The 144,179-nt window shown below is 32.9% G+C and overlaps 2 protein-coding genes across 2 annotated transcripts; one reads left to right on the top strand and one right to left on the bottom strand.

Annotated features, from left to right (window-relative positions):
* Positions 1–44,138: 44,138 nt before the first annotated feature.
* On the top strand, positions 44,139–118,900 carry LOC139841414 (TOM1-like protein 5). The gene is made up of 16 exons (XM_071831632.1): positions 44,139–44,198; positions 46,967–47,141; positions 112,329–112,417; positions 112,468–112,570; positions 113,367–113,647; positions 114,391–114,394; positions 114,590–114,651; positions 114,831–114,943; positions 115,629–115,707; positions 115,859–115,957; positions 116,068–116,187; positions 116,284–116,456; positions 117,368–117,443; positions 117,685–117,770; positions 118,162–118,320; positions 118,479–118,900. Exons 1-16 carry the CDS (start codon positions 44,139–44,141, stop codon positions 118,852–118,854), a joined length of 2,055 nt encoding a protein of 684 aa, XP_071687733.1. The 3' UTR covers positions 118,855–118,900.
* Positions 118,901–120,214: 1,314 nt separating this feature from the next.
* LOC139841413 (uncharacterized) lies at positions 120,215–120,676 on the bottom strand. The gene has a single exon (XM_071831631.1). It carries the CDS (start codon positions 120,674–120,676, stop codon positions 120,215–120,217), a length of 462 nt encoding a protein of 153 aa, XP_071687732.1.
* Between the last annotated feature and the right edge of the window lie 23,503 nt (positions 120,677–144,179).

The following is a 144,179-nucleotide window of genomic DNA, read 5'->3' as shown; positions in this document are numbered from 1 at the left end:
ATTATTATAAAGGGGGGTTTTTACCGTTTAATGACCGGTTTGTCGATTTTAAAACTTTAGTCGCAGTTAAAACCTAATGTAAAATATTAAATAAATAAAAGACTTAAATTAAAGCGTAAAGTAAATAACGATAATGAAATTTCGAATAATAAAATTGCGATAAAATAAACTTGCGATAATTAAAGAGTACAATAATTAAAAGTGCAATTAAATAAAATAACAATAAAAATGCGATAATTAGAAGTGCAATTAAATATAAAATAAAGGAAATTAAATATGAAATAAAAGAATTATGCTTATTTAAACTTCCGTAATCATGATGTTTGACGTGTTGATTTTAGTTTTATGCCCATGGGTTAATTGTCCTTTGTCCTGGATTATTTAATATGTCCGTCTGGTTTTTGTCCATAACAGTCCATCAGTCATAAATATAAAGTGCGAGTGTCCTCATCAAATTATTCTTATACCCGAAGTTAAATATTCTAACTAATTGGGGATTCGAATTGTAACAAGGTTTTAATACTTTGTTTAATGAATACACCAGGTTATCGACTGCGTGTAAACCAAGGTTTTACTACTTTGTTAACAATTACACCAATTACCCTTGAATGTAATTTCACCCCTGTTTTAATTATTCTAGTGGCTATTAATCCATTCTCGTGTCCGGTTAAATGAACGATTATTCGTACATATAAATACCCCGCCCATCGTGTCCGATCGAGTGTATATGGTAATTTATAGGGACGCCCAATTGTAAATCTTTATATTAACATTAACAAACTATCATTTAGTTAAACAAATATAAAGCCCATTAATAGCCCATAGTCTAATTTCCACAAGTGTCGTTCTTTTGTCCAAACCCCAATTATGGTACAAAGCCCAATTACCCAATTTTAGTAATTAGCCCAACATCATGATTACTTTGTTTTATATAAGCATAATAATAACTTAGCTATGAGACATTAATGTAAAAAGGTTGAACATAACTTACAATGATTAAAAATAGCGTAGCGTTACACGGACAGAATTTCGACTTACACCCTTACAATATTCGCTAACATACCCTTATTATTAGAATTATAATTAAAATTAAAATATAAATTATAAATATAAATATAAATTTTACGTATGAATGAGAGAAGAGAGATTATAGATATGAAATTTTGATCAGAATTCGGTTTGCTTTATAGGGATTTTTGATTTTTGGGGCTCCGCGACTCGCGGTGAATTTTGCCTTCAAACTCCGCGAGTCGCGGAGTTTGAAATTCCAGCTCACATCTTGGAGTCTTTCTCTGCCGACGGTTTTTATTATATATATAATTAATATAATTAATTATATATTATATTATATTTATATACATAGTTAACTTGTAATTTTTAGTCCGTTGCGTCAAACGTTAAGAGTTGACTCTGGTCCCGGTTCCGGATTTTCGAACGTCCTTGCGTACAATTTTATATTTTGTACTTTGCGTTTTGAATCTTGTACTCTTGTAATTTCGAGACGTTTCTTATCAATAATTGGAACCTTTTTGATTGTCTTTTGTACTTTTGAGCTTTTTGGTCGTTTGCGTCTTCAATTCGTCGAATCTGTCTTTTGTCTTCACCTTTTATTTTTTAAACGAATATCACTTGTAAATAGAACAATTGCAACTAAAAGCTTGTCTTTCTTGAGGAATAATGCTATGAAATATATGTTCGTTTTTAGCATTATCAAATATTCCCACACTTGAGCGTTGCTTGTCCTCAAGCAATATTGTCTTGAAATACTAGAATCACTTCTTTATTCTTCACACTTTGTACATCAGTGATTTCTATATGGCGGTATAAACAATGGTAGTAACGATATGGTTTACAGTCCCACATGACTATAAAAAATTAGATCCATTAAGGAAATTGGATCTTTATGAAAACATTTGATTTTTTTGAAATCTAGTTTTTACCCTAGATAAGTTTTCCGGAATAACCCTTTACCGGTGTTTGCAAAATATTTTTGTGGGTTTGGTGGGTTTCAGATTTGAAAATTTTAGCTCAAAACTTGCGGTTTTGTGTCACCCACTTGCTAACCTTGTATTTGGAAAGCAACACGTCCAGTTTACTTGTCCCGTATATTACCTTTCGGTAAACTACCGTCCGGTTGAAAGGAAAGCGTTGAACAAGCAACTGTTAAGGCAATGTCCCGTGACATGCTTTTGATTATGGTCTATAACGTGTCGGACGCAATTACTATCCTTGGTAGGAGCAATAGTAAAGCTCACCCTTATAATTTTTCGGCCTGGCACAAGGTCCTGTCTTTGACCATGCTATGCAACCACCGTTCTTACGGTTGATACCCGATTTAGTTCAGGTGACCTAATGAATTCCAGGTGAATTCCTAGGATTTTACGTTCAATGGTAATGAACGCATTGAAAATAGGGTTTTCAGAAAATAAATTGGTTTGTAATTTTGATCAAAATATTTTCTCGTTCAAGCTCGAGTTTAGATATCATTGAATTCCATGAGTTTGTAATTCTCAATCTTTAAGGTCAATCTCTAGGATTGAGTAATATCAGTCTTAAAAGCTGATTTTTAATCTTTAAGGAGATTATCCTTTCTGGGGATCTGATTCATTAGTCTTATCCAGCTAATTTGCATGGTGCCCCCCCCCCCCCCCCCATTGTACGAGATAAATCCTTCTCATGGTTAGGATAAATCTGACCACTTGGTGACCCTGTTTAATGCTGAGGTCCGTGGATTTCCTGCTGATTTTAGTGATGACTTTTCTAGATTTTTCGTCAACCTACAGCTGGTCTGGACGACAACTTCATGACCTAGATCAAGAAGCGCGTGTCTTTTTCGGAAGACTTTACTTCCTTTTAATGATGGAATTGATTCATCGTGTAGATCCATTTCTTCTTTTCTTTCATCGGGTAAAACAGTTTAGTTTAGTCCAAAGCAAAAGTATTTTCAGTTATTTGTTACAGATATATGTGACATATGTTTAAAATAACTTGGTAAATTTTCCCACACTTGGCTTTTATTTTCCTTTTTATCGTCCTCTATTCCATTTTAAATGAATTTTAACATTTTAGTTTGTTTCTTAATTTATGTCCTTTCCGAGGTAACAATAATTTCGGTGTTAAAACCTAGTTTTATCGTTCATAAATATGTATAAACATGATTTTGAATTCATTTAATTGAAAATTTTGAAAAATTTTACTAGAATTGGGTAGTCAGTATATAAGACTAGGGCTGTACTTTTTTATCAGAGAGCACTAGATTCTAATACAACTACTGCTTTACTAGTATTTTTAATGGTAACCAAGTGTATAAAGTAAAAAAAATTTAAAATCCGAAAGAATTTAATCCCTTCCCACACTTAAGATCTTGCAATGCCCTCATTTGCAAGAAATCAGTAACAATTTAAATTATTGAGGGTGATTTGTGTGAAAATGATTAAATTTTACCAAAGTTTCCAAATATATTGGCGTTTGTTTGCTGAATGATAAATGGTGCACATCATTTGTTCATTCCGTCTTGTTGTTATTTCACATATATTTTGCATCTTGTCGTCAAAATTACTTGCTTTTGCTGAACTTAATGCCAGTCTTTGAAAATGCGTTGTTTTACCCTGTTGTGTACATAAGATAAACTGCAAACATATATATATATTTTTGAAGTTTGGTTTATTACCCCACATTCAAAAATTATTAAAATCTAAGAATAAAAGTTAGATAATTATAAAAATGATTACAATATTAACAAAAGTATTAAACGTATCAATAATTACAAATTACAAAATAAAAAAAAAATAAGTAAACTAAGGATGATATTGGTACCAATAGGGGTTCCAGGCATAACCATAAGTGCTATAGAATGCTTCGGCAGGGTCATACGTAGGATATGGTGGCTGCATCTCTATAGACCAAGGAGGGAAGACGGGTTTTGGTGTAGGAATATAGTTTCTACCTATATGTTGGCAATGAGCTATGATCTGGTTCTGATGAACTTGCCAATCTTCAAATGCTCTCTGTCTAGCATTTTTGTATTCCTGAGAAGCTATAAACCTATGCGTTTCTTGCATCTCATTCCCGCCTCCTACATTACCTTGTTGTTGGTTTCTCTCCACCTGTGGATGTCTACCATGGTATCGTACTGCGGCGTTATTTCGCCTCTTCAAAACTTTCGTACCATGGTATACATTTAAACCTATAGTGTCGCGGAGTTCCGGCTCTTCTAGTAATAATCCCCCCCGACTTATATCCACACCGAGATATTCACCAATCAAAGTAATAAAAATACCACCTCCTATTATGCTATGTGGTCGCATCCCCCGAACCATAGCTGATAAATAATAACCTACACAATATGGTATACTTATAGTGCTTTGTGGTTCTCGAATACACATATGGTAAAACAAATCTTGTTCATTTACTTTTTATTTGTTCTTACCCCTTTGTGTAATCGAATTAGCTAAAAACCTATGTATCACTCTTAATTCGGCTCTATCTATATCCAAATAAGAGTAGTTTCCCCCTTTGAAACGGTGATGGCTTGTCATTTGACTCCACACACCGTGTGTATCAAAATTCTCATCTATCTTTCTACCGTTTAGTATCAATCCTCTACAATCGGCAGACGCTAACTCCTCAGGCGTATATATACGTAAAGCTTGAGCCATGTCCAGTAAAGACATGTGGCGCATCGAACCGCCTAACAAAAATCTAATAAAAGAACGATCGGTTAAACTAGCTACCCGATCATTCAACTCTATACTACATAACAATTCTTCACACCATACTTTATATACAGGTCTGCGTATGGTGAATAAACATATCCAGTCATTAAAAGAAGAATTACCATACCTCTGTACAAGTAATTCCCTAATTGGCCCGGCCAATTCTACAGCTTCTAAGGGTCCCCATTCTATGACCCTCGGTACCTCAACAACCTTAGAATGAAGAGTATGCAAACCCCGTTGATATTTTGGATAATCTATCCAAAGTCTGTCAAATCTCAGGTTCGGGTGCAACTCTTCCAAGTGCATATCGGAAAAGGTCATGACTGGATGAGGTATATCCTGCTTGTAGTAGTTATCCACCTCCTGTTGTTCCAAATTCTCAGCAGGAGCATTGCGGGCTTGGGATGAAGATTCACCCCTTTCATTCTGCAAAACACATCAAACACAATTTTTGTGCATCCAAATATGCATTAGTATCAGCAAAATCATCAATCAAAATAATTACAATGACATTATCAATTTATATCAAACTTAAGCTCATTTTCACATTTTTATCAAATTTACACTTTTTCAAATAAGCATATACGAAAATGCTCGCCAAGTTCATAAGCATTCAACTCAAATAACATGTCAAAATAATCATTACTAACAATCAAACAAGTCTCAAATGGCATTATCTTTCAAAAATCAAGTTCATGAATTTTAGACTTGAAAAAGTCCACTTTAATTCTCAAAATCATGTTTAGGCTCAAAGTTTGGATCATTTAACTACCTAGACATGTTACACTACTTAATTTAGCAACAATTCATGACAAAAATCGGCCATAACTTGTTTATATCAAAAAGCCCCAAATTTGCTCAAGAACACAAACCCTAGATTACTCAAAATTTGAAGTTTAAGGCTTCTAATCATGTTAAACAGCATCAATCTAGGTTATACAAGCATAATACATAAACAATTTAAATCTAATTACACTAAAAAGCATCAAAATCAAATTGGGGAAAAAATAGCTCAAGAACATCAAATTTCGAATTAAATGGTGTTTAGGTGTAGAAATTTACCGTTTTTCTTGAGTAATTCTTAGATAGCATCCTTCTCAACATGATTTTAGCAAAAAATTTGGTGATTAACGGTTAAAAATTGGGATTTTTGGGGGTGTTTTTCGTGTATTTTCGAGGTTATGTTCGCAGTATTTTTGGGTGTTTTGGGTTGGGGACTGATCTGTTCTGCAGTTATATTTTTTTTTTCGGTTTTTAGTCTCTCCGCGACTCGCGGGGATTTACCCTCCAAATTCCGCGAGACGCGGAGCTTTTTTTTTTTTTTTTTTTTTTATAATCATTAACTTTTGAAACAATTAAGTACTTAATTTTAAAATTTTGTTTCCCTTGTTATTTAGGACGAGGTCGTTTCGGATCGATGTCCTAGTCCGTCTCTCGACAAAATTTTAAAATTTGTCTTTTTGTAGCGATTGTTTTAAAAGCTAAGATTTTTGGGTTTTTTTAATGTTTTTGGCATACTTTAAATCAATAAGATTAAAAATAATGATAATAAAAGTTCTCGTCCCTCCCTTGGGTAAAGCAATTTCGGTTCAAAGACCTAGTCTTCAACTTACGACGAATTTTAAAAATCATATTCTTAACTTAATGAGATAAAGTAAATTTTTGTTTTTAAATTCACACAACTTAAATATAAAATTCAAAATTATTATTAAAAATTCACACCAAACTTAAAATTTAAAATGCATAAAATTAAAAATTAATATTTTAAAAATTAAAAATTCATACCAAACTTAATTTAAAAATTTATAAATTCATACTAAACTTATATTAATTTTTCAAATATTTACAATTTTAAATATATTGTTTTTATAAAGTTTACAATATTAATTTAAGATTTAAATATTAATTTTAAAAACATGGTAAAAATAAAATTAAAAATCTTTTTGTCTTTTTATCCCACTTTAATCAATCAAATATTATCAAAAATATGCGCCCCTCTTTTCGGTAAAGTAATTTCGGTTCCAAGACCTAATTTAACTCATGACGAATTTTTGAAATATTTTGGGTTGATTGTTTAAAGATATTTATACCTTAAGAATAAACGTTAAATTTCGCAGTGATGTAATAAATTTTTGAATTATATCAATAATTTCGGTCGCCAAACCTAATTTTATTCAATACCAATTTAATACTTTTTAGCGAACAAATTAGCGTTTATTATCAAAAGGTTAAAAATAAAAATAAAAATAAAAACTGTACAGACATACCTGTGAAATAGATTTCTTAGTTATATGATCTATCCCATTCATAAGATAGTCGGTTTAATTGGTTTTCCATGGCTACATAGGCGTAACCTCGAGCATTCAGTATCTTTTCTTCTAAACATATGAACGGTCCGTCTCTGCATAAAGTAACAAATTCGGTATTTGAATAGGTTTGATTATTTGAACATTTACCTCCATGTGACCATTTTCCGCATTTGTGACATCTTTCTAGGTGTCGTGCTCTTCTTTTCGCTGCGGATTTTGATTTTCCTTTACCAAATTGTAACTTATTATCTTCGCATCTGGATTCTTTTCTAACTCCGTCCATTCTTTCTCTGATTACTGATACTATCTCACTCGGTAGTATGTCATTATTACGTTTAGTGATCAAAGCGTGTAGCATTAGACCATGGTTTAGTTCACAGGCAGTCTTCATTTTGTAAAAACCTAAGAAAAATAAAAATTCAGAATGGGGGGAGAAGACTAGTTCTTTAGGGTCTGCTAGGGAAAGACCATTCGGGTTCCATTTTCGAGAACTACACGAAAACAGACAATCTAACTCTAACAGAAATACATATTATCCTTTAAAGACTTGATTCTCCCCACACTTAGTTAGCTGTGGTGTCGAAATTGTGATTAACTTCGTTGTCGACTTCCATCGGACCATGTATGTAATGTTTAATTCTGTGACCATTAACTTTAAATTCAATCCCATTTGAATTTATTAATTCTATCGTTCCGTATGGGAAAACTCTTTTGACTATGAATGGTCCAGACCATCTTGATTTCAATTTTCCAGGAAATAGCTTGAATCGTGAATTGAAAAGAAGAACTCTATCTCCATCTTTAAATTCTTTTGAACTTCTGATTCTTTTATCATGCCATTTCTTCGTTCTTTCTTTATAGATTAACGAATTTTCGTATGCTTCATGTCTTAATTCTTCTAATTCGTTTAGTTGACTTAATCGTAGACGTCCGGCTTCATGTAAATCAAGATTACATGTTTTCAAAGCCCAAAATGCTTTGTGTTCAATTTCTACTGGAATATGACATGCTTTTCCATAAACAAGTCTAAAAGGTGTGGTTCCAATTGGAGTTTTGTAGGCTGTTCTAAAAGCCCAGAGTACATCCTCCAATTTAATGGACCATTCCTTCAGATTTGATCCTACGGTTTTCTCTAGAATACGTTTTAAAGCTCGGTTTGTATTTTCAACTTGTCCACTTGTTTGTGGATGATATGCGGTGGAGATTTTATGAGTTACTCCATATCTTTTAAGAACTTTCTCAAGTTGATTATTACAGAAATGAGTACCCCGATCACTTATTAAAGCTTTCGGTGTTCCAAACCTTGCAAAAAGACGTTTTAAAAAGTTGACTACAACTCGTGCATCGTTAGTTGGGAGAGCTTGCGCTTCCGCCCATTTAGATACATAATCAATGGCTACGAGTATATATAGATTATTATGAGATTTAGGAAATGGACCCATAAAGTCAATACCCCAAATGTCAAATACTTCACATACTTGGATGACATTTTGTGGCATTTCATCACGTTGACTTATTTTTCCGGCCCTTTGACATGCATCACAGGATTTGCAAAGAAGGTGTGCGTCTTTGTAAATTGTTGGCCAATAGAATCCAGCATCATAAACTTTTCTTGCTGTTAGTTGAGGCCCATAATGCCCTCCTGTTGGTCCTGTGTGACAATGGTTTAAAATTTTACTAGCTTCATCTCCAAATATACATCGGCGTATTATTCCATCGGGACAACTTTTAAACAGATGTGGATCTTCCCAGAAATAGTGTTTTATATCACTGAAGAATTTCTTTCGTCTTTGGTACGATAATCCTTTTTCAAGGAATCCACAAACTAAGTAGTTTGCATAGTCTGCAAACCATGGGATTTCTTTATAATCTATCTTCAATAGATATTCATCAGGAAAGTTGTCTTGTATGGCCGATTCATTTAGAACTTCTAACTCAGGATTTTCAAGACGAGAAAGATGATCAGCGGCGAGATTTTCTGCTCCTCTTTTATCTCGGATTTCAATATCAAACTCTTGTAAGAGTAAGATCCAACGGATTAATCTTGGTTTAGCATCTTGTTTTGAAAATAGGTATCTAAGAGCAGAATGGTCGGTATAGACCACCGTTTTTGCTAGAACGAGATATGATCGAAATTTATCAAAAGCAAAGACAATAGCAAGGAGTTCTTTTTCAGTAGTTGTATAGTTTGTTTGTGCTCCTTGTAACGTCTTACTAGCATAATATATAGGTTGAAATCGTTTTTCAATCCTTTGTCCTAAAACGGCTCCCATTGCAAAATCACTTGCATCGCACATTAGTTTAAATGGTAGATTCCAATTTGGTGTTATCATGATCGGCGCATTAGTGAGTTTTTCTTTAAGAATATTAAAAGATTTGATACACTCATCTGAAAAGATGAATGGCGCATCCTTTTCTAGGAGTTTATTCATAGGAGTGGCAATTTTAGAAAAATCTTTTATGAAACGTCGGTAAAAACCGGCATGCCCTAGAAAACTCCTAACTCCTCTAACATTGGTGGGATGTGGAAGTTTAGCAATTACATCTACTTTAGCTCTATCCACTTCAATTCCTTCTTTTGAAATTTTATGTCCAAGAACGATGCCTTCTTTAACCATGAAATGGCATTTCTCCCAATTAAGTACTAGATTTGATTTTTCGCATCTAATTAGCATTCGTTCCAGATTAACTAGACATGATTTAAATGTATCACCGAAGACCGAAAAGTCATCCATGAATACTTCCATGCATTCTTCTATCATGTCATGAAAAATCGCCATCATACACCTTTGAAAGGTTGCAGGGGCGTTGCAAAGTCCAAATGGCATTCTTTTGTAAGCAAAAGTACCATAAGGGCACGTGAATGTGGTTTTCTCTTGGTCCTCGGGTGCTATTGGAATTTGAAAATATCTGGAAAATCCATCTAGAAAACAATAGTAACTATTTCCGGCTAATCTTTCCAACATTTGATCTATGAAAGGTAAGGGAAAGTGATCTTTTCTGGTGGCGTCATTTAATTTTCTATAATCAATACATACACACCATCCTGTTACAGTCCTAGTAGGAATAAGCTCATTTTTCTCATTTGTGATGACAGTCATGCCACCCTTCTTAGGTACGCATTGAACTGGGCTTACCCATGGACTATCAGAGATTGGATATATCAAACCTGCATCTAGCAGTTTAATAATCTCTTTCTTAACTACATCTTGCATATTAGGATTTAGTCTTCGTTGGCGTTGCACATACGTTTTATGACCCTCTTCCATAAGGATTTTATGTGTGCAATACGAAGGACTTATTCCTTTAATATCATGAATCTTCCATGCAATGGCTGGTTTATGAGCTTTCAACACAGAAATGAGTTGTGATTTCTCATTTTCAGTAAGAGAAGACGATATTATTACAGGTAATTCAGATTCACCATGTAAATAAGCGTATTCCAAATGGTTTGGAAGTGGCTTTAACTCTAATTTCGGAGGTTCTTCTATTGATGATTTATATCGATATCTGTCTTCTTCTTTTAGCATTTGAATTTCTTCTGTTGTTGGTTCATATCCATTAGCTATAAGTGTAGCTAACATTTCAGCTTCATCAATTGGTTCATTACCTTCTCCTAAAGAACATTCTCCTGTTCCTTGTAATTCTGGAAATTCTTCTAATAATTCTGCATGTGCATCTATAGTTTGAATATAATAACATGTATCATCTGCAGATTGTGGTTGTTGCATTGCTCTATCAACTGAAAAGGTAACACTCTCATCCTCTATACTTAGGGTCAGTTTCTTACCTAACACGTCTATCATTGCTTTAGCCGTGTTTAAGAATGGTCTTCCTAATATGAGAGGAACTTGAGAATCTTCTTCCATGTCCAAAACAACAAAATCTACTGGAAATACTAAAGTACCAACTTTAACTAGCATGTTCTCCATTATCCCTCTAGGATATTTTATTGATCTGTCGGCTAGTTGTATGCTTATTCTGGTTGGTTTTAATTCTCCAAGGTCTAGTTTAGCGTATAGTGAATACGGCATTAGATTTATACTAGCACCTAAGTCTGCCAATGCTTCTATTGAACTAAGACTACCCAGAAAACATGGAATTGTGAAACTTCCTGGATCAGATAATTTTTCTGGTATCTTATTCAACAGCACTGCTGAACAATTAGCATTCATAGTAACAGCCGAGAGTTCTTCCATTTTCTTTCTATTTGAGATTAGATCTTTCAAGAATTTAGCATATCTTGGCATTCCTGAAATCACATCAATGAAAGGAAGATTTACATTTATCTGTTTAAACATATCCAAAAATTTAGATTGCTCGGCTTCAAGTTTCTCTTTCTTCATTTTACTCGGGTAAGGAAGTGGTGGTTGGTATGGTTTAACATAAGGTTTATCCTTAACTGTGTTATTTTCATTAACCTTTTCAACTGCCGGTTCTTTTTCCTTACCTTGATCAGGTTGTGGTTCTTGTGGAGTAGGAATAGTTTCATCAGAAGTTACAGGTATTTCAGGTGGTTTAAGTGTTGTACCACTTCTTGTGGTAATGGCTTTAGCTGTTTCATTTCGGGGGTTAGCATTTGTATCACTAGGTAGACTTCCCGGTTTTCTTTCACCTATTAACCTTGCTAGGTTACTCACTTCTTGTTCCAGATTTTGAATAGAAGCTTGTTGATTTCTAAATGCTTGAGCATTTTGTTCATTAGTTTGTTTTTGAGATGTGAAAAACTGTGTTTGAGTTTCAACTAGCTTTGTCATCATATCTTCTAAATTCGGCTTTTTATCATCGGTTTGTTGTGGTGGTTTGTTTTGAAAATTCGGTCTTTGCTGATTGTAAGTATTATTGGATACTTGTTGATTGCTAGGACCTTGTTGGTTGTTGTATGGAATATTTCGGTTATAATTCTGGTTTTGATTGTAAATCGGTCTTGGCGGTTGATAATTATTCTGATAATTATTTCCAGGCCTTTGGTTTATGTATGAAATATTCTCTCTTTGTTCCATTGTTAATTCAATACTGAGACAATCTTTTGTCAAATGTGGTCCTCCACACTGCTCACAACTAATTCGTATTGAGTGAATATCCTTAGTCATCTTTTCCATTCGTCTCTCCACAGCATCTATCTTTGCGGAAATGGAATCTAAGTCATGGCTAGAATCGGCTCTAGCTGCTTTAGATGATCTAATGATATCTTTTTCTTGGTGCCACTCATGTGAGTGGGAAGCAGTGTTATCAATAATTTTGTAAGCATCAGTTTCGGTTTTCTTCAAAATAGAACCACCAGCTGCTATATCTATGTCTTTTCTTGTAGTGATGTCGCATCCTTGGTAGAATATTTGTACTATTTGACAGGTGTCTAAACCATGTTGCGGACATCCTCTTAACAACTTTCCATATCTTGTCCACGCCTCATATAGAGTTTCATTTGGTTTCTGTGTGAACGTAACAATTTCTGCTTGAAGTCTTACGGCTTTAGATGCAGGAAAGAATTGTTTAAGAAATTTGTCAACTAAAACATCCCATGTATCGATCGCCCCTTCAGGTAATGATTCCAACCAATCTTTGGCTTCTCCCTTTAAAGTCCAGGGAAATAACATGAGATATACCTGTTCATCCTCCACTTCTCGGATTTTAAATAGTGTGCAGATCCTATTAAAGGTACGTAGATGTTCATTAGGATCTTCCTTCGGCGCACCACTAAATTGGCATTGATTAGTCACCATGTGTAGAATTTGTCCTTTGATTTCATAATCTGGCGCATTAATGTCTGGATGAGTAATTGTGTGACCTTGGCCAGTGCGTTTAGCTCTCATTCAGTCTTCCATACTTAGAGGTTCCAGATTCTCCATAATTGAATTTGTTGAATCGGTATCACTAGATGATTCTGATTTAATGGTTCATTCCTCAACAATCTCTGTTTGAATGATTGGTGGTTCCGGAGGAAAGTTTAATGGTTCAGGATCTATGAACCGTTCCTGAATATTCTCTGGATTCTCAATTGTGAGGTTGGGTTCAAAAAATGGATTATCGGAAATTTGAACTGAAGTACTTGGTCGACTGGATGACGATTCTAAAGAAAAATCAACGGCGGTTATATTTGCTAAATGTCTTGATCTAGTTACAGGTGGTGAACGTACAAAAGGTGGTGAACGTCTTGCTCGGTGCATTCACTGAATATCCTATTAGTTTTTAAAAAGGAAAGAAAAATTATAATAAGTTATCCAATCAATAGACTTTTCTGATTTTGCCCACGTTTCGAATAGCCAAAAGATGCAGCAGAGGGGCAGGATTCGTTTGGTCTCAATATAATTGAGGACTATTTGGCTCCAATAACCCGGTCCACGTACAAATCCAACTATTACTACGAACCAGAAAATTTTTGATGTCTATCAATTTAACCACTTAAAATAAATTTTCGTAATTTTAAGAAATTTAGATAAGAAGTAGAAAAAATTCTAAGTCCTAAAAACTAGAATAGCGAGAAATAAGAGAGAAAAAGAGTTCGTCGAAAAAGGTTGAAAAAGAAAAAATGGTTGAAAAATAAAAGGTGACGGAAAAATAAAAGAAACTTATAAAAACTTAAAAATACTTGACTAACCTAACCTTATTACTACAACTAACTTAAAATTATAATCGCAAATTAAAATTACTAATTGGAATGATAATTAGTACATAGTAAAAGGTGTCTAAAAATATTAAAGCTTACAGGAAAAACTAAATCCCAAATGGAAATAACTTAAAAAGAAACTAAAACTTAAAAAGGCGTCGCAAAATTCTAAAGCATCTAAATCTTAGTCTAAAGAAAAAGCACTTAAGGAATTCTACGGCAAAGCCTAAAAATCTAGGAGTAAAAATAACTATAGCAAAAACTAAGTTTAAAATTAAATATGAGCGAAAAATACAAATATTACGCTACAACGATTAAAAAGGGACAAAATATAAAAATATATAAAAAGTTGTAAAAAGTACAATTTTTATAAAAATATTATTTTTATATTATTTATTTAATAAAACTACTAATTTTACAATTTAATTAAAACTAATTAATACTAAATACATAAATTAAATAAAAAGTAAAAATAAAAATAAAACTAATAATAATAATAATAATAATTAGGGTTAAATAATAATTATAATTAATTATAAACCGTAATTAATGCTGAATTAGGGCTTCCTGTCGCCTGTCAGATACCCTCCGCGAGTTGCGGTAATTAATGAAGAAAACCCCGCGAGTCGCGGGGTTCAAAAATTCAGATGACAGCTTATAATTTCAACGCGTTTTTCTTTATTTATTTTTTTTTATAAATAAAAGATATTTAATAAAACTTATATTTTTATAAACTAAACTAAAAATAAAGAAACTTATAAAACTTAAATATTTAACAAAATCTTAAAAATACTTATATTTTTGTTTTTCTTTTTATATTTTTCGAATATTTAAAACGTATTTTTACAAAAATGAATTTTTAATAAAAGTAAACTAAAATTTTTTTTTTTTATATTAGCGTTGCGCTTCCGGCTTTTAAGATAAGTCCCCGGCAGCGGCGCCAAAAATACTTGATGTCAAAGCAGAGGGGTATAAAATACTATTAATTTTTAGCAGGAAATACTATTAAATACGATACAATTTTACACAAGATATTTATTTATTTATAGAATGGATATACTTAAACCTTGCTACAACACTTATAGGCAGTGTACCTAATCGTACAGTAGTGTAGTTTTTAGTAAGTCCGGTTCGTTCCACAGGGAAATCTTTAAACAAAGCTCAACGCTATATTAGTTTACTTTTATAAAAATACAAATATATATATAAGTAATATTATTATTATAAAGGGGGGTTTTTACCGTTTAATGACCGGTTTGTCGATTTTAAAACTTTAGTCGCAGTTAAAACCTAATGTAAAATATTAAATAAATAAAAGACTTAAATTAAAGCGTAAAGTAAATAACGATAATGAAATTTCGAATAATAAAAGTGCGATAAAATAAACTTGCGATAATTAAAGAGTACAATAATTAAAAGTGCAATTAAATAAAATAACAATAAAAATGCGATAATTAGAAGTGCAATTAAATATAAAATAAAGGAAATTAAATATGAAATAAAAGAATTATGCTTATTTAAACTTCCGTAATCATGATGTTTGACGTGTTGATTTTAGTTTTATGCCCATGGGTTAATTGTCCTTTGTCCTGGATTATTTAATATGTCCGTCTGGTTTTTGTCCATAACAGTCCATCAGTCATAAATATAAAGTGCGAGTGTCCTCATCAAATTATTCTTATACCCGAAGTTAAATATTCCAACTAATTGGGGATTCGAATTGTAACAAGGTTTTAATACTTTGTTTAATGAATACACCAGGTTATTGACTGCGTGTAAACCAAGGTTTTACTACTTTGTTAACAATTACACCAATTACCCTTGAATGTAATTTCACCCCTGTTTTAATTATTCTAGTGGCTATTAATCCATTCCCGTGTCCGGTTAAATGAACGATTATTCGTACATATAAATACCCCGCTCATCGTGTCCGATCGAGTGTATATGGTAATTTATAGGGACGCCCAATTGTAAATATTTATATTAACATTAACAAACTATCATTTAGTTAAACAAATATAAAGCCCATTAATAGCCCATAGTCTAATTTCCACAAGTGTCGTTCTTTTGTCCAAACCCCAATTATGGTACAAAGCCCAATTACCCAATTTTAGTAATTAGCCTAACATCATGATTACTTTGTTTTAAATAAGCATAATAATAACTTAGCTACGAGACATTAATGTAAAAAGGTTGAACATAACTTACAATGATTAAAAATAGCGTAGCGTTACACGGACAGAATTTCGACTTACACCCTTACAATATTCGCTAACATACCCTTATTATTAGAATTATAATTAAAATTAAAATATAAATTATAAATATAAATATAAATTTTACGTATGAATGAGAGAAGAGAGATTATAGATATGAAATTTTGATCAGAATTCGGTTTGCTTTATAGGAATTTTTGATTTTTGGGGCTCCGCGACTCGCGGTGAATTTTGCCTTCAAACTCCGCGAGTCGCGGAGTTTGAAATTCCAGCTCACATCTTGGAGTCTTTCTCTGCCGACGGTTTTTATTATATATATAATATATATATAATTAATATAATTAATTATATATTATATTATATTATATTTATATACATAGTTAACTTGTAATTTTTAGTCCGTTGCGTCAAACGTTAAGAGTTGACTCTGGTCCCGATTCCGGATTTTCGAACGTCCTTGCGTATAATTTTATATTTTGTACTTTGCGTTTTGAATCTTGTACTCTTGTAATTTCGAGACGTTTCTTATCAATAATTGGAACCTTTTTGATTGTCTTTTGTACTTTTGAGCTTTTTGGTCGTTTGCATCTTCAATTCGTCGAATCTGTCTTTTGTCTTCACCTTTTATTATTTAAACGAATATCACTTGTAAATAGAACAATTGCAACTAAAAGCTTGTCTTTCTTGAGGAATAATGCTATGAAATATATGTTCGTTTTTAGCATTATCAACGTTCTACATCATTTATCTTCGTTCGACATGGCGATTATGTAATCTCTAATGTTTTAGAGATTATATATTCTTTTTCTAACGGTAAACCAAATGAGTTTAACATCACATTAACTCATTAAATCCATGATTACATCTGAAGAAAAATATATATGTATATATATTTTCATAAAGATTGTAATTAAAAATTCTTTTGTACAAACTGTTAATGGTGAAAATATTTTAACGGGTAGGTAATACCTGAGGAATATTTAGATTTCACATTAATAAGTTACACTGTACATTCTTCCAATCTGATTCAACAGTCATTTACAATCCTATTTACAACCACCAATATACGTATCCGTTCACCGCAGAATAACCATTTTCATTCAATTTCATATTTGGATTTTGATTTACCAGAATCCAACAAGTGGCATAATGAAGAAAACATTGGACAAAATAAAATTTGTTAGAAACAAACAAATTAACTATGAGAAATTTTGTTAAGAATTCACGCTAACTGTTCCTAGCTAACTGATTACACTTTATTTATCGCAATTTAATTATCGCAATTTATATTCTCGCAATTTTATTTATTGTCATTTAATTTCTGTTATTTATTTTACGCACTTTAAATATCGGGACACGTATACAATGTTTTGACATATCATATCGACGCATCTATATATATTATTTGGAATAACCTTAGACACTCTATATGCAGTAATGATAGAGTTAGCTATACAGGGTTGAGGTTGATTCTACAATAATATATATACTCTGAGTTGTGATCGAGTCTGAGATATGTACACGGGTCACGATACGTATTAATTAATTCGAATATTATATATTAAACTATGTATGAATTGTTGAACTACTAATTGTGGACTACTAGCCGTGGACTAATGACATTGGACAAATAAAATGAATTAAAATATTGATTATAACATATGAAACTAAACCATTCTTCAAGTTTGCCACTTGATTTCATCTTAAACATCCTTTGAATCTTGACGATCACAATCAGCGTTTAATCATCTAAAAACCTTCAAAATTCTTGAAAACCCTCGGTTTGATAACCGATGATCCGGATCCGTTAAATTTGAAAATGCTGACGAAGCAGCATGTTGTAGATGGTCTAAATGTTCAAAAGTTTGATAATAAAGAATGGAATGTTGGGAACGCTCGATAGAAAATTTGGTACTGAAAAACGGATTGAGCTAACCATGAAGGAGACCAAGGACAAATACAAGGACCAAATCCTATAATCAAAAAATCCAGGTAATTCTGGAACCGATGAAACCTTCAACGAGTATCTTGCTCCGTACTCATGTTAAAATCTTGCGAAAAATCTTTCTTCATCAACCTTCGAACTTAGAAATTCCAAAATATCATCATAAATATCCTCGATATTTCTGAGGATATTTTCATAAGTATTCTTGTCCGAAATTATATACCTCTTCGTGCTTTCTGTACTACCTTATATTGGAAACTTCTGTAAATTTAAATATAATTGCGAATGAATTCTGGAGAAGTGTTAAGAATTTGAGCATGAGTTAGTATAATATAATGACACTTGGCCAACGTGATTATATTACAGTAAATCATGCTGAAAGTTCTAATGAAACATGATGATTCACAGACTATACCGTCATCATGTGCCATGTTACATAACTCTTTCATTCTACTTAACTTCTGAACATATCAAGAAAGTATATTCTTGATAGTTCTATTCTCAGTGATTCAGGTAATTTGACAAATCAAATCGTGCTATTACGTTCTTTCTTATTTAGAACATTAAGTTCGTTCGAAGTTGCATACTTATGAATTCTGGACCGTTACTCGCTTTACTAGAGATCGAGAAGATAATAAAAAGGCAAAGAGCTCCAAAATATAAGAGAAAATATAAAGCCCAATAACAACACGGAGGTTACAAACCGTGTATATCAATACATATAGCAACATAAAGACATGGGAGAATGAAAAATACTATAACCCCAAGGTAATAGTAGAAGTGAATGGATTCCTCCGGTGGTAAATGGAAAAGAAGAATGACAGATGCGATAGTTAGGAAAATAACAAGGATCAGAACTGGATTAAGCATTTTCACAATCTTTTGGATGTATAAACTAAGGAAAAAAGAATAGGAACGGTGAGAATAATGGAACAGAAGAGTTTCACATATAATGAAAATACCAGACAAAGTAATCGAGGCAGATCACCGTATTTAATTAGAGAGATTCTAATTTCCTTACTCGCCGAAGAATCAAATCTCTTAGATTTCGTAGATTTTCTTTAAATTCCTAGAATTCCGGAATTCAATAGTGACCACGTCAAAAGTTACATCTCTATCTCAATCTTTTGTGACAGTTTCACTTGTACGCTTCACTTAATCGAAACGTTTTGTCTATATTAATCAATAATGATAAAACTCTATTTATCAACTCGTATGCGTCATGAAAACATACTTATTGTTAGCCATGACCACCTCACTCAAATTTCGGGACGAAATTTCTTTAACGGGTATTTAAACTTGATCTTTATATGATTAAAGACACGATAAGTAAAGTCTGTAATGTGGAGTCTTAAAATTTTTGAACTGTTTACATGATCCAGTTAACCTTTGACCGTGCTCGACGATTCACGAACAATTGTGAGTAAATAAATATGTAACTATATATATATATATATATATATATATATATATATATATATATATATATATATTATGAAACTATATATGACTTCTACTAATAATTATTAATATATTGTAATATATAAATAATAATTAATCAATAAAAGTTATTATATAATATATTATATGATATTATATAATTAATAATATATGTAATTACAAGTCGAAATATAGTTATTATAACTTTTATTATCATTAGAATAAATATTGCTAATAATAATAATATCAGGATTATGAGTGCTATTATTTTATATAGATATAGAAGTTGATACATGTGACTTGTTATATTTAATAATATTGTGGTTATCACTGTTAATATCATTATAACTAGTAGAAGAGTTATAATTTTAGTATTATTATTAGTAATGTAAATTATTACTATTATCATAGTTATTAGAAAATAACACAATTTATTATTATTATCCTTAATAATATCATTATCAATTTAATGATTATTAGTGTTACTTTATTATTATTATTAATATTATCATTAACATTAACATTATCATTAATAATAATTATTATTATCTTTATCAACATTATTATTATTAAAATTAATATTAATAATTATTATAAACAGTATTATAATTATTTATAGAATTATTATATTTAATGTATTTACATGTACTTATTATTAAAATAATATAACAGTAATTATACATAATGGAATCTGATTATATCACTATCTAACTGTAATTGATTGTTGTTATTATCTGAAATCTGTTATATATCCATGTCCATCGTACCAATCTATTTAGCATTATATCCGGCTTTTATTTTATTTTTTTAATTTTTTCTTGATCGAATTTATGCCATCGACTTTTCTATTCCATGTAGCTATCAATTAATTCCAGCTGTAAGTAGGTCATTCAAAGTGTACACTATCAATTACCAAATATAAATGAATGATATATGAAGAATTAAACAGATGAGTTCAAGAACTAAAATCCAGTCCTCTGTTCGCATTACTTTTTATCCAAAACTCGAATTCGGACGATTTTTAAAAATCTAAAAATGAAGATTTGTTAGAAATCTCTTACTCAAGTTCTCTGTCAATTTTCAAGTCCCAATTCATCGTATTGATTATTAATTTTCGAGTCAAAGTTTGGAAATCAAAAGTCAACTGAATGTTCTTCATTAAAATTCGAATTCGCTTTTATGTTTCAATTTAAATTGGTTATTCACAAAGTTTATAGAAGGAATTTACTACTTAATTCATGTTTGAACTTTGATCCAAAAACGTCTAGAATTCAAAATCAAGGTATGAGTTTTATTGTTTGTTCTTCACGACAGGTTGATCTATTTTTGTTTTATTTTTGTTTTGTTTTGTTGAATGGTAATTAAACCTCACAACCAAGTCGTATACGTTTATGTTAAAACACTTGAACTTAACAATTGAATCACGGCTATGGTTATTGGTCCCTGGTCGATTCAGTTCGTGATGAAGAAGAAGTGGGAAAAAAAAGGAGATAAGATAAATCTAATTAGATTGTAATATAAATCAAAAAGACACAATGGTTCAGCTGGTCTTGGGTATGGTTGAGTAACTAGTGGTCGTGGGTTCAAACCTCTACCTGGGCAGTTTTTTTTTTAAAAACTATGGTAGTCTATCTTCATTTGATATTATTATTATTATTATTATTATTATTATTATTATTATTATTATTATTATTATCATTGTTATTAGTATTATTATTAATTGTTGTTGTTATTAATTTAATAAATATTATCACTAAATTAGTAATAACATTATTAATATAAGTAATAGTATTATCATTATTAGTATTACTAGTATTATCATTTAAGTATTATTAGTATTAATATCATTACTATTATCATTATTAGTAAAAATATATTATTTTTAATTCTATCATTTTTATTAAAATTAGTATTTTCGTTAAAATTAACATTTTTATTAAAATTATCATTTTTATATCATTATTATTGTTGATATTACAAAGTATTATTAACAGACCTATCCGTTAAACATTATTATTAATAATACTATATGATTACTGAAATTTATATTCAAACTATTAAAAATTACCATCATTATTAAAAGTATTATTTTCACCAAAACTATCATTATTATCGTTATCAGTTGATCAAGCATATTTCCACCGAATGCTAGAGATACGCTTGAGTGCAATACAGGAGGGTTTATTATGTACAGCGGCTTTAACCTCAGGTCCGGTTACCGTGATAACCCTAGCCGAGATGATGATTTCGGGAGGGTGGTTATGGCTGTTTTAGGGGAAAACCCTACACTTGTGTAGGTAAAACCCTAGAGGGAGAGGAGAGCGTTTAAGCTTCTAAGATGTATATGTGTTTAGGGTAGAAGTCCTACCCTTTATTTATAGAGGCATATTAGGGTTTTAAGGGAAAAGGCCAATGTGCCGCTAACGGGCCAGGCTCAAGCATAAGACCATATAATAGCCCGATGCGCTATGCGGATCATCAAGTCCCCCAAGTTCGGTATGATATATAGCAAATGTATCGTATCGAACTTATAATATATGCCGCCGCATGTAACTTGAAAGAACTGTCACGTTTAATAAGGTTTCAAAAAGCATTTGATGCGCATCTTGTGCGCCAAGTAATGATGCGTAATGAGCATCTATTGCGCCAAGTGATGTCGTGATCATGACAGCTCCAATGTCGAACACCTATACTTATGAATGATATATTTAGGTGTGATTTAGACAATTATGTCTATGCGGGACAATTACGAAACATAAACCCCATATATTAATGCCGATAAAGTATACTAATTGAACATTAGTATATCGTTACTCCCCCAGTTCAAGATAACTAAAGTATTTAGATGTGTTGAACTATGATAATGGCCATGAGCATTTCGCAATCATGGATTTACAAAGTACTGTCATGCGTCCATGGTCTTACGCACAACGGCCAAGGGCATTTCGCGACCAAGGACTTATGAAAATATGCCATGAGCGCCTACGCGACCATGATCTTAGTGAAGATATGCCATGGGCGCGCTTACGCGACCATGGACTAAGTAAAGATATACCATGGGCGCGCTTACGCGACCATGGACATAGTAAAGATATGCCATGGGCGCGCTTACGCGACCATGGACTTAGTAAAGATATACCATGGGCGCGCTTACGCGACCATGGACATAGTAAAGAGTGGTCCATAGCAAAGTCATGGTCTACTCATAAAACGTTTTATCGTAAAGTAAGGATTTCCTGAAGCAAACATTGTTCGGAATTTTCGTTTGCGTTCAAGACATCTCGTTAGTGACTTTGAGTTCCGAATCTCAAGGCCACGTCGAGGCTTCTCCGGCTATTTGCATAGGAGCCTTCTTGATGCAACAATGCGATAAATCGGAGATCGATGTTGCATTCAAGGCATCTCTGACTTGCAAGCTCTGTACTCAGTCAATTTGAGGCATCCCAACCTAAAGGTGAGGGGTATTTAATTGCGCGGGCAATTCAATGCCGCAATTTGCGTATATTTGCGTATATTTACGCAGGCAAACTAATGCCTTTTTTATTTTTGATAGTATTTTTATGCGCGCGTCGTTATTCTGCATTTAGTGTTTATTCTGGCATATGCTCGAGCAAAGAAACAACTTAGTTCCTTAATTTTTGCAAAATAGCAAATTAAAAAGCCAGTTTTCCTTTTTTGCACAATAACGTAGAATAAATGTTATGCTGCATGACGGGAGCAACCCCTCTATGTCTGACATAATCTTTTTATTCTTGCGGCAACAATCCAATGTTGTCCACATAGAGAGCAAACCAATGCTCTAAATATTATACTCTTGACTTTTATAAATTTCTTATAAGTATTTTACGCATGGACAAACCAATGTCACTATCCGTATATAAGCAAACCAATGCTTATTCAAGAGTCTTCCGGGCAATCCAATGCCCGTGATATTGACAAGTAACCAAACTTGTATTTTATAGTCATGACTTTGCAGATCTCCGTCCTGCGCGGTGTACAAGCGTTTGAAACAAACCAATGTTTTACTACTGTCACCATTATTTATAGTTTTAGTAGCCAAACTAAACTATGCCACTTGGGATTCGGAGTGTTCCCTGTGCAGCGGTGCGTGCAATCAACATATTTAATGTTCATAAATTTTTGGACGCACTAAATAAGAAACACTGAGTTTGCAGAGGGTGGATCAATTCCCTCGATAAGTGTGTTTTCTTTGCGGGCTTAACCGCAAAAATAATATATGTGATGTGTATGCGGGTCTATCCTACTTGTTTAAAGGATTTTCGACATGCGACCGCTAATCACTGAAAGGATAATAACCTTTTCTAATAGTTATGCTCATATCATGGTAGTTATGCTCATATCATGGTAGCCCCCATTTCAATAGTACTAAAGTACTTAGTGGTGTTGAAATCTAGATTGTAACTTAAACCACTTTTAGATGGGAAGTGCAAAACACGCTTGCGACCTGCGAGCAAATAAAATCATCTCATGGACTTACTCAATGCTACCATGAGATTATAATAAATGTCCATGGTCTTTACGCATTGCAGCCATGGTTTTAATAAATATGTCATGGTGCGTTTACGCGACCACGACCTTTAAATAATTGTCAATGGCTTACGTATTGCGGCCATGGACTTAATAAATATGTCATGGGCCCACTTATGCGACCATGGTCTTTAGATAATTGTCCATGGTCTTACGCGTTGCGGCCATGGACTTAATAAATATGCCATGGGCGCACTTATGCGACCATGGTCTTTAGATAATTGTCCACGGTCTTACGCGTTGCGGCCATGGACTTAATAAATATGCCATGGGCGCACTTATGCGACCATGGTCTTTAGATAATTATCCACGGTCTTACGCGTTGCGGCCATGGACTTAATAAATATGCCATGGGCGCACTTATGCGACCATGGTCTTTAGATAATTGTCCATGGTCTTACAAGTTGCGGCCATGGACTTAATAAATATGCCATGGGCGCACTTATGCGACCATGGTCTTTAGATAATTGTCCATGGTCTTACGCGTTGCGGCTATGGACTTAATAAATATGCCATGGGCGCACTTATGCGCCATGGTCTTTAGATAATTGTCCATGGTCTTACGCGTTGCGGTCATGGACTTAATAAATATGTCATGGGCGCGCTTATGCGATCATGGTCTTTAGATGATTGTCCATGGGCTTACGCGTTGCGGCCATGGACTTAATAAATATGCCATGGGCGCGCTTATGCGACCATGGTCTTTAGATAGTTGTTCATGGGCTTACGCGTTGCGGCCATGGACTTAATAAATATGCCATGGGCGCACTTATGCGACCATGGTCTTTAGATGATTGTCCATGGGCTTACGCGTTGCGGCCATGGACTTAATAAATATGCCATGGGCGCGCTTATGCGACCATGGTCTTTAGATAGTTGTCCATGGGCTTACGCGTCGCGGCCATGGACTTAATGCAGAATGTGATATCAGGTGATTGATACTTCAAGGGGGTATTACGGAGCGACACTTTGGAGTGGCATTCTTTGGGGTTAAGACCGACGACGATAAATGAAACATTCTTTTTCTATTAGTTATAGTATATACTATACCAGTCCCTAGTTCAATATAACTAAAGTATTTAGTTGTGTTGAACTATAATTGATATCACACGAAGTAATCAAGAGGCCAAGCATTTGTCACTCATTAAGCGAGTTCTTCTAATATTCGAAGTAACCTCCTGATATTAAATCATTTGTGAGGCATTTCAATTATGCACATATGTCGTGTGTGCAAGCTTGCTCTTGATATCTAGGCATGTGATCCTTTCCATCATAAATTTGGTGAACCACTAAAATTATTTTAGTTGATCATATATGTATGAGCTTATACCCTCATGTATAAATTCGAAGAGATAAGATTTGTATCAATCTTTCAAAATAAAAAATTATTTTGTTGCAAGTGTTCCCCGAATATTAAACGAATATTAAGGAATAAATAAATAAATAATTTACTCTCATTGAAATTTTATCCACCTCTTTTTTCATAACGTATTCTTTTAAAATTTTTGTGGAACACTAAACTGGTGGATATAGGTTAATCGAATAAATTTAACCAAAGATTAAGTGATATCCATATATCAAGATTAAGTGAATAAATTTAATCAAACACCCATCAATGGCACGTGTAAATACTTTGATTTACATTTTGTGAAATCTCACATATATCTTGATGAGATGAGATATAGAGTAAAACAATAAATGTTATATTAGGAAGATGAGATTTGTGTATAAACGAATAAGGTTCGCCCACCATGAAGTGAAATCAGATCACTTTTAATAGTTTTTCTTTGCCCAGCTATAGTCATAGTCAACGCTAATAAAATTGACAATGAAAATCGTTTCCGTAACGAATTGCGCTCTTTTGAAATCACAATTTAATAATTTTGCAAATTATTTGCAAATCTTCGACCCACGAAATTACGCTTTCTTGCGTGGGTTGTATCGTAAAGATCTTTTTAGGGCAAACAAGAAAAATTAGTTTCACATTTACATATGTATATATGTGGAATTATGATGAGCGTAAAGCAATTAACACATGAGGTGAAGATATTGGAAATAAAATCTATTCTTTTGCCAAGTATGAAGATCAAGAATATTCATATGTTTTTATGTCCTCCACGTATCATATAATCAACGTAAATTATGCACATGCCATATGTGTTTATTTTTCATCAGTTTATTTTATAAAATTGAAAAATAAGCTTGATAAAATATATGTACGTAAAAGGTGAAAAGCTTACAGACATGTAGAATAGAAGAGCGACTTATTTTTGGTGGTAAGAACGCAAGCTCCGCTGGATCTTGTAAATTTCTGAAACTTATTCATACTCTATACTATTGTACCTGTCCTTAAAAAATAATTCTTACAAAAGGTACGATGTGTTGTATCATCTTTATATATCATGTTTGAAGTTGAGTTTGCCAACTTAATTAATGGCATAATCAACATTGTGGCTTTAGCCGTAGATGGGATATGTGGTTCTCAACAAACCGATTCCAGCTTCCCAAAGTGTTGGTTGATACCGTAACAAATATTTCGTTTAAATCATTAAACGTTAGATCGTAACAAAAATAACAATACGAAGGCCAATAGATTTAGAACATAATCAAATATAAAAATTGACTGTAGCGAATTATACCAAGGTGGTGGCCAACGGATGCAGTGTTGTTGAACAATCTCGTCGCCGATGTACACGCCGTTTAGTCGATCGTCGGATCACACACATATACAAGATCCCACATGTGTACAAATAACGATTAAAAAAAAATACATCAATAAGAAACTTACAGATCCGTCGTGATTGACAAAAGCCTTGATATGCACATCCACGGATCCGTAGCCGTAGCCGTGTATCCGTACTTGTAATTGGTTATTCTTTTATCGTCTGTACCGTAGCCGTGTATCCGTACTTGTAATTGGTTATTCTTTTATCGAAGCTGATTTATGAGTCCAGATCTCCGGAGCACACGGTCAACGACGTTGCAACAGCCACAAAAACCACATGACACAATTGTTATAACAAGACTTCACCAGAAGTAATCAAATTCAAACAGCATAGTTCAACATCACTTTTGTCAAGACAAATTACAGATCGTTGAGATCTCAACTCGCGATTTTATTCACATCAATTTCCGTAATTTATCGTTGAAAATGATTGTTTAATTTTGGAACTAAGCTTCCAAAATCGATGATACAATTAACCGGTTCATATGTAAGATTTATAATAGCCAATCATAGCAAGATATAGTTTGAAGATAGCACGTGATAGCAAAAAATTGCTCTTGTGATATCAATTGTTCAATACGTATTCTATTCTATTTAATTGACTAATAGGAAATTAAACCATACAGTGGTAAAATATCAAACCTTACAAGTTTGAATAAAATAATCAAGAAAATTGATAAAATATCAATGAAACTTACAGTGATTACGTTGATAAAACATCAACGAAACTTACAGTTATTACGTCCGACCCTGTTCATCCTAACGCGAGACATGTCAGTTGCAGGTCTCACGGATGGCGCCAAATGATCAAGCATATTCCACCGAATGCTAGAGATACGCTTGAGTGCAATAGAGGAGGGTTTATTATGTACAGCGGCTTTAACCTCCGGTCCGATTACCGTGATAACCCTAGCCAAGATGATGATTTCAGGAGGGTGGTTATGACTGTTTTAGAGGAAAACCCTGTAAAACCCTAGAGGGAGAGGAGAGCGTTTAAGCTTCTAAGATGTATATGTGTTTAGGGTAGAATTCCTACCCTTTATTTATAGAGGCATATTAGGGTTTTAAGGGAAAAGACCAATGTGCCGCTAACGGGCCAGGCTCAAGCATAAGACCATATAATAGCCCGATGCGCTATGCGGATCATCATCAGTATTATTTATATCGATATTATAATTACGATTATGAAAATAATAGTTTTAATAACGTTATTAAAGTTATAAGTATAAAATTAAAGATTAAATATATAAATATATATTTAATACGCATAACATAACTATACTAATATATCTATATATAAAATGAAAATATAAATATAAAGAAACTTGTTAATCAACTATATATATAAATTACATCACTAATTATAATATATTTGTTCGATTAAAATTATGTATATTAATAATTATACAAATGATATAGGTTCGTGAATCTGAGGCCAACCCTGCATTGTTCAATATAGTCATATTTATTTTTACTACAAAATACATTAGGTGAGTTTCATTTGCTCCCTTTTTAATTGCTTTTGCAATATATATTTTTGGGCTGAGAATACATGCGCTACTTTTATAAATGCTTTACGAAATAGAGACAAGTGATTAAAAATGATATTCTGCGGATTGATGTGCTAGGTAATTTAGTTACATGTTATAAGAGCATGTAAGCGCGAATCCTAAAGATAGATCTATCGGGCTTAACACCCCCATCCTGTAGGCTGCACTAGACATAAGAGCTAGTGGGCGGATGTTTAGTACTTCGAGGATTATTTATACGCTTGCGAGTGTACGTATCCATCTTTGCGAAGACGACTTATTATATTATTGTTAAGGTTGGTTACTGAGGCCTCAACATAAGCAGAACAGTTTTATACACTTGCGAGTGTACATATATTTATAAACGGAAATCTTGTGGTCTATTAATATATTGAAATGATTGTTATGATAAACCTATGAACTCACCAACCTTTTGTGGTTGACACTTTTAAGCATGTTTATTCTCAGGTATGAAAGAAACCTTCCGCTGTGCATTTGCTCATTTTAAAGATATTACATGGAGTCATTCATGGCATATTTAGGACATCACCTCGCGATGGAACCAAATGTTGATGACTTCGTCCAGGAGGATTAGGACGGGTTGTTAAACGTTTCATCATGTTAACTTATTTTTCCGGCCCTTTGACAAGCATCACAGAATTTACAAAGAAGGTGTGCGTCTTTGAAAATTGTAGGCCAATAGAATTCAGCGTCGTAGACTTTTCTTGCTGTAAGTTGAGGCCCATAATGCCCTCCTGTTGGTCCTGTGTGACAATGGTTTAAGATTTGACTAGCTTCATCTGCGAATACGCATCGGCGTATTATTCCATCGGGACAACTTTTAAATAAATGCGGATCTTCCCAAAAATAGTGTTTTATATCACTAAAGAATTTCTTTCGTTTTTGGTACGATAACCCCTTTTCAAGGAATCCACATACTAAGTAGTTTGCATAGTCTGCAAACCATGGAATTTCACTATAATCAATTTTCAAGAGATATTCATCAGGAAAGTTATCTTGTATAGCCGATTCATTTAGAACTTCTAATTCGGGATTTTCAAGACGAGAGAGATGATCAGCAGCAAGATTTTCTGCTCCTTTTTTATCTCGGATTTCAATATCGAACTCTTGTAAGAGTAAGATCCAACGGATTAATCGTGGTTTAGCATCTTTTTTTGAAAATATGTATCTAAGAGCAGAATGGTCAGTATAGACCACCGTTTTTGCTAGAACGAGATATGAACGAAATTTGTCAAAAGCAAAGACAATAGCAAGGAGTTCTTTTTCAGTAGTTGTGTAATTTGTTTGTGCTCCTTGTAACGTGTTACTAGCGTAATAAATAGGTTGAAATCGTTTTTCAATCCTTTGTCCTAAAACGGCTCCCATTGCAAAATCACTTGCATCGCACATAAGTTCAAACGGTAGATTCCAATTTAGAGTTATCATGATCGGCGCATTAGTGAGTTTTTCTTTAAGAATATTAAAAGATTTGATGCATTCATCCGAAAAGATGAATGGAGCATCCTTTTCAAGGAGCTTATTCATAGGAGTGACAATTTTAGAAAAATATTTTATGAAACGTCGGTAAAAACCGGCATGCCCTAGAAAACTCCTAACTCCTATAACATTGGTGGGATGTGGAAGTTTAGCAATTACATCTACTTTAGCTCTATCCACTTCAATTCCTTCCTTTGAAATTTTATGACCAAGAACGATGCCTTCTCTAACCATGAAATGGCATTTCTCCCAATTAAGTACTAGATTTGATTGCTCGCATCTAATAAGCATTCGTTCAAGATTAACTAGACATGATTCAAAAGTATCACCGAAGACTGAAAAGTCATCCATGAAAACTTCCATGCATTCTTCTATCATGTCGTGAAAAATCTCCATCATGCACCTTTGAAAGGTTGCAGGGGCGTTGCAAAGTCCAAATGGCATGCGTTTGTAAGCAAAAGTACCATAAGGGCACGTGAATGTGGTTTTCTCTTGGTCCTCGGGTGCGATTAGAATTTGAAAGTATCCGGAGAAACCGTCAAGAAAACAATAGTAACTGTTTCCGACTAATCTTTCCAACATTTGATCAATGAAAGGTAAGGGAAAGTGATCTTTTCTGGTGGCGTCATTTAATTTTCTATAATCAATACAAACACGACATCCCGTTATAGTCCTAGTAGGAATAAGCTCATTTTTTTCATTTGTGATGACAGTCATGCCACCCTTCTTAGGTACGCATTGAACTGGGCTTACCCATGGACTATCAGAGATTGGATAAATTAAACCTGCATCTAGCAGTTTAATAATTTCTTTCTTAACAACATCTTGCATATTTGGATTTAGTCTTCGTTGGCGTTGCACATAGGTTTTATGGCCCTCTTCCGAAAGGATTTTATGTGTGCAATACGAAGGACTTATGCCTTTAATGTCATGAATCTTCCATGCAATAGCTGGTTTATGAGCTTTTAGCATAGAAATGAGTCGAGATTTTTCATTTTCCGTAAGAGAAGGCGATATTATTACAGGTAAATCAGATTCACCATGTAAATAAGCGTATTCCAAATGGTTTGGAAGTGGCTTTAACTCTAATATCGGTGGTTCTTCTATCGATGATTTGTATCGATATCTGTCTTCCTCTTTTAGCATTTGAAGTTCTTCTGTTGTTGGTTCATATTCATTAGCCATGAGTGTAGCTAACATTTCAGCTTCATCAATTGGTTCAGTTCCTTCTCCTAAAGAACATTCTCCTGTTCCTTGTAATTCTGGAAATTCTTCTAACAATTCTGCATGTGAATCTATAGTTTGAATATAATAACATGTATCATCTGCAGATTGCGGTTGTTGCATGGCTCTATCAACAGAAAAGGTAACACTATCGTCCTCTATACTTAGGGTCAATTTCTTACCGAACACGTCTATTATTGCTTTAGCCGTATTTAAGAATGGTGTTCCTAATATGAGAGGAACTCGAGAATCTTCTTCCATGTCCAAAATAACAAAATCTACTGGAAATACTAAAGTATCAACTTTAACTAGCATGTTTTCCATTATCCCTCTAGGTTATTTTACTGATCGATCTGCTAGTTGTATGCTTATTCGTGTTGGTTTCAATTCTCCAAGGTCTAGTTTAGCGTATAATGAATACGGCATTAAATTTATACTAGCACCTAAGTCTGCCAATGCTTCTATTGAACTAAGACTACCCAGAAAACATGGAATTGTGAAACTTCCTGGATCTGATAATTTTTCTGGTATCTTATTCAACAACACTGCAGAACAATTAGCATTCATAGTAACAGCCGAAAGTTCTTCCATTTTCTTTATATTTGTGATTATATTTTTCAGGAATTTAGCATATCTTGGCATTCCTAAAATCACATCAATGAAAGGAAGATTAACATTTATTTGTTTAAACATATCCAAGAGTTTGGATTGCTCGGCTTCAAGTCTTTCTTTTCTCATTTTACTCGGGTAAGGAGCGGTGGTTGGTATGGTTTAACATAAGGTTTATCCTTAACTGTGTTATCTTCATTAACCTTTTCAACTACCAGTTCTGTTTCCTTATCTTGCTCAGGCTGTGGTGCCTGTGTAGTAGGAGTAGAGTCATCAGAAATTACAGGCATTTCAGGTGGTTTAAGTGTAATACCACTTCTCGTGGTAATGGCTTTTGCTATTTCATTCCGAGGGTTAGCATTTGTATCGCTGGGTAAACTTCCCGATTTTCTTTCACCTATCAACCTTGCTAGGTTACTTACTTCTTGTTCCAGATTTTGGATTGAAGCTTGTTGATTTCTAAATGCTTGAGCATTATGTTCATTGGTTTGTTTCTGAGATGTGAAAAATTGAGTTTGAGATTCAACTAGCTTCGACATCATATCTTCTAAATTTGGCTTATTATTATCGGTTTGTGGTGGTTTAATTTGAAAAATAGGTCTTTGCTGATTGTAAGTATTGTTGGATACTTGTTGATTGCTAGGACCTTGTTAGTTGTTGTATGGAACATTTCGGTTATAATTCTGATTTTGATTGTAGTTTGGTCTTGGCGATTGATAATTATTCTGATAATTATTTCCAGGCCTTTGGTTCATGTATGAAACATTCTCTCGTTGTTCCATTATTTGTTCAATACTGAGACAATCTTTTGTCAAATGTGGTCCTCCACACTGTTCACAACTAATTCGTATTGCGTGAATATCCTTAGTCATCTTTTCCATTCGTCTCTCTAAAGCATCTATCTTTGCGGAAATGGAATCAAAGTCATGGCTAGAATCGGCTCTAGCCACTTTAGATGATCTAACGATATCTTTTTCTTGATGCCACTCATGTGAGTGGGAAGCAGTGTTATCAATAATTTTGTAAGCTTCAGTTGCGGTTTTCTTCATAATGGAACCACCAGCTGCTATGTCGATGTCTTTTCGTGTGGTAATGTCACATCCTTGGTAGAATATTTGTACTATTTGATAAGTGTCTAAACCATGTTGAGGACATCCTCTCAACAACTTTCAAAATCTTGTCCACACCTCATATAGAGTTTCATTTGGCATTTGTGTGAATGTAACAATTTCTCCTTGAAGTCTCATGGCTTTAGATGCCGGAAAGAATTGTTTAAGAATATTTTCAACTAAGACATCCCATGTATCAATCGCCCCTTCAGGTAACGATTCTAAACAATCTTTGGCTTCTCCCTTTAAAGTCCAGGGAAATAACATGAGATAGATTTGTTCATCCTCAACTTCTCTGATTTTGAACAGAGTACAGATCCTATTAAAAGTTCGAAGATGTTCGTTTGGATCTTCCTTCGGTGCATCACTAAATTGGCATTGATTAGTTATCATGTGTAGGATTTATCCTTTGATTTCATAATCTGGTGCATTAATGTCTGGTTGAGTAATTGCGTGACCTTGGCCAGTGCCTTTAGCCCTCATTCGGTCTTCCATACTTAGAGGTTCCAGATTTTTCATGATTGAAATTGTTGAATCTGAATCACTAGAGGATTCTGATTTAATGGTTTCTTCCTCGACAATCTCTGGATGAGTGATTTGTGGTTCAGGAGGAATGATTAGTGGTTCAGGATCTCTGAATTGTCCTTGAATATCCTTCGGATTCTCAATTGTGAGGTCAGGTTCAAAAAATGGATTATCGGAAATTTGAATCGGAGTACTTGGTCGACTAGATGACGATTCTATATAAAAATCAACGGCGACAATGTTGGCTAGATGTCTTGATCGAGCTAAGGTGGTGAACGTATGAAAGGTGGTGAACGTTTTGCTCGGTGCATTCACTGAATATCCTATTAGTTATAAAAGATAAAAATTATATAAGTTAACAAATTAATAAACTTTTTTGATTTTGCCCACGTTTTGAATAGCCAATAGATGCAGCAGATAGCCAGGACCCTTTAAATTGGAAGCCCACAACTCGCCACTAACAAATCCAACTATTACTACGAACCAGAAAATTTTGGATGTCTATCAATTTAACCACTTAAAATAATTTTTCGTCGAAGTTTGAAGAAAATAAAGAAAATTCTATGTCCTAAAAAACTAGAGCGTCGAGAAATAAGAAAGAAAAAGAGTGCGTCGTAAAACGTCGAAAAATAAAAGGTCAAAAAATAAAAATAAGAAAGAAAAACGTCGAAACTTAAAAGTCTAAAAACTAAAAATTAAAACTTACGTCTAAAGGTATTAAAGCTTAAAAAGAATTCTATATCCAAAACGGCAATAACTTAAAAAGGCACTAAAACCTATTAAATACTAAAGCGATAAGCGACGTCGTAGAATTATAAAGCGCCTAAATCTTAATCTAAAGAAAAAGTACTCAAGGAATTTTACAACAAAGCCTAAGAATCTAGAAATAGAAATTAACTACGGCAAAAACTATATCTTAAAACTAGTTACGAACGATAAAAATACAAATTACGAATAAAAAGATACAAAATATAAAAATAAAACTTAAAGTTATAAAAATACAATTTTTATAAATATATTATTTTTATATTACTTATTTTATAAAAGTATCAATTTTATATTTAATAAAACTAATTAAAACTTAATATTACAAATTAATTAAAAACTAAACTAAATAATAAAATCCTTAACCCTAATTACTTAATTAATAATAATTATATTAAAAACCTAACCCTAATCCGTACCAGTTAAGGTTTCAGATCTGTCAAGTCACCTCATGTGATCGTTAGTGTCATGCGGTCGCATGGGTTCGGGTTCTAGGCCAAATTGTTTGGGCTGCTACAATACGGCCCTATTACTTTTAATTATTTTTTTTTTGTTTTTAACTTATATAAAATATTTATATAAAATAAATGAAAACTTATATTTTAAAAACTAAAATAGAAATAGAAATACTTTATAATTTTTATATATTTTAAACAAACTCTTAAATATATATATATATATATATATATATATATATATATATATATATATATATATATATATATATATATATATATATATATATATATTGTTTTTTTATTATGTTTTTATATTTATGTATTTTTACAAAATAAAAAATATTATATTTTTACAAAAATATCTTAAAAACTAAAAAAAAATTTATAACGTTTAGCTTTCGGCGTTGATGAAGTCCCCGGCAGCGGTGCCAAAAATACTTGATGTTATGCGAGGTGTATACGAAATAGTTATATTTTTATTGCGTAATACTATTAAATACGATACAATTTTACACAAGTTATTTATTTATTTATAGAGTTGATATACCTAAACCTTGCTACAACACTTATAGGCAGTGTACCTAATCGTAAAGTAGTGTAGTTTTTAGTAAGTCCGGTTCGTTTCGCAGGGAGCTAGCCAAGTTTAACGCTATATTTTTAAACTATATTTGTATATATATATATATATATATATATATATATATATATATATATATATATATATATATATATATATATATATATATATATATATATATATATATATATATATATATAGTGGTAGGATCAAGAGGGAAGTAACCATTGGGGGGAAGCAAAAACTTTTTTTTTCGTTTTTTGAAAAAACTTTGTCACGAACATTATAGATGAGATGAAAATATGAACATTTAGTAGAGACACTTTGTGATAAATATTTTTATTTTGGCGGGAAAACACCCGAAGAAGTAATATATAACAATTATCGTATTTTTCGAGCGTATTTTGAGGTTTTAGCTATTGGGGTTTAGATATTAGGGTTTATAGGGTTTAGATATTAGGGTTTAGAAATTTAGGGTTTAGGGTTTAGATTTAGGGTTTAGATTTAGGATTTAGATTAAATTTTTAACACGAACAGTTTAGAGTTTAGGGTTTAGGGTTTAGGGTTTGGTGTTTTGGGTTTATGGAATAAATCCAAAATACCAAACCCTAAACCCTAAACTCTAAATCGGGCAAAATTTTACTTCCCAAAACATGAAGAAAAAAAACGTTCATATTCTTCACGAACAATATTATCTTGAATGTTATTTTTGTCGATCATTTTCCCGCCTAAATAATAACATTCATCACGAAGTGTCTCTTCTAAATGTTCATATTTTTGTGTGATCTTGATGCCGGAAAAAAAATTCAAAAAAAACGAAAAAAAAAAATTTTGCTTCCCCCCGATTGGTTACTTCCCCATTGATCCTGCCCCTATATATATATATATATATATATATATATATATATATATATATATATATATATATATATATATATATATAAGTAGTATTATTATTATTATAAAAAGGGGGTTTTTACCGATTAGTGACCAGTTTGTCGATTTTATGTCTTAAGTCACAATTAAAACCTAATGTAAAATATTAAAAATAAATATAACTTAATTTAAAGCGTAAAGTAAATGACGATAATTAAAAGTGCGATAAATAAAAGTGCAATAATTTAAAGTATGATAAATAAAATGACAGTAAATAAAAGTGCGATGAGATATAAAATAAATGAATTATGCTTATTTAAACTTCCGTAATCATGATGTTTGACGTGTTGATTTTAATTTATTACCATGGGTTAATTGTCCTTTGTCCTGGATTATTCGATATGTCCATCTGGTTTTTTTCCATAACAGTCCATCAGTCATAAATATAAAGTGCGAGTGTCCTCGTCATATTATCCTTATACCCGAAGTCAAATATTCCAACTAATTGGGGACTTAAACTGTAATAATGTTTTAATACATTGTTAATGATTACACCAGGTTATCGACTGCGTGCAATCCAAGGTTTTAATACTTTATTAACAATTACACCAAGTGTCCTTGTATGTAATCCACCCCTGTTTTAATAAGTCCATTGAATATTAATCCATTCCCGTGTCCGGTTAAATGAACGATTATTAGTACTTATAAATATCTCGTCCATCGTGTCCGATCGAGTGTATATGGTTATTTATAGATACGTCAAATTGTAAATCTCTATATTAAATTAACGAACTATCATTCAGTTAAACAAATATAAAGCCCATTAATAGCCCATAGTCCAATTTTCACAAGTGTCGGTCTTTTGTCCAAACCCCAATTATGGTACAAAGCCCAATTACCCCGTCTTAATATTTAGTCCAACATCATGATTACTTCAGCTTAAATAAACATAATAATAACTTAGCTACGAGACACTAATTTAAAAAGGTTGAATATAACTTACAATGAGTATTAATCGCGTAGCGAATGTTATCCGATCGACTTACAACATTCGCTACCATAAGCTTATTATTATTAATCTTAAATTGAAATTAAAATTATAAATATATATATATATATATATATATATATATATATATATATATATATATATATATATATATATATATATATATATATTGAGAGAGTTAGGGAGAAGATTGAATTAGGTGTATGTAACTCGACTGAAACTGACGCCTTTTATAGAACCTGGCCACCATTTCCCTACCATGCGATCGCATGAGAATAAGGCAGCCAGGCCATACGATCGCATGGCCAGCTGTATCCAGCTCAATCACTTTGTTTTCTAGTTTGTCGACGTATTATAATAATATTTAATATAATATATATAATTTTATATAATTATATATATATTATATTATATTCTTGTGCATAGTAGACATGTAATTTTAGGTCCGATGCATCGCGCGTTGATAGTTGATTCATGTCCCGGTTCCGGATTTTCGAACGTTCTTGCGTACTATTTAATATCTTGTACTTTGCATTTCGCGGCTCGTACTCTTGTAACTTTTAGACGTTTCTCATCAATAAATTGAACCACTTGGATTGTACTTTGTACTCTTTAGCGTTTGCGTCTTCAAATCGTCGAATCTGTCTTTTGTCTTCACCTTTTATCATTTAAACGAATATCACTTGTAAATAGAACAATTGCAACTAAAAACTTGTCTTTATTGAAGGATAATGCTATGAAATATATGTTCGTTTTTAGCATTATCAGGAGGCTATGATGAAAGCCACGAGGGATGGTAATGGGCATGCTATTACACAACCACCAGTTACGGTTGATTTCGAGGTCAAGGTGCAGATTCTCAACATGATTACTCATCAGTGCTAGTTCAGGGGTACACCAAAGGAAGATGTTAACGAGCATCTCTGAACTTTTAAGAGTATCTGTAACTTGTTTAAAATTAGAGAAGTTGCAGATACTGTTATTTACTTGAGGGTCTTTCTGTGGTCTTTGAAGGATGATGACAAAGATTGGTTAGAGTCGTTGCCCGAGGGTGAGATTGATAGTTGGACTGTTATGGAAGATAAGTTTTTACAGCGATTCTTTCCTGCTTCGAAGGCTGCAAAAAGTGACATCAATCATTTTGTTCAAAGGTAGAACGAGACACTTTATGATGCTTAGACATGATTCGGTAAAATGCTAAGAAATTGTCCTCAACATGGGTTGAACAATTTTCAAAAGGTCCAAATTTTCTACAAGGGTGTTAATGTGCCTACGAGGAAGGAGATTGATATTGCTGCGGGTGATTCTCACATGAAGAAGACACCGGATGATGCCTATAACATCATATCTGAAACCGCTACACATTTGTATGATTGACACCAAGATATAGATGTTTCTAGATCATCTCATGTCACTAGTACCGAAACTAGTGATGAACTCGCATCAGTTAAGGCACAATTAGCAACTTTCAAGAGGCAGATGGATACAATGACTAAGGAGATGCATGCTATGAGGGTTGATTGTGAACTATGCCAAGGACCACACCTCACGAAGGATTGTGATCAGTTAACGATGGAAGAGCAGGTGAACTACTTGGGTAATCAATATAATAATCAGTATCAAGGAGGTAGTTCGGGTTATCAAAGGAATGGACCACCGGGGTTCGTTAACCGAAATCAGATTAAGTCTTTTGTAGATAAGGTGCCTTCGTTGGAAGAATTGCTTCGAGGTTTCATGATTAAATCTGATGAGAGTACTACATTGTGTAACATCCTCAATCGGGCCTAGTTGTAAGATTACTATTTTGCCCATAGGTTTGTATTGCGTTATTATATGCTTTTTTTTTATTTAATATTTATTATTAAATAATGATGTGTTTAGGACCAGTTTGTGACAAGTGTCACAGAACAGGTTTGTTTATTTAATTTGGACTTCGTTTGGGTCTCCAAATGATGTACGAAAGATATCAGATAACTGATAAATACCCGTGTGTCACACAGTGTGGGAATTATCCACAATTAAGTGACTAGTGGGCTGTGTTCTTCTTCCCATTTCTAGAAAATTCCCAAACACACCTGTTCTTCATTTTCCTCACCTACAATCAAACCCTAATCCTTAATCTTTAGCAAGAGCTCAAATTGTTCATATCTTTGTGTTCCTTGTGATTCACTGATTCGTTTAAAGTAAGGATCACAAGCTTCCATGCTCTAATCTTTGAGAAATTTAAGGTTTTATGTTAGTTTTCATAAAAGTGTAAATTTGTGTCAAAACAAGTGATTTAAGCATTGTTATGGTCAAATTGTTGTGGGTTTTGAGTCTATAACAAGTAGTGAATAAGTTGTGGTCGATTTTGGTGTTTAAAACGAGCTCTAGATCGAGATTTGAGGATTTCATCGTGAAGTCCGTAGCCTTTGTTCAGTTTCTGATGAAGATGAACACAGTCGGCCTACTGCAGGTCGACAGTCGACCGACTGAGGGTTGAACCGGCCGATTGACGAAGACAACCGACCGACTATTGAGTGAACCGACCGACTGAGATTTACCTTCGGCCGATTGATGTAATACCAAGGTTGTAAAAGTCGCGAGTCGGGGATGCATCGGTAGAGACCTAAAAAGGACGTGTCGGCCGAGTCAGGGACGCGTCGGTGACGCATCGGTCGTTGACCAACGTTGACTTTATTAATAATTTCTTGAATATATATTTTTATATGTATAAAATAGTTGATTCTGTACCATAAATTTCTTAAATAAGAACTTGAATTTAAATACAATCATACTTCAAACTCAATTAATGTTACTGAGTACATAATCAGTAAGGACACAGAGAAAATGGCGGCCCAAAAAATGAAAACAAACCCTAATTTTAGAAACATATCACATCTTGACGAAAATTTGACTGATTTTGACTGTTTTTGACCAACTTTGACCGTCTTTGACAGACTTTGACCGAATTTTTAGCTTTGACCGCCTTTTGAGGCATTTTCAGAAAAAACGGGATGGAGAATCCAAAAAAACGACACATCGGCCGACGCGTCGGCCAAGTCGGCCGACTTTTACAACACTGTGTAATACCAAATGAATCGACCGACTGGGAAGGTCAGTCGACCGGTTGTGTCGACAGTCGACCGACTGTAAGAGTCAGTCAACCGACTGAGTATCCAGGGCAGAATATTTTACCTAAGTGTTAATTTTTAGCCGTTATGCTGCCCGTTTGTATTTTGATGTTTTTGATGTAAATTTGTGTTAAGCAAAAAATTTTAGCGGACAGTTTTTGATACAAAAATTTTTATATTGTGTTATTTGATGTTAACGAACAGAAACTAACTTGTGTATATGTTTTCTCAGGAGAAAAGGAGAAAGAGAAGGTTCAGTGATTAGATAGCTGAATACCTTCTCATTTGCTGGTAATTGGTGAGTGGGACTAACTGAAGAATATAGTATATAGAAGCATGTTATATTATGATTGTCATGCTTGTTAGATATACTTAATGATGTGGTTAGTTAGTACGTTGTGATGACTGCATGTTGGTTAATGCTTGTCTGCTGGAGCCCAGTGCGTCCCTATTGTGTGGTGGCCTCGGTAGGAGAGATCAACCTGCGGGTTGTGCGGGTTGGGTTCCTCATGTGGTGGCCTAGACAATCGTGGTGTATATATATGTGAATGACGCGTCCGTCGCGTATGGATTATATATATACAACACGGTGGTGGAGGAACTTCTGGTAAGCCCCAGTTCGATCAGCTGGTGGTTAATGATTTGGCCGAGCCGTCAGAGTCTCTGTAGACGGCACTTGGGTGATGTTTGTGTGTTAGACTATTATGACATGATTAGTATAACACTTATGTATGCTATGGCCTGTAGTTAGTCGTACTCACTTAGCTTCGTGCTAATTCCCCTCCATCTCCTCCCTGCAGGTTGATAGCTTTTGTAGATAGTGCTTTTTGGGAGAAGACGCGCATGGTGATGTTATGTTTGACAGGGTTAACTCTGATGTGGTCTTTTATAGTTTGAACTATGTTCTTTTGAAAACTTAATGTATTTACGTATTTTCCAGTTACGTATGAAATTTGTTGTAATGACACGTGACATCGGTTTATACAAATGTTGATATCGTATTAAAATAATATAATGCTTCCACCACGTATGTATTAAAAAAAAAATTAGCAGTGTCACAAGTTGGTATCAGAGCTGAGTTTGGCAGCATGTGCATTGTGATCTAAATGTCATGTTCCCAAACTTAGAAGAGTCATGTCAAACATAACATGCTGTGGATGGGTTAAGTGAGTATTAGGACAGGATATGTGTTAGTTGTTAGTACTAACAGAATTTATACTAAGCTTTGGTGTGAGTGTTGTGGTAGTGCAGTAATGGCAGATAATGAAGCAACCGCTACTGGCCCTACTGTCCCTGGAACTGGTACTTTTAGAGCCCCTGACGAAGATGGACATGTGTCTTCAGAAGAAGAAACTTCTCAAGAAGTAATAGAACTTCAAAGTCGGTTATTAGAAGCTCAAGAGAGAATCAAAGAATTAGAACAAGAACGGGCGCAATGGAACCCTAATACCACTGCGTTGAACACAACCTTTCCTCCTAACTTTTATACTCAAGCTGGTGGTAGTTCTCAGTCACAGTTTCCTCAGACCACCTATCAAAACCTCGCAATGCCATTCCCGTTTAACCAGACTTTTCCTAATCAAATGATGTACCCATTTCAAGTCCCTGAGACAAGAAGAAAGTGTACCTATAAACAATTTATGGACTGCAAACCTCCTGAGTACATTGGTCACACAAACCCTACAATGACCCTTAATTGGCTAAGAGAAGTAGAGAGAGCGTTGGAAGCATGTTTTTGTGAGCCTGAATCTATGGTACTGTTTGCTAGTAGGCTTCTCAAAGGTGAAGCAATGGAGTGGTGGGATTCTATTACTGCATATTTACCCAAAGAACAGATCAGTCAGATAACTTGGGAACAGTTCGCTCCTAAGGTTCGTGAGCAGTATTGTTCTGAGTATGAGATGGAAAGATTGAAAACTGAGTTTCTGAGTATGAAAATGACCGAAAACATGACGATTGATGAGGTTTTCTGAGATTTTACATCGAAGTTAAGGTTTGTTCAACAGTGGGTACCGGCTGAAAAGGATAAGATTCAGCATTTTATGCGGGTGATTAAGCCAGAATATAGAATAGTTGTGAGATTTGCAACCACATTGGCACAGGCTCATGAGATGGCTAAAGTTACAGAAGGTGATATAATGGCAGCGAAAAGAGAAAGTTCAAAAGGTGAACCTTTTGGGGGAAAATCAGAAAGTCAAACTTGGGTGATGTTTGTGTGTTAGACTATTGTGACATGATTAGTATAACACTTATGTATGCTATGGCCTGTAGTTAGTCGTACTCACTTAGCTTCGTGCTAATTCCCCTCCATCTCCTCCCTGCAGGTTGATAGCTTTTGTAGATAGTGCTTTTTGGGAGAAGACGGGCATGGTGATGTTATGTTTGACAGGGTTAACTCTGATGTGGTTTTTTATAGTTTGAAATATGTTCTTTTGAAAACTTAATGTATTTACGTCTTTTCCAGTTACGTATGAAATTTATTGTAATGACACGTGACATCGGTTTGTACAAATGTTGATATCGTATTAAAATAATATAATGCTTCCACCACGTATGTATAAAAAAAAAATTAGCGGTGTCACACATTGTTGAAACATGACAGTGATTTGACAAAGCAACAAATGAGGCTTCAACAAGCTTCACTGCAGAATTTGGAAAGGGAAGTGGGTTGAATATCACCAGTATTGATGGAGAGGCCACCGGGTGCTTTCCCATCAACTACCCAAGTAAACACTAACAACAATGGGCTGGTCTAAACAATTCTCACTAATGCTAATAAAGGTGATGTGAAGAACAAAGATCCTCAAGTGTCTAATTATTTGCAGGTCAATGCTATTTCTAGCTTTGAGGGTTATGGTTCTGATGAGTGTGTTCCGACTTATACTCTTAATGGTGAAGACGGTTGGATTCGAGTTAGTGATATAACTCCCGCGTATGGTAATTATTAGATGAGTTTGATGACGGGGAGTTCGTCGAGTTAGGGTAATCAAGAGTCGGAAGTGAAGAGTGTTGAGACTACCGAGTCTCCTGAGTTTAGTGTGAACAACGTTGAGAAGGTTGAAGTAGAAGAAAAGGTGAAACATTCACCTAAGTTGAAAGCTTACAAGCCGCCCATTCCATATCCGAGAGCTATTCAATCCGAGCAACCAAAGGACACTGTTTGTAAGTCAGCTAATAATAATGATGATATTTATGTGCATGTACCTTGGGTTGATGTTCTTGCATGTATGCCCAATTATGGGAGATTTTTGAAGGAGTTAATGGTAAAGAAGGGTGAGCATGAGTAGGCATCCTCTGCACTTCTTGAAGGAGAATACGCTGCTATTTTGAAGAAGAGTGATATGCCACCAAAGTTAGGTGATCCCGGGCCATTCATAGTGTCATGTAGGATTGATGACTCCGAACTTTTTAGGTGTTTAACTGATTCAGGTGCGATTATTAATCTTATACCTTTGTTTATTCACGTTTGGGTTTAAATGAACTTAAGTCGACTAATATAGGAGTTAGATTGATTAACCAGACGATTAGTAAACCCATAATTGCTGAAAATTTGTTTGTTAAGATAGGTGAATTGGAGTTTCCAGCTGACTTTGTGGTTGTTGATATGCCGGATGATAAGGTTGTACCCATTGTTTTAGGTAGACCATTTTTAGCAACTGCAGGTGCATTAACTGAATGGAGAACTGGTAAATTAGTCTTGAGGGATAGAGATAAAACTTTGAGTTTTCAGACAAAGATTAGTGTTAAACCGCCACCCACACCCGTAGATTCTGTGAATATGCTTACTAGTGTTGAAACTGATAATGATAAAACTAAGACTAGTAAAAAGCCTAAGTGTGGGGGGTGGGGTGGTTCAAGAAAAACCTGTAGGTAAGCCCGATGATAGTATTGTTGATAGGTCTATGATAAGGTTATTCGGACGGGTTAAGAAGGTTATGAATGAAAAAGGTGAGAATGTGAGAATCCGATTAATGTCTAATTTATTGGAAAAAGATAAGGAAAAGTTGAGAGAATTGACTAAGGAGTCAAGAGCTGGTGATGATCGGTTGTTAGGTGTGATTGGTAATGGGAACTTAAGTGGTGGTTCCTGTGGTTTGAAGGATGATGGAACCTACCATCCAGGCATTAGTTGAGAAGGAGGTGGAGTCCAGTGTAAGACTCGTTAATAAACGTGCACAATGTATATCCTTGTATAATTTGTATATTGAGTGTGTTTGAAAACTAAAAACCTTAAAATTTTGAAAAACCCAAAAATCCAAAAAGTTTTTTTTTTTTTTTTTTTGTGTTTTGCTCTTGTTTAATCATTTCAGGTACTACATAATGTGATGACAATTGAGGAATGGCCGTCAATGCAGAGTCGTCTGTCACTCCATTTCACGATTATGTTGCTTTACATCCGGTTATGTTTTTTCCATTCACTCTATTGTCCTCTCGAATTTATATTTAGCTTATCTGATTTCATGTAAGTGAGAGCATTACATGATCTTAAGTGTTGGGGGAGAGATATAAATTCTCGCGGATGTATTACACTTGGCTTTATGTCTTATTTTTTAGTCATTGTTTGGAAAATTTGAGAATTTTTTTTAAAATTTTTTGAAGATTTCAAAAGCCAAGTGTAGCTGTTTTATTGAGCAAATGTTATCACTATTGTGAGTTGAATTGTGCAGATACCTCAATGACTTTGGCGTTTTGTATTTTTATTTGCGTGAGTGTGTGTGTGTGTGTGTGTTTAAAGGATGAATCAATTCCATCCTATTGAGGAAGTAAAGTCTTCCGAATGAAGTTTTACTTGGTGTAGGACACTTTCTAATCTACACCATTTCATACTCACATCATTTTAAGATGTATGGTACAGTGGGAAGAGGAGCCTTGAGCTTCACAATGTGTTGTCTTCTTTAGGAAGAGCAATGACTTCGTGCTAGTGTTGCTTAGACAACATACGCCATGGTCAAAATCCATGGTACCCCTTATAAAATATGGAAATGTAGTATCTGATTCCTACATTTTCTTAAAAATAGCATAAAAGCTAGATGAGTGGGAAGTGGGGTCCAATGACCTTAAATAAAATAAACCAAGTGTTTAAACACTTCCAGGTGAATCGAGTCCACCCATTTAAGGAAGTCAAGTCTTTCAAATTGCGTTTCAACCCGAAAATAGGTTTGGTAGGTCAAATCTAAACCGCTTTCATGTGGCCTTTCCATCTTGCTCCTAAAACACCGGAGGGATTTTGTTAGGGTTGGTCACTTGTCCCATGTCGTTGATTACTACCAAGTTGACTGTGGATGGTACCTAAACACTCACCTAAGGTAATTGTCTTCCCATCGCTATTGAACCGGATAGTTTGCTACAGGATTGGCAATTACCCGTGCGGTTATCCTAAAACCGGGATGACTTTGAAATCACATAGCCTTAAAAACCTAAAATTTACAGAAAACTCGTTTTGTGTAAAAACTTAACTTGTTTTCCCATTCTTAAAATGTAAAAATGCTTTTCAAAGGTCTTGTTTTCCCTAAGGCGAAACTTTTTGGTGATTCCGCTATATATTGAGATGTTTGTTAAAGGCTTGAACCTTGCGATTGTTTGTTGAAGATCACACATCTTGGAATTATTTGATTATGAGGATTATAATGGTGTATCTTGATCTTGTTATTGTTAAAGATGCTTCGAGTAGGTTTAATCTTGTATTGAGTTTCACTATTTTTAAGATAAGCTTACTTGAGGACAGGCAACGTTCAAGTGTGGGGGAATTTGATATTGGCTCTTTTATACATATTATTATTCGCGATATCTCGTTCTTTGGAGTATAAATTTATGAAGAATGAAGACTTTGGCTCATAGTTATGTTAGAAATTGTGTTTTCAGCTAAAGATTTCTTTATGGGTGTATTATGGACGAATTTGACAAGTCTCGGCATCAAGCAAGCAAGTTAAAGTGTTAATCAAGTAAAGAAGCCGAAGTCTGCTGAATTATTGCATCTCGCGGTCCCGAGATTCCAGGTCGCGGTCATGAGGCCCTTTATTCCCGTCGCGAGATCCAAGTTGCGGGTGCGAGATTTTGACAGAACATGAGTAAACCAAGATGCAACTCCGCGGGCGCAAGTCACTAGATCGCGGTCGCGATTCCTGTTTTTGAAGACCTCACGGTCGTGAGGTACTAGTTCGCAGTCGCGAGATGTTAAGTCAAACTTTGGGCAGTTTTTTATCTTACGAATTTCTTAGCTATGGTTACCGTTTTTACAACTTTCTATGGTATTTTGTAGCATCTAAACACTAGGATTTCAATTTTTAATCATTGGTAAACTCTTATCTTTAATTTTAATCTTTACAATGGTTGATTATTGTTTATCTTTTTGCTTGTGTGCTTTGATTATCACTATGTCTAGCTAAATCCCTTGTATTCGCTTAGATGATTGAGCCTAGGTGATGGATTGCTAATCTTTATGTATATATAATTCATTGCTCTTGATCCATGATTCTTAATTACTCTCATTAATTGATCCCATTAATTACATGTCTATTGATTGAATTAACGACAGTTAATGAAATTGATTAACACCTAGGTTATTGAAAGATATTAGATTGGTTGAATTGCATGCGGAAGACCAGTGTAATTAGACTTAGTAATTAACTCATCAATTGAGTAGGTAATTGTGAAGCCTAAAAGGGGACACCGATTTACCCTTCAATTGAATCACCATCTTGAGTAATTATATATTGATTGATTGATTATGTTCTTCGGAAAGGTGAGGGAAACCAACGTGAAAAACTGACACTTTCATGATTTAAATTATTATCTAAGTGCGGGACACCAGCTTATCTTACTAATTTGTTGATCTTAATAAAATCAATCATGATCCTAGGGAATTGAGTCTAAGTGAATACCCCTTTGTCTATTGATTTCATATTTATTTAATTCGCGTATTTTAGTTTTAGAAGTTTTAAATAAAATTTCCCCCCTTTTACAACTTTGTTTTTAGAATAATTATTTGTTTTATAATCTTAGTCGGCCGCTCTCTGTGGACAAAGCCGTACTTGCTAAATACTTTACTACATTGATCAGGATAGTTGCCTGATCCGTGTGTTAAAACCTGTTTAGTCTCGTGCAATAATTTTGAGTGTGGTTTTACATCATCAATGACAAATTGCTTTTAAATACACAAAATTTCAGCCTGGTAGGCCTTGGCTGGATGGTGGCAGTCCGTGGGCCAATGTCGTATCGCATGGCCGTGGGCTTCTGGTGAGCCATGCTTCATGGGTGTGGACTGCTGACCAAGGTAAGCCAAATGGCTTGTGGAATCCAAGGGGAAAGGCCGTGGGCCAAGGCCGTATGGCTGCCTGGTCAGGTCAGTTTCCTGGATCGTAATCTTGATTTCCGGGGTTGTAACTCAGTCTTCATCGTTTTCGCTCTATTCTTCGTTTTAAGTCCGATTTCTTCGATTCTTCTTGCATTGTCTTTGTAATCACTTAATCTACAAGATAAAGCAAACAAATACTTATTTTAGCAATAAAGTTTATATCTTTTTGGAACTGGGGCTTAATATCAGGGGTAAAAACGTGACTTTTTGGCCAATATCAGAGCACATGACAAGAGAAACTAGTACAAATTACAAACTACACTCTAGTTGTGAAACTAGAAGTGTTATCATTAAATCCTGGGTGATATGCAATTTAACTGGTGGGTGTGCCAAGATGGTTATCCCCGGGATCAGGAAAGCTTAATTGTAAGATGGTGGTGTTAGAGAAGTGACATTAATAAAAGTAGTAAGTTCTTGATAAGCAAGAAGGGGAAGGATTTAGTGCCGTCATAGAAGATAATTGGAGGAGGAAAGCTTAATTGTAAGCATATGTAGAACAGTATGAAGAGAAAAGGTTCCATCGACTGAAGTTGTAGAGGAGGAGCCGACCATTATTTGGTTTTAGCTATCGAAGGCAAAAAGTAAGGTAGAGGATGATCGTAACCCTACTGATACCATGTAAGAATTATCTTCCACACCATTGTGGGTTTGATATTCGTTGATATATATATATATATATATATATATATATATATATATATATATATATATATATATATATATATATATATATATATATATATATATATATATATATATATATATATATGATTACAAATAAAAAGTAGAGTGAGATACAAATTACAACATATAAGCCTAAACTTTAGGAACAAGCTATCATATAATTTCCTTAACCGAAATATTTGTTTCCTTATCTCTAATATCCAAGATATCTTTAATATCTAGCATGCGTTATCAATTTACGCTGATACACATTAAGTTGGGAAATGGTGTGCGTACCAGTTTTTGGTTTGATCCGTGGGTAAAAGGCTCTTCTCTTGCTACTAGATACCCCCGTCTCCTTGCATTGTATACCAAGAATCATGATATCGTTGCTGATAGATTTATAATGGTACATGGGTTTGCTTTTGGAGACATGACCTGCGTGGGGGTCTTAAATTATCGAGTTTTTCATCTATGGTGGACATTCTGAACTCGTTAAACTTGACAAGTGAAAGTGACTGTTGGGTTTGGGATGGTACAGATCACAATGCTTATTCGGTTACTGGAGCAAGAAGATTAATCAATACACAATCCATAGCTCAGCTCACTCGACCTACTAACTGGATTACGTTGTATCCCCCGAAGACTAACATTTTTATTTGGCGCCTTTGAATGAATCGTCTTGCTATTAAAGATAACCTTGAAAGGAAAGGAATAGTTCTCACAAATTTTAGATTGTAAATGGTGTGATGCTGAGGAATCACTTTACATGTTTTTGTTTCTTGTGATATCAGTAAGCATATTTGGTCTCACATTAGAACTTGACTTAATTATCCTATCTCTGTATGGAACACTTTGGATAATATGTGGTCCCGACTCAATTCTTTACAGCTTCACGGTAAGAAGATTATTATTGTGAGAAGCGTCATTTATTCAGCGCTTTGAAAATTTGCGGCTCCGGAACTGTTACATCTTTGGGGACAAGACCTTCCGAATTGTGAACGTTGCGAACGTTGTAGATAATACTGTATTATTGTTACTTAATTTTTTTGGATTTTTTAGATATAAAAAGGCTAGAATTAACTGGTCCATTTGGTTGCAAATTCCATTGGACTTCTTGTAAATTTGTTCTTTCCTAGCGTCTTGGTAATAGTTAAATAAAATTCTTTTGCCATTCCAAAAAAAAATTCCGTATTATTTTTCTTTAACAATCGAGTCAAAATAAAAATAGTACGAAATAATTAACCGATTTTAAAGATGAATATTTATTATCACTCTTAAGCTCAACTTTCATATTTTATAATCAACTAGAGACAAAATGTAACATAATTTGACTAAGTTTGACCTAGATTAGTGATTCGTAAGATGAATGTAATTTAAAACAGGTAAACAACTAAATAGAGACTATTCGGTGAAACTGGATGTTTTTTATTCAAAGAGATCTAAGATCTATTCTATGATCATTTTTATTGTTTTGTTGACCACTTAAAATGTATTCCGTACTAATAAATAGCTTTAAACATAACATGTTTGAAGTTCAATCGGCATTGAAGGGTGGGTGTCATACCCTCAAATAGGGCCGGGGAAATATGACTTCACAATATCACAACACAAGTATGTATAAACGAGAACGACTCTACATGAGATGTTTTAACAGAATTTGATTTGCAGCGGACACATAATAATGTGTTACATAATGAAACTCATATGTAAATAACAAATGATAAGTCTAATATGTGGACTCCAATGCAACAGCTAACTAAGCATCATAGGGCAGCACACAAGCTAATCTTCACCTAAGACAAACATGCTTAAAAGTGTCAACACAAAAGTTGAGTGAACATCATAGGTTTAACAATCATAATAAGTTTTAAACCACAAGATTTAATTCCAAATATCAAAATATTCAATATGCCATGAGTTATAATATCGAATTAAACATTAACCCATGACACTGTACGGGTGTCGGTAATCATTATTATGTACCCCCTTGACGATCACGCTAATGGATAGAGACGTCACTCTCAATAGGCCTACTCACAATAATTAAGCTTGCAAAATTCCAATTCCAGCAATTAACGATATTATGGCGGGGATTTGCATGTAAAAATAAATACATGTTTAATAAAAGTCTCACGAAATTGCATATCAAATAGTTTAGATACTTGTGTCTAAATTGTAAATCATTTAAAAGCAAGCATGTGTCTCATCTCAAAGTTTATGAAACAGTTAAGAAATAGTAGAAAGAGGGGCTATGAAGTTCACCTTAGCAGCAAGTAAGTAATTTCACGCAAGTAGTATGAACGGAGTGTGTAACCGGAGATCTCAACCTAGAGATATGACATTTGATTAGTTAATGTCTAATAGACATAAAGTTTGTTTATTAATATAGTAAACTATATTAACAGTGACGGTTTTCGAGAAATGTTCTTATTCTCAAAAGTTTCTATTTTTGGAAACCTACTATTTATGGAAAGCTTCCACTTATAGTAAGCTTCTAGTTTAAGAAGTTCGGGTTATAATTCTTAACAAAGATGTTGTACAATCTCGCCCAAACTTCGTTGCTAACATGCAAGTCACTCGAATGATCTATTGTTACCGGGCGCCCAGGACTCTTGACCAGAATCTAAGTCTTGGCATTCGAGATCCACAAGCGTGTCCCATAATGGCAATAAGGATCACCCTAGGCCACAAGTAGAGGTGATGTTTGTAGTCTTTGTACGCTATCTTTAATTATAACCTTCACGTTATAGTTATATACACATAACAAGTTATTAATGTACTTATTAGTTATATATAGATAAGTCATAATATACTTAGTGTAATTAAGTGTTGCTATATAGTTAGGTGTATAAGTTATACTAATAATAGTAATATTCTTTACATAATCAACTATTATGTTATCTTATCACTATGTGTTACATATATTAATATACACCTATGTGATACATACATATATATTCTTTATTTATGATCATACATGTTGTAATGACCCGGACTTTTTCGATCAATCTATACTTATAAGATTAATATTTACATAAATTAAACCTTACCAACATGATAAGCAATCCAAATTATTGAAACTTATGTTTTCGAAAAGAGTTTTACACAACGTTTGACCGTCTAGTTTGACCGATGATATCACGAACTATATAATATATGATAATTATACGTTTGTGTATATATATGTATATATACATATTTAACATGATTTATGGATGTTTTAATATCTCATTTTGTATTAATAACAATAAGTTATAAGTATATTTTGAAACTACTAACTTAAGTTTTCAAAACGATAACCATACGTAACGTTATTTGACATAAATACTTATGACCTATAATGTTTATACATATATCGTATATATAATGTATTTAATCACTTTTTAAGGACTTAAATACATAAAACCATATAAGTATATTCACAAAAGATAGCTATATTTGAATTCTCATTCCGTTTTCACAAGATTTCTATACGTATATCTAGAGTATATGTACTCGTATCATACCTAGCTTCTATACGTATTTACTATTGGTAAATACACATCAAATCACCACCAACCAGCCCTTGTTCATGCCTTATGTATAAGGTAATTACTTTTGTATGATTGCTTGACTAAATACATAAAATTACAAACTAAAATCTTGTCTTGGTCCCCCCCCATTCACGTTTTTTAAGAGCCATGGGGGATCATCATTTTGATTCATTTTTACTTCAATTCTCTAGCTAAAAACACACACACTTATGAGCCTTAAACCCCTTAACCATCTCAGCTCACAACCATGAAGATCTGGTTCCAAAAACATCACTTAATCATCATAAGAAAACCCTTACAAAAACACTTCAAGAATCCTTCCAAGAACACAAGTTTACTTCCAATCTTTCATCCAATTCCATCACTCTTTTGGTTCTAGGTTTTTACTCCTCTTTTACAGCAATCTTGTCCAAGTAACTTGAGGTAGTAACTTTGTTCATAACCTTATTCGATTCATATATATATAGCTATCTTATTTTGTGGTATAAGATTTTAACAACAAGAACATAGTTTGAATATTTTCAAACTTGTTTGCAAACTAAATAGATCCTTCTAACTTAACTTTTAAAATACTTCAAGACCTGTAATATAACTTAAATATATGTTAACTTAACAAGGTATAACTTGGTTTTTCAAAGATTACCTTAAAAACTGTTTTTACGACGTCGGAATGTAACCGGGGGCTGTTTTGGGTTGGATAATTAAAAACCATCTTAAACTTTGAATTGGAGGTTTATTTTATGGAAAAATGATTTTTACTATGAATATGATAACACATAAAAATTTCATGATTTAACTCAAAGTATAAGTATTTTTAGAAAACTAATCATTTAAGGTTGTTTACATGATGGAAAATGATTAACTTCATAAGTTTCACCAAAGTTTGACCTATGAGCTGTGATTTCGAATACAAACTAAGGTATTTACAGTTCATAGTCTTAAAGAAGAACTCGATCCAAGGAAGTGGCAAGTTGAACCAATGAAAACGGAGTTGTAACGAAGAAACTATGACCAAAACAAGATCGGATATTCAAAACTAGTTTAGCCACGAAAATAATTGGAGAAAAATTAAATGAATCACATCTTTCTAAAATAACATGATATTTTATATATATGTACTCATAATTTAATTTTATATATTTCAGGACCACCCGTAAACAATACGAGAAGATTAATCATAAGATCCCATGATTGTACGCAACACGTCATTTGACAACACCGGTACTTTATGTACGCAACACGTCATTTGACAACACCGGTACCGTGGGTCAAGATTAATCCCGACCAATACAAATACGATGGGGTTTTATTTATTTCGATGGGGGTTTTATTTATTAAACACCTAAATATGAACCATTAAAATTGAATTACTAACATCGGACTGCTAACTACGGACTAAGAAATTATTAAAACTATTAAAAGTATAATAAGTATATATATGTGACGATTGTTTAAAATGGAAATATATTGATAAACTATATATGGATAGGTTCGTGATATCAACCGGAGACCAAGTCAAAATATATATATCTTCAAGGCATAAGTGAGTATATAGTCCCACTTTTAAACTCTAAATATTTCGGGATGAGAATACATGTATTTTATGTTTTACGATATGGACACAAGTAACTGAAAAATATATTCTACGTTGAGTTGTACCACTGGCATACTTCCCTGTAGCTTGGTAACTATTATTTACAGCGGTATTGTAAACGCGAATCCTGTTGATAGATCTATCGGGCCTGACAACCCCAACCGGACTGGACGACCAGTATTCAACGGTTGCACAGTACTTCGTTTCGTGACTACACTTGGTACGGTGTAGTAAGATTTCATAATAAAGGGAATATGCGACGTGATTAAATGTTAAGTATGGTTACCAAGTGCTCAACCACTTAGAATATTTTTATTAAAATGTTTATATATGAAATCTTGTGGTCTATATATATATATATATATTGCTGCCGGCATTAAACCTATATCTCACCAACTTTATGTTGACGTTTTAAGCATGTTTATTCTCAGGTGATAACTAAAAGCTTCCGCTGCAACATGTTGAATTTAAGCAAGATCTTGAGTATGCATATTTGTGTCAAAAATAAAACTGCATATCCGAGAAATTGTAATGTAAAATATGCTAGAAATCGTATTGTTATCATCACATGTAAAGTTTGTAAGTCTAAGATTATCGCTAAACGATAATCATCTTTATATTGTCTAAAGCTTGTATTAACATAAGAGTTATGGTTTTTAATGTAAAATAAATGCAGTTGTTCTTTTAAAAATGTCGCATATAGAGGTCAATACCTCGCAATGAAATCATACCTTATCTAACTCGTTCTTATGGTTAAGGACGGGTTATGACATGTGGTATCAGAGCGGTGGTCTTAGCGAACCAGGTTTGCATTAGTGTGTCTAACTGATAAGTCGTTAGGATACATTAGTAAGTCTGGACTTTGACCGGATCTGATTTAACAACCATTGCTTATCATTGTTGGTTAAAATTTATATGTAAATATTATGTAGTACTAATGGGTTAGTTGTTGTGTGATAGATGTCGGGCTCAAAACTTATTATCACATTCAGCGACTCCGAATCAGAATCTTCAGATGGTGTTTCAGTCATTAACCTATCCGATGACGAAAATAATATCTTTGGGGAAGACTCACAAATTCCGGATGAACCAACAATAAAGAACCCGGAAAGTGAACCCTAGGAGGAAAGTGAACCCGAGGAGGAAAGTGAACCCGAGGAAGAAATACAAGAAATTACGAAAGACAAGTTCGAACTAGGAAAGAAACGAAAGGCTAATGAATTAAAAAATTCAAATCCTGAGTTTAGTAAGGATGATGTGGCACCAACTCCACTAGACACTACCACCCCTATTCCCGCTATTCCTATTCGTTCTATCCTGGCATCTAGTTCTTCAGCCCCACAGCCAAAATATAGGCAGACAGCTAGGATAAGCGTTAGGCCATTCCTTGAACCTAAACGTCCTAGAAAATAGACCAAACGATGCGCTGCCGTATTAAACCATGGGATCATATAATGTTTTGTATAATATTATTAGTGTGGTTTGCTTAATGTTCGATGTAAGATAAGCATATGTAAAATAGTGAAGTGTGAAATGCAATAATTTTCCATGGTTAAGTATTATTTAGATGGTAGTAATTGATTCTGTACTAAGCTATTAAGTATGGACATTAACGGGTAGGTACTACCCTAGATATAATTATAAAACGCTAATAAGAAGAAAAGGCTTTTATAATAATACCTGGTTCATATTATTAATAAGCTATAATGTACTGTAAATATACACTACATCTATAATATTCCACGTGAATAATTATTTTCTTTTCATTCTTATAGAAGAATATGGCGCGATTGAACCGAATGACGGAACAAGAAATCCAGGAACTCATCAATCAGCGAGTGAACGACAGAATGTTATGGGTCGAGGCTGCAAGAGGTGCTGCAGTTAACCCAAATCCTCGTGTGGGGTGCACTTACAAAACTTTTCAAGCTTGCAAGCCCTCATCATTCAGTGGAACAGAAGGACCGATCGGTTTAACCCGGTGGATAGAAAATATGGAGACTGTGTTTAAAATCAGTGGTTGTGTTGAAAAGGACATGACCAAGTATGCATCGTGCACTTTACAAGATAGTGCACTCACGTGGTGGAAAAATTATGTGAAGGCTGTAGGAGGAGATGTAGCTTATGATACCCCATGGGAAGAATTCAAAATAATGTTAATCAACGAGTATTGTCCAAGGAACGAGGTTAGGAAGTTGGAAGATGAATTACGAAGCCTGAAGGTTGTTGGTACTGAAATCACCAACTACAATCAGCGATTCATGGAATTAGTTTTGCTATGTCCTGAATTGGTTCTAACCGAAGAACGGAAGATTGAAATGTACAAAGATGGTTTGCCCAAAAAGGTCAAGGAAAATGTTACAGCATCGAAACCTAAGACAATTCATGAAGCTATAACCATGGCAAACGAGCTAATGGATCAGGTCATCATGGATAAGAAAGTATCCAATACTGATGTGAAGGTATCAGGTAACAAAAGAAAGTGGAATGGAAATTATGATCGAGGTAACCAACAACAATCTTTTAAGAAACAAGAAATCACGCAAGGTGCGGGTAGTGGTTTAAGCTTTGGTTACAAAGGACAAAATCTTTTATGTAACCGATGCCACAAACATCACTCTGGCTACTGTAATGTGGTATGCAACAAATGTAATCGAAAGGGTCATCTTGCTGAAGATTGTAGGGCTCTCGTTACAAATACAAATGGTACCAAGACTCCTGCCACCAATGCAAATAGAACTGCTTTGGCTACCATTACTTGTTATGGGTGTGGAAAACAAGGTCACTATAAGAGCCAGTGTCCGAATCCAGAGAAGAATAATGGATCTGCACGTGGAAGAGCATTTGTTATTAATGCTAGAGAGGCGTGTGAAGACCCGGAGCTTGTTACGGGTACGTTTACCATTAATAACTTATCCGCATCTATTATATTTGATACTGGTGCCGATAGAAGTTACGTGAGTAGAGGCTTTTACGCTAAATTGAATTGTTCATCATTACCTCTAGATGCTAAGTACATGATTGAGTTAGCTAATGGTAAACTAATTAAAGCCGATAAAATTTGCCGTGATTGTAAAATAAATTTAGCCGGAGAAACATTTAAAATTGACTTAATACCCGTAGAATTAGGAAGTTTTGATGTAATAGTCGGCATGGACTGGATGTCCAAAGTAGGAGCTGAAGTTGTGTGTGCCAAGAAGGCAATTCGCATTCCTTGTAAGGATAAAATGCCGGTGATGATTTATGGAGAGAAGGGTAACTCAAAGCTAAAACTCATTAGCTGTTTGAAAGCCAAGAAGTGTATAGAAAAGGGATGTTATGCTATTCTAGCACATGTTAATAAAGTCGAAAAGAAAGAAAAAGAGAAGTGCATCAACGACGTGCCTGTGGCAAGAGATTTTCCTGAAGTTTTTCCGGAAGAGTTGCCGGGATTACCTCCATTTAGATCTGTAGAATTTCAAATAGATTTAGTACCAGGAGCTGCACCAGTTGCCCGTGCTCCATATAGACTTGCACCGTCCGAGTTAAAAGAACTTCAGAGTCAGTTAAAAGAATTACTGGATCGTGGATTCATACGACCAAGTACTTCACCGTGGGGAGCTCCGATTCTATTTGTTAAAAAGAAAGATGGATCTTTTAGGATGTGTATAGATTATCGTGAATTAAATAAGTTAACTATGAAGAATCGGTATCCACTACCGAGAATTGACGACTTATTTGATCAACTCCAAGGATCATGTGTGTACTCGAAAATTGACCTAAGATCGGGCTATCATCAATTACGCGTCAAAGAAGAAGATATACCGAAAACTGCTTTTCGGACACGTTATGGTCATTACGAATTTTTGGTCATGCCGTTTGGGTTGACAAATGCGCCAGCTGTATTCATGGACCTCATGAATCGAGTTTGTAGTCCATATTTAGATAAGTTTGTTATCGTTTTCATTGATGATATTCTTATCTATTCCAAGAGTGAGCAAGAGCATGAGCAGCATTTAAGGTTGATATTAGAGTTGTTGAGAAAAGAACGGCTATATGCTAAATTTTCTAAATGTGCTTTCTGGTTGAAAGAAGTGCAATTTCTTGGCCACGTTGTTAGTAGCAAAGGAATTCAGGTTGATCCAGCAAAAATTGAAGCCATTAAAAAATGGGAGACTCCTAAGACACCAACGCAGATACGCCAATTTTTGGGTTTAGCCAGTTACTATAGAAGGTTTATTCAATATTTTTCCCGAATAGCTAAGCCGTTGACAGCGTTAACGCAAAAAGGGAAGAAATATGAATGGACATCTGAGCAGGAGAGTGCATTTCAATTACTAAAGAAGAAGTTAACTACGGCGCCTATTTTATCGTTACCAGAAGGGAACGATGATTTTGAAATATATTGTGACGCTTCGCGACAAGGTTTTGGTTGCGTTCTTATGCAACGGAAGAAAGTTATTGCATACGCATCCCGACAATTGAAGATTCACGAGCGGAATTATACGACGCATGATTTAGAACTGGGAGCAGTCGTGTTTGCATTGAAGATATGGAGACACTACTTGTATGGGGTTAAATGCACTGTGTTCACTGATCATAAAAGTCTTCAACATATTTTTGATCAGAAACAGCTGAACATGAGGCAACGTAGGTGGGTCGAGCTGATAAATGACTATGATTGTGAAATTCGTTATCATCCCGGGAAAGCGAACGTGGTGGCCGACGCTCTAAGCAGAAAGGAACGAGAACCAATTCGAGTTCGAGCGATGAACATAAAAATTCGCATGAATCTCAACTCACAAATCAAAGAGGCTCAACGAGAAGCACTTACTAAAGAAAACATAAGAAATGAAATAATGAAGAAGTATGAGAAGCAACTCGTTATACGGGAAGACGGAATTCGATATTTTTCAAACCGTATTTGGGTACCGAAGTTGGGTGGATTAAGGAAGTTGATATTGAATGAGGCACATAAGACAAGATACTCGATACATCCTGGAGTTGGAAAGATGTACCAAGATCTTAAGACACATTATTGGTGGCCTAATTTAAAGACAGACGTTGCAACATATGTTGGGGAGTGTTTAACTTGTTCCAAAGTCAAAGCAGAACACCAGAAGCCATCAGGGTTACTTCAACAACCAGAAATCCCAGAATGGAAATGGGATGGTATTACCATGGATTTCATCACGAAGTTACCAAAGACTGTCTGGGGATACGACACCATTTGGGTGATTGTTGATCGTCTCACCAAATCTGCACATTTCTTGCCTATAAAGGAAACGGATAGAATGGAGAAATTATTACGATTATATATAAAGGAAATAGTTTCAAGGCATGGAATACCTATTTCCATTATATCTGATCGTGATAGTAGATTTACCTCAAAGTTCTGGCAATCACTACAGGAGGCACTAGGAACTCATTTGGATATGAGCACCGCATATCATCCGCAAACCGACGGGCAGAGTGAAAGAACGATTCAAACTCTTGAAGACATGCTCAGGGCATGTGTGATCGATTTTGGAAACGGATGGGATAAGTATCTACCATTAGCAGAATTCTCGTATAATAATAGTTATCATGCGAGCATTAAAGCTGCACCATTCGAAGCATTGTACGAAAGGAAGTGTAGATCTCCTATCTGTTGGAATGAAGTAGGAGATCGACAATTAACTGGTCCCGAGATCATACACGAAACGACTGAGAAGATAGTACAAATCAAGGAAAGATTGAAAACAGCCCGTAGTCGCCAAAAGAGCTACGCCGATGTCCGAAGGAAACCATTAGAGTTTCAGATTGGGGACATGGTTATGTTAAAGGTGTCACCATGGAAAGGTGTAATACGTTTCGGAAAAAGTGGTAAACTGAACCCAAGGTACGTAGGCCCGTTCAAGATTATCGAACGCATTGGACCGGTAGCTTATCGACTCGAGTTACCACAACAACTCGCTGGAGTACATAATACATTTCACGTCTCAAACCTTAAGAAGTGTCTTGCAAAGGAAGATCTCACCATTCCTCTTGAAGAAATCCATGTCGACGAGAAACTACAATTCATCGAAGAACCAATCGAAATCATGGATCGTGAAGTTAAACGGCTCAAGCAGAGCAACATACCGATCGTTAAGGTTCGTTGGAATGCTCGAAGAGGTCCTGAGTTTACTTAGGAACGAGAGGATCAGATGAAACAAAAGTATCCACACTTGTTTCTCGATGACGCAAAATAGGTACAATTTTAAAATTTCGGGACGGAATTTATTTAACGGGTAGGTACTGTAATGACCCGGACTTTTTCGATCAATCTATACTTATAAGATTAATATTTACATAAATTAAACCTTACCAACATGATAATCAATCCAAATTATTGAAACTTATGTTTTCGAAAAGAGTTTTACACAACGTTTGACCGTCTAGTTTGACCGATGATATCACGAACTATATAATATATGATAATTATACGTTTGTGTATATATATGTATATATACATATTTAACATGATTTATGGATGTTTTAATATCTCATTTTGTATTAATAACAATAAGTTATAAGTATATTTTGAAACTACTAACTTAAGTTTTCAAAACGATAACCATACGTAACGTTATTTGACATAAATACTTATGACCTATAATGTTTATACATATATCGTATATATAATGTATTTAATCACTTTTTAAGGACTTAAATACATAAAACCATATAAGTATATTCACAAAAGATAGCTATATTTGAATTCTCATTCCGTTTTCACAAGATTTCTATACGTATATCTAGAGTATATGTACTCGTATCATACCTAGCTTCTATACGTATTTACTATTGGTAAATACACATCAAATCACTACCAACCAGCCCTTGTTCATGCCTTATGTATAAGGTAATTACTTTTGTATGATTGCTTGACTAAATACATAAAATTACAAACTAAAATCTTGTCTTGGTCCCCCCCCCCCCATTCACGTTTTTTAAGAGCCATGGGGGATCATCATTTTGATTCATTTTTACTTCAATTCTCTAGCTAAAAACACACACACTTATGAGCCTTAAACCCCTTAACCATCTCAGCTCACAACCATGAAGATCTAGTTCCAAAAACATCACTTAATCATCATAAGAAAACCCTTACAAAAACACTTCAAGAATCCTTCCAAGAACACAAGTTTACTTCCAATCTTTCATCCAATTCCATCACTCTTTTGGTTCTAGGTTTTTACTCCTCTTTTACAGCAATCTTGTCCAAGTAACTTGAGGTAGTAATTTTGTTCATAACCTTATTCGATTCATATATATATAGCTATCTTATTTTGTGGTATAAGATTTTAACAACAAGAACATAGTTTGAATATTTTCAAACTTGTTTGCAAACTAAATAGATCCTTCTAACTTAACTTTTAAAATACTTCAAGACCTGTAATATAACTTAAATATATGTTAACTTAACAAGGTATAACTTGGTTTTTCAAAGATTACCTTAAAAACTGTTTTTACGACGTCGGAGTGTAACCGGGGGCTGTTTTGGGTTGGATAATTAAAAACCATCTTAAACTTTGAATTGGAGGTTTATTTTCTGGAAAAATAATTTTTACTATGAATATGATAACACATAAAAATTTCATGATTTAACTCAAAGTATAAGTATTTTTAGAAAACTAATCATTTAAGGTTGTTTACATGATGGAAAATGATTAACTTCATAAGTTTCACCAAAGTTTGACCTATGACCTGTGATTTCGAATACAAACTAAGGTATTTACAGTTCATAGTCTTAAAGAAGAACTCGATCCAAGAAAGTGGCAAGTTGAACCAATGAAAACGGAGTTGTAACGAAGAAACTATGACCAAAACAAGATCGGATATTCAAAACTAGTTTAGCCACGAAAATAATTGGAGAAAAATTAAATGAATCACATCTTTCTAAAATAACATGATATTTTATATATATGTACTCATAATTTAATTTTATATATTTCAGGACCACCCGTAAACAATACGAGAAGATTAATCATAAGATCCCATGATTGTACGCAACACGTCATTTGACAACACCGGTACTTTATGTACGCAACACGTCATTTGACAACACCGGTACCGTGGGTCAAGATTAATCCCGACCAATACAAATACGATGGGGTTTTATTTATTTCTATGGGGGTTTTATTTATTAAACACCTAAATATGAACCATTAAAATTGAATTACTAACATCGGATTGCTAACTACGGACTAAGAAATTATTAAAACTATTAAAAGTATAATAAGTATATATATGTGACGATTGTTTAAAATGGAAATATATTGATAAACTATATATGGATAGGTTCGTGATATCAACCGGAGACCAAGTCAAAATATATATATCTTCAAGGCATAAGTGAGTATATAGTCCCACTTTTAAACTCTAAATATTTCGGGATGAGAATACATGTATTTTATGTTTTACGATATGGACACAAGTAACTGAAAAATATATTCTACGTTGAGTTGTACCACTGGCATACTTTCCTGTAGCTTGGTAACTATTATTTACAGCGGTATTGTAAACGCGAATCCTGTTGATAGATCTATCGGGCCTGACAACCCCAACCGGACTGGACGACCAGTATTCAACGGTTGCACAGTACTTTGTTTCGTGACTACACTTGGTACGGTATAGTAAGATTTCATAATAAAGGGAATATGCGACGTGATTAAATGTTAAGTATGGTTACCAAGTGCTCAACCACTTAGAATATTTTTATTAAAATGTTTATATATGAAATCTTGTGGTATATATATATATATTGCTGCCGGCATTAAACCTATATCTCACCAACTTTATGTTGACGTTTTAAGCATGTTTATTCTCAGGTGATAACTAAAAGCTTCCGCTGCAACATGTTGAATTTAAGCAAGATCTTGAGTATGCATATTTGTGTCAAAAATAAAACTGCATATCCGAGAAATTGTAATGTAAAATATGCTAGAAATCGTATTGTTATCATCACATGTAAAGTTTGTAAGTCTAAGATTATCGCTAAACGATAATCATCTTTATATTGTCTAAAGCTTGTATTAACATAAGAGTTATGGTTTTTAATGTAAAATAAATGCAGTTGTTCTTTTAAAAATGTCGCATATAGAGGTCAATACCTCGCAATGAAATCATACGTTATCTAACTCGTTCTTATGGTTAAGGACGGGTTATGACACATGTTCATAACTATATAGTATATATATTAGGTGTATGTGTTACATATATATAAGTGTAAGATGATATATATATATATATATATATATATATATATATATATATATATATATATATATATATATATATATATATACATACATATATATTTACTAACCTTATGTAACTTACATAACACACATTCATACATACATACACATGTACATATACATACATATATACACATACATATACACGTATGTATATATCTAAATATATACACAAGCATATACCTACCTATATATATGTACATACATAGGTATGCATGCATGCATGCATGTATATCATTATCATTAATACATTACTAATCATACAATCATAACTTTTTATCATAAACTTAACCTAATAACATTAATCATTATCACATAAAATCATAACTTTTTAATAATAACTAATCACATTCATTAACCCTAATCCTTAATAATCATAATCAATTACTTAATCATATTCTTTTATCTTTTAACCATGTCCAATATCATTACCTTAACCTTTCATTAAAGCTTTTAACCATTTAAATATCCACTTACATATCAAGATCAATCTTTAACCTTATTAATAACCATAATACTTTTAATCTAATCATGCTTAACCTTATTCATAAACAATAAATAACTTCATGACTTATTCATAATCATAATCATTAACTTTTAATCATAACCTTTATCATTACTTAACCCTACTACTTATATCATAATACTTATAATCTTATTCATATATACAATCTTAATTCCTTTAATTACAAACTTATTAATCAACTTGTAACCCTTATTCATAATCATCTTTATTAAACATCATCATATTTATAACAATATACTTATAATCTTAAAAGTAATGAATTTAAAACAAGATTAAACTAGGGTTTAGGCTACTACCTTATGAGGAATGAGACTAAGAATTATGATGATAATGCGAAACAGAAATAGAACCCAGTAACAGCAGCAACAACGACCCAATTGAGGGGTCTTGGGTCTTGTTTTGGTTCGACAGCACAGCAGCAACACAGCAGGTACAGCAGGCAATTGTAGGGTTGTTTTGGTGGGGTTTTGTCGACTGCAGGAGGCTGCAGATGATGGCGAATTGCAGCTGTATAGACTGACGAATGGGGGATAATGGTTTACGATGCAGGCTGGGGCTGTAGAGGGTTATTGTTGAAGTCGATGGTGAGAATAAAAGACTGCAGGTGTTGACTAAATAAGAGGGAAAAGCTGGAGGGAATCAGTCGACTAAACTACAACAATGTGAGGGATTATTTTGTGGTGAGATTAAGGAAAAACTTGAGGGTTTATATAGGAAACAAAGTCATGTGTTAGGTTTCCTAATCTCACTCAATTACTTGGTGATCAAGAACAATAATTTATATTAAATTAGGATTTGTGAAAGCCTTACAAATCAAGTTTTTCTCCCCTAATAACAAAACAGCCGATTTATAGTTATATGTATTTATTTTTATTTTTTATTATTATTCGTCATTTACATTAATTATTTATATAATTTAATTTTTTTATTATTAATATTATGGTTACATTTTATTTAATTATTAGTCCCTAACTTATTAACTTTTAAATTTGGTTCTAATTAGTTTACATTAGTTTTTAATAGTTATATTATGTCACATTTAATTTATTACATATTGTTTATATTATTTATTTAGTATTAGGGTTAGGGTTTAATATTTAATATTAATATTAAATGGTATTAGGGTTTAGTATTTAATATATAGGGTTAGGTTTAGGGTTTACAAGATTAGGGTTTTAAATTAATATTTGAGGTTAGGGTTTCAAGTTATTAATGACATGCATTAATTATAGAGCATTTAATTATATGGATAACAACCCTAATGACAATACACTGGATCAGGAAATGAAACCCTAAGGACAATCTGGTAAATTCAGAATGGAAAAGTGAGGGTTGTTATAGTACCTCCCCGTTAACTTAAACTTCATCCCGAAGTTTCAGGAAGACTTCTCGAATGCATCAGTGGTTGAGAATAGATGTGGATATTTCTGTTTCATCTGGTCTTCACATTCCCAGGTATACTCGGAGCCTCTTCGTGAATTCCAACAGATCTTAACAATTAGGAATAGAGCTTTGGTTCAAGCCTTTAAGCTCACGATCCATAACTTCTATTGGTTCTTCAACGGAATGCATTTTTATCATTAATGCTGATATCATTCAATGGAATAACAAGTGTGTCATCAGCCAGACACTTTTTAAGATTTCTAGATGTGAAATGTGTGAACTTTAATTAACAGGAAGTATTGACTAAAAAATACCATTCGGTCAATGTTTTGTTAAAGCAAAGTTTACACTTAATTAAGTGGGGATCTACTTGAGTGATAGCTGATATTGTATGAAATTTCAGCCAAAAGAGCCTGAGTGATTAGAATATTTAGTCTTATGGACTTCATCCACGACTAGTTCTCAAAAATTTCGAATAGCGGTGATTTTTATAGGATCGACATGTATTTCTTCACTATCAACTACATGCCCAAGAAATTGTACAGTTCGCAGCCAAAGTTCACACTTGGAAAAACTTGGCATACGGTTGTTCCTTCTTTAAGAGCTCTAGAATCAATCGCAGATGTTGTTCATGCTCTTTCTCGCTCTTGGAATAGATTAAGATGTTATCAATGGAATCAATCATGAATTTATCAAGGTAACATAGCATGACAAGAAACTCATAGTGCCCGATACGTGTTCGGAATGCGGTCTTAGAAACATCAGTTTCCTTGACTCTCAATTGATGATAACCCGACCTAAGATCAAGCTTCGAATAGATACTTGACCCTTGCAGTTGGCCAAACAGGTCATTAATACGCAGGAGTGGATAACGATTCTTGATGGTTAGCTTATTGAGTTCTCGGTAATTAATATACATCCTCAATGTGCCATCTTTATTCTTGAAAAATAGAACGAGTACTCCCCATGGAGGCGAGCTATGACAAATGAAACCTTTCTCCAAAAGTTCTTGGAATTGGTTGGATAATTCCTTCATTTCGGATGGTGCTAAACGGTATGGTACCTATGCAATAAGTGCAGCACCGGGTGTGGATAATTTGAAAGCGGAACATAATATATTATCTAAGGTTGATATTTTTAGTTGACAATATAGAGATAAGGAGTAGGTAACGGCTCGCAATGGTCCTAAGGTTGACCAGACCTTATTTCCATCATGATCCATTGGGATTTCTGCATGACTTATCATAATATAACTACGATGATCAAGCATCATTATATTATACTAAATCATACTTTTATCACTCCATAAAGTTACTACTATGTCATCTAGTCAATATTCATCTTCTTCGAGGTGAATGATTCAATGGAAAATGAAAGAAAAGGAAATAACATTATCCATTCATTTAAAAGAAAATAACCAGAGTATTACAGAAACTTAACGAAATCTTCCAAAATATAGAAGTACTAAATGATAACATAAAGAACACCATGAGAAATTTAAATGACTCTTGTAGTTGTCAAAACTCTTCATTGTTGTGACAACCCGGAAATTTCTGACCAAATTTAAACTTGATCTTTATATATTTCCGATACGATAAGCAAAGTCTGTAATATTGATTCTCAAAATTTTTAAACTAATGTTATATATTCAGTTAACCTTTGACTATTGACCGATGATTCACGAACATCTATTTGTATATATATATATATATATATATATATATATATATAAGTTGGAATATTAATTATTAAAATTAATTATAAATAACTTGCAATGTGTATTTAAAAACTGATTTATGTATATTAAATAAAGATATATACATATATATAATTTCAAGTTATTTAGTAAGCGATAGTAACATTAGATTATTGATTCGATTGATATTTAGATAAAGTAACTAAAACATTTAAGATGAACAAGTAAAACACTAATTAGCTACAGTGTTTTCGAAAATCACTATTTGCTACAGTAAAAATCATTTTGCTACAATAAAATACTATTTCAAAATGAAAATGTATGTATATTTTACAAATGTTAGAAAATATAATATTAACTTAGATATAAAATGTTTTAATTTAAAATAATATTATTATATATTAAGACGTTAATTTATAGACGCAAATGACCAAAACACTCGAACATACAAGATAGACTTCAGGTAATATAGTTATTGATGATGTAAGTCTATATTTTGTCAAAGGTACGAGTCACGAAACGTAGAATGCAAGTTATTAAAGCATACGAAGTAACGTTTGAAAAACCGGACCCGGGACATAAGTCGAGTAGCAACGTACGAGTCATCGGAACAAAAATTACAAATCAACTATGCACGAGAATATAATATAATATATAATTAATTAATATAAATTATATAAATTATATATATTTATAATATTATGTCGACAAACTAAATAACAAACGAGTGTGAGCTGGACAGAAGGGCCATGCGATCGCATGGCCTTATGTCTAAGAACCCATGCGATCGCATGGCAGGCTGGGTCAGTCAACTTCTATAAATTCGATCGAGTTCAGGCTTAATTCACACACACACATATCAAACATCCATCTATATTACTCTGTATTATATTTATTACTTATATTATATTATTATTATTATTATTATTATTAAGATTAATATTATTATTATTAATCTTATTTTTTATTATTAGTGATATTAATATTGATATTATTATTAGTATTATACATAAAATACTACGACGAGGTTATGGACAAGTTATTTCAAACATGTTTTTCGAGTGGGATAGAGCTAAGGAAATTATGGGTAATAGTTATGGATGTTATGGGTATGGTTCGGGAGTATTGCTCGTGAGTCAAACTAGTGTTTATCATCTCCGTTGCGTCTACGTACTTTCCTACAATATTGAATCACAATATTGATACGTGAGCATTCATATCTTATCTTTTATATATTAATAGTGTATCCATGTCTAGTGCTCGAGTATATATGTTTATACATGCTTGTATGCTAAATTTCGTTGTTAGATAGTTTTACGATGAATCACAAATTTAATACATATAATACTGATATAAGGTATATGATATGCATGTTATTGGAAAGCTGTGAAAAATTAATAACTTTTCATTTAGAAATTGCGTGATTTCGACGAACGGATTAAAAGATATTATCAACTGAATTATGGTTAACGTTAATTGAAATTGTGTTTGAACTGTAAGTTAATATTTAAACAACTTGTCTATGAGATTGATAAATGGGATTTTTATATATTATTAATCGAGTAAATGAATTTCTATATAAGGCACGTTTTGTTGATCAATTGTCAAAGTTGACTGTCTTATCATGTTTTAAAGCTTTATAAACACTATAATCTGATCTTACAAGTATTGGAAAACTATGTGAAATAATAAAACATGTTCGATTGCCATGATAATTCAAAATAATATAACTCCTGAAATAAATAATATTTTGAGTTTGATAAACTATAAATTCGTTCAATTATCAAAATTTATACTATGTTAATAAACATGTATAGATTTAATGATCATATTGGGTCAGGTTGACTTTTGAGATGACTTTTGTTAACTTTTGCATGTCGGTCTCGAGCATTAGGATTGTGATACACTATGACCCGACCTAGCTTGTTAGACATGTATTGACCAACATATGTTCTCTAGGTTGAGATCTACAATTATTTTGCTTTCCGAGTTTCGATCACATTTCGGTGAATGACCTTATATGCTGCTAAGGTGAGTTTATAGATCCCTTTTTGATTGCTTTTGCAATCTATATTTTTGGGCTGAGAATACATGCACTTTATTTTAAACGCAATGGATACAAGTACATACTAAATTCTACACTGAGTTTAAACCGAAAATTCCTTAGCTTTGGTAACTAGTAACTGCCATTTATAAGAACTGGTGGGTGCGAGTAGTTGTATATGGATCCATAGGGCTTGAGATCCCCGTCTGTTACAGGTATAGAAACCCTAGCCTGAACTATAAAACAGACGTATGCTATTTGAGGTTAGTACACGTTAGTTTGCGTGTATTGTACATGTTGGTTGCATGTATGTTAAAACAGGGGTACTTATTATATAGACGTTAAAGTTTAGTTACCAGGGTGCTCAATCTTATAGAATATTTTGATAAACGTTTCTGGATGAAACAACTGAAATCTTGTGATCCACCTTTATATATTCATTATGCGCAACATTAAAACTATGAACTCACCAACCTTTGTGTTGACACTTTTAAGCATGTTTATTCTCAGGTTCCTAGAAATCTTCTGCTGTTTGCTTATATGTTATACAAGCTATGTGCATGGAGTCATACATGCTTTATTCGAGAAAACGTTGCATTCACAAAATCATCATCATGTATCTTATTTTGACTGCATTGTCAATAGATGTATTATGGTAAACTATTATTTACGGTGATTGTCTATATGTAGAAATCATCAGATGTCGAAAATCTTGGAATTTGATATTCATTTATGGTGTTCCTTTTCAAAAGAATGCAATTTTTACAAAACATATCATTTAGAGGTCAGTACGTCACTATGAAATCGATAAATGATGTATTCTTCCAAATGGATTTGGACGGGTCATCACAGTTGGTATCAGAGCTTGAGGTCATAGGGAACCAGAATTTGCATTAGTGTGTTTAACTGGTAATTGTTAGGATGCATTAGTGAGTCTGCACTATGACCATATCTGTTTTTACCGAGTTTTACTTATCATTTCTTATCAGAAATTACATGCTTATCATTCTTAAGTCTAGACACGTTTCCTGCATTTATTGCATACATAGTGTACAGACGAATTCATATCTTAGCATATCACTGTAAACTTTGCTTGACATGTTCTGAAAATTCCTCCGTGATTTATGGAATTTTGGTATTATATATACATATGTAAATTATGTATTAAAGAATACCAATATAAATCCTATAATCTATCTAATATCAAAAATCAATTCCCTGATTATACAAGATGTATCACGTATCTAGTTCAAATTCCTTAGATTCCGACAACTATTCCGATATGGAGTTTCACTCGAGCTCCGAAAGCAGTGTGACCGGAATGGATCAACCATTTAGCCATCATCTATTCTGGATGAATTGGGGATAGGTTCGTAGTCTACTTAATCATTGAAGACAAGAAGAAGGCGATCCCTTCCATCCACCACATTCCCCTCTTGGCGAGGAACCTGACGCACTTACCGGCGAACCTGCTCATAATACCATTTTCTCTCACATTTCCAGAGTATCTCGTCATGATTATATACTATCTCAAATTCTAGATCTTATTCGTCCGAACCGACAATCACCCCGGTGTAATAGAAGAAGTCAACGAGCTTCGCGCCCGGGTAGTGACTTTAGAGAATATGGTGCAAAGGTTACAAGCACCAGCAGCATCACCGGCATCAACAGTACCACCATCATCAATACCAACAGTATCATTACCACCACCAACAACAACATCCGCATCACACACCTCAACATCACAATCTGTACCTCGAGCATCAACGTCATACTCACCATAGATACCAAGGAGAACCAACAACAATAACCAATGAAGTATTGATTCATAACTTCATTGGAGAAATATTCGGTGGCGATTATGTAATCTCTAAAGTCCTAGAGATTATCTATTCTAGCCATAACCGTAAATCAGATGAGTGGACCGAAATGATAGAAGGAAGAGTAGAAACCCTGACCGGAATAGTGTACGATTTACAAGCTAGACTTGTTTTACCAGCAGCATCAATAGTACCATCAGTATCACCAACACCGGCAAAACTTGTAGCACTACAAGCTCCGCCAATTCCATAATCACCAATATCATCACAAATCAACAACGCATATATTGTATCAACGAGTTATGAAATATTAACTCATTTCCCCTGAAGAAATTATATATATATTATATATATATATATATATATATATATATATATATATATATATATATATATATATATATATATATATATATATATATGAATTTTGAAATCAAAATAAATCTTTTCGTACTAAGCTATTATGTGTGAATCTTAACTGGTAGGTACTACTTGGTTAGTTCATGTTATTAATATGCTATGATGTACATCCTTCGTTAATGACTTAACAATTATTAACTATAATCTCTGCTTCGACTTAATAGATTCCATTTCATAATAAACCAGTGTACTATTCAAATGCATGTTTGATTATACACTTTTATCTTCGATGTACTCGAAACTTTCTAGAAAACATCATTTATATCTTACGAAGTTCATAAGAATTCCACGAGCACCAACATCCTTCATCAAGGAATATCAATAAGAATAGATAATGAAGTATCGATTACATTAGTGAAATACTCCGCAAAGATTATGTAATCTTTAATGTTTTAGAGATTCTTTATTTCTAGTTCTAGCCGAAAATCAAATGAGTTTAATAGTAGATTAACTCATTAAATCTGTACTACATCCGAAGAAAATATACATATATATTTTCATAAAGACTGTAGTAAAATTCTTCTGTACAAAATATTACTTGTGAAATTTTTTAACGGGTAGGTAATACCCAGGAAATATATATAAGTTCACAATTAATATGTTACACTGTACATTCTTCAATTTTGATTTAACAATCATTAACTATACTCACTACATTCACAGCGATATACATTCTTTCATAAGAGTTATAACAACCATTTTCATACAAATTCGATTACACATTCTGATTTTTGACAGATCAGAATCCGAGTCAAGATTTAACAGAAGATATCACTATTAGATTTTCACATGTTACAAAACCTTACCTTGAATTCAAAACTGTGCTAGATCCTTTGACATTATTATTACCGAAAATAATTTTGCAATTCCTTTTCAAAGTAGCCAGTTTTGTCACACCTCCAGCAAATCAACTTCAATTTTTCATTCGAATAAGCCTTATTATAACGATTACCCCTTCATCATTGTTACAGGGGAACCTTTTATATCTCGCCACATTAGCAGTAAACTTACCAACAACTTCATTGATCTTTGACCTTTCGAAAAATCATTATACTCATTGAAACTCTATCATGTACTCATTCACATCTTGTAACAATAATTGCCATAGCAACTACAGGGAATTAGCAATTAGTATTTTGAATTTCACAGTGTTTCTACATCAACAGTTATATGCATACATATAACAATTATCTCTTAGAATTATGATCTTCCATTATGAAATTCTGAAAAGCGCCCAGCCTACGAATCAGTTCTTGAAATTTTGAAAAATACTGATGAAGCATCAAAAACTATAAACGACCTTAACAGCCAAAAGTTTGATGATAAAGAATAGTGTGTTGGCAAAGCTCAGAAAAAGAGAAGGTTTGGAACTGAAAAATGGATTAAGCAAACCATGAAGGAGGCCGTAGACAAATCACAAAGACTACACCTGCCTTCAAAGAATCCTAATGATTCAGTGTCTGCGGAAGTCATTAATGAATACCTTACTTCTGACTCTAAACCTTTACAGACAAATCTTCTTCATCATCCATCGATATTAAAAATTCTAAGATATCATCGTGCCTTTCATTATAAATATCCTCGATATTTCTGAAGATATTTTCATAACTATTCTTATCTGAAATCATTTATCTCTTCGCAATGTCAGTGTTACATCAGAAAGGAAACTGTTTTAGTTTCTAAGTTCTGAAAAATTTGAACTTAAATTGTGAATGTTATTGAAGTAGTGTTGGGAACTGAAGCATGAGTTAGTATAATATAGTGACACTTGATCAACGTGATTATATTACAGTAAGTCATGCTGAGTTTCTAATGGAACGTGATAAAGGTCCACAGATCTTACCCTCATCATGAACCATGTTACATAACTCTTTCATTCTATTTAACCTCTAAACTATCAAGAAAATATTTTTCTTGATGATTCGGTCTTTTCCGGATATTCTGGTAATTTGACAAATCAAATCGTGCTATTACCTTTCATTTCTACTTTATATATTATGATCATTCGAAACTCCATACCTACAAATTCTGGACCATTATTCGCTTGACTCGAAGTCGGGAAGGAAAAACAAAAGCATGAAACTCCTAAATATAAGGGAAAATATAAAGCCTGACAACAACACATAAATTACAAACCGTGTATATCAATACGTATTGCAACGTAAAGACACGGGAGAATTAAAAACATTATAACCCCAAGGTAATAGTAGAAGAAAATAACTTCCTCTGGTGGCAGATGAAAAAGAAGAATGAAGGATACGATAGCCAGGAAAATATCAAGAATCAGGACTGGATTTAACATTTTCACAACCTATTGGGAGGTATGAAATAAGGAAAAAGATGTAGGAGTAATGAAAATAATGGAACGGAAGAGGTTGATTTATAGCTAAATATCATACATAGCAATCGAGGCAGATTACTGTAATTAATCAAAGAGGATCATAATTTCCTTGATTTCTGGAGAATCAAATCTTTTATAGATTTCAAGGATTATCTTTAGATTACTTAAAATCCGAAAATCCACCGTGACTAATTCAAAAGATCTCAACCTTTTGTGACAGCTTCACTCGTACGCTTCACATAAACAAATTGTTTTATCCATATTACTTGCTGATGATAAAAACTCTAATTTTCAGCTCATATGCGTCATGAAAACATACTTATTGTTAGCCATGACCATCCCAATCAAATTTCGGGACGAAATTTCTTTAACGAGTAGGTACTGTGACAACTCGAAAATTTTTGACCAAATTTAAACTTGATCTTTATATATTTCCGACACGATAAGAAAAGTCTGTAATATTGATTCTCAAAAATTTTAAACTAATTTTATATATTCAGTTAACCTTTGACTATTGACCGACGATTCACGAACATCTATTTGTAAATAGATAGATATATATATATATATATATATATATATATATATATATATATATATATATATATATATATATATATATATATATATATATATATATATATATATATATATATATATATATATATAAATATATAAATATATATATATATATATATATACAATAAGTTGGAATATTAATTATTAAAATTAATTATAAATAACCTGCAATGTGTATTTAAAAACTGATTTATGTATATTAAATAAAGATATATATACATATATATAATTTCAAGTTATTTAGTAAACGATAGTAACATTAGATTATTGATTCGATTGATATTTAGATAAGGTAACTAAAACATTTAAGATGAACAAGTAAAACACTAATTAGCTACAATGTTTTCGAAAACCACTATTTGCTACAGTAAAAATCATTTTGCTACAGTAAAACACTATTTCAAAATGAAAATGTATGTATATTTTACAAATGTTAGAAAATATAATATTAACTTAGATATAAAACGTTTTAATTTAAAATAATATTATTATATATTAAGACGTTAATTTATAGACGCAAATGACCAAAACACTCGAACGTACAAGATACACTTCAGGTAATATAGTTATTGATGATGTAAGTCTATATTTTGTCAAAGATACGAGTCAGATAATGTAGAATGCAAGTTATTAAAGCATACGAAGTAACGTTCGAAAAACCGGACCCGGGACATAAGTCGAGTAGCAACGTACGAGTCATCGTAACAAAAATTACAAATCAACTATGCACGAGAATATAATATAATATATAATTAATTAATATAAATTATATATATTATATATAATTATAATATTATGTCGACAAACTAAATAAAAAACGAGTGTGAGCTGGACAGAAGGGCCATGAGATCGCATGACCTTATGCCTGAGAACCCATGTGATCGCATGGCTGGCTGGGTCAAGCAACTTCTATAAATTCGATCGAGTTTAGGCTTAATTCACACACACATATCAAACATCCATCTATATTGCTCCGTATTATATTTATTACTTATATTATTATTATTATTATTATTATTATTATTATTATTGTTATTATTATTATTATTATTATTATTAAGATTAATATTATTATTATTATTAATCTTAATATTATTATTAGTAATATTAATATTAATATTATTATTAGTATTATACATAAAATACTACGACGAGGTCATGGACAAGTTATTTCAAACATGTTTTTCGAGTGGGATAGAGCTAAGGAAATTATGGGTAATAGTTATGGATGTTATGGGTATGGTTCGGGAGTATTGCTCGTGAGTCAAACTAGTGTTTATCATCTCCGTTGCGTCTACGTACTTTCCTACAATATTGAATCACAATATTGATACGTGAGCATTCATATCTTATCTTTTATATATTAATAGTGTATCCATGTCTAGTGCTCGAGTATATATGTTTATACATGCTTGTATACTAAATTTTGTCGTTAGATAGTTTTACGATGAATCACAAATTTAATACATATACTACTGATATAAGGTATATGATATGCATGTTATTGGAAAGCTGGCGAAAAATTAATAACTTTTCATTTAGAAATCGTGTGATTTCAACGAACGGATTAAAAGATATTGTCAACTGAATTATGGTTAACGTTAATTGAAATTGTGTTTGAGCTGTAAATTAATATTTAAACAACTTGTCTATGAGATTGATAAATGGGATTTTTATATATTATTAATCGAGTAAATGAATTTCTATATAAGGCACGTTTTGTTGATCAATTGTCAAAGTTGACTATCTTATCATGTTTTAAAGCTGTATAAACACTATAATCTGATATTACAAGTACTGGAAAACTATGTGAAATAATTAAACATGTTCGATTGCCATGATAATTCAAAATAATATAACTCCTGAAATAAATAATATTTTGAGTTTGATAAACTATAAATTCGTTCAATTATCATGACTTATACTATGTTAATAAACATGTATAGATTTAAAGATCATATTGGGTCAGGTTGACTTTTGAGATGACTTTTGTTAACTTTTGCATGTCGGTCTCGAGCATTAGGATTGTGATACACTATGACCCGACCTAGCTTGTTAGAGATCTATGATTATTTTGCTTTCCGAGTTTCGATCACATTTCGGTGAATGACCTTATGTACTGCTAAGGTGAGTTTATATATCCCTTTTTAATTGCTTTTGCAATCTATATGTTTGGGCTGAGAATACATGCACTTTATTTTAAAGCAATGAATACAAGTACATACTAAATTCTACACTGAGTTTAAACCGAAAATCCCTTAGCTTTAGTAACTAGTAACTGCCAGTTATAAGAACTGGTGGGCGCGAGTAGTTGTATATGGATCCATAGGGCTTGACATCCCCCGTCTGTTCCAGGTATAGAAATCCTAGCCTGAACTATAAAACAGACGTATGCTATTTGAGGTTAGTACACGTTGGTTTGCGTGTATTGTACATGTTGGTTGCGTGTATGTTAAAACAGGGGTACTTATTATATAGACGTTAAAGTTTAGTTACCAGGGTGCTAAATCTTGTAGAATATTTTGATAAACGTTTCTGGATGAAACAACTGAAATCTTGTGATCCACCTTTATATACTGATTATGCGCAACATTAAATGTGACGATCGCTCCAAATCCATATGGACGAATACGTCATTCATTGATTTCATTATGAGGTATTTGACCTCTATATGATACGTTTTGTAAACATTGCATTCTTTTGAAAAGGACACCATAAATGTATATTTAAATCAAAGGTTTTCGACATCTGATAATTTCTACATATAGACAATCACCGTATATAATAGTTTACAATAGTACTTTTGTTGACAATGCAGTCAAAATAAGGTACATGGTGATGAATTGGTGAATGCAACGTTTTCTTGAAAAATATGCCATGTACGTGTACGTTTCTCAAATAGCATACGTCCGTTAAAAGGCTAGTGCTCTAGCTCGGACGGGGATATCAAGCCCTATGGATCCATATAACTCTATTCGCGCCCATCGGTTCTTATAACCAACAGTTACTAGTTACCAAAGCTAAGGGATTTTCGGTTCAAACTTGGTGTAGAATTTAGTATGTACTTGTGTCCATTGCGTTTAAAATAAATTGCATGTATTCTCAGCCCAAAAATATATTGCAAAAGCAATTAAAAAGGGAGCAAATGAAACTCACCTTAGCAGCACATAAAGTTGTTCATCGTAATGTGACCGAAACCCGGAATATCAAATAATCGTAGATCTCAACCTAGAGAACATATGTTGGTCAATAAATGTCTATCAAGCTAGGTCAGGTCATAGTGTATCACAATCCTAATGCTCGAAATTGACATACAAAAGTTATTCAAAGTTGTTTCAAAAAGTCAATTTTGACAATAGTTCAACAAACGAGACGTACCTTATATAAGGATTCATTTACTCGGTTGGTAATATTCAAAAATCCATTTTATCAATCTCGTAAACAAGTTGTTTAAGTATTAATTGCAGATTCAAAAAGCAATTCCAATTAATGTCAATTATAATTCAGTTGACCATATCTTTTGATTCGTTCCTCGAAACTATTCGATATCTAAATGAAAAGTTATTGATTTTTCGTCAGCTTTCCGAAAACATGTATATCATATACCTTTTACCCGTAATATATGTATTTAATTCGTGATTTATTATAAATTGTTTAACGACAAAATTTAACATACAAACATGTATAAATATATATACACGAGCACTAGACATGTATACACTATTAATTTATAAAATATAAAATATAAATGCTTACGTATCAATATTGTGATTCAATATTTCAGAAAAGTACGTAGACGTACGGAGATGATAAACACTAGGTTTGACTTTACGAGCATAACCCTCGAACAATACCCATAACCTCCCTTAGTAATAACCCATAATTTTCTTAGCTTTATCCCGTATGAAAACCCATTTTAAAAGTGACACGCTCATGACCTCGTCGTAATATTTTATGTATAATATTACTAATAATAATAATAAGATTAATAATAATAATATAATATTAATCTTAATAATAATAATAATAATAATAATAATAATAATAATAATAATAATAATAATAATAATAATAATAATAATATTAATATAAATAATAATATAAATATAAATAATAGAGAGATATATGTGTGTGTAAACGAACAGAAATCGAATTCAATTTATAGACTTTTCCTGAAATCTGACTCCATGCGATCGCATGAGTTTTCAGTGTTTTTGCCATGCGATCGCATGGCCACCTTATCCTGTTTTTGTTTGCTAGTTCATCGACATCAAATAGTGTTTTACTGTAGCAAATAGTGTTACTGTAGTAAATAGTGTTTTACTGTAGTAAATAGTGTTTTACTGTAGCAAAGTCATTTTACTGTAGCAAATAGTGTTTTACGGTAGGAAAGTCGTTTTTACTTGTACATATATATATATATATACATACATATAATTGTTCATGAATCGTCGAGAGCAGTCAAATGTAATTTAATACATGAAATAGTTCTAAAATTTTGAAATTCAACTTCATAGACTTTGCTTATCGTGTCGGAAATATTAAATCATTTAAAGATAAAGTTTAAATTTGGTCAGAAATTTCCGGGTCATCACAGTACCTACCCGTTAAAGAAATTTCGTCCTGAAATTTAAGTGAGGTCGTCATGGTTAACAATAAAAATGTTTTCATGACGAATATGAGTTGATAAATAGAATTTTATCACCGTTGAATTATATGGATAAAACAATCCGATTTCTCGAAGCGTATGAGAGAAGTTATCGTAAAAGAGTGAAATGAAAGAATAGAGATTCGTCTTAGCTTTTGACGTAGTTACGATTGATTTTCAGAATTTAAGGAATAGAAAATCTTCATAATCTAAATAAGATTTGATTCTTCAGAATTTGTGGAAATTAGGATTTTCTTTGATTAAATGCGTAATCTGCCTCGATTGCTATAAATTGACCTCTTCCGTTTCATTTATTTTCACCACTCCTATAATCTTCTTTCTTATTTCATACATCCCAATAGATTGTGAAAATGCTTAATCCAGTTCTGATTCTTGATATTTTCCTGGCTATCGTATCCTTCATTCTTCTTTTTCATCTGCCACCAGAGGAAGTTATTTTCTTCTACTATTACCTTGGGGTTATAGTGTTTTTCATTCTCCCGTGTCTTTATATTGCTATACGCATTGATATACACGGTTTGTAATTTCGGGGTTGTTATCGGGTTTATATTCTCCTTTATATTTCGAAGCTTCATGCTTTCGTTTTCTCTTCTCGACTTTAAGTCAAGCGAATAATGGTCCAAAATTCGTAGGTATGGATTTTGAAATGAACATAATTAATATTCTAAGAAAGAAACGGTAATGGCACAATCTGACTTGTCAAATTACCAGAATACCTCGAAAAAACCGAATCATCAAGAAAAATATTTTCTTGATATGTTTAGAGGTTAAATAGAATGAAAGAGTTTTGTAACATGGTTCATGATGAGGGTGTGATCTGTGAACCTTTATCACGTTCCATTAGAAACTCAGCATGACTTACTGTAATATAATCACGTTGATCAAGTGTCATTATATTATACTAACTCATGCTTCAGCTCCCAACACTACTTCAGAAATATTCATATTTTAAACTCGAAGGTTTCAAAATTTAGAAACTAAAATAGTTTGTTTTATAATGTTACACAGATATCGCAAGGAGAAAATTGATTTCCGATAAGAATGACTATGGAATTATCTCCAGAAATATGGATGATATTTAAAATGAAAGATACGATGATATCTTAGAATTTCTAATATCAGAGGATGATGAAGAATATTGTCCGCAAGGGTTTAGATTCGGAAGCAAGGTATTCGTTAATGGCTTCAACAGATACTGAATCATTTTGATTCTTTGAAGGCAGATTTCGTCCTTGTGATTTATCCACAGCCTCTTTCATACTTTGCTCAATCCGTTTTCCAGTTCCAAACTTTCTCTTTTTCTTAGCTTTGCCAGCACACTATCCTTTATCATCAAACTTTTTACTGTTAAGGTCGTTTACAGTTTTTGCTGCTTCATCAGCATTTTTCAAGATTTCGAGAACTAGTTCTTAGTTTAAGGTGTTTTTCAGAAACTTCACATTCGAAATCTGTAAGTCTAGAAGATCGATGTTATCTATATATAACTGTTGTCATAGAAAATGCTGCGAGATTCAAAATACTGATTGCTAATTCCCAGTAGTTGATATGGAAATTATTGTTACAAGATGTAGATGAGTACATGATAGGGTTTCAATAAATATTATGTTTTTTCGGAAGGTCAAAGATCAATGGAGTTGTTGGTAAATTTACTGCTAATGTGGTGGAACGTGAAAGGTTTTCCAGTAACAAGAAAGTATATATCAAAGTCACAATAAGGCTAATATGAAAAGTCGAAGTTGGTTGGAAGTGTGATAAAACTGGATACTTTGAAAAGGAATTGCAAGGTTAATTTCAGTAATAACAATGCTAAAGGATCTTTCACATTTTTGAAGTCAAAGTATTTGAAATGTCCCGTTCTTATTGATTAAAAACGTTCCATATTAATTGATTTCGTTGCGAGGTTTTGACCTCTATATGAGACGTTTTTCAAAGACTGCATTCATTTTAAAACAAACCATAACCTTTATTTCATCAATAAAGGTTTAAAAAGCTTTACGTAGATTATCAAATAATGATAATCTAAAATATCCTTTTTACACACGACCATTACATAATGGTTTACAATACAAATATGTTACAACAAAATAAGTTTCTTGAATGCAGTTTTTACTCAATATCATACAAGCATGGACTCCAAATCTCGTCCTGATTTAAGTATGCGACAGCGGAAGCTCTTAATAATCACCTGAGAATAAACATGCTTAAAACGTCAACAAAAATGTTGGTGAGTTATAGGTTTAACCTATATATATCAAATCATAATAATAGACCACAAGATTTCATATTTCAATACACATCCCATACATAGAGATAAAAATCATTCATATGGTGAACACCTGGTAACCGACATTAACAAGATGCATAAATAAGAATATCCCCATCATTCCGGGACACCCTTCGGATATGATATAAATTTCGAAGTACTAAAGCATCCGGTACTTTGGATGGGGCTTGTTGGGCCCGATAGATCTATCTTTAGGATTCGCGTCAATTAGGGTGTCTGTTCCCTAATTCTTAGATTACCAGACTTAATAAAAAGGGGCATATTAGATTTCGATAATTCAACCATAGAATGTAGTTTCACGTACTTGTGTCTATTTTGTAAATCATTTATAAAACCTGCATGTATTCTCATCCCAAAAATATTAGATTTTAAAAGTGGGACTATAACTCACTTTCACAGATTTTTACTTCGTCGGGAAGTAAGACTTGGCCACTGGTTAATTCACGAACCTATAACAATATATACATATATATCAAAGTATGTTCAAAATATATTTACAACACTTTTAATATATTTTGATGTTTTAAGTTTATTAAGTCAGCTGTCCTCGTTAGTAACCTACAACTAGTTGTCCACAGTTAGATGTACAGAAATAAATCGATAAATATTATCTTGAATCAATCCACGACCCAATGTATACGTATCTCAGTATTGATCACAACTCAAACTATATATATTTTGGAATCAACCTCAACCCTGTATAGCTAACTCCAACATTCACATATAGAGTGTCTATGGTTGTTCCGAAATATATATAGATGTGTCGACATGATAGGTCGAAACATTGTATACGTGTCTATGGTATCTCAAGATTACATAATATACAATACAAGTTGATTAAGTTATGGTTGGAATAGATTTGTTACCAATTTTCACGTAGCTAAAATGAGAAAAATTATCCAATCTTGTTTTACCCATAACTTCTTCATTTTAAATCCGTTTTGAGTGAATCAAATTGCTATGGTTTCATATTGAACTCTATTTTATGAATCTAAACAGAAAAAGTATAGGTTTATAGTCGGAAAAATAAGTTACAAGTCGTTTTTGTAAAGGTAGTCATTTCAGTCGAAAGAACGACGTCTAGATGACCATTTTAGAAAACATACTTCCACTTTGAGTTTAACCATAATTTTTGGATATAGTTTCATGTTCATAATAAAAATCATTTTCTCAGAATAACAACTTTTAAATCAAAGTTTATCATAGTTTTTAATTAACTAACCCAAAACAGCCCGCGGTGTTACTACGACGGCGTAAATCCGGTTTTACGGTGTTTTTCGTGTTTCCAGGTTTTAAATCATTAAGTTAGCATATAATATAGATATAGAACATGTGTTTAGTTGATTTTAAAATTCAAGTTAGAAGGATTAACTTTTGTTTGCGAACAAGTTTAGAATTAACTAAACTATGTTCTAGTGATTACAAGTTTAAACCTTCGAATAAGATAGCTTTATATGTATGAATCGAATGATGTTATGAACATCATTACTAAATTAAGTTCCTTGGATAAACCTACTGGAAAAGAGAAAAATGGATCTAGCTTCAACGGATCCTTGGATGGCTCGAAGTTCTTGAAGCAGAATCATGACACGAAAACAAGTTCAAGTAAGATCATCACTTGAAATAAGATTGTTATAGTTATAGAAATTGAACCAAAGTTTGAATATGATTATTACCTTATATTAGAATGATAACCTACTGTAAGAAACAAAGATTTCTTGAGGTTTGATGATCACCTTACAAGATTGGAAGTGAGCTAGCAAACTTGAAAGTATTCTTGATTTTATGAAACTAGAACTTTTGGAATTTATGAAGAACACTTAGAACTTGAAGATAGAACTTGAGAGAGATCAATTAGATGAAGAAAATTGAAGAATGAAAGTGTTTGTAGGTGTTTTTGGTCGTTGGTGTATGGATTAGATATAAAGGATATGTAATTTTGTTTTCATGTAAATAAGTCATGAATGATTACTCATATTTTTGTAATTTTATGAGATATTTCATGCTATTTGCCAAATGATGGTTCCCACATGTGTTAGGTGACTCACATGGGCTGCTAAGAGCTGATCATTGGAGTGTATATACCAATAGTACATACATCTAAAAGCTGTGTATTGTACGAGTACGAATACGGGTGCATACGAGTAGAATTGTTGATGAAACTGAACGAGGATGTAATTGTAAGCATTTTTGTTAAGTAGAAGTATTTTGATAAGTGTCTTAAAGTCTTTCAAAAGTGTATGAATACATATTAAAACACTACATGTATATACATTTTAACTGAGTCGTTAAGTCATCGTTAGTCGTTACATGTAAATGTTGTTTTGAAACCTTTAGGTTAACGATCTTGTTGAATGTTGTTAACCCATTGTTTATTATAACAAATGAGATGTTAAATTATTATATTATCATGATATTATGATATATAATATATCTTAGTATGATGTATATATAGTTAAATGTCGTTACAACGATAATCGTTACATATATGTCTCGTTTCGAAATCATTAAGTTAGTAGTCTTATTTTTACATATGTATTTCATTGTTAATACACTTAATAATATATTTACTTATCATTTAACATAATTAACCAAGTGTATCAATATCTTAATATGATTCATATGTACCTAGTAAGACGTTGTTATAACGATAATCGTTATATATATCGTTTTCAAGTTTCTTAAATTAATAGTCTCATTTTTATGTATATAACTCATTGTTAAAATACCTAATGAGATACATACTTATAATAAAAACATGTTAACTATATATATAACCATATATATGTCATTGTATAGTTTTTACAAGTTTTAACGTTCGTGAATCACCGGTCAACTTGGGTGGTCAATTGTCTATATGAAACATATTTCAATTAATCAAGTCTTAACAATTTTGATTGCTTAACATGTTGGAAACATGTAATCATGTAAATATCAATCTCAATTAATATATATAAACATGGAAAAGTTCGGGTCACTACAGTACCTACCCGTTAAATAAATTTCGTCCCGAAATTTTAAGCTGTTGAAGGTGTTGACGAATCTTCTGGAAATAGATGCGGGTATTTCTTCTTCATCTGATCTTCACGCTCCCAGGTGAACTCGGGTCCTCTACGAGCATTCCATCGAACCTTAACAATTGGTATCTTATTTTGCTTAAGTCTTTTAACCTCACGATCCATTATTTCGACGGGTTCTTCGATGAATTGAAGTTTTTCGTTGATTTGGATTTCATCTAACGGAATAGTGAGATCTTCTTTAGCAAAACATTTCTTCAAATTCGAGACGTGAAAAGTGTTATGTACAGCCGCGAGTTGTTGAGGTAACTCAAGTCGGTAAGCTACTGGTCCGACACGATCAATAATCTTGAATGGTCCAATATACCTTGGATTTAATTTCCCTCGTTTACCAAATCGAACAACGCTTTTCCAAGGTGCAACTTTAAGCATGACCATCTCTCCAATTTCAAATTCTATATCTTTTCTTTTAATGTCAGCGTAGCTCTTTTGTCGACTTTGGGCGGTTTTCAACCGTTGTTGAATTTGGATGATCTTCTCGGTAGTTTCTTGTATAATCTCCGGACCCGTAATCTGTCTATCCCCCACTTCACTCCAACAAATCGGAGACCTGCACTTTCTACCATAAAGTGCTTCAAACGGCGCCATCTCAATGCTTGAATGGTAGCTGTTGTTGTAGGAAAATTCTGCTAACGGTAGATGTCGATCCCAACTGTTTTCGAAATCAATAACACATGCTCGTAGCATGTCTTCAAGCGTTTGTATCGTCCTTTCGCTCTGCCCATCAGTTTGGGGATGATAGGCAGTACTCATGTCTAGACGAGTTCCTAATGCTTGCTGTAATGTCTGCCAGAATCTTGAAATAAATCTGCCATCCCTATCAGAGATAATAGAGATTGGTATTCCATGTCTGGAGATGACTTCCTTCAAATACAGTCGTGCTAACTTCTCCATCTTGTCATCTTCTCTTATTGGCAGGAAGTGTGCTGATTTGGTGAGACGATCAACTATTACCCAAATAGTATCAAAACCACTTGCAGTCCTTGGCAATTTAGTGATGAAATCCATGGTAATGTTTTCCCATTTCCATTCCGAGATTTCGGGTTGTTGAAGTAGACCTGATGGTTTCTGATGCTCAGCTTTGACCTTAGAACACGTCAAACATTCTCCTACGTATTTAGCAACATCGGCTTTCATACCCGGCCACCAAAAATGTTTCTTAAGATCCTTGTACATCTTCCCCGTTCCATGATGTATTGAGTATCTGGTTTTATGAGCTTCTCTAAGTACCATTTCTCTCATATCTCCAAATTTTGGTACCCAAATCCTTTCAGCCCTATACCGGGTTCCGTCTTCCCGAATATTAAGATGCTTCTCCGATCCTTTGGGTATTTCATCCTTTAAATTTCCCTCTTTTAAAACTCCTTGTTGTGCCTCCTTTATTTGAGTAGTAAGGTTATTATGAATCATTATATTCATAGATTTTACTCGAATGGGTTCTCTGTCCTTCCTGCTCAAGGCATCGGCTACCACATTTGCCTTCCCCGGGTGGTAATGAATCTCAAAGTCGTAATCATTCAACAATTCAATCCACCTACGCTGCCTCATATTCAGTTGTTTCTGATTAAATATGTGTTGAAGACTTTTGTGGTCGGTATATATAATACTTTTGACCCCATATAAGTAGTGCCTCCAAGTCTTTAATGCAAAAACAACCGCGCCTAATTCCAAATCATGCGTCGTATAATTTTGCTCGTGAATCTTCAATTGTCTAGAGGCATAAGCAATCACCTTCGTTCGTTGCATTAATACACAACCGAGACCTTGCTTTGATGCGTCACAATAAATCACAAAATCATCATTCCCTTCAGGCAATGACAATATAGGTGCCGTAGTTAGCTTTTTCTTCAATAACTGAAACGCTTTCTCTTGTTCATCCTTCCATTCAAATTTCTTCCTTTTATGCGTTAATGTAGTTAAGGGTTTTGCTATTCTGGAAAAGTCTTGGATGAACCTTCTGTAGTAACCAGCTAGTCCTAAAAACTGGCGTATGTGTTTCGGAGTTTTCGGGGTTTCCCACTTTTCAACAGTTTCTATCTTTTCCGGATCCACCTTAATACCTTCTTTGTTCACTATGTGACCGAGGAATTGAACTTCTTCCAACCAAAATGCACACTTTGAAAACTTAGCGTACAATTCTTCCTTCCTCAATACTTCTAACACCTTTCTCAAATGTTCACCGTGTTCTTGGTCATTCTTTGAGTAAATAAGTATGTCATCAATGAAAACAATGACAAACTTGTCAAGGTATGGTCCACACACTCGGTTCATAAGGTCCATGAACACAGCTGGTGCATTAGTTAAACCAAACGGCATGACCATAAACTCGTAATAACCGTAACGTGTTCTGAAAGCAGTCTTTGGAATATCATCTTCTTTCACCCGCATTTGATGATACCCGAAATGTAAGTCAATCTTTGAATAAACAGACGAGCCTTGTAGTTGATCAAATAAGTCGTCGATTCTCGGTAGTGGGTAGCGGTTCTTGATGGTAAGTTTGTTCAACTCTCGGTAGTCGATACACAACCTGAATGTACCATCTTTCTTCTTGACAAACAAAACAGGAGCTCCCCACGGTGATGTGCTTGGTCGAATGAAACCACGCTCTAAAAGTTCTTGTAATTGGCTTTGCAGTTCTTTCATCTCGCTGGGTGCGAGTCTGTAAGGAGCACGAGCTATTGGTGCAGCTCCTGGTACAAGATCTATTTGAAATTCAACGGATCGATGTGGGGGTAATCCCGGTAATTCTTTCGAAAATACATCGGGAAATTCTTTTGCAATGGGAACATCATTGATGCTCTTTTCTTCAGTTTGTACTTTCTCGACGTGTGCTAGAACATCATAGCAACCTTTTATTATTAGTTTTTGTGCCTTCAAATTACTAATAAGATGTAGCTTCGTGTTGCCCTTTTCTCTGTACACCATTAAGGGTTTTCCTTTTTCTCGTATAATGCGAATTGCATTTTTGTAACAGACGATCTCTGCTTTCACTTCTTTCAACCAGTCCATACCGATTATCACATCAAAACTCCCTAACTCTACTGGTATCAAATCAATCTTAAATGTTTCACTAACCAGTTTAATTTCTCGATTCCGACATATATTATCTGCTGAAATTAATTTACCATTTGCTAATTCGAGTAAAAATTTACTATCCAAAGGCGTCAATGGACAACTTAATTTAGCACAAAAATCTCTACTCATATAGCTTCTATCCGCACCCGAATCAAATAAAACGTAAGCAGATTTATTGTCAATAAGAAACGTACCTGTAACAAGCTCCGGGTCTTCCTGTGCCTCTGCCGCATTAATATTGAAAACTCTTCCACGGCCTTGTCCATTCGTGTTCTCCTGGTTCGGGCAATTTCTAATAATGTGGCCCGGTTTTCCACATTTATAACAAACTACATTGGCATAACTTGCTCCGACACTACTTGCTCCGCCATTACTCGTTCCGACACCATTTGTTCCTTTCGTTCTATTAACCCCTGGTCCGTAGACCTCACACTTCGCCGCGCTATGACCATTTCTTTTACACTTGTTGCAAAATTTGGTGCAGAACCCCGAGTGATACTTTTCACACCTTTGGCATAGCTGCTTCTGATTGTTGTTGTTGTTGCAGTTATTATTGTTGTTGGGATGATTGTTGTAGTTGCTGTTGCTGTTGTTGTTGTTGTTGTTGTTGGGACGTTTGTTGTAGTTGCGATTGATGTTGCGATTGTTGGGATAATTGTTGCGATTATTGTTGTAATTGCTGTTGTTGTTGTATTGGTGATTCTTATCACCGTTTTCCTCCCACTTTCTTTTGACTTGCTTTACATTGGCCTCTTCAGCAGTCTATTCTTTAATTCTTTCTTCAATCTGGTTCACTAGTTTGTGAGCCATTCTACATGCCTGTTGTATAGAGGCGGGCTCGTGTGAACTTATATCTTCTTGGATTCTTTCCGGTAATCCTTTCACAAATGCGTCGATCTTCTCTTCCTCATCTTCGTATGCTCCCGGACACAATAGGCACAATTCTGTGAATCGTCTTTCGTACGTGGTAATATCAAATCCTTGGGTTCGTAACCCTCTAAGTTCTGTCTTGAGCTTATTGACCTCGGTTCTGGGATGGTACTTCTCGTTCATCAAGTGCTTGAATGCTGACCACGGTAGTGCGTACGCATCGTCTTGTCCCACTTGCTCTAGATAGGTATTCCACCATGTTAACGCAGAACCTGTGAAGGTATGCGTAGCGTACTTCACTTTGTCCTCTTCAGTACACTTACTTATGGCAAATACCGATTCGACCTTCTCGGTCCACCGTTTCAATCCGATCGGTCCTTCGGTTCCATCAAATTCCAAAGGTTTGCAGGCAGTGAATTCTTTGTAGGTGCATCCTACACGATTTCCTGTACTGCTAGATCCAAGGTTATTGTTGGTATGTAGCGCAGCCTGTACTGCGGCTATGTTTGAAGCTAGAAAAGTACGGAATTCCTCTTCATTCATATTTACGGTGTGTCGAGTAGTCGGTGCCATTTCCTTCAAAATAGTCAAATGGAACAAGTTAATAATACAGAATATTAAGAGTAGTTAATAGTATTTCGTAGCATAATATGAACTCATTTATAAAAGCTTTTTCTTCATATTAGCGTTTTATAAGTTTAAATTCGGGTAGTACCTACCCGTTAAGTTCATACTTAGTAGCTAATATACAATTCAACTACTACAATTCTATATGAAAAACTGATTATAATAATATTTCGCGTTCAAACTTTTATACAATATTTTACAAACTTACAATACTGGTTATTTTACATAAAGCATGAAATATAGCACACAATAACTTTGATACAAGATAGTTGTGAAGATAATTCTAGCTAGTACACAAGTCGTTCAGCAAAGGCAATAAAGACACGTAATTCATACGTCCAGAAACAAGTCATGCATTCTGGTTTTACTAGGACTACTTCCCATCCTTGGTCTTGTGGAACATAACCGTTATGGCCGTTGATAAGACAGCGTGTTGTAACGTCGTCAAAGGGACGAGGGTTACGTAATGTCCAACAGTCCCGTAATAATCTAAAAACCTCATTTCTTACCCCAATTACCGACTCCGTCACTTGTGGAAACGTTTTGTTTAATAGTTGTAGCCCGATGTTCTTGTTCTCACTTTGGTGAGAAGCGAACATTACTAATCCGTAAGCATAACATGCTTCTTTATGTTGCATGTTAGCCACTTTTTCTAAATCACGAAGTCCAATATTTGGATATATTGAGTCAAAATAATTTCTTAACCCGTTGCGTAAAATAGCATTTGGGTTCCCCGCAATATATGCGTCAAAGTAAACACATCGTAACTTATGGGTTTCCCAATGTGATATCCCCCATCTTTCAAACGAAAGTCTCTTATAAACCAAGACATTCTTGGAACGTTCTTCGAATGTCTTACAAACTGATCTCGCCTTAAATAGTTGTGCCGAGGAATTCTGGCCGACTCTAGACAAGATTTCATCAATCATGTCTCCGGGTAGGTCTCTTAAAATATTGGGTTGTCTATCCATTTTATGTTTTTAAACTATAAAATAGACAAGAGTTAGATTCATAAAAAAATACTTATTAATACAAGCAATTTTTACATATATCTTAAAGCATAAGAACACTATATTACATATATTACACCACACGAATACAACTATCTTATTCCAACTCGCTCATTTCTTCTTCTTCGGTTTTGGTTCGTTTTGCCAAGTTTCTAGGATATATGATGTTCCCCTAATACTAACTGTCGTTTTCCACAACGGTTTAGAAAAACCTGGTGGTTTAGAGGTTCCCGGGTCATTGTTACAACTTAAGGACTTCGGGGGTTGACGATACATATAAAGTTCATCGGGGTTGGAATTAGATTTCTCTATTTTTATGCCCTTTCCCTTATTATTTTCTTTTGCCTTTTTAAATTCAGTTGGGGTAATTTCTATAACATCATCGGAATTCTCGTCGGAATCCGATTCATCGGAGAATTGGTAATCCTCCCAATATTTTGCTTCCTTGGCGGAAACACCATTGACCATAATTAACCTTGGTCGGTTGGTTGATGATTTTCTTTTACTTAACCATTTTATTATTTCCCCCACTGGTTCTACTTCTTCATCCGGTTCCGATTCTTCTTCCGGTTCCGATTCTTCTTCCGGTTCCGACTCTTCTTCCGGTTCCTCTTCGGGAACTTGTGAATCAGTCCACCAATCATTCCAATTTACATTTGACTCTTCATTATTATTAGGTGAGTCAATGGGACTTGTTCTAGAGGTAGACATCTATTACATAATATCAAACGCGTTAAGAGATTAATATATCACATAATATTCACATGTTAAAAATATATAGTTTCCAACAAAATTTGTTAAGCAATCATTTTTCAAGTAAACACGGTCGAAGTCCAGACTCACTAATGCATCCTAACAAACTCGATAAGACACACTAATGCAAAATTCTGGTTCTCTAAGACCAACGCTCGGATACCAACTGAAATGTCCCGTTCTTATTGATTAAAAACGTTCCATATTAATTGATTTCGTTGAGAGGTTTTGACCTCTATATGAGACGTTTTTCAAAGACTGCATTCATTTTAAAACAAACCATAACCTTTATTTCATCAATAAAGGTTTAAAAAGCTTTACGTAGATTATCAAATAATGATAATCTAAAATATCCTTTTTACACATGACCATTACATAATGGTTTACAATACAAATATGTTACAACAAAATAAGTTTCTTGAATGCAGTTTTTACACAATATCATACAAGCATGGACTCCAAATCTCGTCCTTATTTAAGTATGCGATAGCGGAAGCTCTTAATAATCACCTGAGAATAAACATGCTTAAAACGTCAACAAAAATGTTGGTGAGTTATAGGTTTAACCTATATATATCAAATCATAATAATAGACCACAAGATTTCATATTTCAATACACATCCCATACATAGAGATAAAAATCATTCATATGGTGAACACCTGGTAACCGACATTAACAAGATGCATAAATAAGAATATCCCCATCATTCCGGGACACCCTTCGGATATGATATAAATTTCGAAGTACTAAAGCATCCGGTACTTTGGATGGGGCTTGTTGGGCCTGATAGATCTATCTTTAGGATTCGCGTCAACTAGGGTGTCTGTTCCCTAATTCTTAGATTACCAGACTTAATAAAAAGGGGCATATTCGATTTCGATAATTCAACCATAGAATGTAGTTTCACGTACTTGTGTCTACTTTGTAAATCATTTATAAAACCTGCATGTATTCTCATCCCAAAAATATTAGATTTTAAAAGTGGGACTATAACTCACTTTCACAGATTTTTACTTCGTCGGGAAGTAAGACTTGGCCACTGGTTGATTCACGAACCTATAACAATATATACATATATATCAAAGTATGTTCAAAATATATTTACAACACTTTTAATATATTTTGATGTTTTAAGTTTATTAAGTCAGCTGTCCTCGTTAGTAACCTACAACTAGTTGTCCACAGTTAGATGTACAGAAATAAATCGATAAATATTATCTTGAATCAATCCACGACCTAGTGTATACGTATCTCAGTATTGATCACAACTCAAACTATATATATTTTGGAATCAACCTCAACCCTGTATAGCTAACTCCAACATTCACATATAGAGTGTCTATGGTTGTTCCGAAATATATATAGATGTGTCGACATGATAGGTCGAAACATTGTATACGTGTCTATGGTATCTCAAGATTACATAATATACAATACAAGTTGATTAAGTTATGGTTGGAATAGATTTGTTACCAATTTTCACGTAGCTAAAATGAGAAAAATTATCCAATCTTGTTTTACCCATAACTTCTTCATTTTAAATCCGTTTTGAGTGAATCAAATTGCTATGGTTTCATATTGAACTCTATTTTATGAATCTAAACAGAAAAAGTATAGGTTTATAGTTGGAAAAATAAGTTACAAGTCGTTTTTGTAAAGGTAGTCATTTCAGTCGAAAGAACGACGTCTAGATGACCATTTTAGAAAACATACTTCCACTTTGAGTTTAACCATAATTTTTGGATATAGTTTCATGTTCATAATAAAAATCATTTTCTCAGAATAACAACTTTTAAATCAAAGTTTATCATAGTTTTTAATTAACTAACCCAAAACAGCCCGCGGTGTTACTACGACGGCGTAAATCCGGTTTTACGGTGTTTTTCGTGTTTTCAGGTTTTAAATCATTAAGTTAGCATATCATATAGATATAGAACATGTGTTTAGTTGATTTTAAAATTCAAGTTAGAAGGATTAACTTTTGTTTGCGAACAAGTTTAGAATTAACTAAACTATGTTCTAGTGATTACAAGTTTAAACCTTCGAATAAGATAGCTTTATATGTATGAATCGAATGATGTTATGAACATCATTACTACCTTAAGTTCCTTGGATAAACCTACTGGAAAAGAGAAAAATGGATCTAGCTTCAACGGATCCTTGGATGGCTCGAAGTTCTTGAAGCAGAATCATGACACGAAAACAAGTTCAAGTAAGATCATCACTTGAAATAAGATTGTTATAGTTATAGAAATTGAACCAAAGTTTGAATATGATTATTACCTTGTATTAGAATGATAACCTACTGTAAGAAACAAAGATTTTTTGAGGTTGGATGATCACCTTACAAGATTGGAAGTGAGCTAGCAAACTTGAAAGTATTCTTGATTTTATGAAACTAGAACTTTTGGAATTTATGAAGAACACTTAGAACTTGAAGATAGAACTTGAGAGAGATCAATTAAATGAAGAAAATTGAAGAATGAAAGTTTTTGTAGGTATTTTTGGTCGTTGGTGTATGGATTAGATATAAAGGATATCTAATTTTGTTTTCATGTAAATAAGTCATGAATGATTACTCATATTTTTGTAATTTTATGAGATATTTCATGCTAGTTGCCAAATGATGGTTCCCACATGTGTTAGGTGACTCACATGGGCTGCTAAGAGCTGATCATTGGAGTGTATATACCAATAGTACATACATCTAAAAGCTGTGTATTGTACGAGTACGAATACGGGTGTATACGAGTAGAATTGTTGATGAAACTGAACGAGGATGTAATTGTAAGCATTTTTGTTAAGTAGAAGTATTTTGATAAGTGTCTTGAAGTCTTTCAAAAGTGTATGAATACATATTAAAACACTACATGTATATAAATTTTAACTGAGTCGTTAAGTCATCGTTAGTCGTTACATGTAAATGTTGTTTTGAAACCTTTAGGTTAACGATCTTGTTGAATGTTGTTAACCCATTGTTTATTATAACAAATGAGATGTTAAATTATTATATTATCATGATATTATGATATATAATATATCTTAGTATGATGTATATAGAGTTAAATGTCGTTACAACGATAATCGTTACATATATGTCTCGTTTCGAAATCATTAAGTTAGTAGTCTTATTTTTACATATGTATTTCATTGTTAATACACTTAATAATATATTTACTTATCATTTAACATAATTAACCAAGTGTATCAATATCTTAATATGATTCATATGTACCTAGTAAGACGTTGTTATAACGATAATCGTTATATATATCGTTTTCAAGTTTCTTAAATTAATAGTCTCATTTTTATGTATATAACTCATTGTTAAAATACCTAATGAGATACATACTTATAATAAAAACATGTTAACTATATATATAACCATATATATGTCATTGTATAGTTTTTACAAGTTTTAACGTTCGTGAATCACCGGTCAACTTGGGTGGTCAATTGTCTATATGAAATATATTTCAATTAATCAAGTCTTAACAAGTTTGATTGCTTAACATGTTGGAAACATTTAATCATGTAAATATCAATCTCAATTAATATATATAAACATGGAAAAGTTCGGGTTACTACAGTATTGCTTTGAAAGATGTAGAGATCTAAGAATGATGTCACCCGTTAAATCTTGACTTGGATTCTGATCCGTCAATATCAGAATATATAATTGAATTTGTATGGAAAAGATTGTATATCACTGTGAGCATAGTTAATAATATTTGAATCAAAGTTGAAGAATGTATAGTATAACATATTAATTGTGAACTTATATATTTCCCGGGAATTACCTACCCGTTAAAGATTTCACAAGTAATATTTTGTACAAAAGAATTTTTTTTTATTACCGTCCTTATGAAAATATATGTATGTGTGACGATCGCACCAAATCCATATAGACGAACACGTCAATCATCGATTTCATTGCGAGGTATTTGACCTCTATATGATACGTTTTGTAAACATTGCATTCTTCTGAAAAGGCACACCATAAATGAATATTTAAATCAAAGGTTTTCGACATCTGATGATTTCTACATATAGACAATCACCGTAATATAATAATTTACAATAATACTTCCATTGACAATGCAGTCAAAATAAGATACATGGTGATGATTTGGTGAATGCAACGTTTCCTTGAAAAATATGCCATGTATGACTCCATGCACATAGCTTGTCTAACATATAAGTAAACAGCGGAAGACTTCTAGGGAACCTGAGAATGAACATGCTAACAAGTGTCAACACAAAGGTTGGTGAGTTCATAGTTTTAATGTTGCGCATAATCTGTATATAATGGTGGATCACAAGATTTCAGTTGTTCAATCCAGAAATGTTTATCAAAATATTCTACGAAATTGAGCACCCTGGTAACTAAACTTAACGTATATATAATTTGTACCCTTTGTATAATCATCTTAATAATACACGCAAACCAACGTGTACGCTTCTCAAATAGCATACGTCCGTTAAAAGGCTAGTGCTCTAGCTCGGACGGGGATATCAAGCCCTATGGATCCATATACCTCTATTCGCGCCCATCGGTTCTTATAACCGACAGTTACTAGTTACCAAAGCTAAGGGATTTTCGGTTCAAACTCAGTGTAGAATTTAGTATGTACTTGTGTCCATTGCGTTTAAAATAAATTGCATGTATTCTCAGCCCAAAAATATATTGTAAAAGCAATTAAAAAGGGATCAATGAAACTCACCTTAGCCGCATATAAAGTCGTTCACCAAAATATGATCGAAACTCGAATTACAAAATAACCGTAGATCTCAACCTAGAGAACATATGTTGGTCAATAATTGTTTATCAAGCTAGGTCAGGTCATAGTGTATCACAATCCTAATGCTCGAGATCGACATACAAAATTTATCCAAAGTCGTTTCAAAAAGTCAATTTTGACAATAGTTCAACAAAACGAGACGTACCTTATATAAGGATTCATTTACTCGGTTGGTAATATTCAAAAATCCAATTTATCAATCTTACAAACAAATTATTTAAATATTAATTGCAGATTCAAAAGCAATTCCAATTAACGTCAATTATAATTCAGTTGATCATATCTTTTAATCCGTTCATCAAAACTATTCGATATCTAAATGAAAAGTTATTGATTTTTTGCCAGCTTTCCAAAAACATGTATATCATATACCTTTTATCAGTAATATATGTATTTAATTCGTGATCTATTATAAACTATTTAACGGCGAAAATTAGCATACACGTATATATAAATATATATACTCGAGCACTAGACATGGATACACAATTAATATATAAAAGATAAAATATGAGTGCTTACGTATCAATATTGAGATTCAATATTGTAGGAAAGTACGTAGACGTAACAGAGATGATAAACACTAGATTTGATTCACACACAAATATACCCTCAAACATTACCCATAACCTCCTTGGCAATAACCCATAATTTCCTGAGCTCTATCCCGCTCAAAAACCCATTTTGAAGGTGACACGCTCATAACATCGTCGTAGTATTTTATGTATATATACTACTAATAATAATATTATAATAAGATTAATAATAATAATATTAATCTTACTAATAATAATAATAATAATAATAATATAATAAATAATAATAATATGTGGAGATAAGATCGAGCTTTTATAGTATGTGGCCTGCTACAGTACCTCATGCGATCGCATGAGTTTTCAGTGTTTTTGCCATGCGATCGCATGGCCGCCTTATCCTATTTTTGTTTGCTAGTTCGTCGACATCAAATAGTGTTTTACTGTAGCAAATAGTGTCCACTGTAGCAAATAGTGTTTTACTGCAGCAAATAGTGTTTTACTGTAGCAAATAGTGTTTTACGGTAGGAAAGTCGTTTTTACTTGTACATATATATATATATATATACATACATATAATTGTTCATGAATCGTCGAGAGCAGTCAAATGTAATTTAATACATGAAACAGTTCTAAAATTTTGAGATTCAACTTCATAGACTTTGCTTATCGTGTCGAAAATATTAAATCATTTAAAGATAAAGTTTAAATTTGGTCAGAAATTTCCGGGTCATCACAGTACCTACCCGTTAAAGAAATTTCGTCCCGAAATTTAAGTGAGGTCGTCATGGCTAACAATAGAAATATTTTCATGACGAATATGAGTTGATAAATAGAATTTTATCACCGTTGAATTATATGGATAAAACAATCCGATTTCTCGAAGCGTATGAGAGAAGTTATCGTAAAAGAGTGAAATGAAAGAATAGAGATTCGTCTTAACTTTTAACGTAGTTACGATTGATTTCCGGAATTTAAGGAATAGAAAATCTTCATAATCTAAATAAGATTTGATTCTTCGGAATTTGCGGAAATTAGGATTTTCTTTGATTAAATGCGTAATCTGCCTCGATTGCTATAAATTGACCTCTTCCGTTTCATTTATTTTCACCACTCCTATAATCTTCTTTCTTATTTCATACATCCCAATAGATTGTGAAAATGCTTAATCCAGTTCTGATTCTTGATATTTTCCTGGCTATCGTATCGTTCATTCTCCTTTTTCATCTGCCACTAGAGGAAGTTATTTTCTTCTACTATTACCTTGGGGTTATAGTGTTTTTCATTCTCCCGTGTCTTTATATTGCTATACGCATTGATATACACGGTTTGTAATTTCGGGGTTGTTATCGGGCTTTATGTTCTCCATTATATTTCAGAGCTTCATGCTTTCGTTTTCTCTTCCCGACCTTAAGTCAAGCGAATAATGGTCCAGAATTCGTAGGTATGAATTTCAGAATAAACATAATTAATGTTCTAAGAAAGAAACGGTAATGGCAGAATCTGACTTGTCAAATTACCAGAATATCCGGAAAAGACCGAATCATCAAGAAATATATTTTCTTGATATATTTAGAGATTATATAGAATGAAAGAGTTATGTAGCATGGTTTATGATGAGGGTGTGATCTGTGAACCTTTGTCACGTTCTATTAGAAACTCAACATGACTTACTGTAATATAATCACGTTGATCAAGTGTCATTACATTATACTAACTCATGCTTCAGTTCCCAACATTACTTCAAAACATCCATTTTTTCGAATTTTTCAGATTTTAGAAACTAAAATAGTTTCTTTTATGATGTAACACAGATAGCGCTTAGAGGTAATAATTTCAGATAAGAATGGTTTCGAAAAATATCTTCAGAAATATGGAGGATATTTATAATAGGAGATATGATGATATCTTAGAATATTTAAGATAAGATGATGATAAAGAATATTGTCCGCAAAGGTTTTAGAGAAAGGAGCAAGGTATTCGCTAATGATTTCAGCAGACTCTGAATCATTTGGATTCTTTGAAGGTAGATTTAGTCTTTGTGATTTGTCCACAGCCTCCTTCATGGTCCGCTCAATCCGTTTTCCAGTTCCAAACCTTCTCGTTTTCTAAGCTTTGCCAACACACTATTCTTTATCATCAAACTTTTGGCTGTTAAGGTCGTTTACAGTTTTTGCTGCTTCATCAGCATTTTTCCAAAATTCGGAGAACTAGTTTCGCAGTTTGGGGTGTTTTTCAAAAACTTCCCATTCGAAGTATGTAAGTCTATAAGATAGACATTATATGTATATATATAACTGTTGGCGTAGAATTGCTGCAAAATTCGAAATATTGATTGCTAATTCCCGGTAATTGGTATGGCAATTATTGTTACAAGATGTAGGTGAGTACATGATAGGGTTTCAATGAGTTTAATGATTTTTCGAAAGGTCACAGATCAATGAAGTTGTTGGTAAATTTACTGCTAATGTGGTGGAACATGAAAGGTTCCCCAGTAACAAGAACGTATATGTCAAGGTTATAATAAGGTTGATCTGAAAAGTTGAAGTTGACTGGTTGAAAGTGTGGTAAAACTGGATACATTGAAAAGGGATTGCAATATTATTTTCAGTAATAACAATGCTAAAGGATCTTTCACATTTTTGAAGTCAAAGTATAGCTTTGAAATATGTAGAGATCTAAGAATGATGTCACCCGTTAAATCTTGACTTGGATTCTGATCCGTCAATATCAGAATATGTAATTGAATTTGTATAGACACGATTGTATATCGCTGTGAACATAGCTAATAATTTTTTTGAATCAAAGTTGAAGAATGTACAGTATAACATATTAATTGTGAACTTATATATTTCCCGGGAATTACCTACCCGTTAAAGATTTCACAAGTAATATTTTGTACAAAAGAATTTTCATTACAGTCTTTATGAAAATATATGTATGTATATTTCTTCAGATGTAATACGGATTTAATGAGTTAATATCATATTAAGCTCATTTGATTTTTTGGCTTGACTTAGAAATGATTAATCTCTAAAACATTAAAGATTACATAATCTTTGCAGAGTTTTTCACTAATGAAATCAACACTTCATTATTTATTCTTATTGATATTCCTCGGTGAAGGATGTTGGTGCTCGTGGAATTTTTTGTGAACCTTACAGATGATGTTTTCTGGAAAGTTTCGAGTATATCGAAATTGAAAATATAAAATCAATTATGTAATTGATTAATACACTTGGTTTATTATGAAATGGAATTCATTGGGTTGAAATAGAGATTGTAGTGAACAATGGTTAAGTCGTTAATGAAGGATGTACATCATAGCATATTAGTAATATGAATTAACCGAGTAGTACCTACTAGTTAAGATTCACACGTAATATCTTAGTACGAAAAGATTTATTTTGATCTCAGAATTCATATAAAATATACATATAATTTCTTTGGAGGAAATGAGTTAATACTTCATAACTCGTTGATACGATATATGCGTTGTTGATTAGTGATGATGTTTGCGGTGATTATGGATCTGGCGGAGCTTGTGGTTGTTATAGATGCTGCTGATGCTGACGATGCTGATGGTACTGACGGTGCTGCTGCTAACAGATCTAGCTTGTAAATCGTGCACCATTCCGATAAGGGTTTTATTTCATCATTTCTATTCGCTCATTCATCTGGTTTACAAATAGAACTAGAATAAGTAATCTCTAAAATTTTGTGACACTACATATTCTCTGCAGAATATTTCTTCGGTGAAGTTATGAATCAATACTTCATCATTTGTTGTTGTTGGTATTCCTTGGTATCTATGGGGCGTATGACGTTGATGCTCGAGGTACAGATTGTGATGTTGAGGTGTGGGATGCGGATGTTGTTGTTGGTGGTGGTGATGGTATTGTTGGTGTTGCTGATGGTGGTATTGTTGATGCCGGTGATGCTGCTGGTGCTTGTAACCTTTGCACCATATTCTCCAAAGCCACTACCCGAGCGCGAAGCTCGTTGACTTCTTCTACTACACCGGGATGATTGGCGGTTCGGACGAGCGGATGAATAAGATCTAGAATTTGAGATAGTATATTATCATGACGAGATACTCTGGAAATGAGAGAGAAAATGGTGTCTCGAACAGGTTCGCCGGTAAGTGCTTCAGGTTCTTCGCCAAGAGGACAATGTGGTGGATGGAAGGGATCGCCTTCTTCTTGTCTCCAATAATTAAGTAGGCTACGAACCCATCCCCAATTCATCCAGAATAGATGATGGCTAATTGGTTGATCCATTCCGGTTACACTGTCTTCGGAATTCAGGTGAATATCCATATCGGAATAGCTGTCGGAGTTTAAGGAATTTGAACTAGATACGGGATCTATCTTGTATAATTAGGGAGATGATTTTTGATATGAATTAGATTATAGAATTTAGTTTGGTATTCTTCAAAACATAATTTACATATGTATATATAATACCAAATTCCATAAATCACGGAGAAATTTTCGGAAGATGTCAGGAAACGTTTACAGTAACAGATACGCTAAGATATGAATTTTTGTCTATACACTATTTATGCAATAAATGCAGGAAAACATGTCTAGACTTAAGAATGATAAACATGTAATTTCCGACAAGAAATGATAAGCAAAACTTTTAACATGCAGACACGGTCGAAGTCCAGACTTACTAATGCATCCTAACCACTATTAGTTAGACACACTCATGCAAGACCTGGTTCGCTAGGACCAACGCTCTGATACCAACTGTGACGATCGCTCTAAATCTATATGGATGAAAACGTCATTCATCGATTTCATTGCGAGGTATTTGACCTCTATATGATACGTTTTGTAAACATTGCATTCTTTTGAAAAGGCACACCATAAATGAATATTTAAATCAAAGATTTTCGACATCTGATGATTTCTACATATAGACAATCACCGTAATATAATAATTTACAATAATACTTCCATTGACAATGCAGTCAAAATAAGATACATGGTGATGATTTGGTGAATGTAACGTTTGCTTGAAAAATATGCCATGTATGACTCCATGCACATAGCTTGTCTAACATATAAGCAAACAGCGGAAGACTTCTAGGGAACCTGAGAATAAACATGCTAACAAGTGTCAACACAAAGGTTGGTGAGTTCATAGTTTTGATGTTGCGCATAATCTGTATATAATGGTGGATCACAAGATTTCAGTTGTTCAATACAGAAACGTTTATCAAAATATTCTACGAAATTGAGCACCCTGGTAACTAAACTTAACGTATATATAATTTGTACCCTTTGTATAATCATCTTAATAATACACGCAAACCAACGTGTACGCTTCTCAAATAGCATACGTCCGTTAAAAGGCTAGTGCTCTAGCTCGGTGTAACGACCCGAAATTTTTCGATCGTTCTATACTTATGAGATTAATATTTACATAAATTAAACCTTACCAACATGATAAGCAATCCAAACTGTTGAGACTTATATTTTTGAAAAAAGTTTTACACAACGTTTGACCGTCCAATTTGACCGATGATATCACGAACTATATAACACACGATAACTATACGATTATGTATATGTACATATCTATACATATTTAACATGATTTAAGGATGGTTTAACATTTCATTGTGAACTAACAACAATGAGTTATAAGTATACTTTGAGATCACTAACTTAAGTTTTCAAAACGATAATTATATGTAACGTTCTTTGACATATATACTTACAATCTATAATGTGTTTGTGATTTATGTCACCAATATGATTTAAGTGTAATGGGATTAATTTGTAACCAAAATAATCTTGATAAATATCGAACAAGTTTGGGGAAGTGTGGAGTGCACACTTATTTGAACTTATCTTGATTATGACGGGGGTTCGGGGGCAGCGCCCCCGATAAGCGGGGTCCAAGGGGTGGCAACCCCTGGCGGGGTCCAAGGGGCAGAGCCCCTGGCTGGGGTCGAGCTGCCAGGTCAGCTGGGAAATTTTTTTTTGGGCTAACATTGCTTTATTAAAAATGTCTTAAAATTTTATTTTGGCCCGGTTGGACCTAAAAATAAAAGCCCAGTTTTTGAGCCTCTTTTACCGTATCATACCTATCATCTATACGTATTTAATATTGGTAAATACACATCAAATCAATATCCTTATCAGCCTTAGATCTGCCCTAGATAAGAGGGAATCTTATTTGTAAGCTAGCATACATTATTACTCAAAAATTCAACACAATAATTTGTCATTGTTCCCTCAACAACCAGACTGTCCTATAAGTATCACCATCACCTTGGTTTTTCATTTCATTCTTACAACCATCTTTCTCTAACCAAAAACACACTCTTAGGAACTCTAAGTGTTCTTCACAATCTCAGCAAATACTCATGAAGAACTAGCTTCATGAACAACCTATAATCATCATAAGAAAGTTTGATCAAGATTATTTTCTATCTTTTCCAGTAGCTTTATCCAAGTAACTTGAGGTAGTAACCTTATTCATAATCTTATTCGATTCATATTTATATAGCTATCTTATTTTGTGTTATAAAATTTTTAACAACAAGAACATAGTTTGAATGATTTCAAACCTGTTCGCAAACTAAATAGATCCTTCAAATTTGATTTTTAAAACACTTCAAAACCTGTAATATATCATATTATGACAAAATCGGATTAATCATATCTTGGCTAATTAACATAATATTTAATATATATTTACTTATGATTTGATTTTATATATTTCAGGACCACCCGTAAACAACACGAGAAGATTAATCATAAGACCTCATGATTGTACGCAACAAGTCATCTGTCAACACGGTACTTTATGTACGCAACACATCATTTGACAACATGGTACCATGGGTCGAGATTAATTGTGATCAATACGAATACGATGGGGTCTTTATTTATTTTATTGAGCAACTAATTGTGGACCATTAACAACAGACTGCTAACTACGGACTAAGAAAATATTAAAAGTATTATAAGTATATATATATATGTAACGATTACTTGAAAAGAAAATATGTTGATATATTATATATATGGTTAGGTTCGTGATATCTATCGGAGACCAAGTCGAGTTAAATACCTTCAAGGAAAAGGTGAGTATATAGTCCCACTTTTAAACTCTAAATATTTCGGGATGAGAATACATGCATTTAATGATTTACGTTATGGACACAAGTGATTAAAATTATATATTCTACGTTGAGTTGTACCACTGGCATATCTCCCTGTAACTTGGTAACTACTATTTACATGCGGTATTGTAAACGCGAATCCTGTTGATAAATCTATCGGGCCTGACAACCCCAACCGGACTGGATGACCAGTATTCAACGGTTGCACAGTACTTCATTTCGGTGACTACACTTGATACGGTGTAGTAAGATTTCATAATAAAGGGAATATGCGACGTTGATTAAATGTTAAGTATGGTTATCAAGTGCTCAACAACTTAGAATATTTTTATTAAAACGTTTATATATGAAATCTTGTGGTCTATATTCATAATGCTGCCGGCATTAAACCTATATCTCACCAAACTTTATGTTGATGTTTTAAGCATGTTTATTCTCAGGTGATAACTAAAAGCTTCCGCTGCAACATGTTGAATTTAAGCAAGATCTTGAGTATGCATATTTGTGTCAAAAATAAAACTGCATATCGGAGGATTTGTAATGTAAAATATGTTGGAAGTCGTATTGTTATTATCACATGTAAAGTTTGTAAGTCTAAGATTATCGCTAAACGATAATCATTATTATCTTGTTTAAACCTTGTATTTGTAATAAAAGTTATGGTTTGTATTGTAAAAACGAATGCAGTTTTTGAAAAACGTCGCATATAGAGGTCAATACCTCGCGATGAAATCATATGTTATTGTATTCGTCCTTATGGTTAAGGTCGGGTTTTGACACTCGGACGGGGATATCAAGTCCTATGGATCCATATACCTCTATTCGCGCCCATCGGTTCTTATAACCGACAGTTACTAGTTACCAAAGCTAAGGGATTTTCGGTTCAAACTCGGTGTAGAATTTAGTATGTACTTGTGTCCATTGCGTTTAAAATAAATTGCATGTATTCTCAGCCCAAAAATATATTGCAAAAGCAATTAAAAAGGGATCAATGAAACTCACCTTAGCCGCATATAAAGTCGTTCACCAAAATGTGATCGAAACTCGAATTACCAAATAACCGTAGATCTCAACCTAGAGAACATATGTTGGTCAATAATTGTTTATCAAGCTAGGTTAGGTCATAGTGTATCACAATCCTAAAGCTCGAGATCGACATACAAAAGTTATCCAAAGTCGTTTCAAAAAGTCAATTTTGACAATAGTTCAACAAAACGAGACGTACCTTATATAAGGATTCATTTACTCGGTTGGTAATATTCAAAAATCTAATTTATCAATCTTACAAACAATTTGTTTAAATATTAATTGCAGATTCAAAAGCAATTCCAATTAACGTCAATTATAATTCAGTTGATCATATCTTTTAATCCGTTCATCGAAACTATTCGATATCTAAATGAAAAGTTATTGATTTTTCGCCAGCTTTCCAAAAGCATGTATATCATATACCTTTTATTAGTAATATATGTATTTAATTTGTGATCTATTATAAACTATTTAACGACAAAAATTAGCATACACGTATATATAAATATATATACTCGAGCACTAGACATGGATACACAATTAATATATAAAAGATAAAATATGAGTGCTTACATATCAATATTGAGATTCAATATTGTAGGAAAGTACGTAGACGTAACAGAGATGATAAACACTAGATTTGATTCACACACAAATATACCCTCGAACATTACCCATAACCTCCTTGGCAATAACCCATAATTTCCTTAGCTCTATCCCGCTCAAAAACTCATTTTGAAGGTGACACGCTCATAACCTCGTCGTAGTATTTTATGTATATATACTACTAATAATAATATTATAATAAGATTAATAATAATAATATTAATCTTAATAATAATAATAATAATAATAATAATAATAATAATAATAATAATAATAATAATAATATGTGGAGACCAGATCGAGCTTTTATAGTATGTGGCCTGCTACAGTACCTCATGCGATCGCATGAGTTTTTAGTGTTTTTGCCATGCGATCGCATGGCCGCCTTATCCTGTTTTTGTTTGCTAGTTCGCCGACATCAAATAGTATTTTACTGTAGCAAATAGTGTTTACTGTAGCAAATAGTGTTTTACTGTAGCAAATAGTGTTTTACTGCATCAAATAGTGTTTTACTGTAGCAAATAGTGTTTTACGGTAGGAAAGTCGTTTTTACTTGTACATATATATATACATACATATAATTGTTCATGAATCGTCGAGAGCAGTCAAATGTAATTTAATACATGAAACAGTTCTAAAATTTTGAGATTCAACTTCATATACTTTGCTTATCGTGTCGGAAATATTAAATCATTTAAAGATAAAGTTTAAATTTGGTCAGAAATTTCCGGGTCATCACAGTATGTATATTTTCTTCAGATGTAACACAGATTTAATGAGTTAATATCATATTAAGCTCATTTAATTTTCGGCTTGACTTAGAAATGATTAATCTCTAAAACATTAAAGATTACATAATCTCTGCGGAGTATTTCGCTAATGTAATCGATACTTCATTATTTATTCTTATTCCTCGGTGAAGGATGTTGATGCTCGTGGAATTTTTGTGAACCTTACAAGGCACAGATGATATTTTCTGAAAAGTTTCGAGTATATTGAAATTGAAAATGTAAAATCAATTATGTAATTGATTAATACACTTGGTTTATTATGAAATGGAATTCTTTGGATTGAAACAGAGATTGTAGTTAATGAAGGTTAAGTTGTTAACGAAGTATGTACATCATAGCATATTAGTAATATGAATTTAACCGAGTAGTATTTACCCTTTTTTAATTCATACTTAATAGCTTAGTACGAAAAGATTTATGATGGTTTTAAAATATATATAAGATATACAAAAAAATTCTTCAGAGAGAATGAGTTAATATTTCATAACTCGTTGATACAAATATACACGTTGTTGACTTGTAATAATATCCACGGTGCTTTCTTGAACTGGCGGAGCTTGTGATGATAGAGGTGCTGATGATTCTAATGATGTTGACAGCACTAACTGTGCTGCTGAGGCTAAGGGTACTATTGATGCTGTTGGTAAAACAAGTCTAGCTTGTACCTTACGCATCATTCTTGTCAGGGTTTCTATTCTTCCTTATATTTATCTGATTTACGGTTAGAACTGGGATAAATAATCTCTAAGATTTTAGAGATTACATAATCACCGTAGAATATTTCTTCGATGAAGTTATGAATCAGTACTTCATCATTTATTATTGTTGGCACTCCTTGGTATCTACGGTGCGTATGAAGTTGATATCCGAAGTATAGTTTTTAGATGTGATATTGAGGTGTGGGATGCGGATGTGGTTGTTGGTGGTGGTAATGGTACTGTTGTTGTTGATGATGGTGGTACTGGTTATGCTGCTGGTGCTGGTGTTTGTAACCTTCGCACCATATTCTCCAAAGCCACTACCCGAGCGCGAAGCTCGTTGACTTCTTCTATTATACCGGGATGATCGGTGGTTCGGACGAGCGGACGAATAAGATTTAGAATGTGAGATAATATATAATCATGACTAGATACTCTGGAAATGCGAGAGAAAATGGTATTACTAACAGGTTCGCCGGTAAGTGCTTCAGGTTCTTCGCCAAGAGGGAAATGTGGTGGATGGAAGGGATCGCCTTCTTCTTGTCTCCAATGACTAAGTAAGCTACGAACCCATCCCTAATTCATCCAGAATAAATGATGGCTAATTGGTTGATCCATTCCGGTGAATATCCTGGTTCGCTAGGACCAACGCTGTCGGAATTTAAGGAATTTGAACTAGATACGGGATCCATCTTGTATAATTAGGGAGATGATTTTTGATATGAATTTGATTATAGAATTTAGTTTGGTATTCTTCAATACATAATTTACATATGTATATATAATACCAAATTCCATAAATCACGGAGAAATTTTCGGAAGATATCAGGAAAAGTTTACAGTAACAGATATGCTAAGATATGAATTTTTGTCTATACACTATTTATGCAATAAATGCAAGAAAACGTGTCTAGACTTAAGAATGATAAGCATGTAATTTCCGACAAGAAATGATAAGCAAAACTTTTAACATACAGACACGGTCGAAGTCCAGACTTACTAATGCATCTTAACAACTATCAGTTAGACACATTCATGCAAGACCTGGTTCGCTAGGACCAACGCTCTGATACCAACTGTGACGATCGCTCCAAATCCATATGGACGAACACGTCATTCATTGATTTCATTGTGAGGTATTTGACCTCTATATGATACGTTTTGTAAACATTGCATTCTTTTGAAAAGGCACACCATAAATGTATATTTAAATTAAAGGTTTTCGACATCTGATGATTTCTACATATAGACAATCACCGTATATAATAGTTTACAATAGTACTTTCGTTGACAATGCAGTCAAAATAAGGTACATGGTGATGAATTGGTGAATGCAACGTTTTCTTGAAAAATATGCCATGTAAGACTCCATGCACATAGCTTGTATATCATAATAGGAAACAGCGGAAGACTTCTAGGGAACCTGAGAATAAACATGCTAACAAGTGTCAACACAAAGGTTGGTGAGTTCATAGTTTGTATGTTTCGCATAATCTATATATAAAGATGGATCACAAGATTTCAGTTGTTTCATCCAGAAACTTTTATCAAAATATTCTACGAAATTGAGCACCCTGGTAACTAAAATTAACCTATATATAATTTATACCCTTTGTATAATCATCTTAATAATACACGCAAACCAACGTGTACGCTTCTCAAATAGCATACGTCCGTTAAAAGGCTAGTGCTCTAGCTCGGACGGGGATATCAAGCCCTATGGATTCATATAACTCTATTCGCGCCCATCGGTTCTTATAACCAACAGTTACTAGTTACCAAAGCTAAGGGATTTTCGGTTCAAACTTGGTGTAGAATTTAGTATGTACTTGTGTCCATTGCGTTTAAAATAAATTGCATGTATTCTCAGCCCAAAAATATATTGCAAAAGCAATTAAAAAGGGAGCAAATGAAACTCACCTTAGCAGCACATAAAGTTGTTCATCGTAATGTGACCGAAACCCGGAATATCAAATAATCGTAGATCTCAACCTAGAGAACATATGTTGGTCAATAAATGTCTATCAAGCTAGGTCAGGTCATAGTGTATCACAATCCTAATGCTCGAAATTGACATACAAAAGTTATTCAAAGTTGTTTCAAAAAGTCAATTTTGACAATAGTTCAACAAACGAGACGTACCTTATATAAGGATTCATTTACTCAGTTGGTAATATTCAAAAATCCATTTTATCATTCTCGTAAACAAGTTGTTTAAGTATTAATTGCAGATTCAAAAAGCAATTCCAATTAATGTCAATTATAATTCAGTTGACCATATCTTTTGATTCGTTCCTCGAAACTATTCGATATCTAAATGAAAAGTTATTGATTTTTCGCCAGCTTTCCGAAAACATGCATATCATATACCTTTTACCCGTAATATATGTATTTAATTCGTGATTTGTTATAAACTGTTTAACGACAAATTTTAACATACAAACATGTATAAATATATATACTCGAGCACTAGACATGTATACACTATTAATTTATAAAAGATAAAATATAAATGCTTACGTATCAATATTGTGATTCAATATTTCAGAAAAGTACGTAGACGTACGGAGATGATAAACACTAGGTTTGACTTTACGAGCATAACCCTCGAACAATACCCATAACCTCCCTTAGTAATAACCCATAATTTTCTTAGCTTTATCCCGTATAAAAACCCATTTTAAAAGTAACACGCTCATGACCTCGTCGTAATATTTTATGTATAATATTACTAATAATAATAATAAGATTAATAATAATAATATAATATTAATCTTAATAATAATAATAATAATAATAATAATAATAATAATAATAATAATAATAATAATAATAATAATAATAATAATAATATAAATATAAATAATAGAGAGATATATGTGTGTGTAAACGAACAAAAATCAAATTCAATTTATAGACTTTTCCTGAAATCTGACTCCATGCGATCGCATGGCCGCCTTATCCTGTTTTTGTTTGCTAGTTCATCGACAGCAAATAGTGTTTACTGTAGCAAATAGTATTTTACTGTAGCAAATAGTGTTTTACTGTAGCAAATCACTGTAGCAACCTATGAACTCACCAACCTTTGTGTTGACACTTGTTAGCATGTTTATTCTCAGGTTCCCTAGAAGTCTTCCGCTGTTTGCTATTATGATATACAAGCTATGTGCATGGAGTCTTACATGGCATATTTTTCGAGAAAACGTTGCATTCACAAAATCATCATCATGTATCTTATTTTGACTGCATTGTCAACGGATGTATTATGGTAAACTATTATTTACGGTGATTGTCTATATGTAGAAATCATCAGATGTCGAAAACCTTGGAATTTGATATGCATTTATGGTGTGCCTTTTCAAAAGAATGCAATGTTTACAAAATATATCATGTAGAGGTCAGTACCTCACTATGAAATCGATGAATGATGTATTCGTCCAAATGGATTTGGACGGGTCATCACAATTGTGCCTCTTCATTCTCTTCCTCATTATTCCTAGCTTCCTCGGCAGTCATCACAAACACTCGGCCTTTAGTATTTCTCGTTTTATCCTTTTTCTTTGGACACTGGTTACCAAAATGCCCTTTTTCTCCACAGTCATAGCATGTAGGAACGGTTGCGTTGGCTTTTGTTGCAGGTGTACCAGTTGAAGGAACTGCAACCCTACAAGTCTTAGCTATATGACCAATCTTCTTACACTTGGTGCACTCAGCCTTGCACCACCCAGAATGGTGTCTCTCATAACGCTTACAATAAGGTCGTTTCCCAGAATAACCTCCTCCTGAATTTTCAGCAACTTTCTTATTTGAACCTTGGTTTGATTCCTGAGTAGGCTCAAATTTCCTTTTGCCTTCACTAGTCTTAGCCTCGGCTTGTTTATTAGCCGCAGCCTTTCTCCTTTTAGCCATCATCAAGTTTTGAGCCATAAGTATCACTGCATCTAAGGTCTCTTTACTAGCAGCAATAACATTTTCTTGAATCTCGTCAGGAAGACCTTCTATGTATCGCTCAATCTTCTTTTGTTCAGTGGGCACCATGTCCGGGCACAATGAAACCAACTCTATAAACCTGTTGGTATAAGCTTCAATATTGGTACCATTAACCTTCAATTCCCAAAACTCAACCTCTAGCTTTTGAATTTGGTTCCTTGGGCAAAACTTGTCAGTCATCATTCTTTTCACAACGGCCCATGGAATAGCAATAGCAGCATTTAGCCCTACATTTTGGGCATAAGCGTTCCACCAAGTCAAAGCAAGACCACTTAGTGTATGAGTGGCATACTTTACTCGGTCGACCTCCGCGCAATTACAGATGCGAAAGATTGATTCGAGTTTTTTGAACCAACGAGTCAATTCAACTGCTTCCTCATTTCCATTGAAGGATGGATGCTTACAGTTCATAAACTCCTTGTAGGTACATAATGTAGGTGGGTTTCCTTGGTTGTTCCCTTGATTATTGCTGCCTTGGGCGGCAGCAAGCAGTTGTTGAAATTGTGCGGGAGTCAAAGTGACATTTGAAAGAGTGTTAGCACCACGAGTTGCCATTGATCTTCAATACACAAAAACAGTATTAGTTGAAGAGTTATGGTGCACTAGGTAGCAACACCAACGGATAAGAAAAGGTAGTATGGGTTAGTTAGTGATAATGATGGTGAAGCAAGTGAGTAATTAGATGTGCGGATAGATCCTTCATTGTCGGATCCTTCGGTGCCCGAAACGATGACTGGGTGATGACTAGACATCCTAAAAAAGGAGTACTAAGTAGATTCTAAGGCACGGTATGACAGTAAAGATATAAGGATAGCATAGTAAGGCAAGCATAGAAGTGAGGATCGCACTTTTAAACTAAGGCAGGAAAGGTTATAGTCATATAGATTGCTAAGGCACCCTAACTAACACATAAGGCACACATAAAATGCAATCCTGGTTCTCTATAACAAGCCTGGCTCTGATACCACTCTGTCATACCCCCAAATAGGGCCGAGAAAATATGACTTCACAATATCACAACACAAGTATGTATAAACGAGAACGACTCTACATGAGACGTTTTAACAGAATTTGATTTGCAGCGGACACATAATAATGTGTTACATAATGAAACTCATATGTAAATAATAAATGATAAGTCTAATATATGGACTCCAATGCAACAGCTAACTAAGCATCATAGGGCAGCACACAAGCTAATCTTCACCTCAGACAAACATGCTTAAAAGTGTCAACACAAAGGTTGAGTGAACATCATAGGTTTAACAATCATAATAAGTTTTAGACCACAAGATTTAATTCTAAATATCAAAATATTCAATATGCCATGAGTTATAATATCGAACTAAACATTAACCCCTGACACTGTACGGGTGTCGGCAATCATTATTATGTACCCCCTTGACGATCACGCCAATGGGTAGAGACGTCACTCTCAATAGGCCTACTCACAATAATTAAGCTTGCAAAATTCCAATTCCAGCAATTAACGATATTATAGCGGGGATTTGCATGTAAAAATAAATACATGTTTAATAAAAGTCTCACGAAATTGCATATCAAATAGTTTAGGTACTTGTGTCTAAATTGTAAATCATTTAAAAGCAAGCATGTGTCTCACCCCAAAGTTTATGAAACAGTTAAGAAATAGTAGAAAGAGGGGCTATGAAGTTCACCTTAGCAGCAAGTAAGTAATTTCACGCAAGTAATATGAACGGAGTGTGTAACAGGAGATCTCAACCTAGAGATATGACCTTTGATTAATTAATGTCTAATAAACATAAAGTTTGTTTATTAATATAGTAAACTATATTAACAGTGACGATTTTCGAGAAAAGTTCCTATTCTCAAAAGTTTCTATTTTTGGAAACCTACTATTTATGGAAAGCTTCCACTTATAGTAAGCTTCTAGTTTAATAAGTTCGGGTTATAATTCTTAACAAAGATGTTGTACAATCTCGCCCAAACTTCGTTGCTAACATGCAAGTCACTCGAATGATCTATTGTTACCGGGCGCCCAGGACTCTTGACCAGAATCTAAGTCTTGGCATTCGAGATCCACAAGCGTGTCCCATAATGGCAACAAGGATCACCCTAGGCCACAAGTAGCGGTGATGTTTATAGTCTTTGTATGCTATCTTTAATTATAACCTTCACGTTATAGTTATATACACATAACAAGTTATTAATGTACTTATTAGTTATATATAGATAAGTGATAATATACTTAGTGTAATTAAGTGTTACTATATAGTTAGGTGTATAAGTTATACTAATAATAGTAATATTCTTTAATTAATCAACTATTATGTTATCTTATCACTATGTGTTACATATATTAATATACACCTATGTGATACATACATATATATTCTTTATTTATGATCATACATGTTCATAACTATATAGTATATATATTAGGTGTATGTGTTACATATATATAAGTGTAAGATGATATATATATATATATATATATATATATATATATATATATATATATATATATATATATACACTTATTACTTTTCTTATTATGTTTACTAACCTTATGTAACTTACATAATACACATTCATACATACGTACACACGTACATATACATACATATATACACATACATATACACGTATGTATATATCTAAATATATACACAAGCATATACCTACCTATATATATGTACATACATACGTATGCATGCATGTATGCATGTATATCATTATCATTAATACATTACTAATCATACAATCATAACTTTTTATCATAAACTTAACCTAATAATATTAATCATTATCACATAAAATCATAACTTTTTAACATAATAACTAATCATATTCATTAACCCTAATCCTTAATAATCATAATCAATTACTTAATCATATTCTTTTATCTTTTAACCATGTCCAATATAATTACCTTAACCTTTCATTAAAGCTTTTAACCATTTAAATATCCACTTACATATCAAGATCAATCTTTAACCTTATTAATAACTATAACACTTTTAATCTAATCATGCTTAACCTTATTCATAAACAATAACTAACTTCATGACTTATTCATAATCATAATCATTAACTTTTAATCATAAACTTTATCATTACTTAGCCCTACTACTTATATCATAATACTTATAATCTTATTCATATACACCATCTTAATTCCTTTAATTACAAACTTATTAATAAACTTGAAACCCTTATTCATAATCATCTTTATTAAACATCATCATACTTATAACAATATACTTATAATCTTAAAAGTAATAAATTTAAAACAAGATTAAACTAGGGTTTAGGCTACCTTATGAGGAATGAGACTAAGAATTGATGATGATGATGATGATGCAAAACAGAAATAGAAGCCAGTAGCAGCAGCAACAACGACCCAATTGAGGGGTTTTGGGTCTTGTTTTGGTTCGACAGCACAACAGCAACACAGCAGGTACAACAGGCGATTGTAGGGCTATTTTGGTGGGGTTTTGTCGACTGCAGGAGGCTGCAGATGATGGCGAATTGCAGCTGTATAGACTGACGAATGGGGCTGATGGTTTACGATGCAGGCTGGGACTGTGGAGGGTTATTGTTGAAGTCGATGGTGAGAATAAAAGACTGCAGGTGTCGACTAAATAAGAGGGAAAAGCTGGAGGGAATCAGTCGACTAAACTGCAACAATGTGAGGGATTATTTTGTGGTGAGATTAAGGAAAAACTTGAGGGTTTATATAGGAAACAAAGTCATGTGTTAGATTTCCTAATCTCACTCAATTACTTGGTGATCAAGAACAATAATTTGTATTAGACTAGGATTTGTGAAAGCCTTAAAAATCAAGTTTTTCTCCCCTAATAACAAAACATCCGATTTATAGTTATATGTATTTATTTTTATTTTATTTTTTTATTATTCGGCATTTACATTAATTATTTATATAATTTAATTTTTTTTATTATTAATATTAGGGTTACATTTATTTAAATTACATTTTATTTAATTATTAGTCCCTAACTTATTAACTTTTAAATTTGGTTCTAATTAGTTTACATTAGTTTTTAATAGTTATATTATGTCACATTTAATTTATTACATTTTGTTTATATTGTTTATTTAGTATTAGGGTTATGGTTCAATATTTAATATTAAATGGTATTAGGGTTTAGTATTTAATGTATAGGGTTAGGTTTAGGGTTTACAAGATTAGGGTTTTAAATTAATATTTGAGGTTAGGGTTTCAAGTTATTAATGACATGCATTAATTATAGAGCATTTAATTATCTGGATAACAACCCTAATGACAATACACAGGATCAGGAAATGAAACCCTAAGGGCAATCTGGTAAATTCAGAATGGAAAAGTGAGGGTTGTTATAGTGGGCACCCTTCTGATTGTGGTTTAGGCACTTTGGGATCTGTTTTGGGCGATACAAATGTGACACTCGAAGTTAAATCAGTGTCGAGACGAGAAAATGTTGCTGCTAATGAAGGAGTAAATTTGTCGGCTCAGGGTGTTAAAAGTGTAGGTGTTCATTTGTTGCTCGAGGTGGTTGTGGTTCTAATTGTGGTGGTTAAGACACTCGAAGACGGGCTGTTAGCGTGCCCGTGTTACGACAAAAGATGCGAGAAGTTATGCCTCAAATCTTGGAGATTTTCTCGAGATTATAACGTCCCTTTTGAATGTGTACGTGGCACTAAGAAGAACAATCAATGAAGAAGAAGGTTGTGTGTGATGAATTGTCCTTTCTTCGCGACGACGGCAATGACATTATTTTCGGTTCTTAGAACAAGGCAGTTCTTCCATGACTCGTGGTTGTGATACTTGTGTTGGTTATCTATGAAATAGGAAAAGATACACCAATATGGTCATTTTTTAAATAGAAAAATAAAGTATAAAATGACACGTGTCATAATAAGTAGTAAAATACGGGGTAATAAATAAGGGGAGTGATGTGTACACAATCAATTTTTATACATACACAATCAAATATGTTTTACAGTATTGTACAGTACAACATTATAAAGCATGTTTGATTGTGTATGTGTAAAAAATAGTTGTGTACATATGGTCACCCAATAAATAACCACCCAATAAATAACCAAAGGCAAGTGTAGCAGACAGCAGCATCAGTGGTGTACTTTTGCTGTATCCGGTGTGTCTCTATCTCTATATTTCACAAAACACCCCCTCGTGCCTTTTTTTTTTTTTTCCTTTTATATTTCACATATATATACATACACACATCTGTATATCTATCTCCCCCTCTTTCAACAATTCCTCATTTACTGATTGAATGTTGAACCGATCTTAGGGTTTTAGTTCCTTCTAATCAATTAACTCCTATTTTTTACTGATTTTTGAAGGTACTTTGTTGTATTTAATTTATTGTGAACTTATTTGATTTGATTATTGTGCTGATTTGATAGGACTGTTTCTTGTTCATTTATGTACTGCGATGTTCACTTTTGGTACTTTCATGTTGTTTGCTTTGTTGATATCATGGTTGTAAAGTTGATCATTTAGCTTTATTTTTATGAAATTTGGTGGAGTTTTTGTAACATGATCGTCTGCATATGATTAATGTGTTATTTATTTATTTATTTATTTATTTTTTGACAAAATTAGGTGCTTTACTTTTTGATGTAAATGCTACTGAATATGTTTGTGATCTAAAACAAAAAGTGATGGTGTGCTTTTATATATCAGTGAGATGTTATTTGGGAAATAAGTTAGCAATGACCTTTAATTCAGTGTGCTTTATATTTATTTATTTATTATTTTTATTTATATATTTATATTTATAATATATTAAGATAAAGATAAAGATGATAAGCTGTGAACTCTGTTTCTTGTTTTCTGCTCTCAGATAGTATTAGACATGGCAGCTGAACTTGTGAATGCAGCAACTAATGAAAAGTTAGCAGAAATGGATTGGACCAAAAGCATCGAAATTTGTGAATTAGTTGCGCATGATCACAGGTAAATGTGAAAGCTTATCATTATATTGGTGATTAATGCTAAATGAACATGATGTTGAGCTTTATTGTGTTTGTTTATGTTGTTGGTGATATATTTTCATTATCTTTGATATCATCCTACTTATCCTACTTATGCATTATACGAAAATTGCTACAAAAGGGATTGAATTATCATACTTTGATGTTTTTCGTCGTTATATTTGCAAAATAAATAGTTACCAAGTATAAAGTGGCGCAAATGAAGATACATGTTAATAAAGGAGTAAGGCCAAAATGGACACACTTTAAGTTCATTTCCATTTATTGCTTGAACTTGATCAAAAACTACCCTCTTTCCCATCATGATTGGACAAATATTTCATTTCAATGCAAATTACTACTAAATGTCTTGAAAAGGTTTATAATAGTATTTAAAATCTGCATATATGCTAATATCGACAAGAAGAGGCATCCTTAAATGATTTATTTTCATCGAATATTGTAAGTTGTTTGCAGCAGTAATCAGCTAAAAGTGTATAGTTTATAGTTAAAGACTTAAAGGCCTAAATTGTAGCTTGCCAGCTTTCTTAATTTCCAAAATTGTTTATAAGGAAAATTAATCAAAACAAAAGCTCCCGTCATTTTATGCAACTTTTAACGCGTACATGTGTGATTTACATGTCATTTATACATGTTTGAATTTATAGGCAAGCTAGAGATGTCATTAAAGCGATCAAAAAACGGCTGGGAAGTAAAAGCAAAGAAACTCAGTTATATGCTGTTATGGTAAGTCTTGAATATCTGTGCATCACGTGATGTATTTCAATTATTTTAGGGGACTTCATATTTTATATTTTCTTGTGGTGTATTTATTTACGTATGAGATGATTTGATGTTTCTAACAATATGCTTAATGTTTGTACTCATTTTTTCACAGTTGCTAGAGGTGTTAATGAACAATATTGGAGAACCAATTCATACACAAGTAATTGACACTGGGATCCTTCCTGTACTTGTCAAATTAGTTAAGAAAAAGGTATATAACTATATTAATTATTTACAGATGTTTTGCATTATTTGATGTGATGTATGTATATAATCATCTTTAATTTGTTTTAAATGGTTTCTATCTATATTTATTTACAGTCCACTTCTGATCTGCCTGTACGGGAGAAAATATTTCTTCTTCTAGATGCAACACAGACATCTCTCGGTGGAGCTTCCGGAAGATTCCCTCAATACTACTCTGCATACTATGATTTGGTGGTATGTAGATAGATGCTTATTGCCTCATTGCATCCTGTATGCCGTTGGCATTTTAATTCTCTCGGTGGAGCTTCCGGAATTTCTTGTTTTTGTCAGAGTTCTGGAGTACAATTCTCTCAGAGACCTGAAGTTGTTCCCAAACCCCGTTCGACTTCCGACAGAAGTAAAAGCAACTCCGGTAATGGTGAAGTTTCCACCAATGGACATGACCGGAGTGCACCACCACCACCACCTCCCGCAAATGTTACGCGGGTTGTTCCTGAATCTAGGTGTGCTTTGCTATTTAGTATAATACTTTATTTGCTGTTTGTTATGGAACTAATCCTTATTGTACAAAAATTGATCTCTCTCTCTATCTCTCTCTCTAGCATTGATTTGTCAAGAATCAAGATGTTAAAATTTATTCCTGTAAACTCTGTTATTTTAATTTTAAATACTATGATAAGAAACCAATGATTGTATATAAAATAGATTTGAATGCAAAATAGAATAAAGGTTTGGCATTATGTCTCCCGCTTATGTAACCCAATTTTTATACTGTTAAGCAAAAACAACTAACTTTTCAAACTGAGTAACCGATTAATAATAAAGACTCTTGTAAATGAGGAAATAGCTCATTTGCTATGCTACTAAGACAATAGGAAAGTGGCATAATCATCATATGAGGCATAATGATTTGAAGTTATAGAAAATGATAATAGGTCCTCACAAGCTGTAATTAGTCAGCAGAAGCAAAAAGTCATATTAGGACCAGAAAGTCAAATGAATAAATTATCCCCTTTGACTCTCTAAGGACCAAGTTCATCTTCTTTTAAAATAGTGGGGCTAGAGGTAAAAATGTAATTGCTATATTTTCACATGACGATTTGGTCTTAATGTTATTTTCCCTTGTGTAGTAAGAAGACTTAGTTCTTGTGAAATTATAGCAAGATGTGTGCCTGTACCTCCAATTCTTTGCTCCTTTTTCTGTCACACATCGTTGAGCCTGACCCTTCATGGGCATGTGGGCATTAATAATTGCAACCATCTTATTAACTTTGAAATACCAATACGAAAGTCTTCAAATGTATCATTTCTATGGAATTGGTCTGTGCTATGTATAAACTTCCATTTCCTATAGACTGTGATTGTTTTTTCTTTTATGATTCTAAGAATTTGATAACCATCTTTCTTCAAACAGTATCATCAAAAAAGCTGGATCTTCACTAGAAGTGTTGACAGACGTACTTGATGCCATTGATGTCAGACATCCTGAGGTATGTGGGTTGATGTATTAGTCGTATGTTCAATGTTTATTCCGTCTCCTTATAGAACTACGCCTAAAAGTTCAGAATATAAGGAGACATATAATAGTTTATCTTTTGTTATCACATTAACAATTTTTAATTTATTGACTTCGTCGATGCTTAGCATGCTTTTGTAAGGTCGTCTTTTGTGAACATGGTTACAATTTATAATGATATCATTTTTACAGATGCTCTTTTGTCACTGTTACAGGAAGCCAAGGATGAGTTCACCCTAGATCTCGTGGAGCAGTGTTCATTTCATAAACAACAAGTTATGCATCTTGCTGTTACCTCTCGGTAAGTTATTTTGTGTGGTGGAATCGATGGTACGTTTGGGGGTATGGGTGGGCCATATCCGTGTTATATTACAAATATGTTATATGTAAAGAAAACGAAGAAGATAGTTTAATGAGGTATTTGGATTGCATATTGCTACTGAATATCTGGTTAATGCGACTTGAAGTCACAATTCGTAATAAAAGAGTGAAATAAGTTTATCAGTATACTTTCAATCAATATATAAGTATAAGTAATTAAACTACAAATGATTATACCAAAAAACATCACAAGTGCAGCTTGGTTTCAGTTACAGAACTGAGGATTTTGTTTGAATATAGCAATGAGTGAGTGAGCTCTGTGGAACTACAGAAATTTGTACCATTAATCGTGTTATGTGTTTCTCTTTTAGGGATGAGCGGACAATATCTAAAGCAGTCGAGTTAAATGATCAGCTCCAAAAGGCACTTTCAAGACATGATGCTCTCGTTTCTGGTAGGTCAGTCCCTGCATATACCCAAATTGACCAAGAAGATGCAGAGGAAGAGGACCAGGAACAACTCTTCAGAAGGTATAAATAACCCATGTTCATTTTTTTTTATGTATATATAGTTAGTTAAAATAGTTTATGAATACTTTTCAAACTAAAATAAGTATTTCTATATCTCATAAAAGAGATGAAAATAATAAGAAATAAAAGTTGATTACTAATCATTGCAAACATGACAGAATGAGGAAGGGAAAAACGTGTGTAAGACCTGAGGCCGAGAATTATCAAACAGAGCGGCATTTAGGACTACTAGGGTCATCAGTTCCCCCTGATAGGCTTAACCGACCTTTAATTAGGCCCATCAGTTTGGAGCCAAAACAAGAACCTACTGCAACCCGATCAACTGTAGCTCGAGCTTCAGCTGCAACTGCAACTGAAACTGCTGCTGCAGGTGTTGTAATCCCACCGCCGCCTGTAAAACATGTTGAAAGGGAGAAATTCTTTCAAGAATACAAAACGGACGGTTCTGCACTTGGCGGTCACATGCGGGGTCTCTCTTTACACAGCCGTAACGCCAGCAGTTCTCGCAGTGACAGTTTCGACTTCAGCGACTGATTAAATGGGTTTCGAATTTTTGTTGATGATATAGAGGTTTAATGATTGTGTGGAAATTAACATGAGGTATATATATAAATAAATGTTATATGTGACTTATTTTCTGTTATACAAAGCAGTGATGTTATGTGAAAGACCACATGAATGTTAGAAGTTGTTAGTGGATGTCTGTTTATGTGATTTCTTTAACTATTGGATTCTTTCAATATGCGTGTTTTGTTTTTGTCAATCTTGAAGTGTTCATTTTTATTTCATAAAGGGGAGTAAGATGGCACTATCAAACATATCATACAAAGATGTGAAAAAATTTAAAGAGCAACCTTTTTAATGACCATTACATACAATTCCCGTTAAACACACATGATTTGGAAATTACTTTTTATTTTTTTTTATTTCTAAATACAAAATCACCACATACAGGCTATCTTCCGTTCACGTTTCAAGTATAATCTGCTATCGATTTTCTTATAATCAAAGAAGACGGTCAGATTTGTGGGGAATAACAATTCACGATGATTTCATTCAATAGAAAGGGAAACAATTTATACACAGTACAAGTATGTACGTACCTATAAACTAGGACCAGATAATACAATACATGTATTTGAAGCGAAGCATAAACAAACTCTAACAAACAATAGTTATCCATATGTTATTGTTTATCCAATTATCCTTAACACAGCCCCCGCAAAATGAACGACCGGTAGTGAGACCAATCTTGAACATGAGCTTAGTAAAGAGAGCCCGTGGTAGAGGCATTGTCAACGGGTCAGCTAGTTGATCCCCGGATGATATATGCGATATACGAATAGTTCCTAGTTGTACTTGTTCGCGAACAAAATGATATGCCAATGCAATGTGTTTCATACGAGAGTGGAAAACCGGATTGGCACTAAGCAAGGTAGCACCCAAATTGTCACATTAGATTACCTGTTTAGCGATGGACGAAACACCCATTTCCTTTAGCAGATTGCACAACCATAATAGTTCAACTTTAATAGAATAAAATTGTTATATAAGAGAGAGTGTTATGATTCTCAAAAGTTATAAAACGTGTCTGACAATTTATTACTACATGTCTCTCAATTTTCAAAAGTTAAAGATTTGTAAGACAATTTTACTTCCTCACATTATATCTTTATATCTTTGATATTAGTAATCTATAGTTAAGAAAATAGGTCAATAAAGTTCTTTATCAACCACTAATATATAATATATATTTCTTTATTTCATCTTTTTTTTTTTTTTTAGGTAATGGGATTACCCCGATGAATATTATTAAAATAATAAAAGAATTATACAAATAAGCACTGGAGCTACAAGAAAGCCTAGCAGCTACAAGCAAACACGCCACCTAACATCAAAATATTAAATAGCAAACACTACATAGGCACAGCTTCTTCATATGATCAACATCAGCTGAAACTTTAAATTTAATGGACAGCAACTTCAGACGAACGGTTGCAATCACATCTTCAAACAGCTTAACCTCGGTCCTGTGAGACTTCTTAAAAATCCTGTTATTTCTTTCTTGCCATATGAAGTACACCGAAACCGCAAAAACCAATTTAGCAACAACACCTCTTACTGAATTACGAGAGGCAGAAGGTGAGATACACGAAACAAGAGACCTCCAATTATGCAAACAAGGAAGATGCGTCAAAGCCTGAGCTTTCAACCACACTTGCCGAGAGTAGGAACAATCAAAAAACAAATGATCGTGAGTATCCGCACAAACCTTACAAAGAGGGCATACAAGCACCATCCCATTATGAACTTCCCAAGATTTAAGCTTATCTTGAGGTTTTAAACGCTCACCCATAAGAAGCCACAAAAGAAAGGCATGACGAGGGATACTTTGGGAGAACCAAACCGTAGCATACCAATCCACTTGAGACGACCTAGGACGAATAGAATCTCAAGCCCTTTGAACCGAGAAAGGATTAACACTGTCATGTGTGTAAAGACTCGTCCTAATCCATAAGAACGAATAAAATAACATATGATTACATCGCGAGATATTTGACCTCTATATGATACATTTTACAAACATTGCATTCGCTTTAAAAGACAATCTTTCATTACATCGAAAGTTGGCAGGCATGCATACTATTTCGTAATATCCACCTATAAATGATCTAATCTGCCATTTACTTAATTATAATCTTTACTGAACTCAACGACTTGAATGCAACATCTTTTGAAATATGCCATGAATGATTCCAAGTAATATCTTTAAAATGAGCTAATGCACATCGGAAGATTTCTTTAATACCTGAGAATAAACATGCTTTAAAGTGTCAACCAAAAGGTTGGTGAGTGCATTAGTTTATCATAATCATTCATTTCCAACATTTTAATAGACCACGAGAATTTCATTTCCAGTTCTCATAAATATACGTCCCATGCATAGAGACAAAAATCATTCATATGGATTGAACACCTGGTAACCGACCTTAACAAGATGCATATAGAATATCCCCATCATTCCGGGACTCCCTTCGGACATGATAAATTCGAAGTATTAAAGCATCCGGTACTTTGGATGGAGCTTGTTGGGCCCAATAGATCTATCTTTAGGATTCGCGTCAATTAGGGTGTCTGTTCCCTAATTCTTAGATTACCAGACTAAAAAGGGGCATATTCGGTTTAATAATCCAGCCATAGAATGTAGTTTCATTTACTTGTGTCTATTTCGTAAAACAGCTATAAAAGCAGCGCATGTATTCTCAGTCCCAAAAATATATATTACAAAAGCATTTAAAAAGGGAGTAAATGAAACTCACTATACTGTATTTCGTAGTAATTATGCATATGATGACACTGAACAAGTGCAGGGTTGGCCTCAGATTCACGAACCTATATCATTTATATATGACAAATAATATTATAAACACATAATAGTAATCGAACAAGTTATATATTTTATTATTAATAATATACTTGTTATATTGATATATTTTGTGTATAGCTTAATTAATATTATTTTTAAAAAATATATATAAAAAAATAAAAAAAATAGTGATATGTAATATTAATATTATTGTAATGTATTTTTATTAAAATATCTATTTATAATAATACCTATAATGATAAGAACGTTAATTAATAATAATAATAATACTTATCTTAATAATAATAATAATATCAATAATAATAATAATAATAATACTAATAATAATAATAATAATAATAATAATAATAATAATAATTATTATTATTATTATTATTATTATTATTATTATTATTATTATTATTATTATTATTATTATTATTATTATTATAATAAAAGTAATAATAATAATAATAATATGTATAATAAGTATACTACCTTAGAGAATAGCTTCCTAAAAAGATGTCGCAGCCCGGGCTCGAACCCGAAACCTCTCAATTAAACACCCACATACCCAACCATTGATCCGCTTGTTACGTACTTGTAATGTCTCACACGATTAAATGTATAACCAGTCTGAAACTGTCATGATTTCATCATCATCTTCAACAAATTATTATTAACTAATTATTATCCCTAATTACCATTATCATCATCTTATTCAGTAATCATCATCATCTTATTCATTTCAATATCATTCTCATGATCAATACCTTATCATTATCATCTATCCTTAACATCATCATCTTCACTGAATCGACATCATCATTTATATATCTCGATTCATTTTATCATCTCTATTAACATCACGATATCCATCGTCAATTTCTTATCCTATATCATCAACTTATCATAATTCCTATGATAAACATCTTCTTCGTACACAAACATCATCATATACATCATACAATCTTTCTTCCTATCATCAACTCTATTCGTCTTCATCATCTTCTACTCTCATCATCATAATAATCAAATCATAATTTATTTTTCTGTGATCATCATGATCATTGTTTGACATGAAATTATAACATATCGTCATCATATATTCATCGACTGTTACGAGCTTCATCATAAATTCACCTTTGATCTTAAGAAGGAAACAGATTAACACGTATCACTGCTCGAACAGCAGAAATAATAAAAGGAATCAAGACGTCGCAGGTGGTGAAACATCATCATATACATCATACAATCGTTCTTCCTATCATCAACTCTATTCGTCTTCATCATCTTCTACTCTCATCATCATAATAATCAAATCATAATTTATTTTTCTGTGATCATCATGATCATTGTTTGACATGAAATTATAACATATCGTCATCATATATTCATCGACTGTTACGAGCTTCATCATAAATTCACCTTTGATCTTAAGAAGGAAACAGATTAACACGTATCACTGCTCGAACAGCAGAAATAATAAAAGGAATCAAGACGTCGCAGGTGGTGAATGTTGTAAGCTCAGCTCAATTATTCTGATGAAGCCCAACATGTAGTTTGGATCGTGGCCCAACAGATAATACAAAACTCAGTTCATGGTCTAATCTTTAAAAACAAAAATCACAGCCCAAAATTTAAAACAAAACGCGTGCACTATATAAAGATTTGGTTTATTAAGGAATTGTAACAGAACCAATCAAGTTGTGGCAGTCTCAATCAATCACTTTAACTACAGTAACGATTCAGAAGTTGCTTGTTGAGGTCGTCCGTTCGAACAGAAGAAAGAGAGAAAAGAAAAAGTTAAAGTAAAAGCAAATTTTGATGTGTATGTGTATGGTTAAATATATATATGTAATTATATATATATGCAGTTTGGTTCAAGTAAACAGAAAGAAACAGTAGCAGTGACAATGAACGTAACATCATCATCATTTACTGTATCATCTTCTTTATTTGCATTAAGACAGTAGCAGCAAGGAATTGGTGTTTCAATAAGCAAAAACAGGAACCATAAATAAGAAGGAGAAATGGGAGCGGTGGTGTTTATTGTTGATGGTGTCGGTATGATTAAAGAAGATGGAAGATGGCGAATACTATGGTTATTAACATCCTGTTGTTTCGCATTCTCAGGAGGAGCAATGCGAGCTTGGGATGAAGATTCACCCCTTTCAGTCTGCAAAACACATCAAACACAATTTTTGTGCATCCAAATATGCATTAGTGTCAGCAAAATCATCAATCAAAATAATTACAATGACATGTTCAATTTATATCAAACTTATGCTCATTTTCATATTTTTATCAAATCTACACTTTTTCAAATAAGCATATACGAAAATGTTCGCCAAGTTCATAAGCATTCAACTCAAATAACATGTCAAAATAATCATTATTAGCAATTAAACAAGTTTCAAATGGCATTATCTCTCAAAAATCAAGTTCATGAATTTTAGACTTGAAAAAGTCCACTTTAATTCTCAAAAATCATGTTTAGGCTCAAAGTTTGGATCATTTAACTACCTAAACATGTTACACTACTTAATTTAGCAATAATTCATGACAAAAATCGGCCATAACCTGTTTATATCAAAAAGTCCCAAATTGCTCAAGAACACAAACCCTAGATTACTCAAAATTTGAAGTTTAAGGCTTCTAATCATGTTAAATAGCATCAATCTAGGTTATACAAGCATAATACATAAACAATTTAAGTATAATTACACTAAAAAGCATCAAAATCGAATTGGGTATAAATTTGTTCAAGAACACTAATTTTCGGATTAAATGGTGTTTAGGTGTAGAAATTTACCGTTTTCCTTGAGTAATTCCTTGATAGCATCCTTCTCAACATGATTTTGTGAAAGATTTGATAAAAAATGGTGAAAAAATTCGATTTTGTGTGTGTTTTTCGTGTTTGTTTTCGCAGTTTTGTGGTGTGGTTGTGTGCAACTGATCTGATCTTTGCGTTTTATTTTTTTCTGGATTTTGCAAACTCCGCGAGTCGCGGTGTTTACCCATTACAAACTCCGCGAGTCGCGGAGCTTTTTTTTATTATTTTTTATTTTTTTAATCTTTAACTTATAAAACAAATATTAACTAATTTTAAAAATTTGTTTCCCTTGTTATTTAGAACGAGGTCGTTTCGGATCAATGTCCTAGTCCGTCCCTCGACAAAATTTTAAAATTTGTCTATTTAAAGCGCGGTTTTAAAAGCAAAGATTTTTTGGATTTTTTAATGTTTTTGGCATACTTGAAATCAATAAGATTAAAAATAATGATAATAAAAATTCTCGTCCCTCCTGTAGTGACCCGAACTTTTCCATGTTTATATATATTAATTGAGATTGATATTTACATGATTAAATGTTTCCAACATGTTAAGCAATCAAACTTGTTAAGACTTGATTAATTAAAATAGGTTTCATATAGACAATTGACCACCCAAGTTGACCGGTGATTCACGAACGTTAAAACTTGTAAAAACTATATGATGACATATATATGGATATATATATATATATATATATATATATATATATATATATATATATATATATATATATATATATATATATATATATATATATATATATATATATATATATATATATAGTTAACATGATATTATGATAAGTAAACATATCATTAAGTATATTAACAATGAACTACATATGTAAAAACAAGACTACTAACTTAATGATTTTTAAACGAGACATATATGTAACGATTATCGTTGTAAAGACATTTAATGTATATATATATATCATATTAAGAGATATTCATACATGATAATATCATGATAATATAATAATTTAAAATCTCATTTGATATTATAAACATTGGGTTAGCAACATTTAACAAGATCGTTAACCTAAATGTTTCAAAACAACACTTACATGTAACGACTAACGATGACTTAACGACTCAGTTAAAATGTATATACATGTAGTGTTTTAATATGTATTTATACACTTTTGAAAGACTTAAATACACTTATCAAAATACTTCTACTTAACAAAAATGCTTAATAATTACATCCTCGTTCAGTTTCATCAACAATTCTACTCGTATGCACCGGTATTCGTACTCGTACAATACATAGCTTTTAGATGTATGTACTATTGGTATATACACTCCAATGATCAGCTCTTAGCAGCCCATGTGAGTCACCTAACACATGTGGGAACCATCATTTGGCAACTAGCATGAAATATCTCATAAAATTACAAAAATATGAGTAATCATTCATGACTTATTTACATGAAAACAAAATTACATATCCTTTATATCTAATCCATACACCAACGACCAAAAACACCTACAAACACTTTCATTCTTCAATTTTCTTCATCTAATTGATCTCTCTCAAGTTCTATCTTCAAGTTCTAAGTGTTCTTCATATATTCTACAAGTTCTAGTTACATAAAATCAAGAATACTTTCAAGTTTGCTAGCTCACTTCCAATCTTGTAAGGTGATCATCCAACCTCAAGAAATCTTTGTTTCTTACAGTAGGTTATCATTCTAATACAAGGTAATAATCATATTCAAACTTTGGTTCAATTTCTATAACTATAACAATCTTATTTCAAGTGATGATCTTACTTGAACTTGTTTTCGTGTCATGATTCTGCTTCAAGAACTTCGAGCCATCCAAGGATCCGTTGAAGCTAGATCCATTTTTCACTTTTCTAGTAGGTTTATCCAAGGAACTTAAGGTAGTAATGATGTTCATAACATCATTCAATTCATACATATAAAGCTATCTTATTCGAAGGTTTAAACTTGTAATCACTAGAACATAGTTTAGTTAATTCTAAACTTGTTCGCAAACAAAAGTTAATCCTTCTAACTTGACTTTTAAAATCAACTAAACACATGTTCTATATCTATATGATATGCTAACTTAATGATTTAAAACCTGGAGACACGAAAAACACCGTAAAACCGGATTTACGCCGTCGTAGTAACACCGCGGGCTGTTTTGGGTTAGTTAATTAAAAACTATGATAAACTTTGATTTAAAAGTTGTTATTCTGAGAAAATGATTTTTATTATGAACATGAAACTATATCCAAAAATTATGGTTAAACTCAAAGTGAAAGTATGTTTTCTAAAATGGTCATCTAGACGTCGTTCTTTTGACTGAAATGACTACCTTTACAAAAACGACTTGTAACTTATTTTTCCAACTATAAACCTATACTTTTTCTGTTTAGATTCATAAAATAGAGTTCAATATAAAACCATAGCAATTTGATTCACTCAAAACGGATTTAAAATGAAGAAGTTATGGGTAAAACAAGATTGGATAATTTTTCTCATTTTAGCTACGTGAAAATTGGTAACAAATCTATTCCAACCATAACTTAATCAACTTGTATTGTATATTATGTAATCTTGAGATACCATAGACACGTATACAATGTTTCGTCCTATCATGTCGACACATCTATATATATTTCGGAACAACCATAGACACTCTATATGTGAATGTTGGAGTTAGCTATACAGGGTTGAGGTTGATTCCAAAATATATATAGTTTGAGTTGTGATCAATACTGAGATACGTATACACTGGGTCATGGATTGATTCAAGATAATATTTATCGATTTATTTCTGTACATCTAATTGTGGATAACTAGTTGTAGGTTACTAACGAGGACAGCTGACTTAATAAACTTAAAACATCAAAATGTATTAAAAGTGTTGTAAATATATTTTGAACATACTTTGATATATATGTATATATTGTTATAGGTTCGTGAATCAACCAGTGGCCAAGTCTTACTTCCTGACGAAGTAAAAATCTGTGAAAGTGAGTTATAGTCCCACTTTTAAAATCTAATATTTTTGGGATGAGAATACATGCAGGTTTTATAAATGATTTACAAAATAGACACAAGTACGTGAAACTACATTCTATGGTTGAATTATCGAAATCGAATATGCCCCTTTTTATTAAGTCTGGTAATCTAAGAATTATGGAACATACACCCTAATTGACGCGAATCCTAAAGATAGATCTATCGGGCCCAACAAGCCCCATCCAAAGTACCGGATGCTTTAGTACTTCGAAATTTATATCATGTCCGAAGGAGGATCCCGGAATGATGGGGATATTCATATATGCATATTGTTAATGTCGATTACCAGGTGTTCACCATATGAATAATTTTTATCTCTATGTATGGGATGTGTATTGAAATATGAAATCTTGTGGTCTATTGTTACAATTTAATATATATAGGTTAAACCTATAACTCACCAACATTTTTGTTGACGTTTAAAGCATGTTTATTCTCAGGTGAATACTAAGAGCTTCCGTTGTTGCATACTAAAATAAGGACAAGATTTGGAGTCCATGTTTGTATGATATTGTGTAAAAACTGCATTCAAGAAACTGATTTCGATGTAACATATTGTATTGTAAATCATTATGTAATGGTCGTGTGTAAACATGATATTTTAGATTATCATTAGTTGATAATCTACGTAAAGCTTTTTAAACCTTTATTTATGAAATAAAGGTTATGGTTTGTTTTAAAAATGAATGCAGTCTTTGAAAAACGTCTCATATAGAGGTCAAAACCTCGCAACGAAATCAATTAATATGGAACGTTTTTAATCAATAAGAACGGGACATTTAACCTCCCTCGAGTAAAGCAATTTCGGTTCAAAGACCTAGTCTTCAACTCACGACGAATTTTAAAAATCATATTTTTAACTTAGCGAAATAAAGTAAATTTTTGTTTTTTAAATTCACACCAAACTTAAATTTAAAATGCATAAAATTAAAAATTCATATTTTAAAAATTCACACCAAACTTAAATTATATTTTCGTTTTTATACATACAAACTTATATTAAAAATATTAATTTTTCAAATATTTACAATTTTAAATAAGTTTACAATATTAAATTAATATTTATATATTAATTTAAAAAAAGCATGGTAAAAATAAAATTAAAAATCTTTTTGGTCTTTTATCCCACTTTAATCAATCAAATATTATCAAAAATATACACCCCTCTTTTCGGTAAAGTAATTTTGGTTCCATGACCTAATTTAACTCATGACGAATTTTTAAAATATTTTGAGTTGATTGATTAAAGATATTTATACCTTAAGAATAAACGTTAAATTTCGCAGTGATGTAATAAATTTTTGTATGATATCAATAATTTCGGTCGCAAGACCTAATTTTATTGAATACCAATTTAATACTTTATAGCGAACAAATTAGCGTTTATTATCAAAAGGTTAAAAATAAAAATAAAAATAAAAACTGTACAGACTTACCTATGAAATATATTTCTTAGTGATATGCTCTAGCCCACTCATAAGATAGTCGGACTAATTGGTTTTCCATGGCTACATAGGCGTAACCTCGAGCATTTAATGTTTTTTCTTCTAAACATATGAACGGTCCATCTCTGCTTAAAGTAACAAATTCGGTGTTTGAATAAGTTTGATTATTTGAACATTTACCTTCGTGTGACCATTTTCCGCATTTGTGACATCTTTCAAGGTGTCGTGCTCTTCTTTTCGCTGCGGATTTTGATTTTCCTTTACCAAATTGTAACTTATTATCTTCGCATCTGGATTCTTTTCTTACTCCGTCCAATTTTTCTCTGATTACTGATACAAGTTCACTCGGTAGTGTGTCATTATTACGTTTAGTGATCAAAGCGTGTAGCATTAGACCATGGTTTAGTTCACAGGAAGTCTTCATTTAGTAAAAACCTAAAAAAAATAAAAATTCAGAATAGGGGGAGAAGACTAGTTCTTTAGGGTCTGCTAGGGAAAGACCATTCGGGTTCCATTTTCGAGAACTACACTAAAACAGAAAATCTAACTCTAATAGAAATACATATTATCCTTTAAAGACTTGATTCTCCCCACACTTAGTTAGCTGTGGTATCGAAATTGTGATTAACTTCGTTGTTGACTTCCATCGGACTATCTATGTAATGTTTAACTCTGTGACCATTAACTTTAAATTCAATCCTATTTGAATTTATTAATTCTATCGTTCCGTATGGGAAAACTCTTTAGACTATGAATGGTCCAGACCATCTTGATTTCAATTTTCCAGGAAATAGCTTGAATCGTGAATTGAAAAGAAGAACTTTGTCTCCTTCTTTAAATTCTTTTGAACTTCTGATTCTTTTATCATGCAATTTCTTTGTTCTTTCTTTATAGATTAACGAATTTCCGTATGCTTCATGTCTTAATTCTTCTAATTCGTTTAATTGACTTAACCGTAGACGTCCAGCTTCATGTAAATCAAGATTACATGTCTTCAAAGCCCAAAATGCTTTGTGTTCAATTTCTACTGGAAGATGACATGCTTTTCCGTAAACGAGTCTAAAAGGTGTGGTTCCAATTGGAGTTTTGTAGGCTGTTCTAAAAGCCCAGAGTACATCCTCCAATTTTATGGACCATTCCTTCGGATTTGATCCTACGGTTTTCTCTAGAATACGTTTTAAAGCTCGGTTGGTATTTTCAACTTGTCCACTTGTTTGTGGATGATATGCGGTAGAGATTTTATGAGTTACTCCATATATTTTAAGAACTTTCTCAAGTTGATTATTACAGAAATGAGTACCCCGATCACTTATTAAAGCTTTCGGTGTTCCAAACCTTGCAAAAAGACGTTTTAAAAAGTTGACTACAACTCGTGCATCGTTAGTTGGGAGAGCTTGTGCTTCCGCCCATTTAGATACATAATCAATGGCTACGAGAATGTAGAGATTATTATGAGATTTTGGAAATGGACCCATAAAGTCAATACCCCAAATGTCAAATACTTCACATACTTGAATGACATTTTGTGGCATTTCATCACGTTGACTTATTTTTCCGGCCCTTTGACAAGCATCACAGGATTTGCAAAGAAGGTGTGCGTCTTTGTAAATTGTAGGCCAATAGAATCCAGCATCATAAACTTTTCTTGCTGTTAGTTGAGGCCCATAATGCCCTCCTGTTGGTCCTGTTTGACAATAGTTTAAGATTTTACTAGTTTCATCTCCGAATACACATCGGCATATTATTCCATCGGGACAACTTTTAAACAAATGTGGATCTTCCCAGAAATAGTGTTTTATATCACTGAAGAATTTCTTTCGTTTTTAGAACGACAATCCTTTCTCAAGAAATCCACAAACTAAGTAGTTTGCATAGTCTGCAAACCATGGTATTTCATTATAATCTATCTTCAATAGATATTCATCAGGAAAGTTGTCTTGTATGGCCGATTCATTTAGAACTTCTAATTCGGGATTTTCAAGACGAGAAAGATGATCAGCGGCGAGATTTTCTGCTCCTCTTTTATCTCGGATTTCAATATCGAACTCTTGTAATAGTAAGATCCAACGGATTAATCTTGGTTTGGCATCTTGTTTCGAAAATAGGTATCTAAGAGCAGAGTGGTCGGTATAGACCACCGTTTTAGCTAGAACGAGATATGATCGAAATTTGTCAAAAGCAAATGCAATAGCAAGGAGTTCTTTTTCAGTAGTTGTGTAGTTCGTTTGTGCTCCTTGTAACGTCTTACTAGCATAATATATAGGTTGAAATCGTTTTTCAATCATTTGTCCTAAAACGGCTCCCATTGCAAAATCACTTGCATCGCACATTAGTTCAAACGGTAGATTCCAATTTGGAGTTATCATGATTGGCGCATTAGTGAGTTTTTCTTTAAGAATATTAAAATATTTGATACATTCATCTGAAAAGATGAATGGAGCATCCTTTTCTAGGAGTTTATTCATAGGAGTGGAAATTTTAGAAAAATCTTCTATGAAACGTCGGTAAAAACCGGCATGCCCTAGAAAAATCCTAACTCCTCTAATATTGGTGGGATGTGGAAGTTTAACAATTACATCTACTTTAGCTCTATCCACTTCAATTCCTTCCTTTGAAATTTTATGTCCAAGAACGATGCCTTCTTTAACCATGAAATGGCATTTCTCCCAATTAAGTACTAGATTTGATTGTTCTCATCTAATAAGCATTTGTTCCAGATTAACTAGACATGATTCAAATGTATCACCGAAGACTGAAAAGTCATCCATGAAAACTTCCATGCATTCTTCTATCATGTCGTGAAAAATCGCCATCATGCACCTTTGAAAGGTTTCAGGGGCGTTGCAAAGTCCAAATGGCATGCGTTTGTAAGCAAAAGTACCATAAGGGCACATGAACGTGGTTTTCTCTTGGTCTTCGGGTGCTATTGGAATTTGAAAATATCCGGAAAAACCATCTAGAAAACAATGGTAACTGTTTTCGGCTAACCTTTCCAACATTTGATCAATAAAAGGTAAGGGAAAGTGATCTTTTCTGGTGGCGTCATTTAATTTTCTATAATCAATACATACACGCCATCCTGTTACAGTCCTAGTCGGAATAAGCTCATTTTTCTCATTTGTAATGACAGTCATGCCACCCTTCTTAGGCACGCATTGAACTGAGCTTACCCATGGACTATCAGAAATTGGATAAATTAAACCTGCATCTAGCAGTTTAATAATTTATTTCTTAACAACATCTTGCATATTCGGATTTAGTCTTCGTTGGTGTTGTACATACGTTTTATGACCTTCTTCCATAAGCATTTTATGTGTGCAATACGAAGGACTTATTCCTTTAATATCATGAATCTTCCATGCAATGGTTGGTTTATGAGCTTTTAATACAGAAATGAGTTAAGATTTTTCATTTTTAGTAAGAGAAGACGATATTATTACAGGTAATTCAGATTCACCATGTAAATAAGCGTATTCCAAATGATTTGGAAGTGGCTTTAACTCTAATGTCGGAGGTTCTTCTATCGATGATTTATATCGATATCTGTCTTCTTCTTTTAGCATTTGAATTTCTTCTGTTGTTGGTTCATATCCATTAGCCATTAGTGTAGCTAACATTTCAGTTTCATCAATTGGTTCAGTACTTTCTCCTAAAGAACATTCTCACGTTCCTTGTAATTCTGAAAATTCTTCTAATAATTCTGCATGTGAATCTATAGTTTGAATATAATAGCATGTATCATCTGCAGATTGTGGTTGTTGCATTGCTCTATCAACTGAAAAGGTAACACTCTCATCCTCTATACTTAGGGTCAGTTTCTTACCAAACACGTCTATCATTGCTTTAGTCGTGTTTAAGAATGGTCTTCCTAATATGAGAGAAACTTGAGAATCTTCTTCCATGTTCAGAACAACAAAATCTACTGGAAATACTAAAGTACCAACTTTAACTAGCATTTTCTCCATTATCCCTCTAGGATATTTTATTGATCGATCGGCTAGTTGTATACTTATTCTTGTTGGTTTCAATTCTCCAAGGTCTAGTTTAGCGTATAGTGAATACGGCATTAGATTTATACTAATACCTAAGTCTGCCAATGCTTCTATTGAACTAAGGCTACCCAGAAAACATGGAATTATGAAACTTCCTGGATCAGATAATTTTTCTGGTATCTTATTCAACAGCACTGCTGAACAATTAGCATTTATAGTAACAGCCGAGAGTTCTTCCATTTTCTTTCTATTTGAGATTAAATCTTTCAAGAATTTAGCATATCTAGGCATTCCTGAAATCACATCAATGAAAGGAAGATTTACATTTATCTGTTTAAACATATCCAAGAATTTAGATTGCTCGGCTTCAAGTTTCTCTTTTTTCATTTTACTCGGGTAAGGAAGTGGTGGTTGGTATTGTTTAATATAAGGTTTAGCTTTAACTGTGTTATCTTCATTAACCTTTTCAACTACCGGTTCTTTTTCCTTATCTTGTTCAGGTTGTGGTTCTTGTGGAGTAGGAATAGCGTCATCAGAAATTACAGGTATTTCAGGTGGGTTAAGTGTAATACCACTTCTTGTGGTAATGGCTTTAGCTGTTTCATTCCGGGGGTTAGCATTTGTATCACTAGGTAAACTTCCCGGTTTTCTTTCACCTATTAACCTTGCCAGGTTACTTACTTCTTGTTCCAAGTTTTGAATAGAAGCTTGTTGATTTCTAAATGCTTGAGCATTTTGTTCATTGGTATGTTTTTGAGATGTGAAAAACTGCGTTTGAGTTTCAACTAGCTTCGTCATCATATCTTCTAAATTCGGCTTTTTATCATCAGTTTGTGGTGGTTTGTTTTGAAAATTAGGTCTTTGCTGATTGTAAGTATTATTGGATACTTGTTGATTGCTAGGACCTTGTTGGTTGTTGTATGGAACATTTAAGTTATAATTCTGGTTTTGATTGTAAATCGGTCTTGGCGGTTGATAATTATTCTGATAATTATTTCCAGGCCTTTGGTTTAGATATGAAACATTCTCTCTTTGTTCCATTGTTAGTTCAATACTGAGACAATCTTTTGTCAAATGTGGTCCTCCACACTGCTCACAACTAATTCGTATTGAGTGTATATCCTTAGTCATCTTTTCCATTCGTCTCTCGACAGCATCTATCTTTGCTGAAATGGAATCTAAGTCATGGCTAGAATCGGCTCTAGCTGCTTTAGATGATCTAACGATATCTTTTTCTTGGTGCCACTCATGTGAGTGGGAAGCAGTGTTATCAATAATTTTGTAAGCATCAGTTTCTGTTTTCTTCATAATAGAATCACCAGCTGCTATATCGATGTCTTTCCTTGTAGTGATGTCGCATCCTTGGTAGAATATTTGTACTATTTTACAGGTGTCTAAACTATGTTGCGGACATCCTCTCAATAACTTTCCAAATCTGGTCCATGCCTTATATAGAGTTTCATTTGGTTTCTGGGTGAATGTAACAATTTCTCCTTGAAGTCTCACGGCTTTAGATGCCGGAAAGAATTGTTTAAGAAATTTTTCAACTAAAACATCCCATGTATCAATCGCCCCTTCAGGTAACGACTCCAACCAATCTTTGGCTTCTCCCTTTAAAGTCCAGAGAAATAACATGAGATATATCTATTCATCCTCCACTTCTCTTATTTTAAATAGTGTGCAGATCCTATTAAAGGTACGAAGATGTTCATTTGGATCTTCCTTCGGCGCACCACTAAATTGGCATTGATTAGTCACCATATGTAGAATTTGTCCTTTGATTTCATAATCTGGCGCATTAATGTCTGGATGAGTAATTGTGTGACCTTGGCCAGTGCGTTTAGCTCTCATTCGGTCTTCCATACTTAAAGGTTCCAGATTCTCCATGATTGAATTTGTTGAATCTGAATCACTAGAGGATTCTGATTTAATGGTTCGTTCCTCAACAATCTCTGTTTGAATGATTGGTGGTTCCGGAGGAAAAATTAATGGTTCAGGATCTATGAATCGTTCCTGAATATTCTCCGAATTCTCAATTGTGAGATCGGGTTCAAAAAATGGATTATCGGAAATTTGAATTGGAGTACTTGGTCGACTGGATGACGATTCTAAAGAAAAATCAACGGCGATAATGTTTGCTAGATGTCTTGATCTGGTTACAGGTGGTGAACGTACAAAAGGTGGTGAACGTCTTGCTCGGTGCATTCACTAAATATCCTATTAGTTTTTAAAAGGAAAGAAAAATTATATAAGTTATCCAATTAATAGACTTTTCTGATTTTGCTCACGTTTCGAATAGCCAAAAGATGCAGCAGAAGGGCAGGATTCGTTTGGTCTCAATATATTTGAGTACTGTTTGGCTCCAATAACCCGGTCCACGTACAAATCCAACTATTACTACGAACCAGAAAATTTTGATGTCTATCAATTTAACCACTTAAAATAAATTTTCGTAATTTAAAGAAATTTAGAGAAGAAATAGAATAAATTCTAAGTCCTAAAACTAGAATGTCGAGAAATAAGAAAGAAAAAGAGCGCGTCGAAAAAGGTCGAAAAAGAAAAGGGTTGAAAAATAAAAGGCGTCGAAAAATTAGAAAGAAAAAGAGTGACTTATAAAACTTTAAAACACTCGACTAACCCAACCTTATTATTATCACTAACTTAAAATTAAAATTGCAAATTGAGATTACTAATTGGAGTGATAATTGATACATAGGTAAAAGGCGTCGAAAAATAAAAATAAGAAAGTAGTGCGTCAAAACTTAAAAAGGAACTAAAAACTAAAAATTAAAAGTTGCGTCTAAAAATATTAAAGCTTACAAGAAAAACTATATCCCAAATGGCAATATCTTAAAAAGGTAATAAAACTTAAAAAGGCGTCGCAAAATTCTAAAGCACCTAAATCTTAGTCTAAAGAGAAAGCTTTTAAGGGATTTTACGGCCAAGCCTAATAATCTAGAAGTAAAAATAATTATGGCAAAAACTATAACTTAAAACTAATTACGAGCGAAAAATACAAATATTACGAATAAACAAATAAAAAGATACAAAATATAAAAATAAACTTAAAGTTGTAAAAAGTACAATTTTTATAAAAATATTATTTTTATATTATTTATTTTATAAAACTATTACTTTTATATATATAAATAAAACTAATTAAAATTAATTATTACAAATTAATTAAAACTTAAACTAAATAATAAATTAATTAACTAATTAAGGGTTTATTAATAATAATAATTAATAATACTCCGTAATTAATGCGATTAGGGTTTCTGGTCGTGTCAGGGTGGCTCCGCGAGTTGCGGTACACCTGGCAACAAACTCCGCGAGTCGCGTGGTATAAAATTTCAGATTAGGTGGTTTCGTTTGACGGGTTTCGTAATTATTTTTTTTTATGTTTTAAATTTAATTAATATATTTATATAAATTTAATAAAACTTATATTTTAAAAACTAAAATAAAAATAGAAATATTTTATAATTTTATAAATAAAAATCTTAAAACTAGATTTATATATATATATTTTTTTCGGTTTTGATTTTATGTTTTAAATAAACACAAAATATTTAAATAAAACTTATATTTTTATAAAATAAAAATAAAGAAACTTTATAAAACATAAATATTTAACAAACTATTAAAAATATTTATATTTTTGTTTTTCTTTTTATATTTTCGAATATTTAAAACATATTTTTACAAAAACGTATTTTTATAAAAGTAAACTAAAAATAAAAATATTTTTTTTTATATTAGAGTTGCGCTTCCGGCTTTTAAGCTAGATTTTGTTTCCCGCCAGCGGCGCCAAAAATACTTGATGTTATGCGAGGTGTATATAAAATAGCTTTATTTTTACAACGAAAAACTATTAAATATGATACAATTTTACACAAGATATTTAATTATTTATAGAATGGATATACTTAAACCTTGCTACAACACTTATAGGCAGTGTACCTAATCGTACAGTAGTGTAGTTTTTAGTAAGTCCGGTTCGTTCCACGGGGAAAAATCTTTAAACAAAGCTTAACGCTATATTAGTTTTAATTTATAAAAATACAAATATATATATAAGTAATATTATTATTATTATAAAAAGGGGGTTTTTACCGTTTAATGACCGGTTTGTCGATTTTAAAACTTTAGTCGCAGTTAAAACCTAATGTAAAATATTAAATAAATAAAAGACTTAATTTAAAGCGTAAAATAAACAATGATAATGAAATTGCAATAAATAAAAGTGCGATAAAATAAAATTGCGATAATTAAAAAGTACAATGATTAAAAGTGCAATTAAATAACAATAAATAAAAGTGCGATAATTAGAAGTGCAATTAAATATAAAATAAAGGAAATTAAATATGAAATAAAAGAATTATGCTTATTTAAACTTCCGTAATCATGATGTTTGACGTGTTGATTTTAGTTTTATGCCCATGGGTTAATTGTCCTTTGTCCTGGATTATTTAATATGTCCGTCTGGTTTTTGTCCATAACAGTCCATCAGTCATAAATATAAAGTGCGAGTATCCTCGTCAAATTATCCTTATATCCGAAGTCAAATATTTCAACTAATTGGGGACTTAAACTGTAACAAGATTTTAATACTTTGTTTAATAATTACACCAGGTTATCGACTGCGTGTAACCCAAGGTTTAATACTTTGTTATCAGTTATGTCAAGTGTCCTTGTACATAATTTCACCCCTGTTTTAATAATTCTAGTGACTATTAATCCATTCCCGTGTCCGGTTAAATGAATGATTATTCGTACATATAAATACCCTGCCCATCGTGTCTGATCGAGTGTATATGGTTATTTATAGGGACGTCCAATTGTAAATCTTTATATTAAAATTAACAAACTATCATTTAGTTAAACAAATATAAAGCCCATTAATAGCCCATAGTCTAATTTCCACAAGTGTCGTTCTTTTGTCCAAACCCCAATTATGGTACAAAGCCCAATTACCCAATTTTAGTAATTAGCCCAACATCATGATTACTTCGGTATTAAATAAGCATAATAATAACTTAGCTACGAGACATTAAATTAAAAAGGTTGAACATAACTTACAATGATTAAAAATAGCGTAGCGTTACACGGACAGAATTTCGACTTACACCCTTACAACATTCGCTAACATACCCTTATTATTAGGATTTAAAATTAAAATTAAAATTAAAATATAAATATAAAATATATATATATATATATATATATATATATATATATACATATATATATATATATATATATATATATATATATATATATATATATATATATATATATATACGTTTAGATAGAGAGATTAAAGGATATTTTTTTACGATCAAAATGCGTTGGCTTTTATAGGCAGTTTCAGAATTTGGGGCTCTGCGAGTCGCGGTATTTTTGCCCTTCAAACTCCGCAAGTCGCGGAGTTTGCTTTTACAGCTCATCCCTTTTTGGATCTTCTTTGCCGACGGTTTTAATATATAAATATAATATATATATATATATATATATATATATATATATATATATATATATATATATATATATATATATATATAATATATAATTAATTATATATTATATTATATTTATATACATAGTTAACTTGTAATTTTTAGTCCGTTGCATCGAGCGTTGAGAGTTAACTCTGGTCCCAGTTCCGGATTTTCGAACGTCCTTGCGTACAATTTAATATCTTGTACTCTTGTAATTCTGAGACGTTTCTTATCAATAATTGGAACCACTTTGATTGTACTTTGTACTTTTGAGCTTTTTGGTCGTTTGCGTCTTCAATTCGTCGAATCTGTCTTTTGTCTTCACCTTTTATTATTTAAACGCATATCACTTGTAAATAGGATAATTGCAACTAAAAGCTTGTCTTCCATTGAACGTAAAATCCTAGGAATTCACCTGGAATTCATTAGGTCACCTGAACCAAATCAGGTGTCAACCGTAAGAACGGTGGTTGCATAATATGGTCAAAGACAGGACCTTGTGCCAAATCAAAAAATCATAAGGGTGAGCTTTACTATTGCTCCTACCAAGGATAGTAATTGCATCCGACACGTTATAGACCATAATTAAAAGCATGTCAGGGGACATTGCCTTAAGAGTTGCTTGTTCAACGCTTTCCTTTACAACCGGACGGTAGTTTATCAAAAGGTAATATACGGAGCAAGTAAACTGGATGTGTTGCTTTCCTAATACAAGGATAGCAAGTGGGTGACACAAAACCATAAGTTTTGAGCTAAAATTTTCAAATCTGAAACCCATCAAACCCACAAAAATAATTTGCAAACACCGGTGAAGGGTTATTCCAGAAAACTTATCTAGGGTAAAAGCTAGATTTAATTTTCAAAAGATCAAATGTTTTCATAAAGATCCAATTTTCTTAATGGATCTAAATTTTTATAGTCATGTGGGATTGTAAACCACGACGTTACTACCATTATTTATACCGCCGTATAGAAATCACTGATGTATAAAGTGTGAAGAATAAAGAAGTGATTCTAGTATATTTCAAGACTATATTGCTTGAGGACAAGCAACGCTCAAGTGTGGGAATATTTGATAATGCTAAAAACGAACATATATTTCATAGCATTATTCCTCAAGAAAGACAAGATTTTAGTTGCAATTGTTCTATTTACAAGTGATATTCGTTTAAATAATAAAAGGTGAAGATAAAAGGCAGATTCGACGATTTGAAGACGCAAATGACCAAAAATCTCAAATGTACAAGATACAATCCAAGTGGTTCAATTTATTGATGAATAACGTCTAAAAATGACAAGAGTACAAGCCGCAAAACATAAAGTACAAGATATCTAAGCATACGAAAAGGCGTTCGAAAATCCGAAACCGAGACATGAACCAACTTTCAACGCTCGACGCAACGGAGCTGAAAGTACAAGTCAACTATGAACAAGAATATAATATAATATTTAAATAATTCATAATAAGAATAATAATAAATAACAAAAAGTTGTTAATTGAGCATAGTTAAGGGGTCATAAGTAAAAATTTCAAATCAACATTTGCCTATAAAATGGAATTCACGGAGTAATGAAAAAACACATCTTTTTCTTTCTCTCTATCATATGATATATATATATATATATATATATATATATATATATATATATATATATATATATATATATTAATTTAAATTTTAATTTCTAATAATAAAGGTATGTTAGCGAATGTTGTAAGGGTGTAAGTCGAAATTCTGTCCGTGTAACGCTACGCTATTTTTAATCATTGTAAGTTATGTTCAACCTTTTTACATTAATGTCTCGTAGCTAAGTTATTATTATGCTTATTTAAAACGAAGTAATCATGATGTTAGGCTAAAAATACTAAAATTGGGTAATTGGATTTTGTACCATAATTGAGGTTTGGACAAAACAACGACACTTGTGGAAATTAGACTATGGGCTATTAATGGGCTTTATATTTGTTTAACTAAATGATAGTTTGTTAATTTTAATATAAATATTTACAATTGGACGTACCTATAAATAACCATATACACTCGATCGGACACGATGGGCGGGATATTTATATGTACGAATAATCGTTCATTTAACCGGACACAGGAATGGATTAATAGTTAATAGACTTATTAAAATAAGGGTAAAATTATGTACAAGGACACTTGGCGTAATTGTTAACAAAATATTAAAACCTTGGGTTACACGCAGTCGATATCCTGGTGTAATTATTAAACAAAGTATTAAGACCTTGTTACAGTTCGAATCCCCAATTAGTTGGAATATTTGACTTCGGATATAAGGATAATTTGACGAGGATACTTGCACTTTATATTTATGACTGATGGACTGTTATGGACAAAAACCAGACGGACATATTGAATAATTCAGGACAAAGGAAAATTAACCCATGGGAATAAACTAAAATCAACACGTCAAACATCATGATTACGGAAGTTTAAATAAGCATAATTCCTTTATTTTCATATTTAATTGCACTTCTAATTATCGCACTTTTATTTATTGTCATCGTATTTAATTGTACTTTTAATTATCGTACTTTTTAATTATCGCAATTTTATTTTATTGCACTTTTATTTATTTCAATTTCATTATCGTTATTTATTTTACGCTTTAAATTAAGTCTTTTATTTATTTATTATTTTACATTAGGTTTTAACTGCGACTAAACTTTTAAAAATCGACAAACCGGTCATTAAACGGTAAAAAAAACCCCTTTTATAATAATAATATTACTTATATATATATTTGTATTTTTATAAATTAAAACTAATATAGCGTTAAGCTTTGTTTAAGAGATTTCCCTGTGGAACGAACCGGACTTACTAAAAACTACACTACTATACGATTAGGTACATTGCCTATAAGTGTTGTAGCAAGGTTTAGGTATATCCATTCTATAAATAAATAAATATCTTGTGTAAAATTGTATCGTATTTAATAGTATTTCATTGTAAAATTAATACTATTTCCTAGTACACCTCGCACACATCAAGTATTTTTGGCGCCGCTGCCGGGAAAGCGCTAAAACACTATATTTTTATTTATACTTGTAAAAATATAATTATAAAAAAGTTTTTTTTTTAAATAAAATAAAAAGATTCAATTAGATTCTTTAAACATCCCCACTATAATTATATTTCGTACGAATCTGTTGATTGAAAGTTTTTGGCGCCATTTTTAATTAATGGTTAAACATCCCACTATAATTAATAATATAATATAACTTCAAAAGCTACATGTATCATCATCATCATCACCAAGTTGAATGTTTATAACTTTTGGTATTTGTCTTGACCCAAGCAAACAACTAACATCACGACCATAAGATTTATCTATTTACATATATCTATTTGTTTATGATATAGTGGCTGTGGGGTTTTGTTGGAAAACAGAAAAGTAATACGCACTAATATCCTCCTTTTCTTTCCATCATCAATCTCGCCTACTTTTGATTACTTAATATTATTATTATCGTCCACTAAACAAAAGTGTTTGATATTCTTAAACTAAACAGTATCCTAATTCATGAGTTTAACTTTAATACTTATTATAGTTACCCACTAGCGAGAAGAAAAAATGATAAGTGGGGTAGTCCCACTTGATAATAGCCGGCCAAAAGAAAAGTAATACGCAAAAGCAGGTTGAATTATTATTGCAGGCTACGATTTGAATATATATATATGTTGTGTGGTGTTTTAAATATGATTTAGTTTAATCTAGCATAAGATAAGATATAATATGTTAATGTAGAAGACTTGTGTTGGAACAAACATACTAAACACTTGGAAATAGTATTAATTTTACAACGAAATACTATTAAATACGATACAATTTTACACAAGATATTTATTTATTTATAGAATGGATATACCTAAACCTTGCTACAACACTTATAGGCAGTGTACCTAATCGTATAGTAGTGTAGTTTTTAGTAAGTCCGGTTCGTTCCACAGGGAAATCTCTTAAACAAAGCTTAACGCTATATTAGTTTTAATTTATAAAAATACAAATATATATATAAGTAATATTATTATTATAAAAGGGGGTTTTTTTACCGTTTAATGACCGGTTTGTCGATTTTTAAAACTTTAGTCGCAGTTAAAACCTAATGTAAATAATAAATAAATAAAAGACTTAATTTAAAGCGTAAAATAAATAACGATAATGAAATTGCAATAAATAAAAGTGCGATAAAATAAAATTGCGATAATTAAAAAGTACGATAATTAAAAGTGCAATTAAATACGATGACAATAAATAAAAGTGCGATAATTAGAAGTGCAATCAAATATAAAAATAAAGGAATTATACTTATTTAAACTTCCGCAATCATGATGTTTGACGTGTTGATTTTAGTTTATTCCCATGGGTTAATTGTCCTTTGTCCTGAATTATTCAATATGTCCGTCTGGTTTTTGTCCATAACAGTCCATCAGTCATAAATATAAAGTGCGAGTATCCTCGTCAAATTATCCTTATATCCGAAGTCAAATATTCTAACTAATTGGGGATTCGAACTGTAACAAGGTCTTAATACGTTGTTTAATAATTACACCAGGATATCGACTGCGTGTAACCCAAGGTTTTAATATTTTGTTAACAATTACGCCAAGTGTCCTTGTACATAATTTCACCCTTATTTTAATAAGTCTATTAACTATTAATCCATTCCCGTGTCCGGTTAAATGAACGATTATTCGTACATATAAATATCCCGCCCATCGTGTCCGATCGAGTGTATATGGTTATTTATAGGTACGTCCAATTGTAAATCTTTATATTAAAATTAACAAACTATCATTTAGTTAAACAAATATAAAGCCCATTAATAGCCCATAGTCTAATTTCCACAAGTGTCGTTCTTTTGTCCAAACCCCAATTATGGTACAAAATCCAATTACCCAATTTTAGTATTTTTAGCCTAACATCATGATTACTTCGTTTTAAATAAGCATAATAATAACTTAGCTACGAGACATTAATGTAAAAAGGTTGAACATAACTTACAATGATTAAAAATAGCGTAGCGTTACACGGACAGAATTTCGACTTACACCCTTACAACATTCGCTAACATACCTTTATTATTAGAAATTAAAATTAAAATATAATATATATATATATATATATATATATATATATATATATATATATATATATATATATATATATATATATCGTATGATAGAGAGAAAGAAAAAGATGTGTTTTTTCATTACTCCGTGAATTCCATTTTATAGGCAAATGTTGATTTGAAATTTTCACTTATGACCCCTTAACTATGCTCAATCAATAACTTTTTATTATTTATTATTATTCTTATTATGAATTATTTAAATATTATATTATATTCTTGTGCATAGTTGACTTGTACTTTCAGCTCCGTTGCGTCGAGCGTTGAAAGTTGGTTTATGTCTCGGTTCCGGATTTTCGAACGCCTTTTCGTATGCTTAGATATCTTGTACTTTATGTTTCGCGGCTTGTACTCTTGTCATTTTTAGACGTTATTCATCAATAAATTGAACCACTTGGATTGTATCTTGTACATTTGAGATTTTTGGTCATTTGCGTCTTCAAATCGTCGAATCTGCCTTTTGTCTTCATCTTTTATTATTTAAACGAATATCACTTGTAAATAGAACAATTGCAACTAAAAT

The sequence above is a fragment of the Rutidosis leptorrhynchoides genome, chromosome 4 (assembly GCF_046630445.1).
Source record: "Rutidosis leptorrhynchoides isolate AG116_Rl617_1_P2 chromosome 4, CSIRO_AGI_Rlap_v1, whole genome shotgun sequence".
Lineage (NCBI taxonomy): Eukaryota > Viridiplantae > Streptophyta > Magnoliopsida > Asterales > Asteraceae > Rutidosis > Rutidosis leptorrhynchoides.
The sequence above is the reverse complement of the archived record's forward strand: the minus strand, read 5'-3'. Positions and strand labels throughout refer to the sequence as shown.

Coding starts and splice junctions, on each gene's coding strand:
- LOC139841414 (XM_071831632.1), top strand. CDS start 44,139: ATGGCCGTCAATGCAGAGTCGTCTGTCACTCCATTTCACGATTATGTT. Junction 115,958..116,067: donor TCAAATTAGTTAAGAAAAAG/GTATATAACTAT, acceptor ATTTATTTACAG/TCCACTTCTGATCTGCCTGT. Junction 117,771..118,161: donor CATCTTGCTGTTACCTCTCG/GTAAGTTATTTT, acceptor TTTCTCTTTTAG/GGATGAGCGGACAATATCTA.
- LOC139841413 (XM_071831631.1), bottom strand. CDS start 120,676: ATGGGTGAGCGTTTAAAACCTCAAGATAAGCTTAAATCTTGGGAAGTT.